Source organism: Oncorhynchus keta, chromosome 31 (genome assembly GCF_023373465.1).
Source record: "Oncorhynchus keta strain PuntledgeMale-10-30-2019 chromosome 31, Oket_V2, whole genome shotgun sequence".
Taxonomy (NCBI): Eukaryota; Metazoa; Chordata; class Actinopteri; order Salmoniformes; family Salmonidae; genus Oncorhynchus; species Oncorhynchus keta.
Genome location: NC_068451.1, coordinates 23,869,966 through 24,014,144, shown reverse-complemented (window position 1 = coordinate 24,014,144; position 144,179 = coordinate 23,869,966). Strand labels below are relative to the sequence as shown.

At 43.6% G+C, this 144,179-nt stretch overlaps 4 protein-coding genes, 2 long non-coding RNA genes and 2 pseudogenes across 17 annotated transcripts; 3 read left to right on the top strand and 5 right to left on the bottom strand.

The window, feature by feature from the left end:
* Positions 1-24,117: 24,117 nt before the first annotated feature.
* LOC118371293 (uncharacterized) lies at positions 24,118-33,841 on the top strand. Of its 3 annotated transcripts, none has more exons than XR_004822972.2 (4): positions 24,118-24,402; positions 30,062-30,188; positions 32,559-32,709; positions 33,315-33,841. It is a non-coding gene; the product is annotated as an uncharacterized LOC118371293 (long non-coding RNA). The 3 variants fall into 3 exon arrangements; XR_004822973.2 differs by having other exon boundaries at positions 30,062-30,194; XR_004822971.2 differs by having other exon boundaries at positions 30,062-30,200.
* A 4,754-nt stretch (positions 33,842-38,595) lies between these two features.
* LOC118371303 (toll-like receptor 13) lies at positions 38,596-39,984 on the bottom strand (annotated as a pseudogene).
* A 15,593-nt stretch (positions 39,985-55,577) lies between these two features.
* On the bottom strand, positions 55,578-58,769 carry LOC127914260 (toll-like receptor 13; annotated as a pseudogene).
* Positions 58,770-68,217: 9,448 nt separating this feature from the next.
* cnfn (cornifelin) lies at positions 68,218-70,363 on the bottom strand. The gene is made up of 4 exons (XM_035756690.2): positions 70,195-70,363; positions 69,937-70,068; positions 69,596-69,732; positions 68,218-68,885 (listed from the first exon to the last, which is right to left on the bottom strand). The coding sequence occupies exons 2-4, from the start codon at positions 70,064-70,066 to the stop codon at positions 68,796-68,798; spliced, it is 357 nt and encodes a 118-aa protein (XP_035612583.1). The 5' UTR covers positions 70,067-70,068; positions 70,195-70,363; the 3' UTR covers positions 68,218-68,795.
* A 10,494-nt stretch (positions 70,364-80,857) lies between these two features.
* On the top strand, positions 80,858-98,215 carry LOC118371290 (C-X-C chemokine receptor type 3-2-like). 5 transcript variants are annotated; one of them, XM_035756685.2, is made up of 4 exons: positions 80,858-81,007; positions 89,941-89,983; positions 92,739-92,867; positions 95,255-98,215. In XM_035756685.2, exons 3-4 carry the CDS (start codon positions 92,835-92,837, stop codon positions 96,368-96,370), a joined length of 1,149 nt encoding a protein of 382 aa, XP_035612578.1. In that variant the 5' UTR covers positions 80,858-81,007; positions 89,941-89,983; positions 92,739-92,834; the 3' UTR covers positions 96,371-98,215. The 5 variants fall into 5 exon arrangements, with proteins under 5 accessions (XP_035612578.1, XP_035612581.1, XP_035612580.1 ...); XM_035756688.2 differs by lacking the exon at positions 89,941-89,983 and having other exon boundaries at positions 80,859-81,007; XM_035756687.2 differs by lacking the exon at positions 80,858-81,007 and having other exon boundaries at positions 87,647-89,983.
* On the bottom strand, positions 92,501-102,470 carry LOC118371291 (uncharacterized). The gene is made up of 3 exons (XR_004822970.2): positions 102,332-102,470; positions 98,319-98,340; positions 92,501-92,677 (listed from the first exon to the last, which is right to left on the bottom strand). It is a non-coding gene; the product is annotated as an uncharacterized LOC118371291 (long non-coding RNA).
* A 4,993-nt stretch (positions 102,471-107,463) lies between these two features.
* On the top strand, positions 107,464-120,998 carry LOC118371289 (C-X-C chemokine receptor type 3-like). Of its 5 annotated transcripts, none has more exons than XM_052490028.1 (4): positions 107,464-110,272; positions 112,380-112,739; positions 113,224-113,908; positions 119,661-120,998. In XM_052490028.1, the coding sequence occupies exons 1-4, from the start codon at positions 110,186-110,188 to the stop codon at positions 119,741-119,743; spliced, it is 1,215 nt and encodes a 404-aa protein (XP_052345988.1). In that variant the 5' UTR covers positions 107,464-110,185; the 3' UTR covers positions 119,744-120,998. The 5 variants fall into 5 exon arrangements, with proteins under 5 accessions (XP_052345988.1, XP_052345987.1, XP_052345992.1 ...); XM_052490032.1 differs by lacking the exon at positions 119,661-120,998 and adding an exon at positions 111,020-111,659 and having other exon boundaries at positions 107,479-110,272; positions 112,384-112,739; positions 113,224-115,336; XM_052490030.1 differs by lacking the exon at positions 119,661-120,998 and adding an exon at positions 111,020-111,659 and having other exon boundaries at positions 107,481-110,272; positions 113,224-115,336.
* A 5-nt stretch (positions 120,999-121,003) lies between these two features.
* On the bottom strand, positions 121,004-126,457 carry LOC118371286 (C-X-C chemokine receptor type 3-like). 2 transcript variants are annotated; one of them, XM_035756682.2, is made up of 3 exons: positions 126,152-126,457; positions 122,654-122,809; positions 121,004-122,471 (listed from the first exon to the last, which is right to left on the bottom strand). In XM_035756682.2, exons 1-3 carry the CDS (start codon positions 126,152-126,154, stop codon positions 121,737-121,739), a joined length of 894 nt encoding a protein of 297 aa, XP_035612575.2. In that variant the 5' UTR covers positions 126,155-126,457; the 3' UTR covers positions 121,004-121,736. The 2 variants fall into 2 exon arrangements, with proteins under 2 accessions (XP_035612575.2, XP_035612573.2); XM_035756680.2 differs by having other exon boundaries at positions 122,654-123,052; positions 126,152-126,456.
* Between the last annotated feature and the right edge of the window lie 17,722 nt (positions 126,458-144,179).

The following is a 144,179-nucleotide window of genomic DNA, read 5'->3' as shown; positions in this document are numbered from 1 at the left end:
TACACAGTAAGAACCTCATACCAACGGTCAAGCAGCTTTTTTGTTACATTATATATACATACAGTGCATTCAGAAAGTATTCAGACCCCTGCACTTTTCCGCACATGTTTTATTAAATAAATAAATTAAATAATTAAATAAATAATAATTAAATAAATAAATATATATACATATATATACATATATATATACACACACTACCGTTCAAACATTTGGGGTCACTTAGAAATGTCCTTTTTTGTCCTTTAAAATAACATCAAATTGATCAGAGTGTAGACATTATTCATGTTGTAAATCACTACTGTAGCTGGAAACAGCGGATTTTTGTTATGGAATATCTACAAAGGCGTATATAGGTCCATTATCAGCAACCATCACTCCTGTGTTCATTAAATAGTACCCTCAAAACACCCGTCTCAACATCAACAGTGAAGTGGCGACTCTGGGATACTGGCCTTCTAGGCAGAGTTGCAAAGAAAAAGCCATATCTCAGACTGGCCAATAAAAATAAAAGATTAAGATGAGCACAGAACACTGACATTGGACACTGCCTAGAAGTCCAGCATCCCGGTGTCACCTCTTCACTGTTGACGTTGAGACTGGTGGTTTGATGGTACTATTTAATGAAGCTGCAAGTTGAGGACTTGTGGGGTGTCTGTTTCTCATACTAGACAATCTTATGTACTTGTCCTCTTGCTCAGTTGTGCACCTCCCACTCCTCTTTCTATTCTGGTTAGAGCCAATTTGTGCTGTTATGTGAAGGAAGTAGTACACAGTGTTGTACCAGATCTCCAGTTTCTTGGCAATTTCTCGCATGGAATAGCTTTCATTTTTCAGAACAAGAATAGACTGATGGGTTTTAGAAGAAAGTGCCTTATTTCTGGTCATTTTGAGCCTGTAATTGATCCCAAAAATGCTGATGCTTCTTTAGCCTACTCAACTAGTCCAAAGAAGGCCAGATGTATTACTTCTTTAATCAGCACTACAGTTTTCAGCTGTGCTAACATAATTGCAAAAGGGTTTTCTAATGATCAATTAGCCTTTTCAAATGATAAACTTGGATTAGCTAAAACAACGTGGCATTGGAACACAGGAGTGATGGTTGCTGATAATGGACCTCTATACGCCTATGTAGATATTCCATAACAAAAATCTGCCGTTTCCAGCTACAACAGTCATTTACAACATGAACAATGTCTACACTGTATTTCTGATCAATTTGATGTTATTTTAACGGACAAAAAACATACTTTTCTTTCAAAAACAAAAACATTTCTAAGTGACCCCAAACATTTGAATGGTAGTGTATATATATATAATTTTTTTTTTAAAAGAAACGTCTCTTTTTCAGGACCCTATCTTTCAAAAATAATTCGTAAAAATCCAAATAACTTCACAGATCTTCATTGTAAAGGGGTTAAACACTGTTTCCCATGCTTGTTCAATGAACCATAAACAATTAATGAACATGCACCTGTGGAAGGAAAGGTCGTTAAGACACTAACAGCTTACAGACGGTAGGTAATTAAGGTCGAAGTTATGAAAACTTAAGACACTAAAGGTGCCTTTCTACTGACTCTGAAAAACAACAAAAGAAAGATGCCCAGGGTCCCTGGTCCCTGTACTTGAGGTGAAGTCAGGTGCAGGAGAGCAGAGAGTTGTGGACAGGCGCACACTTTATTACGGCAGGAGAGATATACAGACTGACGCCGCTGCGTCAAAAACCTCCAGCCAACAAGGCAAAGTGTATAGCGCGCACAAATTTCACGCAACATAAATATATCGCAATACAAATAAGCTTTGTGAAAACACACGGAAAATAAGAAATGCTTAGCCTAGTGCGTACAATACTTAGCACATAAATAATTTCACACAAAGACCTTTTTGGGGAACAGAGGAATAAATACATGTAGTGTGATTGGGAAATGCAAACCAGGTGTGAATGGAACAAGACAAAACAAATGGATAAAGAAAAATGGAGAGGCTATGGCTAGAAAGCCGGTGTCGTCGACAGCCAAACACCGCCCAAACAAGGAGAGGGGCTGACTTTGGCGGAAGTCGTGACAGTAACCCCCCTTGACGCGAGGCTCCAGCGGTGCTCCGACACCGGCCTCGGGGACGACCCGGGGTCTAGGCGCAGGACAATCCGGCCGGTGATGGTGGAACTCCCGTAGAAGTTCAGGGTCCAACACATCCGCCACCGGAATTCAGCACCTTTCCTCCGGACCGTACCCCCCACCGCCCATTCCACGAGGTACTGAAGACCCCCTGCCCGACGCCTCGAATCCAAGATGGAACGGACGGAGTACGCCGGGCCCCCTCGATGTCCAGAGGGGGCGGGGGAACCTGCCGTACCTCAGAACCCTGGAGCGGACCAACCACCACTGGCCTGAGGAGAGACACATGGAACGAGGGGTTAATAGTCAGGGGGAAGCTGTAACTTGTAACATACCGCGTTCACTCTCCTCGGGACTTTGAATGACACCACAAAGCGCGGACCCAGCTTCCGGCAGGGCAGGCGGAGGGGCAGGTTTCGTGTCGAGAGCCAGACCCGGTCCCGCGGTGCGAACACCAGGGCCTCACTGCGGTGACGGTCCGCGCTGGTCTTTTGGCGCAGCGCGGCCCGCTGAAGGTGACCATGGGCGGCACACTATGTCTCCTCCGCGCGCCTGAACCAATTCAATCAATCAATCAAATTGTATTTATATAGCCCTTCGTACATCAGCTGATATCTCAAAGTGCTGTACAGAAACCCAGCCTAAAACCCCAAACAGCAAGCAATGCAGGTGTAGAAGTACGGTGGCTAGGAAAAACTCCCTAGAAAGGCCAAAACCTAGGAAGAAACCTAGAGAGGAACCAGGCTGTGGGGTGGCCAGTCCTCTTCTGGCTGTGCCGGGTGGAGATTATAACAGAACATGGCCAAGATGTTAAAATGTTCATAAATGACCAGCATGGTCGAATAATAACAAGGCAGAACAGTTGAAACTGGAGCAGCAGCACAGTCAGGTGGACTGGGGACAGCAAGGAGTCATCATGTCAGGTCGTCCTGGGGCACGGTCCTAGGGCTCAGGTCCTCCGAGAGAGAGAGAGAGAGAGAGAGAGAGAGAGAGAGAGAGAGAGAGAGAGAGAAGAAAGAGAGAATTAGAGAGAGCATATGTGGGGTGGCCAGTCCTCTTCTGGCTGTGCCGGGTGGAGATTATAACAGAACATTGCCAAGATGTTCAAATGTTCATAAATGACCAGCATGGTCAAATAATAGTAAGGCAGAACAGTTGAAACTGGAGCAGCAGCATGGCCAGGTGGACTGGGGACAGCAAGGAGTCATCATGTCAGGTAGTCCTGGGGCATGGTCCTAGGGCTCAGGTCAGTTGAAACTGGAGCAGCAGCATGGCCAGGTGGACTGGGGACAGCAAGCAAGGAGCCATCATGTCAGGTCTCCGAGAGAGAGAAAGAAAGAAGGAGAGAATTAGAGAACGCACACTTAGATTCACACAGGACACCGAATAGGACAGGAGAAGTACTCCAGATATAACAAACTGACCCTAGCCCCCCGACACAAACTACTGAGACATAAATACTGGAGGCTGAGACAGGAGGGTTCAGGAGACACTGTGGCCCCATCCGAGGACACCCCCGGACAGGGCCAAACAGGAAGGATATAACCCCACCCACTTTGCCAAAGCACAGCCCCACACCACTAGAGGGATATCTTCAACCACCAACTTACCATCCTGAGACAAGTCTGAGTATAGCCCACAAAGATCTCCACCACGGCACAACCAAAGGGGGGGGCAGGATGACCACAACAGTGAATCAACCCACTCAGGTGACGCACCCCCTGCAGGGACGGCATGAGAGAGCCCCAGTAAGCCAGTGACTCAGCCCCTGTAATAGGGTTTGAGGCAGAGAATCCCAGTGGAAAGAGGGGAACTGGCCAGGCAGAGACAGCAAGGGCGGTTCGTTGCTCCAGAGCCTTTCCGTTCACCTTCCCACTCCTGGGCCAGACTACACTCAATCATATGCCCCACTGAAGAGATGAGTCTTCAGTAAAGACTTAAAGGTTGAGACCGAGTTTGCGTCTCTGACATGGGTAGGCAAAATGGAGCTCTATAGGAGAAAGCCCTGCCTCCAGCTGTTTGCTTAGAAATTCTAGGGACAATTAGGAGGCCTGCGTCTTGTGACCGTAGTGTACGTGTAGGTATGTACGGCAGGACCAAATCAGAGAGATAGGTAGGAGCAAGCCCATGTAATGCTTTGTAGGTTAGCAGTAAAACCTTGTAATCAGCCCTTGTTTTGACAGGAAGCCAGTGTAGAGGCTAGCACTGGAGTAATATGATCAAATTGTTTGGTTCTAGTCAGGATTCTAGCAGCCGTATTTAGCACTAACTGAAGTTTATTTAGTGCTTTATCCGGGTAGCCGGAAAGTAGAGCATTGCAGTAGTCTAACCTAGAAGTGACAAAAGCATGGATTAATTTTTCTGCATCATTTTTGGACAGAAAGTTTCTGATTTTTGCAATATTACGTAGATGGAAAAAAGCTGTCCTCGAAATTGTCTTGATATGTTCTTCAAAAGAGAGATCAGGGTCCAGAGTAACGCCGAGGTCCTTCACAGTTTTATTTGAGACGACTGTACAACCATTAAGATTAATTGTCAGATTCAACAGAAGATCTCTTTGTTTCTTGGGACCTAGAATAAGCATCTCTGTTTCGTCCGAGTTTAATAGTAGAAAGTTTGCAGCCATCCACTTCCTTATGTCTGAAACACATGCTTCTAGCGAGGGCAATTTTGGGGCTTCACCATGTTTCATTGAAATGTACAGCTGTGTGTCATCCGCATAGCAGTGAAAGTTAACATTATGTTTTCGAATAACATCCCCAAGAGGTAAAATGTATAGTGAAAACAATAGTGGTCCTAAAACAGAACCTTGAGGAACACCGAAATTTACAGTTGATTTGTCAGAGGACAAACCATTCACAGAGACAAATTGATATCTTTCCGACAGATAAGATCTAAACCAGGCCAGAACATGTCCGTGTAGACCAATTTGGGTTTCCAATCTCTCCAAAAGAATGTGGTGATCGATGGTATCAAAAGCAGCACTAAGGTCTAGGAGCACGAGGACAGATGCAGAGCCTCGGTCCGATGCCATTAAAATGTAATTTACCACCTTCACAAGTGCCGTCTCAGTGCTATGATGGGGTCTAAAACCAGACTGAAGCATTTCGTATACATTGTTTGTCTTCAGGAAGGCAACAGCCTTTTCTAACATTTTTGAGAGGAATGGAAGATTCGATATAGGCCGATAGTTTTTTATATTTTCTGGGTCAAGGTTTGGCTTTTTCAAGAGAGGCTTTATTACTGCCACTTTTAGTGAGTTTGGTACACATCCAGTGGATAGAGAGCCGTTTATTATGTTCAACATAGGAGGGCCAAGCACAGGAAGCAGCTCTTTCAGTAGTTTAGTTGGAATAGGGTCCAGTATGCAGCTTGAAGGTTTAGAGGCCATGATTATTTTCATCATTGTGTCAAGAGATATAGTACTAAAACACTTGAGCGTCTCTCTTGATCCTAGGTCCTGGAAGAGTTGTGCAGACTCAGGACAACTGAGGTTTGGAGGAATACGCAGGTTTAAAGAGGAGTCTGTAATTTGCTTTCTAATAATCATAATATTTTCCTCAAAGAAGTTCATGAATTTATCACTGCTAAAGTGAAAGTCATCCTCTCTTGGGGAATGCTGCTTTTTAGTTAGCTTTGCGACAGTATCAAATAGGAATTTCGGATTGTTCTTATTTTCCTCAATTAAGTTAGAAAAATAGGATGATCGAGCAGCAGTAAGGGCTCTTCGGTACTGCACGGTACCGTCTTTCCAAGCTAGTCGGAAGACTTCCAGTTTGGTGTGGCACCATTTCCGTTCCAATTTTCTGGAAGCCTGCTTCAGAGCTCGGGTATTTTCTGTGTACCAGGGAGCTACTTTCTTATGAGAAATGTTTTTAGTTTTTAGGGGTACAACTGCATCTAGGGTATTGCGCAAGGTTAAATCGAGATCCTCAGTTAGGTGGTTAACTGATTTTTGTCCTCTGGCGTCCTTGGGTAGGCAGAGGGAGTCTGGAAGGGCATCAAGGAATCTTTGTGTTGTCTGTGAATTTATAGCACGACTTTTGATGGTCCTTGGTTGGGGTCTGAGCAGATTATTTGTTGCAATTGCAAACGTAATAAAATGGTGGTCCGATAGTCCAGGATTATGAGGAAAAACATTAAGATCGACAACATTTATTCCATGGGACAAAACTAGGTCCAGCGTATGACTGTGACAGTGAGTGGGTCCAGAGACATGTTGGACAAAACCCTATCGTAAATGTTAGCAACACCTCCGCCTTTGCGGGATGCACGGGGGAAATGGTCACTAGTGTAGCCAGGAGGTGAGGCCTCATTTAAAACATTAAATTCATCAGGCTTAAGCCATGTTTCAGTCAGGCCAATCACATCAAGATTATGATCAGTGATTAGTTCATTGACTATAATTGCCTTTGAAGTAAGGGATCTAACATTAAGTAGCCCTATTTTGAGATGTGAGGTATCATGATCTCTTTCAGTAATGACAGGAATGGAGGTGGTCTTTATCCTAGTGAGATTGCTAAGGCGAACACTGCCATGTTTAGTTTTGCCCAACCTAGGTCGAGGCACTGACACGGTCTCAATGGTGATAGCTGAGCTGACTACACTGACTGTGCTAGTGGCAGACTCCACTATGCTGGCAGGCTGGCTAACAGCCTGCTGCCTGGCCTGCACCCTATTTCATTGTGGAGCAAGAGGAGTTAGAGCCCTGTCTATGTTGGTAGATAAGACCCCTCCAGCTAGGATGGAGTCCGTCACTCCTCAGCAGGTCAGGCTTGGTCCTGTTTGTGGGCGAGTCCCAGAAAGAGGGCCAGTTATCTACAAATTCTATCTTTTGGGAGGGGCAGAAAACAGTTTTCAACCAGCGATTGAGTTGTGAGTCTCTGCTGTAGAGCTCATCACTCCCCCTAACTGGGAGGGGGCCAGAGACAATTACTCGATGCCGACACATCTTTCTAGCTGATATGCACGCAGAAGCTATGTTGCGCTTGGTGATCTCTGACTGTTTCATCCTAACATCGTTGGTGCCGACGTGGATAACAATATCTCTATACTCTCTACACTCATCATTTTTAGCTTTAGCCAGCACCATCTTCAGATTAGCCTTAACGTCGGTAGCCCTGCCCCCTGGTAAACAGTGTATGATCGCTGGATGATTCGTTTTAAGTCTAATACTGCGGGTAATGGAGTCGCCAATGACTAGAGTTTTCAATTTGTCAGAGCTAATGGTGGGAAGCTTCGGCGTCTCAGACCCCGTAACGGGAGGAGTAGAGACCAGAGAAGACTCGGCCTCTGACTCCGACCTGCTGCTTAATGGGGAAAACCGGTTGAAAGTTTCTGTCGGCTGAATGAGCGACACCGGTTGAGCTTTCCTACAGCATTTCCTTCCAGAAACCGTGAGAAAGGTGTCCGGCTGCGGGGACTGTGCCGGGGGATTTATACTACTATCTGTACTTACTGGTGGCACAGACGCTGTTTCATCCTTTCCTACACTGAAATTACCCTTGCCTAACGATTGCGTCTGAAGCTGGGCTTGTAGCACAGCTATCCTCGCCGTAAGGCGAGTACAGCGACTACAATTAGAAGGCATCATGTTAATGTTACTACTTAGCTTCGGCTGTTGGAGGTCCTGACGAATCGTGTCCAGATAAAGCGTCCGGAAAAAAAGTTGAGGAAAAAATAAATAAATATATGAACGGTAATTAAAAAGTGAAAACCGTAAAGTTGTCAGGTAGCAAAATAGGTTGGCAACAAAACGCACAGCAACTCGAAAACAAGCCTGCAGACCCCAATTGTCCACCGCAGGAGCCTGGGTCTGACTCTGATGCCACGGTGCCAGAACAGGCTGGTACCCCAATACACACTGAAAGGGGGAGAGGTTAGTGGAGGAGTGGCGGAGCGAGTTCTGCTCCATCTCTGCCCAGGGCACGAACGCCGCCCACTCCCCTGGCCGGTCCTGGCAATAGGACCGCAGAAACCTGCCCACATCCTGGTTCACTCTCTCCACCTGTCCATTACTCTTGGGGTGAAAACCCGAGGTGAGGCTGATCGAGACCCCCAGACGTTCCACGAACGCCCTCCAGACTCTCGAAGTGAACTTTGGACCTCGATCAGACACTATATCCTCAGGCACCATGTAGTGCCGAAAGACGTGTGTAAACAGGGTGTAAACAGTTTGTAGGCCCCTAGGGAGACCGGGCAGAGGGAGGAGACGGCAGGACTTAGAAAAATGATCCACAACAACCAGGTTCGTGGTGTTACCATGTGAAGGAGGAGGCCTTGGTCACACCACCGACAGGTGTGACCAAGGCCGTTGTGGAATGGGTAAGGCATGTAGCTTACCTCTGGGCAGGTGTCTAGGAGCCTTACACTGGACACACACCAAGCAGGAGGAAACATAAACCCTCACGTTCTTAGCCAAGGTGGGCCACCAGTACTTCCCAGTCAGACTGCTCAACGTCCGACCGATCCCCGGCAGACCAGAGGAGGGAGATGTGTGGGCCCAATAGAACAACTGGTCACAGACAGCAGACGGAACATACCGACGCCTGACGGGACACTGGCGTGGAGCAGGCTCTGTACGCAACGCCTGCTCTATGTCCACGTCCAGCTCCCACACGACCAGCGCTACCAGGCAGGAGGCCGGGAGAATGGGAGTCTGATCCATGGGCCGCTCCTCTGAGTCGGTATCGGAAGTGGTCGATGAGGGCCCTGTCGTTCCATCCCGCTCCGGCGGCCAAGGTCCGGAAATCCAGCGCAAACTCTTGTGCTCTCCTTGTCCCCTGCCTCAAATGGAAGTGCCGTTCCCCCGCCGCTCTCCCTTCGGGTGAAGTGGTCCAAGAGAGTGTCCACCCTCGTCTCATGCCTCTCAGGGAGAGCTCTGGAGTGGGAAAACGCTGTGTGGGGAGAAGGAGATGCGGCGTCTTCCCACTCCAGAGCTCTCCCCGAGAGGCATGAGACGAGGGCGGACACTCTCTCCCTTCTCGAAGGAGCTGGGTGAACGGTTTGTTTGACCTTTACGGTGGCATAGGTCCATTGGTAAAAGGAACCCCTAGCACTGTGCTGCTGTCCCATCATACTCCCTAGGAGTACTGGTTCCCACTGGGACTGGATCCGGACAGGACGGTTAGAGGTAACCCCGGTTGGGCTGGTTGAGGCCCTGGAGAGACTTCCTGTCTCTCCCAGCAGTCCATGGTTTGGACCACGCGATCCATCATGGCACCGAGAAGATGCAGCATTGCCGCGTGTTCCTGGATGCGCTCCTCGACTCCTCTGACCGGGGTACCTGCTCCTGCTGACTCCATGGTTGGTGTGAAATTCTGTCAGGTGTGTGCGTACTTGAGGGGAAGTCAGGTGCAGTAGAGCAGAGAATTGTTAACAGGCATTAGGACAGAAGCATGAGGACTTGCTACAGGGAGACAGGACGGACAGCTGATTGTCCTCGCAGTGGCAGAGCACGTGTAACAACATCTGCACAGGATCGGTACATCTGACCATCACACCTGCGGGACAGGTACCGGATGGCAACAACAACTGCCCGAGTTACACCAGGAATACAAAATCCCTCCATCAGTGCTCAGACTGTCCTCAATAGGCTAAGAGAGGCTGGACTGATGGCTTGTAGGCCTGTTGTAAGGCAGGTCCTCATCAGACATCACCGGCAACAACGTCGCCTATGGGCACAAACCCACCGTCACTGGACCAGACAGGACTGGCAAAAAGTGCTCTTCACTGACGAGTTGCAGTTTTGCCTCACCAGGACTGATGGTCGGATTCACATTTATCGTCGAAGGAACGAGTGTTATACCGAGGCCTGTACTCTGGAGCGGGATCGATTTGGAGGTGGAGGGTCCGTCATGGTCTGTGACGGTGTGTCACAGCATCATCGGACTGAGCTTGTTGTCATTGCAGGCAATCTCAATGCTGTGCGTTACAGGAAAAACATCCTTCTCCCTGATGTGGTACCCTTCTTGCAGGCTCATCCTGCCATGACCCTCCAGCATGACAATGCCGCCAGCCATACTGCTCGTTCTGTGCATGATTTCCTGCAAGAGAGGAATGTCAGTGTTCTGCCATGGCCAGCGAAGAGCCCAGATCTCAATCCCATTGAGCACGTCTGGGACCTGTTGGAGCAGAGGATGTGGACTAGGGCCATTCCCCCCAGAAATGTCCGGGAACTTGCAGGTGCATTGGTGGAAGAGTGGGGTAACATCTCACAGCAAGAACTGGCAAATTTGGTGCAGTCCATGAGGAGGAGATGCACTGCAGTACTTAATGCAGCTGGTGGCCACACCAGATACTGACTGTTACTTTTGATTTTGACCACCCCTTTGTTCAGGGACAAATTATTCAATTTCAGTTAGTCACATGTTTGTGGAACTTGTTCAGTTTCTATCTCAGTTGTTGAATTTTATGTTCATACAAATATTTATGCATGTTAAGTTTGCTGAAAATAAACGCAGTTGACAGTGAGAGGATGTTTCTTTTTTTGATGAGATGATGAGATGCGTATGAGATTTCATGAGATGTGTATTCCACCCCTAACTTTATATATATATATATATATATATATATATATATATATATATATATATATATATAGTAAGAGTCAAATGTTTGGACAGACCTACTCAGTGTTTTTCTTTATTTTTACGATTTTATACATTGTAGAATAATAGTGAGGACATCAAAACTATGAAATTACACATATGGAATCATGTAGTAACCATAAAAGAAGTTAACCAAATCAAAATATTTTTTGTATTTGAGATTCTTCAATGTAGCTACCCTTTGCCTTGATGACAGTTTTGTACGCTCTTGGCATTTTCTCAAACAGATTCATGCGGTAGTCACCAGGAATACATTTCAATTAATAGGTGTGCCTTGTTAAAAGTTGATATGTGGAATTTATTTCCTTCTTAATGCGTTTGAGCCGATCAGTTGTGTTGTGACAAGGTAGAGGTGGTATACAGAAGATAGCCCTATTTGGTTACAACCAAGTCCATATTATGGCAAGAACAGCTCAAATAAGGAAAGAGAAACAACAGTCAATCATTACTTTAAGAAATGAAGGTCAGTCAATCCAGAAAATGTAAAAAACTTAGAAGGTTTCTTCAAGTGCAGTCGCAAAAACCATGAAGTGCTATGATGAAACTGGCTCTCATGACGACCGCCTCAGGAAAGTAACTCAGAGTTACCTCTGCTGCAGAGGATAATTTCATTAGCATTAACAGCCTCAGAAATTGCACCCCATATAAATGCTTCACAGAGTTCAAGTAACGGACACATCTCAACATCAACTCAACTCAAAAGAGACGCGCATGGGCCAAGAAACACCAGCAATGGACATTAGACCGGTGGAAATCTGTCCTTTGGTCTGATGAGTCCATATTTGAGATTTTTGGTTCCAACTGCTGTGTCTTTGTGAGACGCAGAGTAGGTGAAAGGATGATCTCTGCATTTATGGTTCCCACTGTGAATTATGGAGGAGGAGGTGTGATGGTGTGGGGGTGCCTGGTGTTGACACTGTCTGTAATTTATTTAGAATTCAAGGCACACTTAACCAGCATGGTTACCACAGCATTCTGCAGCTATGCGCCATCCCATCTGGTTTGTGCTTAGTGGGACTAGCAAATTAAATGAACAATTACAAAAATGGGTTCTTGGCAGAACCGTATCCCTTAGCAAAGAAACCTTTTGGAACTCTTTTGTCTAAGCGCGTATATGCCATCTACATCAAAGCTTTTTGCAGTCTTTTTATTACTGCATGTTTGTACTCAGTAATATTGACTGTGATTTAACCTCTTGCTCCTACCTGGCACGCAGGCGTCCCATCTAGAGCTCTGGAAATGCAAATGCGCTACGCTAAATGCTAATAGTATTAGTAAAAACTCAAACGTTCATTAAAATACACATGCAGGGTATTGAATTAAAGCTACACTCGTTGTGAATCCAGGCAACAAGTCAGATTTTTAAAATGCTTTTCGGCGAAAGCATGAGAAGCTATTATCTGATAGCATGTAACACCCCAAAAGACCCGCAGGGGACGTAAACAAAATAATTAGCATATTCGGCGCTACACAAACCGCACAATAAAATATAAAACATTCATTACCTTTGACCATCTTCTTTGTTGGCACTCCTAGATGTCCCATAATCACTATTGGGTCTTTTTTTTCAATTAAATCGGTCCATATATAGCCTAGATATCGATCTATGAAGACTGTGTGATAAACAGAAAAAAATAGCGTTTCATAACGTAACGTCATTTTTTTAAATTGAAAAAGTCGACGATAAACTTTCACAAAACACTTCGAAATACTTTTGTAATGCAACTTTAGGTATTAGTACACGTTAATAAGCGATAAAATTCATCAGGAGGCGATGTAAATTCTATAGGTGTCCGTCTCAAAAAAATGTCTGGAGAGAGCTCGACCAAAACATCCGGGCGGTTTTACCAAGAATCAAAGCAGAATCAAATGACAAGACTAGACATCGTGTGGAAGCTGTAGGCACTGCAACCTCGGCCTCATTTAATTTGGTTCACTTTGAACAATTCCTGGAAGTAGCGCAAGGATATTTATTTCAATTTTCAGTGATCAGATTTTCCTGCACTTTTCGATGAAACGCACGTTCTGTTATAGTCACAGCCGTGATTTAACCAGTTTTATAAACGTCTGAGTGTTTTCTATCCACACATACTAATCATATGCACATACTATATTCCTGGCCTGAGTAGCAGGGCGCTGAAATGTTGCACGATTTTTAACAGAATGTTCGAAAAAGTAGAGGGTCGACTTAACAGTGTACTCAGTAATATTGACTGTGATTTAATAGAGACATTAATCCGTCTGTCTCTCTGTTTACCCTTTATTATACAAACCCACTAACCACAGGTGTTGCCTCCACACACATCACTCTAGCCACTGTATCTACACGGTCCAGATGTAACTCTTCTGAAGTCAGATATCATCCTGGACAGGAGAGATGGACAGGGTTGCGATGCAAGGAAGTTGGAAATTAGCCAAATGGTAAAATGTTATTCAAAAACCTGCCATCTATCCCTTGATAGAGAGTAATTTCAATACTAATCTCTGGGCTTCCATATTGGCTTGGTGTTTTGATGTACAGTGGAGCAAAAAAAGTATTTAGTCAACCACCAATTGTGGAAGTTCTCCCACTTAAAAAGATGAGACAGGCCTGTAATTTTCATCATAGGTACACTTCAACTATGACAGACGAAATGAGAAGAAAAAAATCCAGAAAATCACATTGTAGGATTTTTAATGAATTTATTTGTAAATTATGGTGGAAAATAAGTATTTGGGCAATAACAAAAGTTTATCTCAATACTTTGTTATACACCCTTTGTTGACGATGACAGAGGTCAAACGTTTTCTGTAAGTCTTCACAAGGTTTTCACACACTGTTCCTGGTATTTTGGCCCGTTCCTCCATGCAGATCTCCTCTAGAGCAGTGATGTTTTGGGGCTGTTGCTGGGCAACACAGACTTTCAACTCCCTCCAAAGATTTTCTTTGGGGTTGAGATCTGGAGGCTGGCCACTCCAGGACCTTGAAATGCTTCTTACGAAGCCACTCCTTCGTTGCCCGGGTGGTGTGTTTGGGATCATTGTCATGCTGAAAGACCCAGCCACGTTTCATCTTCAATGTCCTTGCTGATGGAAGGAGGTTTTCACTCAAAATCTCACGATACATGGCCCCATTCATTCTTTCCTTTACACGGATCAGTCGTCCTGGTCCCTTTGCAGAAAAACAGCCCCAAAGCATGATGTTTCCACCCCCATGCTTCACAGTAGGTATGGTGTTCTTTGGATGTAACTCAGCATTCTTTGTCCTCCAAAAACGACGAGTTGAGTTTTTACCAAAAAGTTATATTTTGGTTTCATCTGACCATATGACATTCTCCCAATCTTCTTCTGGATCATCCAAATGCTCTCTAGCAAACTTCAGACGGGCCTGGACATGTACTGGCTTAAGCAGGGGGACACGTCTGGCACTGCAGGATTTGAGTCCCTGGCGGCGTAGTGTGTTACTGATGGTAGGCTTTGTTACTTTGGTCCCAGCTCTCTGCAGGTCATTCACTAGGTCTCCCCGTGTGGTTCTGGGATTTTTGCTCACCGTTCTTGTGATCATTTTCAACCCATGGGGTGAGATCTTGCGTGGAGCCCCAGATCGAGGGAGATTATCAGTGGTCTTGTATGTCTTCCATTTCCTAATAATTGCTCCCACAGTTGATTTCTTCAAACCAAGCTGCTTACCTATTGCAGATTCAGTCTTCCCAGCTTGGTGCAGGTCTACAATTTTGTTTCTGGTGTCCTTTGACAGCTCTTTGGTCTTGGCCATAGTGGAGTTTGGAGAGTGACTGTTTGAGGTTGTGGACAGGTGTATTTTATACTGATAACAAGTTCAAACAGGTGCCATTAATACAGGTAACGAGTGGGGGACAGAGGAGCCTCTTAAAGAGGTCTGTGAGAGCCAGTTGCTTGTTTGTAGGTGACCAAATACTTATTTTCCACCATAATTAGTAAATTAATTCATTAAAAATCCTACAATGTGATTATCTGGATTTCTTTTCCTCATTTTGTCTGTCATAGTTGAAGTGTACCTATGATGAAAATTACAGGCCTCCCTCATCTTTTTAAGTGGGAGAACTTGCACAATTGGTGGCTGACTAAATACTTTTTTGCCCCACTGTAAATATACATTGATACAACACAGGTGTCAAACACAACAGATATGTTATAATGTATCTGGGACTAGAACCCACAACCCACCTGAGAGAGAATAACACACCTCGACACACACAAGGTCACCTTTACAAACAAAGTGTGACTTGTTTACTTTTACACCACAGCAGATGAAGGGATAGGGAAAGGGGGTACCTAATCAGTTGTATAACTGAATTCCTTCAACTGAAATGTGTCATCTGCATTTAACCCAACCCCTCTAAATTTCCAGCCGATGCTTGGCATTGCGCATGGTGATCTTAGGCTTAAGTACGTCTGCTCGACCATGGAAACCCATTTTATAAAGCTCCCAACGAACAGTTCTTGTGCCTATGTGTTTTTGAGCTAAATCAATTTGATCATGATAAATCATACATCATTGGGAATATGATTGAAGCTATGTTATTGTGTCACTCCCAAATCACTGTAAAGAGTCAGTCAATGCTTGACATACTCACAGCTGATATTGAGATGTAGAGGCTCAGTGGTTCCATTGAACTACACTAAGTCTCCTGTGTTGTTGGCCACCACTCTCACAGCAGAAACAGGTTCTCTGGGTGAGTTAGAGAGGGAGATAGAGAGAGAGGGAAACACTTAACAGAAACCAGAGGGAACACAATTCTGGGAAAGAACAAAGACAACCAGTTTTGATTACAAACGTGTCTATAACAATGGTGACTTGCAGAATTCTACCGATACAAGCTATGACCTTCAAATAACCATACTCAATTCACACAGCTTGATGTAGATGATTAAGGCCAACAGTCAATAATATAATAATATAATATATGCCATTTAGCAGACGCTTTTATCCAAAGCGACTTACAAGTCATCAGTCACCTGGCCCTGACAAAATGCCAACACAGACATTGTCATCAATTAAGTCAGCATTTCTATGCACCCACACAAAAGTACAAACAGAGACAAGGACACGCACAGGTGCACACTCAAACGAAACCAGTATCTCTACACCATATCAGACAGGGCAGAATTGTTGTATTACACTGCAAGTCATTGTACAACCAGGCTATCTTAACATTAGTTACAGTGTCTTGCAAAAGTATTCATCCCCCTTGGTGTTTTTCCTATTTTGTTGCATTACAACCTGTAATTTAAATGGATTTTTATTTGGATTTCATGTAATGGACAAACACAAAATAGTCCAAATTATAGTGAAATTAGAAAAATAACTTGTATCAAGAAATTCAAAATAATTCTACATGGAACAATGGTGCGTGCATATGTAGTCACCCCTTTGCTATGAAGCCCCTAAATAAGATCTGGTGCAAACCATTACCTTCAGAAGTCACATAATTAGTTATTAAATAAAGTCCACTTGTGTGCAATCTAAGTGTCACATGATCTGTCACATGATCTCAGTATATACATTCACTTGTTCTGAAAGGCCCCAGAGTCTGCAATACCACTAAACAAGGGCAACATGAAGACCAAGGAGCTCTCCAAACAGGCCAGGGACAAAGTTGTGGAGAAGTACAGATCAGGGTTGGGCTGTAAAAAATTATCCCAAACTTTGAACATCCCACGGACCTTATAAATTAGAAATTATATTCCATTACAAAAAAAATGAACGAATATGGCACCACAACAAACCTGCCAAGAGAGGGCCGCCCACCAAAACTCACAGACCGGGCAAGGAGGGCATTAATCAGGAGAGCAATAAAGAGACCAAAAATAACCCTGAAGGAGCTGCAAAGCTCCACAGCGGAGATTGGAGTATCTGTCCATAGCACCTCTTTAAGCTGTACACTCCACAGACCTGGCCTTTATGGAAGAGTGGCCAGAAAAAAGCCATTGCTTAAAGAAAAACACAAGTTAACAAGCTTGGTGTTTGCCTAAAAGCATTGTGGGAGACTCCCAAAACATATGGAAGAAGGTACTCTGGTCAAATAGAGCTTTTTGGCCATCAAGGAAAACGTTATGTCTGGCGCAACTCCACCATCTCGCATGGTGGTGGCAGCATCATGCTGTGGGGATGTTTTTCATCGGCAGGTACTGGGAAACTGGTCAGAATTGAAGGAATGATGGATGGGCGCTAAATACAAGGAAATTCTTGAGGGAAACCTGTTTCAGTCTTCCAGAGATTTGAGAGTGGGACGGAGGTTCACCTTCCAGCAGGACAATGACCCTAAGCATACTGCTAAAGCAACACTTGAGTGGTTTATGGGGAAACATTTCAATGTCTTGGAATGGCCTAGTCAAAGCCCAGACCTCAATCCAATTTGGGAATCTGTGGTATGAATTGCTGTACACCAGCGGAACCCATCCAACTTGAAGGACCTGGATCAGTTTTGCCTTGAAGAATGGGCAAAAATCCCAGTGGCTGGATGTGCCAAGCTTATAGAGACATACCCCAAGAGACTTGCAGCAAAAGGTGGCTCTACAAAGTATTGACTTTGGGGGAGGGTGAATAGATATGCACGCTCAAGTTTTCTGTTTTTTTGTCTTATTTGCTTCACAATAAAAATATTCTGCACCTTCAAAGTGGTAGGCATGTTGTGTAAATCAAATAATAAAAAAAAATCTATTTAATTTCAGGTTGTAAGGCAACAAAATAGGAAAAATGCCAAGGGGGTGAATACTTTCGCAACCCACTATATATCTATGGTCAAGGATTTGAAGTGTGTGATGAGTGGAACTTATTTTAGCATCAACTCTGCCATCTCAAATTAATCATAATTTATGACATGCTTTCAGTCAGCACAAAAAAAGGAGCATTAGTGATTGTTGGTATTGTTCTGTTAAAACATGTAACGTAGGAATTTAACAGTAACCTATTCCTTTATCCATACTACGCAGCTTTTATACATGAGGTGAGGTCCTCAGCACTAAGCTAAAGGTTCTTTGCATCAAGGAGTGGAGCATGGGAATCAGACAACAATATTAGGCTGCCTGGAACCTTTTACTGCCTACACGGAACCCTACCAATCCAATACAACTGGTCTGCCGACGTAACTGTCCAAGGGGGCTACAACAGTTTCGTCAAGACGTCCCACCTAAAGCCCTTCTGCTAGCCTGCTGTCCCCGGCCTGCTAGCTCTGAATCACCGTGTCTCCAGCTCGCCTAGCCTCCCACTGGTCCCTATGATCACTCGGCTATGCATGCCTCTCCCTAATGTCAACATGTCTTGTCCATTGCTGATTTGGTTAGTGATTATTGACTTATTTCACTGTAGAGACTCCAGCCTTGCTCAATAAGCCTTAGCTAGCCCGTTCGTTACACCTATATGATGTCTCTAGAGACAAAACCCCTCTCATCGTCACTCAATGACTACGTTTACCTCCAATGTATTCACATCCTTGTCTGTACATTATGCCTTGAATCTATTCTTCCGTGCCCAGAAACCTGTTCCTTTAACTCTCTGTTCCGAACGCACTAGACGACCAGTTCTTATAGCCTTTAGCCATACCCTTATCCTACTCCTCCTCTATTCTTCTGGTGATGTGAATGTCAATCCAGGCCCTGCAGCGCCTAGCTCCACTCCCATTCCCCAGGTGATCTCATTTGTTGACTTCTGTAACCATAAAAGCCTTGGTTTCATGCATGTTAACATTAGAAGCTTCCTCCCTAAGTTTGTTTACACACTGCTTTAGCACACTCTGCTAACCTGGATGTCCTAGCCTTGTCTAAATCCTGGCTTAGGAAGGCCACAAAAAATCCTGACATTTCCATTCCGACAAGAGGAGTTGCAATCTACTGCAGAGACAGCCTGTAGAGCTCTGTCATACTATCCAGGGCTGTTCCTAAACAATTTGAGCTTCTATGTGAATTGATTGCCCCCCATCTATCTTAAGAGCTCGTACTGTTAGGTGACCTAAACTGGGATATGCTTAACACCCCAGCCATCCTAATATCTAAGCTAGATGCCCTCAATCTCATACAAATTATCAATGAACATACCAGGTACAACCCCAAATCTGTAAACACAGGCACCCTCTTAGATGTCATCCTGACCAACCTGCCCTCTAAATATACTGTTGTCTTCAACCAGGATCTCAGCGATCACTGCCTCATTGCCTGCGTCCGTAATGGGTCTGCAGTCAAACGACCACCCCTCATCACTGTAAAACGCTCTCTCTTCAACCGAGCAGGCCTTTCTAATCGACCTCGCCCTGGTATCCTGGAAGGATATTGACCTCATTCCGTCAGAAGAGGATGCCTGGTCATTCTTTAAAAGTGCTTTCTTCACCATCTTAAATAAGCATGCCCCATTCAAAAAATGTAGAACCAGGAACATATATAGCCCTTGGTTCACTCCAGACCTGACTGCCCTTCACCAGCACAAAAACATCCTGTGGAGTACTGCATTAACATCAAATAGCCCCCGCGATATGCAACTTTTCAGGGAAGTTAGGAACGAATATACACAGGCAGTTGGGAAAGCAAAGGCTAGCTTTTTCAAACAGAAATTTGCATCCTGTTGCACAACTCCAAAAAGTTCTGGGATACTGTGAAGTTCATGGAGAATAAGAGCACCTCCTCCCAGCTGCCCACTGCACTGAGGCTAGGAAACACTGTCACCACCGATAAATCCACAATAATTGAGAATTTCAATAAGCATTTTTCTATGGCTGGCCGTGCTTTCCACCTGGCTACCCCTACCCCGGTCAACAGCCCTGCACCCCCCACAGCAACTTGCCCAAACCTCCCTCATTTCTCCTTCACACAAATCCAGATAGCTGATGTTCTGGAATAGTTGCAAAATCTGGACCCCTACAAATCAGCTGGGCTACACAATCTGGACCCTCTCTTTCTAGAATGATCTGCCGCAATTGTTGCAATCCCTATTACTAGCATGTTCAACCTCTCTATCGTATCGTCTGAGATCCCCAAAGATTGGATAGCTGCCGCGGTCGAGACACTCTAGACTCAAACTGTTACAGACCTATATCTATCCTACCCTGCATTTCTAATGTCTTTGAAAGCCAAGTTAACAAACAGATCACCGACCATTTTGAATCCCACCGTACCTTCTCAACTATGCAATCTGGTTTCCGAGCTGGTCATGGGTGCACCTCAGCCACGCTCAAGGTCCTAAACTATATCATAACCGCCATCGATAAAGCCTTGGTTTCTCAAATGACTGCCTCGCCTGGTTCATCAACTACTTCTCAGACAGAGTTCAGTGTGTCAAATCGGAGGGCCTGTTGTCCGGACCTCTGGCAGACTCTATGGGGGTGCCACAGGGTTCAATTCTCGGGCCGACTATTTTCTCTGTATACATCAATGATGTTGCTCTTGTTGTGTAGAACAGAGTAACTTACCCAAAAAAAACAGATCCTTGAAATAAAGAGATTCTCTCATCCACCTCTACGCAGACGACACCATTCTGTGTACTTCTGGCCCTTCTTTGGACACTGTGTTAACTAACCTACAGACAAGCTTCAATACCATACAACTCTCTACATGGCCTCCAACTGCTCTTAAATGCAAGTAAAACTAAATATATGCTCTTCGACCGATCGCTGTCCGCACCTGCCCGCCCATCCAGCATCACTACTTTGGACGGTTCTGACTTAGAATATGTGGACAATTACAAACCTAGGTGTTTGGTTAGACTGTAAACTCTCCTTCCAGACCCACATTAAGCATCTACAATCCAAAATTAAATCTAGAATTGGCTCCATATTTGACGAAAAAGCATTCTTCAATCATGCTGCCAAACATACACTCGTAAAACTGATTATCCTACCAATCCTTGACTTCGGCGATGTCATTTACAAAATAGCCTCCAATACTCTACTCAGCAAAGTGGATGCAGTCTATCACAGTCACCAAAGCCCCATATACTACCCACCACTGCAATCTATATGCTCTCGTTGGCTTGCCCTCGCTTCATATTCGTTCCCAGACCCACTGGCTCCAGGTCATCTACAAGTCTTTGCTCGGTAAAGCCCCGCCTTATCTCAGCTCACTGGTCACCATAGCGGCACCCACTGGTAGCATGCGCTCCAGCAGATGTATTTCGCTGGTCACCCTGAAAGCCTATTCCTCCTTTGGCCACCCTTCCTTCCAGTTCTCTGCTGCCAAAGCAAAGACTGGAACGAATTGGCAACATCGGTGAAGCTGGAGACTCAAATCTCCCTCAATAACTTTAAACATCAGCTGTGAGAGCTGCTCACAGATCACTGCACCTGTACATAGCCTATCTGTAAATAGCCCATCCAACAACCTCATCCCCATATTGTTATTTATTTGATTGTTTTACTCCTTTGCACCCCAGTATTTCTACTTGCACATTCATTTTCTGCACATCTATCACTCCAGTGTTTAATTGCTAAATTGTAATTACTTCGCCACTACGGCCTATTTATTGCCTTACCTTCCTAATCTTACCTCATTTGCACACACTGTATTTTTTTATTTTTATATTATGTTATTGACTGTACATTTGTTTATTCCATGTGTAACTCTGTGTTGTTGTTTGTGTCGCACTGCAGAATAGAATAGTACATACTGTAAATCAAGTATCATATATCGTGTCTGTGATATTGTAACATAAAACTTTAACATACAATACCTATATCATTGACGTTCCCATTTCACAATTTTCCCAAATATTGAGAAATCTCCCTCTGTTATTCCTGGCAGTGTTTGTATAACAAGGAAAACACATGCCTTTCACATCTCCCAGGTCAACACCTGTAGAATTGTCCAATCTGTGGGGACAGGTCCCTATCAGGGAACACCTGACTACACCTATGTGTGTCTAAGCCAGATCAGGTTTGATTGATGAACACTGGAGGAAATGTTATGCTCTCTGTCATTATCTCACGATCCAACCAAGGAGCATGAATAGAGGAGCAAACTGGTCATGTGAAAGACATTCAGCTATTCTATGAAACCAACATAAGTACCCACATGCTGTATTACAAAGCTCTCGGGTTGAGGGTAAGAGGTCATATTAACCAACATAAAGCCCTGAGAGAGAGAACAGGCACCCAATGATAACATCAAAGCATGAGAGCTGAGTTGAACAGTGGGATATTGTACTAATCTCTATTCAGAGCCTGAATGTTCTGCCTGCTCATGTAACAAGTGTTGTATTTCATGTCATTTAATTACACAACATCAGAACAGTTCCCATGTCTGATATTAGTGTACATTCCTTTTGGTGGTGTAAGTGCCTTTTTTAATGTCGCACACTTCCTTCTCCTTCTGTGTTCCCCCTCATAAACATCCCCTTCCCCCTTACTGTCACGCCCTGACCTTAGAGATCCTATTTATTCTCTATGTTTGTTAGGTCAGGGTGTGACTCGGGTGGGAAAGTCTATGTTTTCAATTTACTTGTGTTTGGCCGTGTGTGGTTCCCAATCAGAGGCAGCTGTCTATCGTTGTCTCTGATTGGGGATCACATATACATTGTCATTTTCCTTTTGGGTTTTGTGGGATCTTGTTTTTAATTTAGTGTCTGTACCTGATAGAATGGTGCGCTTTCGTTTTCATGTTTGTTATTTTGTTTGAGTGTTTTTTGAAAATAAAGATCATGAACACCTTCTACACTGCGCTTTGGTCCACTCCTTTCGACGAGAGCTGTAACACTTACCTCTTCCCTGTCTACTCTACACTGTTGTGGGAGAGGAAGGTTACAGTGAAATTATCCCATGGAAATCATAATCAATCCTTCTTAATATTGAGTTAAACCCCCTCAACCTTTGAATGCTCAGCTATGAAAAGCCAACTCACATTTACTCCTGAGGTACTGACCTGTTGGACCTTCTACAACCACTGTGATTATTATTTGAATTTGTTTGTCATTTTTATGAACGTTTGAACATCTTGAAGAACAATCTGGCCTTAATGGCAATGTACTCCTATAATAACCACCCGGCACAGCCAGAAGAGGACGGCCACCCTTCAAAGCCTCTATCATTTTCTACCTAGGTTCCTGCCTTTCTAGGGAGTTTTTCCTAGCCACTGTTCTTCTACATCTGCATTGCTTGCTGTTTTCGATTTTAGGCTGTGTTTCTGTATAAGCACTTTGTGACATCTGCTGATGTAAAAAGGGCTTCATAAATACATTTGGTTTGATTCTGCTTTCAGAACTAGGTCATCTCAACAACAACAATGTACAGAAATATGAATAATAATAATACAGTACGTACAGTGCCTTGCTGTCACGATCGTTTGTAGAATTACTGTACTTCCACTGAGGAAGTACAGTTCCCGCTCAGCCCAGTTAAAAATGTTCGCTGCTCTGGCCCCCCAATGGTGGAACAAACTCCCTCACGACGCCAGGACAGCGGAGTCAATCACCACCTTCCGGAGACACCTGAAACCCCACCTCTTTAAGGAATACCTAGGATAGGATAAAGTAATCCTTCTCACCCCCCCTTAAAAGATTTAGATGCACTATTGTAAAGTGGCTGTTCCACTGGATGTCATAAGGTGAATGCACCAATTTGTAAGTCGCTCTGGATAAGAGCGTCTGCTAAATGACTTAAATGTAAATACAATACAAGCTCAGATTTCTGACTTCCTGTTTAGATTTCAACTCAGGATTTTGCCTGCCAATATAAGTTCTGTTATACTCACAGACATCATTCAAACAGTTTTAGAAACCTCAGAGTGTGTTATATCCAATACTAATAATAATATGCAAATATTAGCAACTATGACTGAGGAGCAGGCCGTTTGATATGGGCACCTTTTCATCCAAGCTACTCAATACTGCCCCTGCAGCCATAAAAAGTGAAACATGTGGAACTCTACGCAACACTGCATTTAACATTACATTTAAGTCATTTAGCAGACGCTCTTATCCAGAGCGACTTACAAATTGGTGCATTCACCTTATGACATCCAGTGGAACAGCCACTTTACAATAGTGCATCTAAATCTTTTAAGGGGGGGTGAGAAGGATTACTTTATCCTATCCTAGGTATTCCTTAAAGAGGTGGGGTTTCAGGTGTCTCCGGAAGGTGGTGATTGACTCCGCTGTCCTGGCGTCGTGAGGGAGTTTGTTCCACCATTGGGGGGCCAGAGCAGCGAACAGTTTTGACTGGGCTGAGCGGGAACTGTACTTCCTCAGTGTATATTCACCAGAGTCCCCAATGAAATCCCCTTGAGATATGAATGATGTTGCACTGCCTAGGGGTTCCACTAGATGTCAGCCATCAATAGAATATTATAATGAGGCATCTATGTTGTTGTGGGAGTGAATGAGAGCAGAATATGTCAGCTGTCCATCAAGCAGCCATTTTGTGATCCCACTTTTTCCTCATGGTAGTCACTTGTGTTCCATTGCTCACGAAGACAAGAAAGAATACTCCGGTTGGAACTTTATTGAAGCTATATGTTAAAAACATCCTAATGATTGATTATGTACTTAGTTTGAAATGTTTCTTCGACTGGTAATATCACTTTTTGAATTTTTTGTCTGATATAACGCTGACCAGAATTAGCGTTTGCTCTTAACAAAAGAAGGTATTTGGACATAAATAACGGACATTTTCGAACAAAACAAACATTTATTGTGGACCTGGGATTCCTGGAGTGCTTTCTGATGTAGATCATCTAAGGTAAGGGGATATTTATCATGTAATTTCTTGTTTATGTTGATGCCATCTTTGCAGCTGTGGTGTTTTTAAATTGAGCGCTGTCTCAGATTATTGCATGCATTTCTTTTTCCGTAAAGTTTTTTTGAAATCTGAAACAGCGGTTGCATTAAGGAGAGGTATATCTATAATACCATGTGTATAACTATATTATCATCTACATTTATGATGAGTATTACTGTTGAATGATGTGGCTATGCAAAATCACTTGATGTTTTTGGAACTAGTGAATCTAACGTGCCAATGTAAACTACGATTTAAAAAATATATAAATATGAACTTTATCAAACAAAACATGCATGTATTGTGATTAATTTTCTTTATTTCTGGTTTTTGTGAAGGCTATATTTTGCTGGAAAATGGCTGTGCTTAACCTAACGTAATCGTTTGTAGTGCTTTCGCTGAAAAGCCTATTTGAAATCGGACACTTTGGTGGGATTAATAACAACGAAAATAGATTTAAAATGACATAAGACATGTATGTTTTAGGAATTGTAATTATGAGATTTCTGTGGTTTGAATTTTGGCACCCTCTATTTTCACTGATAGTTGTCATCGGGATTCCAGCCATAACAGGTTAATAAATGAAACTCACCAAAACAATACAGAACAAACTAACCGTGAAGCTAATGGCGTGCTCACAGGCAACTAACCAAAAAACAAGATCCCACAACAAACAGGTGGTCAATCCCCAATCAGAGACAATGATAGACAGCTGCCTCTGATTGGGAACCATACCAAGCCAACCTAGAAATAAAGAAACTAGATTGCCCACCCTAGTCACACCCCGACCTAACCAGAATAAAGGATCTCTAAGGTCAGGGCGTGACACTTGCAAAGGTATTCATCCCCCTTGGTGTTTTTCCTATATTGTTGCATTACAACCTGTCATTTAAATAGATGTTTATTTGGATTTCATGCAATGGACATACACAAAATAGTCCAAATTGGTGAAGTGAAATAAGAAAAATAACTTGATAAAAACATTTTAAAAAAAATGTAAACTGAAAAGTGGTGCGTGCATATATATTCATCCCCTTTGCTATGAAGCCCCTAAATCAGATCTGGTGAAACCAATTACCTTCAGAAGTAATAATTACAGAAATAAAGTCCCCCTTTGTGCAATCTAAGTGTCACATAATCTGTCACATGATCTCAGTATAGATTCTATATAGTACTTCCGGCGCCGACAGAGATGGCCGCCTCGCTTCGCGTTCCTAGGAAACTATGCAGTATTTACATTTTTTATGTGTTATTTCTTACATTGTTACCCCAGGAAATCTTAGGTTTTATTACATACAGTCGGGAGGAACTATTGGATGTAAGAGCAACGTCAACATTACGACCAGGAATACGACTTTCCCGAAGCGGATCCTCTGTTTGGTCCACCAGCCAGGACAATAGATAGGATCCCAGCCAGCGACACAAAACAACGGCGCCGCAGAAGGGGCAGATGGAGCGGTCTTCTGGTCAGGCTCCGTAGACGGGCATATCGCGCACCGCTCCCTAGCATACTACTCGCCAATGTCCAGTCTCTTGACAACAAGGTAGACGAAATCCGAGCAAGGGTTGCCTTCAAGAGAGACATCAGAGATTGTAATGTTCTTTGTTTCACTGAAACATGGCTTACTCGGCATACGTCATCAGTAGGTACAGCCACCTGGTTTCATCATGCATCGCACCGACAGAAACAAACATCTCTCTGGTAAGAAGAGGGGCGGGGGTGTATGCCTTATGACTAACGAGATGTGGTGTGATCATAACTACATACAGGAACTCAAGTCCTTTTGTTCACCTGACCTAGATTTCCTTACAATCAAATGCCGACCGCATTCGCTACCAAGAGAAATCATCTTCGATCATAATCACAGTTGTGTATATTCCCCCCAAGCAGACACATTGATGGCCCTGAACGAACTTCATTTGACTCTATGTAAACTGGAAACCACATATCCTGAGACTAAATTTATTGTAGCTGTGGATTTTAACTGGGCTAGTCTGAAAACAAGGCTCCATAAATTTTATCAGCATATCGAATGCGTGACCCGGGCTGGCAAAACCCTGGATCATTGTTATTCTAACTTCCGCGATGCAAATAAAGCCTTGCCTCGCCCTCCTTTCGGAAAATCTGACCACGACTCCATTTTGTTGCTCCCAGCCTATAGACAGAAACTAAAACAGGAAGCACCCGTGCTCAGGTCTGTTCAACGCTGGTCCGACCAATCGGATTCCACACTTCAAGATTGCTTCGATCACATGGACTGGGATATGTTCCGCATAGCATCGGACAATAACATTGATGAATACGCTGATTCGGTGAGCAAGTTTATTAGCAAGTGCATCGGTGATGTTGTAACTATTAAAACATTCCACAACCAGAAACCGTGGATTGATGGCAGCATTCGTGCAAAACTGAAAGTGCGAACCACTGCTTTTAATCAGGGCAAGGTGACAGGTGTCATTACCGAATACAAACAGTGTTGCTATTCCCTCCACAATGCAATCAAACAAGCTAAGTGTCAGTATAGAGACTAAGTAGAGTCGCAATTCAACGGCTCAGACACGAGAGGTATGTGGCAGGGTCTACAGTCAATCACAGACTACAAAAGGAAAACCAGCCCCATCGTGGTCCACGATGTCTTGCTCGACAGACAGACTAAACAACTTCTTTCCTCGCTTTGAGGACAATACAGTGCCACTGACACAGCCCGCTACCAAAACCTGCGTGCTCTCCTTCACTGCAGCCAACGTGAGTAAAACATTTAAACGTGTTAGGGCTTTGAGAGACTAGTCAAGGCCCAGATCACCTCCACCCAACCTGACACAATAGACCCACTCCAATTTGCTTACCGCCCCAATAGGTCCACAGACGACACAATCTCAATCACACTGCACACTGCCCTAACCCATCTAGACAAGAGGAATACCTATGTGAGAATGCTGTTCATCGACTCCAGCTCAGCATTTAACACCATAGTACCCTCCAAACTCGTCATCAAGCTCATGACCCTGGGTCTCGACCCCGCTCTGTGCAACTGGGTCCTGGACTTCCTGACGGGCCGCCCCCAGGTGGTGAGGGTAGGTAACAACATCTCCACCCTGCTGATCCTCAAAACTGGGCCCCCCCAAGGGTGCGTTCTCAGCCTGTACTCCCTCTTCACCCATGACTGAATGGCCATGCACGCCTCCAACTCAATCATCAAGTTTGCAGACGACACTACAGCGGTAGGCTTGATTACCAACAACGATGAGACGGCCTACAGTGAGGGCCCTCAGAGTGTGGTGTCATGAAAAAAACCTCACACTCAATGTCAACAAAACAAAGGAGATGATTGTGGACTTCAGGAAACAGCAGAGGGAGCATCCCCCTATCCACATCTACGAGACAGTAGTGGAGAAGGTGGAAAGTTTTAAGTTCCTCGGCGTACACATCACGGACAAACTGAAATGGTCCACCCAAACAGACAGCATGGTGAAGAAGGCGCAACAGCGTTTCTTCAACCTGAGGAGGCTGAAGAAATTTGGCTTGTCACCAAAAACACTCACAAACAGATGCACAATCGAGAGCACCGTGTCGGGCTGTATCACCGCCTGGTATGGCAACTGCTCCGCCCATAACCGTAAGACTCTCCAGAGGGTAGTGTAGTCTGCACAATGCATCACCGGGAGCAAACGACCTGCCCTTCAGGACACCTACACCACCCAATGTCACAGGAAAGCCAAAAAGATCATCATGGACAACAACCCCCCGAGCCACTGTCTGTTCACCCCGCTATCATCCAGAAGGCAAGGTCAGTACAGGTGCATCAAAGCGGGGATCGAGAGACTGAAAAACAGATTCTATCTCAAGGCCATCAGACATGCCATCACTGACATTGAGTGGCTACTGCCAACATACTGACTCATCTCAAGCCACTTTAAACAATGTCACTTTATTTTATGTTTACATAACCTACATTACTCATCTCATATGTGCAGTGGGGCAAAAAAGTATTTGTAATTTTCATCATAGGTACACTTCAACTATGACAGACAAAATTAGAAAAAAAATCCAGAAAATCACATTGTAGGATTTTTTAATGCATTTATTTGCAAATTATGGTGGAAAGTGTACCTATGATGAAAATTACAGTCCTCTCTCATCTTTTTAAGTGGGAGAACTTGCACAGTTGGTGGCTGACTAAATACTTTTTTGCCCCACTGTATATACTGTACTCTATACCATCTACTGCATCTTGGCTATGCCGTTCGTCCATCGCTCATTCATATATTTTTATGCACATATTCTTATTAATTCCTTTACACTTGTGTGTTTTAAGGTAGTTGTTGTGTAACTGTTAGATTACTTGTTAGATATTACTGCATGGTCAGAACTAGAAGCACAAGCATTTCGCTACACTCGCATTAACATCTGCTTACCACGTGTATATGACAAATAACATTTGATTTGATTCACCTGTTCTGAAATGCCTGAGAGTCTGCAACATCACTAAACAAGGGGTACCACAAAGCATGCTGCACCATGAAGACCAAGGAGATCTCCAAACAGGTCAGGGACAAAGTTAGGGAGAAGTACAGATCAGGGTTGGGTTATAAAAAAATATCCCATGGAGCAACATTAAATCTATTCTTTAAAAATTGAAAGAATATGGCACCACAACAAACCTGCCAATAGAGTTCCGCCCACCAAAACTCACAGACCAGGCAAGGAGGGCATTAATCAGAAGCCACAAAGAGACCAAAGATAACCTTGAAGGAGCTGCAAAGAGCCACAGCGGAGATTGGAGTATCTGTCCATAGGACCACTTTAAGCCGTACACTCCACAGAGCTGGGCTTTACAGAAGTGTCCAGAAAAAAGCCATTGATTAAAGAAAAAAAATAAGGAAACACATTTGGTGTTTGCCTAAAGGCATGTGGGAGACTCTCCAAACATATGGAAGAAGGTACTCTGGTCAGATGAGACTAAAATGTAGCTTTATGGGCATCAAGGAAAATGCTAACACCTCTCATCACTCCGAAATCACTTTTTTTTTCATCGGCAGGTACTGGGAAACTGGTCAGAATTGAAGGAATGATGGATGGGCGCTAAATACAAGGAAATTCTTGAGGGAAACCTGTTTCAGTCTTCCAGAGATTTGAGACTGGGACGGAGGTTCACCTTCCAGCAGGACAATGACCCTAAACATACTGCTAATGCAACGCTCGAGTGGTATAAGCGGAAACATTTAAATGTCTTGGAATGGCCTTGTGTAACTCAAATGATACAACCCCCCCCCAAAATCCATTTTAATTCCAGGTTGAAAGTCAAAAAAATAGGTCAAATGCCAAGGGCGGTGAATACTTTCACAAGCCACTTTATTGAAAACCAGAAAATATTACATAGAAAGTATAAATATGTTGGCTTGTTATTTATCCCATCATTATCCACTGCATGTGAATGATAACTGGATAACTTCCAACTGTCCTTATGCCATTACAGAGGAAACATTATTATGGAAATGAGTAATGAGCATTCTTTTTGGACAGGACTAAATTTCAAAATGTTTTATTGTTCATTCTGAATGTGAACCTGGCCTCATTCAACGTTCTCCTAAATCCTGCCAATCTGCTGCTGTCCAATAGCGTCCCCTCTAGGGATCCAGGGGGAACAGCAGTCCCATACAGATGACCAGCAGAAGAAACAACAGGTCTCATATAAAGTGCACCCCTTCAACAACCAGGTGTCGTGCATCCTGGGATGCGGTTGGAGGTACAGGTGAAGGTTGTCTTGAATTCAGCTCTCACCTTTTTATTTAATTTATTTTACCTTTATTTAACCAGTCAAGTCAGTTAAGAACATATTCTTATTTTCAATGACGGCCTAGGACCAGTGGGTTAACTGCCTGTTCAGGGGCAGAACGACAGATTTGTACCTTGTCAGCTCGGGGGTTTGAACTCGCAACCTTCCGGTTACTAGTCCAACGCTCTAACCACTAGGCTACGCTACCTGACCCACATTGGACAGGCCTGTTAAATCAGGTCAACTTTAGAGGGAGATTGATTTACTATACACTTCATTGTTACAGCATAATAACCACTGTCGCAATGTCATAACTAAATAGCAAACATATAACACAATGCCAAATACTATGTTACCAAACATATAGTAAAATGTGGCTCTATATAATTGGGAATTAACATAATTGTTTTGGTAGTAATGGTAAGAGATTAGAGGTGGTGTTTAATGGTTTTAGGTAGTTGGATACTGACTTGGATAAGGATATTGTAACGTCCGGGGTGTAGTGGGTGAGAAGTCAGGAGCAGGAAGCAGAGAGTTCAGGGTAGTGCTAATACCTTTTAATGCACAAAAACGGTGAACATACACCAACCCCACGGAACACGGGGCGCACACCAAAACAAATGCCCCAAACACGGGGGGACTTAAACAGTCCAGCAAAACCCAAGAACATGGGCAAACTGAGACACACAGACGTGTACACACGTACATCAAACAATCCCGCACAACCAGCAGGCCCGTAAATAAAGCCCAACCAATCAGCCTAAAACAAACACAGGTGAAACGAATAAACAGAAAAGGGGAAAAGGGATCAGTGGCAGCTAGTAGGCCGGTGACGACGACCGTCAAGCGCCACCCGAACAGGAAGGGGAACTACCTTCGGTAGAAGTTGTGACAGAGATGCTGTTGAGACACTGGTAGGATCAAGGCCCCGCAGAGAGAGAGAGAAAAAAGCATATATATATATATATATATATATATATATATATGCAGTGGGGCAAAAAAGTATTTTTTTGTCAGCCACCAATTGTGCAAGTTCTCCCACCTAAAAAGATGAGAGACCTGTAATTTTCATCATAGGTACACTTCAACTAAGACAGACAAAATGAGGGGGAAAAATCCAGAAAAGCACATTGTAGGATTTTTAATGAATTTATTTGCAAATTATGGTGGAAAATAAGTAATGATGCCATGCAAAACCATCCATTGCATGTCACCAGTGCTCTATTGTAACGGTGGCTTATACAGTGTTCTCCATGCTAACTTTACCTTGTCACCAATACCCAGTTTTCCCCTCCAAGGATTGTCTTTTCTATTCTTCAATTTATCTTTATTCAAAACATTGACACACCGCCTATATAAGTCTTTCCTATTCACCTCATCCAAACCCACCTCTTCCAACCCTCTCAAATTCAGTAATGTGTCACACCCTGACCGTAGAGATCTTTTTATTCTCTATGTTTGGTTGGTCAGGGTGTGACTCAGGTGGGAAACTCTATGTTCTGTGTTTCTATGTTTTGGCCGGGTATGATTCTCAATCGACGATGACGATCGTGACATAATGTCTTTCTTTCTGACTCTGGGATATTGGGTGTAATCCCTAGTCTTAGAAATGGTACTTTTCATCTTGTACCTTCTTCTTGTGATTATGAAGCATAAGCCACTCTTCTACTGACAGAGCCTCTTCCTGCAGCTTCCTGACAATTCTTTCCGACCTGACCCCCAAATGTTTAGCCACCCGTCCTCCATCCATTAAACAGATTCCTTTTTACCCCCTAAATAATTAATGCAGTGGGCTAAATCAGGTGTTTCTTGGTGGTCTTCAACAAATCTACTACGAAACAAAAGCGTACACTTTACACACATGCTTATTGACTTAAAAATAGACACCAGTAACATGTAGTTATAGTTTAAAATATATTCATTTTTGAGTTTGCAACCCAATATGCCACTTTAAATACATCACAGAAGACTAAAATGTTACAAAATGCCAATTGAACTGTACACTGAGATGGTCAATATTCCCCCTCGAGTGATTCCCCAACATCTTGTCAACGTGTCCCCCAAAAATGGAACAGATATCTCATACCAATCCATCTTTATAGACATTTGTCCTTAACAAGGTCTATTTTAAGCATCTTTATTTTCATGCATATAACTAGTCAACAATTATTTTTATGACAAAATTCACATTCTTTAGTGTAGACATCATAAAAAAATGGATTTCATGACTGTTTGGTAATAGATCCCTGAATGGTCAAAAATCTCTTAAAATAGAAGTATGTTGGTAGCACAAAATATCTTACAGGTAGGCCCTCTTTGACTTTCTCATTGTGTCACAAGCTGACAGGCTCCCAGAGGCAGGGCCATAAAATGCCCCAGCACACTCAACTGCCCCTCCCCTCTACAACAGCCAACAGCCCAGAACAGCATGAAGACAGAACATCTAAAAGATCATCTGGGAATCCTTCCTTCCTCATGGAGATTTTTGAAGGTGAGTTGAATATTCAATGTGATGTTTGTAATATAGATATATATTATTTAAGAATGATATGACTTAATTGTTTTCATTGACATGTATGTTTTTTAAATGAAGGCTATTTATCCATTGAACCATTGTTTTTATTCATACTGTTTGTAAACAATAGCTTCTAACCTCTTAGGGTCTATTTGACCCTCTTCTTATATAAAACCTCTCAGACTAGAAAGTATGATTAGAAAGTATGATTAGAAACCATGGCCAACTGTGTTCAAACTGTGATTAGAAATGATAATTAGAAACTTTGACAAACTATGATCAAACTATGAACAACTATGAAGACATGTCTGTGTGTGTGAGTGATGATCTATTATTTAATTGTATAATATTACTCTCTTTCTCTCTCAATGTATACCAATTCACTCAATAATTTTTAAGGTGTCTAGTATTGATATGCATTTGCAATTACTCAACTTTGTTCAGTGTGGTCATAGAATGAGTAAACATGTTGACGGCAACAATAGTGACCGGAGGGATAACACAGGGCATCCAGGTGTACACACTTATACACATACATAGTTCTTGTTCTACCTGACTTTCTACTCTGTTCTTTCTTTTAGTTTCACTTTGAGTCAAGTTCTGGATATGTTGGATCTAGGTGACTGCCCAGACAAGGCATGCAACATTGCAGTTATCCCTCAAAATGAGAAAAATGCTGTCCTCTGTGATTGTGATAGCGATGGGTCAGATATGGACTATGAGGGGGAGACAGGCCATTTGCCTGCCAGGATTTTGAATGCATATGCTGAACCTATGCAAACAGATCATGACAGGAACAACGTTATCAGTGATGATGACCCACCCATCACCACCACCTCCTCCCCCATCCACCACCCTCCCTCCCCCACCACCTCCACTGTTGATAATGAAGAGCCAACGGCCACTACCCGCCAGAGGGTCCAGTCCGAAGAGCCAAGGGCAAAGCTGCATGTGGTCAAAAATAAAGATTGAGTGTTCAAATGATCGAAGAGGCCTGCCACTGCTGTGATTCCAAAACACATAGTATACAGCCCAAATGCTGTGATTCCAGAACACATAGTATACAGCCCCAATGCTGTGATTCCAGAACACATAGTATACAGCCCCAATGCTGTGATTCCAGAACACATAGTATACAGCCCAAATGCTGTGATTCCAGAACACTTAGTATACAGCCCCAATGCTGTGATTCCAGAACACATAGTATACAGCCCCAATGCTGTGATTCCAGAACACATAGTATACAGCCCAAATGCTGTGATTCCAGAACACTTAGTATACAGCCCCAATGCTGTGATTCCAGAACACATAGTATACAGCCCAAATGCTGTGATTCCAGAACACATAATATACAGCCCAAATGCTGTGATTCCAGAACACATAGTATACAGCCCCAATGCTGTGATTCCAGAACACTTAGTATACAGCCCCAATGCTGTGATTCCAGAACACATAGTATACAGCCCAAATGCTGTGATTCCAGAACACATAGTATACAGCCCCAATGCTGTGATTCCAGAACACTTAGTATACAGCCCCAATGCTGTGATTCCAGAACACATAGTATACAGCCCAAATGCTGTGATTCCAGAACACTTAGTATACAGCCCAAATGCTGTGATTCCAGAACACATAGTATACAGCCCAAATGCTGTGATTCCAGAACACATAGTATACAGCCCCAATGCTGTGATTCCAGAACACATAGTATACAGCCCAAATGCTGTGATTCCAGAACACTTAGTATACAGCCCCAATGCTGTGATTCCAGAACACATAGTATACAGCCCCAATGCTGTGATTCCAGAACACATAGTATACAGCCCAAATGCTGTGATTCCAGAACACTTAGTATACAGCCCCAATGCTGTGATTCCAGAACACATAGTATACAGCCCAAATGCTGTGATTCCAGAACACATAGTATACAGCCCAAATGCTGTGATTCCAGAACACATAGTATACAGCCCCAATGCTGTGATTCCAGAACACTTAGTATACAGCCCCAATGCTGTGATTCCAGAACACATAGTATACAGCCCAAATGCTGTGATTCCAGAACACATAGTATACAGCCCCAATGCTGTGATTCCAGAACACTTAGTATACAGCCCCAATGCTGTGATTCCAGAACACATAGTATACAGCCCAAATGCTGTGATTCCAGAACACTTAGTATACAGCCCAAATGCTGTGATTCCAGAACACATAGTATACAGCCCAAATGCTGTGATTCCAGAACACATAGTATACAGCCCAAATGCTGTGATTCCAGAACACATAGTATACAGCCCAAATGCTGTGATTCCAGAACACATAGTATACAGCCCAAATGCTGTGATTCCAGAACACATAGTATACAGCCCAAATGCTGTGATTCCAGAACACATAGTATACAGCCCAAATGCTGTGATTCCAGAACACATAGTATACAGCCCAAATGCTGTGATTCCAGAACACATAGTATAGAATGCTGTATACAATACACATGTAAAACAATGCTGCCCCAACCAAATGGATGTTTTCCTATTAATGTATTAATGTATCCATCCACCCTAACTTTGCAACTCTAAAACTACTTCCAGCCTGGACAATAAAAACACAATAATGCTGTGGAAAAGTAACAGCAGCAGAATGTTTTTTTTTTTAAACATACAGGAGCACTATAAAATAAAATGCATTGCAGAACTTACGCAGTATGTTATTTACAGACAGCTACAATGGACAAGTCAACTTCGGCAGCACATGTGAATGTACTTTATTATTTTTGTGGCCAGTGGGCCTACTCAAAGTATACTTTATTATTTTTGTGGCCAGTGGGCCTACTCAAAGTATACTTTATTATTTTTGACAAGCAGGATGCTTTAGCTCAGATTATAAAATACATGAATCAGCATTAATGCATTATGCAGAGGATTGTCTGCTGTCCATGGTTAGATCCCATCCCAAGTGCATATTCCTCGCATATTCCTTCTCAAAAGCCATTAGATGAGAAAGCCAGAGGTCCATCCCCTCTGACCTTTTTCTCCAATTGGTTTTGAGAAGGAGCGAGGACACGAGTATACAATTTTCTCCCTGTAAAATGGACTGAATAAAATGAACCTGTGAATAAAATATTGTACATAGTCACTTATATTAAAATCTAATAATAGATTATTTATTTACTTGTTTTAGTTTGTGTACTACTGATTGAGACAGTGATATTTTCCAACAAGAAGTATACTTACAGAATATTTAAATTCACTTTGCAACATGATTTGTCAAGGCACACCTGATCATCTTATTTTCAACTTCCATTTTGTATCTTTTAAATGTACATACAGTATTACAATATTATTAAGTACTGATCACAACAGGATTAAGTAATTTTTTTCCATGACAGCAAATTACAAATGCAAATGACGGCTTTAGCTTATTATAGCAGTCAATCAAAGCATCAACAATACTGGATTTCAAGCAAGTAGAACATAAAATAAAATAAAATGTTATTTGTCACATGCACCAAATACAAGTGTTGACCTTACAGTGACATTTTTACTTACAAGCCTTTAACCAACAATGCAGTTTTTTAAAATAAAAGTAACAAATAATTAAAGAGCAGCAGTAAAATAACAATAGTGAGGCTATATACAGAGGGTACCGGTACAGAGTCATGGCACGGAGGGCACATTTACAAGAGATTCAGTTCCTCTCTGTTTCTATGTGTGTGGGTATGCATGATGTCAGTACTTTTACTACATTGAACTTTGTTTAATGTCCTGGAAACAGGCTGCTGCCAGGGCAACGCGTGTCCTCTAACCCTATCCTTAAGTCATTAAGTAATAGGTCTAATATGTCGGTGTATTGCTGATTTGAGACAGTGATATTTACCAACAAGAAGTATACTTAAAGAATACTTTAACTTTGCAACATGATTTATCAGCGTATGTCTGATCATCTTATTTCCATTTTCCTCTGCATCTTTTAAATATACATACAGTATTACAATATTATTTAGTACAGAATAGGATTACATTTGTTTTTTTCCATGAGCAAATTACAAAAGCCCACCAAAAATGAATTAAGCATATTATAGCAATCAATCAATGCATAGACAATGCTGGATTCAAGCAAGTAGAAAATCATGGCACAGAGAACATATTTACAAGAGATTCAGCAGATGACTTCGTCAACCATTTTGAAAAGAAGGTCGACGACATCCGATCCTCGTTTGCTAAGTCAAACGACACCGCTGGTTCTGCTCACACTGCCCTACCCGGTGCTCTGACCTCTTTCTCCCCTCTCTCTCCAGATGAAATCTCGCGTCTTGTGACGGCCGGCCGCCCAACAACCTGCCCGCTCGACCCTATCCCCTCCTCTCTTCTCCAGACCATTTCCGGAGACCTTCTCCCTTACCTCACCTCGCTCATCAACTCATCCCTGACCGCTGGCTACGTCCCTTCCGTCTTCAAGAGAGCGAGAGTTGCACCCCTTCTGAAAAAACCTACACTCGATCCCTCCGATGTCAACAACTACAGACCAGTATCCCTTCTTTCTTTTCTCTCCAAAACTCTTGAACGTGCTGTCCTTGGCCAGCTCTCCCGCTATCTCTCTCAGAATGACCTTCTTGATCCAAATCAGTCAGGTTTCAAGACTAGTCATTCAACTGAGACTGCTCTTCTCTGTATCACGGAGACGCTCCGCACTGCTAAAGCTAACTCTCTCTCCTCTGCTCTCATCCTTCTAGACCTATCGGCTGCCTTTGATACTGTGAACCATCAGATCCTCCTCTCCACCCTCTCCGAGTTGGGCATCTCCGGTGCGGCCCACGCTTGGATTGCGTCCTACCTGACAGGTCGCTCCTACCAGGTGGCGTGGCGAGAATCTGTCTCCTCACCACGCGCTCTCACCACTGGTGTCCCCCAGGGCTCTGTTCTAGGCCCTCTCCTATTCTCGCTATACACCAAGTCACTTGGCTCTGTCATAACCTCACATGGTCTCTCCTATCATTGCTATGCAGACGACACACAATTAATCTTCTCCTTTCCCCCTTCTGATGACCAGGTGGCGAATCGCATCTCTGCATGTCTGGCAGACATATCAGTGTGGATGACGGATCACCACCTCAAGCTGAACCTCGGCAAGACGGAGCTGCTCTTCCTCCCGGGAAGGACTGCCCGTTCCATGATCTCGCCATCACGGTTGACAACTCCATTGTGTCCTCCTCCCAGAGCGCTAAGAACCTTGGCGTGATCCTGGACAACACCCTGTCGTTCTCAACTAACATCAAGGCGGTGGCCCGTTCCTGTAGGTTCATGCTCTACAACATCCGCAGAGTACGACCCTGCCTCACACAGGAAGCGGCGCAGGTCCTAATCCAGGCACTTGTCATCTCCCGTCTGGATTACTGCAACTCGCTGTTGGCTGGGCTCCCTGCCTGTGCCATTAAACCCCTACAACTCATCCAGAACGCCGCAGCCCGTCTGGTGTTCAACCTTCCCAAGTTCTCTCACGTCACCCCACTCCTCCGCTCTCTCCACTGGCTTCCAGTTGAAGCTCGCATCCGCTACAAGACCATGGTGCTTGCCTACGGAGCTGTGAGGGGAACGGCACCTCAGTACCTCCAGGCTCTGATCAGGCCCTACACCCAAACAAGGGCACTGCGTTCATCCACCTCTGGCCTGCTCGCCTCCCTACCACTGAGGAAGTACAGTTCCCGCTCAGCCCAGTCAAAACTGTTCGCTGCTCTGGCTCCCCAATGGTGGAACAAACTCCCTCACGACGCCAGGACAGCGGAGTCAATCACCACCTTCCGGAGACACCTGAAACCCCACCTCTTTAAGGAATACCTAGGATAGGATAAAGTAATCCTTCTCACCCCCCTTAAAAGATTTAGATGCACTATTGTAAAGTGGCTGTTCCACTGGATGTCATAAGGTGAATGCACCAATTTGTAAGTCGCTCTGGATAAGAGCGTCTGCTAAATGACTTAAATGTAAATGTAAATGTAATTCAGTTTCTCTCTCTGTCTTTGTATGTGTCTGTGTGTGCATAATGTCTGTACGTTTACTACATTGAACTTTGTTTCATATCCAGGAATCAGGCTGCTGCTAGGGCAAAGTGTGTCCTATTGGCCAGCTTAACGAGCCCCACAAAGGCTGACTCTTAAAAATTAGTGATTTTGTTCCCTCCAAGATCCAAAATGTGCAGGCATTTGAGTGAATGGAATGTCTTGTTGAAAATAACAACTATCTGATTGTTACGTAGGTTAAGTATTTCCAGGCTATGCAGATCTTCAAAGCTATCCTTGTACAGATCGGCCAGGGGGTTATTGTCCAGACGCAGTGTGACAAGACTAGTCAGCCCACTGAAAGCCTTATGGTCCAGATAGGCAATTATGTTTATGTTGAGTTGTAGGGTCTTCACATTTGGTGTGTGGTGGAAAGCAAAATAATACACATTGAGTACGCGATTGTAACGGTAGCTCAGATCTGTCAGATTTGGGAAAGAGAGGTTCTGTCTGTTGCAGGACATTAGGGAGGTGAGGTGGTTTTTCTCTGCTGTGAAGTTCTTGATTTGATCCTGTCCTTTGAGAAAGTGGAGGCATCTTACCTTCTTCAACTGGTTGAAGGAAAGGTCCAATAAACCTCGGATTGGTGGACAGTTTGAAGTGTGTTCTTTTGCAATGACAGAATCCCATTGCTTCCCAGACAAATTTGACCGTTGTGCTCAAAAGGCTGCATAACTCCATGAGGAGATTGTGAGTCTTCAACCCCATACCAGAGAAGTCTATGTTCCCAGCTCTAACATTGCTGACATTCAAAAGTTCTGGCACTGTAACATTGGTTGAACGCAAACGCATGTCGTTTAGCTTCTGCAAGTCCACACCTTGGAAAGCCCTTGAAGGGAGCTGGTCATTGTAGGAGAGATCCAGCAGTAGTACATGGCTGAGGAATCCCCACTCACATGCTAAAGTGACCAGTTTGTTTTTACAGAGATAGAGGGTGGTGAGGGACTCTGGTAGGTCTGTATGGTTAGAATGATGGAGGGACGTTAGATTGTTATTGCACAGATCTAGTTTTGTCAGCTTTAGTAAGTGAGTCACAGATTCTGCCACGCAGAGAAGTTGTTCAGTTAGTTCTGCCGTAATATGAGGACATCCAGATTGGAGAGTGAGGAGAAAATACCTGGAGGGAGCCTAATCACTGAGTTATTATTTAGTGACAGGTTGACAAGGTTTTTGAAGTCTTGAAACACAGAGGAGCTGAGATTTTATATTTTGTTCAAGGACAGGTTTAGGCTCTTCAGTTGGTGGCAGGTCACCTACAATGGCAAATATGTTCTTTGCCTGGTGACGGATGCAAATGAATATTGTGTGGTTTGAGGTTGGATCCTCAGTGCAATTCCTGAAGCTGTAGCCAACTGTGACCTGGACAATGTGAAGGACAATTGCCACTGATGCCAATATTTTATATTTTAGCCCGGCCATGTTGTCTGACGTGTGCAGCAGGAGAGTAATAAGGTGAGTAAATGTTCTATATCTCCTCCATTGGTTCTGAACTCTTTCCAAGGGGAATCTTGTCCTTTAAAATCACAGTACGTTAATTTTAAGTTCCAGGAAATGCATGCATTGGGAAAATAAAGCTGTTGATTTTCTTTCTTCAAAAGAGTTGTATGGATGTGATAATCATCCTGAATTATACTCCTTTATTCTCCATGGTTGAGAATGCTGATAAGAAAGCCAGCTAAATGGAAGAAGGGAAAAACATTTTAGCAACTTTACAATACATTTCTCAGTGACTTCATTGGAAAACAAGTCTTAATTCTCGTGGCTTTCAGGTTCCTCTTTTCCATTAGGTACAGTGGCTTGCGAAAGTATTCACCTCCTTGGCATTTTTCCTATTTTGTTGCCTTACAACCTGAAATTAAAATGTATTTGTATAATTTGATTTACACAACATGTCTACCACTTTGATGATGCAGAATAGTTTTTATTGTGAAACAAATAAGAAATAAGACAAAAAAACAGAACTTGAGAGTACATACCTATCCTAACATGTTTCCTTGTTTTCTTTCTTTACGCAAGGTTATCTTTGGTCTCTTTGTTGCTTCTGATTAATGCCCTCCTTGCCTGGTCTGTGAGTTTTGGTGGGCGGCCCTCTCTTGGCAGGTTTGTTGTGGTGCCATATTCTTTCCATGTTTAAATAATGGATTTAATCTTGCTCTGTAGGATGTTAAAAGTTTCAGATACTTTTTAGAACCCAATCCTGGTTTGTACCTCTCCACAACATTTTCCCTGAACTGTTTGGAGAGCTCCTTGGTCTTCGTCATGCCGCTTGCTTGGTGATGCCCCTTGTTTAGTGGTGTTGCAGACTCTGGGGCCTTTCAGAACAGGTGAATATATATATATATATACTGAGATCATGTGACACTTAGATTTCACACAGGTGGACTTTATTTAACTAATTGTTTGACTTCTGATGATAATTGGTTGCACCATATTTTTTTTAGGGGCTTCATAGAAAGGGAGTGAATACATATGCATGCATCTCTTTTCCATTTCTTATTTTTTTTCTAATTTCACACAAAATAGTCCAAATTGGATGAAATCGAAATAAAAATCAATTTAAATTACAGGGTGTAATGAAACAAAATAGGAAAAACGCCAAGGGGGATGAATACTTTTGTAAGGCACTGTACTTTCCTTCACCTTATCATGATACACCTCAACCTTACCTCAGACATCTCACAATGGCGTATTTTAAATTGGACAGAGTTAATAGTTTTGTTATTAAATCTTTTATTAATTTACATTTTTTTTATGGACAGTCATAGTCAGAAATGTGGAGGGGAGGCAGATGCAGAGAGGATGGGGAAAAGAAATCTTAAAGCTAGGGGGGCAGAATTTTCACTTTTGGATATTTTCAACTTCCTGCTACTCATGCCAAGAATATAAGATATGCATATTATTATACATGTTACATAGATTTGGATAGAAAACACTCTGAAGTTTCTAAAACTGTTTGAATCATGTCTGTGAGTATAACAGAACTTATGTAGCAGGCAAAACCCAGAGGACTAACTGTTCAGAATTATTTTTTTCCCCTCTCTGTTCACTATATTGTCTTTGCCCTTGGATATTTAATAGGAACCTATTGTCAGTTCCTGCCGCTTCCACACGATGTCGCCAGTCTTTGGAATATGGTTGAGGTTATTCCTTTGTGCTATGAAGATGTAGGCCAACTCGGAACTGGGTACACGCTTGTGAGTTGCGCAAGACGTGAAAAGCAGTGCTGGTTTCTTTTTGTTCCTGTATTGAATACAGATTGCCCCGTCTACAATTTGATCGATTATTAACGTTTAAAAATACCTAACATTGTATTACAAAAGTAGTTCGAAATATTTTGGCAAAGTTTATAGGCAACTTTTGAAATATTTTGTAGTGCCGTTGGGTTTTTGTAAGTTATTTTTTTTCTGGATCAAACGTGCTTTATAAATGGACATTTTCGATATATATGGACGGAATTAATCGAACAAAAGGACCAATTGTGATGTTTATGGGACAAAAGAAGCTCATCAAAGGTAATGCATGTTTTATATTTTATTTCAGCGTTTTGTGCAGCGCCTGCTATGCTAGTTCCTTTGTTTACTCCTAGTGCAGATGTTCCAGGCCAACAGATAATAGCTTCTTATGCTCTCCCCGAAAATCATTTTTAAAATCTGACATGTTGGCTGGATTCACAACGAGTGTAGCTTTAATTGTATCTGTCCATAGAGTACCGAGACAGGATTGTGTTGAGCCACAGATCTGGGTAAGGGTACCAAAAATTGTCTGCAGCATTGAAGGTCCCCAAGAACACAGTGGCCTCCATCATTCTTAAATGGAAGAAGTTTGGAACCACCAAGACTCTTCCTAGAGCTGACTGCCTCGCACAACTGAGCAATCGAGGGGAGAAAGTCCTTGGTCATGGAGGTGTATACTTATGTAAATGTAAAATGTCCAGGTTTTATTTGTAATAAATTAGCCAACATTTCTTAACCTGTTTTTGCTTTGTCATTATGGGGTGGTGTGTGTAGATCTGATGAGGGGAAATAATTATTGCATACATTTTAGAATAAGGCTGTAACCTAACAAAATGTGGAAAAAGTTAAGGGGTCAGTATACTTTCCGAAGGCACTGTAACTTGTGAACACTGCATGCGCTATCACAACAGTTGATCGTCACTTGACTATCATTCAGAAATGTTCTTCCTGATGATGTGGGAAAATGTCAAAATGTAGGCTAATTAAACAGCTTGTACCCTAGTTTATAGAAAGACCCTCAACCACTGTGAAATCAAAGCATTGACTTTTGTACTGCTGCATGCAGCAATTTTCATAATCTGACAAATTAGTTCAATTTCATTCATCATAATCCATAGCAAATTCTACAGCTTTCATTTACCTATCATAATCCATCATAACATCATTTAATGAAGGGTTATCAAACACATTTCAAGAGTTATTTTACAAATCACATTAAAATAAAGCAAAATCATATCTCAAGTCCAATTTGATCTTTAATTAAAAACCTCGAGTCCAGCCTTACCTCGGTTCTAGGGGCTGTATCATGTCTGTATCATGTCCTTTCTGCTACATTATGAAAGCTAGGCTCTTAATCATTGTTTGACTGCCTCGCTTAGGTTGTACAGAAAGAGGAAGGAAATGGACATGGAGTCATGGGACATGATCAAATGAAAGTTGTTCTCCATTAATTGTTCTTCATGTACATGTTGAGGGAGAGGAAAACCCAGGGACTCCAGTCAACAATGTTCCAAACACAATATACACAGATTCAACAGCATATACAATCTCTTTATTCTGCTGGGGAAGGTTTTCATTTTTAAATCTCTCAGTAAACAAATATTTGTTTATTGAATCATTTCAAAATAACTGTGAAACACTATTATACACTAGAAGGATTGATTGCAAAAGAAAGTTGGCGTTCTCAATATTCTACTGATAAATTGGACCGAATAACCCTTTAAGAGGGATGGGTCTTATTTCATATAAAAAGGAAAGGTGTTCCTGATCGGCAGTTATGACAATTCAAGTTTTTGTTTGTCTGTTTTGTTTGTATTTCTAAAATATATTTTTTTATCTATATATTTTTTTAACATAATTCCTGTTTGTGTTTTTGTAGTTGGTTGGATTAATTGTGTCCACCACACCGAGGTAGTTGGCTGAAGAGGGTGTGGCGGGTAGTCTGGGGGACCATGAACCTTTAGCAAGGCTTTATTTACTCAGGTAATCAGGTACTTTTCAGACAAACAAATACACACATTTCTTAACTGAATCATGATATAAAACAACACTATACAAAGTACATCCTATGAGTAAACTGTAAACTGGCCATCTGACAGATTCTGCAGAGAGGCAGGCAGGCCATGACGAGCCAGCATTGGTGGAAAGAGTATCCAATTGTCATACAGTACTTGAGTAAAAGTATCGATACCTTTTAATAGAAAGTTACTCAAATAAAAGTGAAAGTCACCCAGCAAAATAGGACTTGCGTAAAGTCAAAGTAAACTCAGCCAAAAAAGAAATGTCCCCTTTTCAGGACCATGTCTTTCAAAGATGATTTGTAAAAATCCAAACAACTTCACATATCTTCATTGTAAAGGGTTTAAACACTGTTTCCCATGCTTGTTCAATGAACCAAAAACAAGTCATGAATATACACCTGTGGAACGGTCATTGTTGAATCTAGGGGTAATTTTTTTTATTTTTGGAAAAATAACATTCCCAAAGTAAAAGGGCTATTTTTCAGGACCAGAAAATAGAATATGCAAATAATTGACAGCTTAGGATAGAAAACACTCCAAAGTTTCCAAAACTGTAAAGATATTGTCTGTGAGTATAACAGAACTCATATTGCAGGCACAAGAATGAGACGGTAGGCAATTAAGGTCAAAGTTATGAAACCTTAGGACATTAAAGATGCCTTTCTACTGACTGAAAAACAACAAAATAAAGATGCCCAAGGGTCCCTGCTCATCTGTGTGAACGTGACTTAGGCATGCTGTAAGGAGACATGAGGACTACAGATGTGGCCAGGGCAATACATTTCCATGTCTGTGCTGTGAAACATCTCAGACAGTGCTACAGGGAGACAGGACAGACAGCTGGTTGTCCTCGCAGTGGCAGACCACATGTAACAACACCTGCACAAGATCGGTACATCCGAACATCACACCTGCGGGACAGGTACAGGGTGGCATCAACAACTGCCCGAGTTACACCAAGAACACATAACCCCTCCATCAGTGCTCAGACTGTCCACAATAGGCTGAGAGTGGCTGGACTGATGGCTTGTAGGCCTGTTGTAAGGAAGGTCCTCACCAGACATCACCGGCAACAACGTCGCCTATGGGCACAAACCCACCGTCGCTGGACCAGACAGGACTGGCAAAAAGTGCTCTTCAATGACGAGTCACGGTTTTGTCTCACCAGGGGTGATGGTCGTATTTATCGTCGAAGGAATGAGCGTTACAACGAGGCCTGTACTCTGGAGCGGTATCCATTTGGAGTTGGAGGGTCTGTCATGGTCTGTGGCCATGTGTTACAGCATCATCGGACTGAGCTTGTTGTCATTGTATGTGGTACCTTTCCTGCAGGCTCATCCTGACATGACCCTCTAGCATGACAATACAACCAGCCATACTGCTCATTCTGTGCGTGATTTCCAGGAATGTTATTGTTCTGCCATGGCCAGCAAAGAGCCCAGATCTCAAACCCATTGAGCACATCTGGGACCTGTTGGATCGGAAGGTGAGGGCTATGGCCATTCCCCCAAAAAATGTCTGGGAACTTGCAGGTGCCTTTCTGTAAGTCACATGTCTGTGGAACTTGTTCTGTTTATGTCTCAGTTGTTGAATCTTATGTTTATACAAATATTTACACATGTTAAGTTTGCTGAAAATAAAAGCAGTTGACAGTGAGAGGACGTTTATTTTTTTGCTGAGTTTATTTGGTTTAAAATATACTTAAGTATCAAAAGTACATGTACGTGGTCCTTCTGTGGCTCAGTTGGTAGAGCATGGCGCTTGTAACGCCAGGGTAGTGGGTTCGATTCCCGGGACCACCCATACGTAGAATGTATGCACACAAGTCGCTTTGGATAAAAGCGTCAGCTAAATGGCATATATTATTATTATATTATTATATTATGTCATTTCTAAAATATACGTAAGTATCAAAAGTAGAAGTAAAAGCATAAATAATTTCAAATTCCTTATATTAAGCAAAGCAACCTGCACCATTTTCTTGTTTTTAAAATGTACGGAAAGCCAGGGGCACACTCCAACATTATTTACAAAAGATGCATTTGTGTTTAGTGAGTCCGCCAAACTATAGGCTGTAGGGATGACCACGTGTTCTCTTGATAAGTATGTGAATTTCACAACTTTCCTGTCCTGCTAAGCATTCAAAATGTAATGAATACTTTGGGTTGTAAGGAAAACTGTATGGAGTAAAAAGTACAATATTTTCCTTAGGAATGTAGTGAAGTAAAAAATATAAGTAGTGAAGTACAGATACCCCAAAAAAATACTTAAGTGGTACTTTAAACTATTTTTACTTAAGTACTGTACACCACTGGTACCTAGTCATCACGCATGGATCCCTGGGTAAAAAGAAATAGGTTAACATATATCATGACATCACACACTATGAAAACACTTATAGATAGGGCCTTGACTTTTTCTTGGCTAAGTGACCTTAAAGAGAGAGCTCTCAGCCAGGCTGCAGTTTTAGGCTGTAAATACGGTCAGAATTTTCTTTGTCAACATCTCTTGGCCCTAAAATAAAGGACGTCTATAAAGGAGGGTGAAGACACAGAGACAGACACTTGCCACAGCAGCAAGATCCATATGACATTGAAAGGAGCCATTTTCCTCATCCTCATCTGCTCCCACCCACTATCCACTAGACAGTCATCAGCTCTACCCTTTCTATCGCTTCAACCACCACCCCCAATCAGCCCTGTAATCTCCAGGTCCCACCTTCCTGACATGACCTACTATCCCCCTCCCACATGCTAGAGAGTGGCCTGTTCCCTCGGGTCCCTGCCTGCTTTCCCCAACCCTGAACACTGGTCTAATTGTTTACAATTACAACTGACTTGATATTTTATTTCTCTGTTGAATAGTGTCAGGCCATTTGGTTGGCAGGAAGACAAAGTGCCAGCCAGGAAATGTTTGCATTTTTTATTTTGAAATATTTTCTTTCATATGTTTCACATACTCTAAAACTACTTACAGTCTGGACAATAAAAGCACAATTATGCTGTGGAAAAGTAACCGCAGCAGATTGTATTTTTTACTGCATGAATACTTCTAATTTAAACGTGTGCATGCAAAAACATACAGAAGCACTATAAAATAAAATGTATTGCATAACTTTTACAGTATGTTGTTTACAGACAGCTACAGTGAGAACTTTGGCAGAACACAAATGTGTCCCTCAGGTTTTTTTTGCCACTGGGCCTACTCAAAGTATATTTGTAATTATTTTTGACAAGCAGAATTCTTTAGCACAGAAGATCAAAGACATAAATCAGCATGAATGCGTTATGCAGAGGACTGCTGTCCATGGGAAGATCTCAATCGCATACTCCTCACATCTCTTCTCAGAGGTCCCTCCCCTCTGACCTTTTCCTCTGGGTTTTGAGGAGGAGAGAGGATGTGATTATGTAATTGAGATTCTCACCATTTAAGATGGACTGAATCAAATGAAACCTGTGAATATAATACTGTACATAGTAACACACTGTTTTATATTAAAATCTAATAATAGATCATGAATTAATTTGTTTTATTTTGTGCATTCTTCATTGAGAAAGTGATATTTACCATCAAGAAGTATACTTATAGAATATGTAAATTAACTTTGCAACATGATTTGTCTGATCATCCTATTTCTCATGTCCATATCCATTTTCCGGTAATACATACAGTATTACAATATTATTAAGTACTGATCACAGCAGGATTAAGTTTGTTTTTTTCCATTACAAAAGCAAATGACAAAATCAAACAAATTATGACTTTCACTTATTATTGCAATCGATCAAAGCATAAACAATGCTGGATTTCAAGCAAGTAGAATGTTATGGTAATGAAGGCACTTTCACAAGATATTCAGTTCCTCTCTGGATTTGTATGTGTGTGGGTAGGCATAATTTCACTACTTTTCTACATTGAACTTAGTTTCATATCCTGGAATCAGGCTGTTGCCAGGGCAAAGTGTGCCCTCTAACCATTCCCTTTAGTCATTAAGTAATACATCTCGTCTGTAACGGCGTTCTTCGTTTGTCGAAAGAGAGTCGGACCGAAATGCAGCGTAGTGGTTACTCATGTCTTTAAATGAAACAAATGACGATACATGAAATAACTTAATAAATACAAAAACAACAAACGGAACGTGAAAACCTAATACAGCCTGTCTGGTGAACAACAACACGGAGACAGGAACAATCACCCGCGAAATACACTGTGAAACCCAGGCTACCTAAATATGGTTCCCAATCAGAGACAACGAGAATCACCTGACTCTGATTGAGAACCGCCTCAGGCAGCCAAGCCTATGCTACATCCCTACTCAGCCGCAAACCCAATGCCTACAAAACCCCAATACGAAACACAACATATAAACCCATGTCACACCCTGGCCTGAACAAATAATATAACGAAAACACAAAAATACTATGACCAAGGCGTGACAGAACCCTCCCCCCTAAGGTGCGGACTCCAGGACGCACCTCAAAACCATAGGGAGGGTCCGGGTGGGTGTCTGTCCATGGTGGCGGCTCCGGTTCGGGACGTGGACCCCACTCCATTAATGTCATAGTTCCTCCCCTTCGCGTTTTGGGATAATCCACCCTCGCCGCCGACCATGGCCTAATAGTCCTCACCCAGAACCCCACTGGACTGAGGGGCAGCTCGGGACTGAGGGGAAGCTCGGGACTGAGGGGCAGCTCGGGACTGAGGGGCAGCTCGGGACTGAGGGGCAGCTCGGGACTGAGGGGCAGCTCGGGACTGAGGGGAAGCTCGGGACTGAGGGGAAGCTCGGGACTGAGGGGCAGCCCGGGACTGAGGGGAAGCCCAGTACTGAGAGGAAGCCCAGTACTGAGATGAAGCTCAGGCAGGTAGTAGGCTCCGATAGATCCTGGCTGGCTGGCGGATCTGGAAGATTCTGGTTGACTGGCAGATCTGGAAGAGACTGGTTGACTGGCAGATCTGGAAGAATCTGGTTGACTGGCAGATCTAGAAGATCATGGCTGACTGGCGGATCTAGCTGCTCTATGCAGACTGGCAGCTCTGGCTGCTCCATGCAGACTGGCAGCTCTGGCTGTTCCATGCAGATTGACAGCTCAGGCTGCTCCATGCAGACTGACATCTCAGGCTGCTCCATGCAGACTGACAGCTCTGGCTGCTCCATGCAGACTGGCAGCTCTGGCTGCATCATGCAGACTGACAGCTCTGGCTGCTCCATGCAGGCTGGCAGCACCTTGCAGACTTGCAGCTCCTTGCAGACTGACAGCTCTGGCTGCTCCATGCAGGCTGACAGCTCCTTGTAGACTGACAGCTCCTTGCAGACTGGCAGCTCCTTGCAGACTGGCAGCTCCGTGCAGACTGACAGCTCTGGCTGCTTCATGCAGACTGACAGCTCTGGCTGCTTCATGCAGACTGACAGCTCTGGCTGCTCCATGCAGGCTGGCAGCACCTTGCAGACTGGCAGCTCCTTGCAGACTGGCAGCTCCTTGCAGACTGACAGCTCTGGCTGCTCCATGCAGGCTGACAGCTCCTTGTAGACTAACAGCTCCTTGCAGACTGGCAGCTCCTTGCAGACTGGCAGCTCCTTGCAGACTGACAGCTCTGGCTGCTTCATGCAGACTGACAGCTCTAGCTGCTTCATGCAGACTGACAGCTCTGGCTGCTTCATGCAGACTGGCAGCTCAGGCTGCTCCGAACAGGCAGGAGGCTCCGGCAGCGCTGTAGAGGAGAAAGGCTCTAGAAGCGCTGAACAGGCGGGAGACTCCGACAGCGCAGGAGGGAAGGAAGGCTCTGGCTGTGCTGAACAGGCGAGGCGCACTGAAGGCCTGGTGCGTGGTGCTGGAACTGGTGATACTGGATCGAGGACACGCACAGGAAGCCTGGTGCGGGGAGCTGCTACCGGAGGACTGTTGTGTGGAGGTGGCTCTGGATAGACCGGACCTTGCAGGCGCACTGGAGCTCTTGAGCACCGAGCCTGCCCAACCTTACCTGGCTCGATGCCCACTCTAGCCCTGCCAATACGAAGAGCTGGTATGAAACGCACCGGGCTATGCACCCGCACTGGAAACACCGTGCGCTCCATAGCATAACACGGTGCCTGCCCGGTCTCTCTAGCCCCCCGGTAAGCACAGGGAGTTTGCTCAGGTCTCCTACCTGGCATAGCCATACTCCCTGTAAGCCCCCCCAATACATTTTTGGGGCTGACTCTCAGGCTTCCATCCGCGTCGCCGTGCTGCCTCCTCATACCAGCGCCTCTCCGCTTTTCCGCCTCCAGTTCTTCCTTGGGACGGCGATATTCTCCAGGCTGAGCCCAGGGTCCTTTCCGTCTAATATCTCCTCCCAAGTCCAGAAGTCCTTTGATCGCTGCTCCTCACGATAAACAGGGAGAGTTGGCTCAGGTCTGACTCCTGACTCTGCCACTCTCTCCCTGAGCCCTCCCCCAATACATTTTTGGGGCTGACTTTCGGGTTTCTTTCTGCGCCGCCGTGTCTTTCACTTCGACTCCATTCTAGTATAGCCCTCTTCGCACTGCTCCAGCGAATCCCAGGCGGGCTCCGGCACTCTCTGGGTCGACCGCCCACCTGTCTATTTCATCCCACGTTGTATACTCCATACTTCTGCTGTCCATAACGTCCTCCCTTCGGTGCTCCTGCTGTCGCTGCCTGTAACCACGCCACTCGGTCCGTGTGTGGTGGTTGATTCTGTAACGGCGTTCTTCGTTTGTCGAAAGAGAGTCGGACCGAAATGCAGCGTGGTGGTTACTCATGTCTTTAATGAAACAAATGACGATACATGAAATAACTTAATAAATACAAAAACAACAAACGGAACGTGAAAACCTAATACAGCCTGTCTGGTGAACAACAACACGGAGACAGGAACAATCACCCACGAAATACACTGTGAAACCCAGGCTACCTAAATATGGTTCCCAATCAGAGACAATGAGAATCACCTGACTCTGATTGAGAACCGCCTCAGGCAGCCAAGCCTATGCTGCACCCCTACTCTGCCGCAATCCCAATGCCTACAAAACCCCAATACGAAACACAACATATAAACCCATGTCACACCCTGGCCTGAACAAATAATATAACAAAACACAAAAATACTATGACCAAGGCGTGACAGAACCCTCCCCCTAAGGTGCGGACTCCAGGACGCACCTCAAAACCATAGGGAGGGTCCGGGTGGGTGTCTGTCCATGGTGGCGGCTCCGGCTCGGGACGTGGACCCCACTCCATAAATGTCATAGTTCCTCCCCCTCGCGTCCTGGGATAATCCACCCTCGCCGCCGACCATGGCCTAATAGTCCTCACCCAGAACCCCACTGGACTGAGGGGCAGCTCGGGACTGAGGGGCAGCTCGGGACTGAGGGGCAGCTCGGGACTGAGGGGCAGCTCGGGACTGAGGGGCAGCTCGGGACTGAGGGGCAGCTCGGGACTGAGGGGAAGCTCGGGACTGAGGGGAAGCTCGGGACTGAGGGGCAGCCCGGGACTGAGGGGAAGCCCGGGACTGAGGGGAAGCCCAGTACTGAGAGGAAGCCCAGTACTGAGATGAAGCTCAGGCAGGTAGTAGGCTCCGATAGATCCTGGCTGGCTGGCGGATCTGGAAGATTCTGGTTGACTGGCAGATCTGGAAGAGACTGGTTGACTGGCAGATCTGGAAGAATCTGGTTGACTGGCAGATCTAGAAGATCATGGCTGACTTGCGGATCTAGCTGCTCTATGCAGACTGGCTGCTCTGGCTGCTCCATGCAGACTGGCAGCTCTGGCTGTTCCATGCAGATTGACAGCTCAGGCTGCTCCATGCAGACTGACATCTCAGGCTGCTCCATGCAGACTGACAGCTCTGGCTGCTCCATGCAGACTGGCAGCTCTGGCTGCATCATGCAGACTGACAGCTCTGGCTGCTCCATGCAGGCTGGCAGCACCTTGCAGACTTGCAGCTCCTTGCAGACTGACAGCTCTGGCTGCTCCATGCAGGCTGACAGCTCCTTGTAGACTGACAGCTCCTTGCAGACTGGCAGCTCCTTGCAGACTGACAGCTCTGGCTGCTTCATGCAGACTGACAGCTCTGGCTGCTTCATGCAGACTGACAGCTCTGGCTGCTCCATGCAGGCTGGCAGCACCTTGCAGACTGGCAGCTCCTTGCAGACTGGCAGCTCCTTGCAGACTGACAGCTCTGGCTGCTCCATGCAGGCTGACAGCTCCTTGCAGACTGACAGCTCCTTGCAGACTGGCAGCTCCTTGCAGACTGACAGTTCTGGCTGCTTCATGCAGACTGACAGCTCTGGCTGCTTCATGCAGACTGACAGCTCTGGCTGCTCCATGCAGACTGACAGCTCTGACTGTTCCGAACAGGCAGGAGGCTCCGGCAGCGCTGTAGAGGAGGAAGGCTCTAGAAGCGCTGAACAGGCGGGAGACTCCAACAGCACAGGAGGGAAGGAAGGCTCTGGCTGTGCTGAACAGGCGAGGCGCACTGAAGGCCTGGTGCGTGGTGCTGGAACTTGTGATACTGGATCGAGGACACGCACAGGAAGCCTGGTGCGGGGAGCTGCTACCGGAGGACTGTTGTGTGGAGGTGGCTCTGGATAGACCGGACCTTGCAGGCGCACTGGAGCTCTTGAGCACCGAGCCTGCCCAACCTTACCTGGCTCGATGCCCACTCTAGCCCTGCCAATACGAAGAGCTGGTATGAAACGCACCGGGCTATGCACCCGCACTGGAAACACTGTGCGCTCCATAGCATAACACGGTGCCTGCCTGGTCTCTCTAACCCCCGGTAAGCACAGGGAGTTTGCGCAGGTCTCCTACCTGGCATAGCCATACTCCCTGTAAGCCCCCCCCAATACATTTTTGGGGCTGACTCTCAGGCTTCCATCCGCGTCGCCGTGCTGCCTCCTCATACCAGCGCCTCTCCGCTTTTTTCCGCCTCCAGTTCTTCCTTGGGACGGCGATATTCTCCAGGCTGAGCCCAGGGTCCTTTTCCGTCTAATATCTCCTCCCAAGTCCAGAAGTCCTTTGATCGCTGCTCCTCACGATAAACAGGGAGAGTTGGCTCAGGTCTGACTCCTGACTCTGCCACTCTCTCCCTGAGCCCTCCCCCAATACATTTTTGGGGCTGACTTTCGGGTTTCTTTCTGCGCCGCCGTGTCTTTCACTTCGACTCCATTCTAGTATAGCCCTCTTCGCACTGCTCCAGCGAATCCCAGGCGGGCTCCGGCACTCTCTCTGGGTCGACCGCCCACCTGTCTATTTCATCCCACGTTGTATACTCCATACTTCTGCTGTCCATAACGTCCTCCCTTCGGTGCTCCTGCTGTCGCTGCCTGTAACCACGCCACTCGGTCCGTGTGTGGTGGTTGATTCTGTAACGGCGTTCTTCGTTTGTCGAAAGAGAGTCGGACCGAAATGCAGCGTGGTGGTTACTCATGTCTTTAATGAAACAAATGACGATACATGAAATAACTTAATAAATACAAAAACAACAAACGGAACGTGAAAACCTAATACAGCCTGTCTGGTGAACAACAACACGGAGACAGGAACAATCACCCACGAAATACACTGTGAAACCCAGGCTACCTAAATATGGTTCCCAATCAGAGACAATGAGAATCACCTGACTCTGATTGAGAACCGCCTCAGGCAGCCAAGCCTATGCTGCACCCCTACTCTGCCGCAATCCCAATGCCTACAAAACCCCAATACGAAACACAACATATAAACCCATGTCACACCCTGGCCTGAACAAATAATATAACAAAACACAAAAATACTATGACCAAGGCGTGACAGAACCCTCCCCCTAAGGTGCGGACTCCAGGACGCACCTCAAAACCATAGGGAGGGTCCGGGTGGGTGTCTGTCCATGGTGGCGGCTCCGGTTCGGGACGTGGACCCCACTCCATTAATGTCATAGTTCCTCCCCTTCGCGTTTTGGGATAATCCACCCTCGCCGCCGACCATGGCCTAATAGTCCTCACCCAGAACCCCACTGGACTGAGGGGCAGCTCGGGACTGAGGGGCAGCTCGGGACTGAGGGGCAGCTCGGGACTGAGGGGCAGCTCGGGACTGAGGGGCAGCTCGGGACTGAGGGGCAGCTCGGGACTGAGGGGAAGCTCGGGACTGAGGGGAAGCTCGGGACTGAGGGGCAGCCCGGGACTGAGGGGCAGCCCGGGACTGAGGGGAAGCCCAGTACTGAGAGGAAGCCCAGTACTGAGATGAAGCTCAGGCAGGTAGTAGGCTCCGATAGATCCTGGCTGGCTGGCGGATCTGGAAGATTCTGGTTGACTGGCAGATCTGGAAGAGACTGGTTGACTGGCAGATCTGGAAGAATCTGGTTGACTGGCAGATCTAGAAGATCATGGCTGACTTGCGGATCTAGCTGCTCTATGCAGACTGGCTGCTCTGGCTGCTCCATGCAGACTGGCAGCTCTGGCTGTTCCATGCAGATTGACAGCTCAGGCTGCTCCATGCAGACTGACATCTCAGGCTGCTCCATGCAGACTGACAGCTCTGGCTGCTCCATGCAGACTAGCAGCTCTGGCTGCATCATGCAGACTGACAGCTCTGGCTGCTCCATGCAGGCTGGCAGCACCTTGCAGACTTGCAGCTCCTTGCAGACTGACAGCTCTGGCTGCTCCATGCAGGCTGACAGCTCCTTGTAGACTGACAGCTCCTTGCAGACTGGCAGCTCCTTGCAGACTGACAGCTCTGGCTGCTTCATGCAGACTGACAGCTCTGGCTGCTTCATGCAGACTGACAGCTCTGGCTGCTCCATGCAGGCTGGCAGCACCTTGCAGACTGGCAGCTCCTTGCAGACTGGCAGCTCCTTGCAGACTGACAGCTCTGGCTGCTCCATGCAGGCTGACAGCTCCTTGTAGACTAACAGCTCCTTGCAGACTGGCAGCTCCTTGCAGACTGGCAGCTCCTTGCAGACTGACAGCTCTGGCTGCTTCATGCAGACTGACAGCTCTAGCTGCTTCATGCAGACTGACAGCTCTGGCTGCTTCATGCAGACTGGCAGCTCAGGCTGCTCTGAACAGGCAGGAGGCTCCGGCAGCGCTGTAGAGGAGGAAGGCTCTAGAAGCGCTGAACAGGCGGGAGACTCCGACAGCGCAGGAGGGAAGGAAGGCTCTGGCTGTGCTGAACAGGCGAGGCGCACTGAAGGCCTGGTGCGTGGTGCTGGAACTGGTGATACTGGATCGAGGACACGCACAGGAAGCCTGGTGCGGGGAGCTGCTACCGGAGGACTGTTGTGTGGAGGTGGCTCTGGATAGACCGGACCTTGCAGGCGCACTGGAGCTCTTGAGCACCGAGCCTGCCCAACCTTACCTGGCTCGATGCCCACTCTAGCCCTGCCAATACGAAGAGCTGGTATGAAACGCACCGGGCTATGCACCCGCACTGGAAACACCGTGCGCTCCATAGCATAACACAGTGCCTGCCCGGTCTCTCTAGCCCCCGGTAAGCACAGGGAGTTTGCTCAGGTCTCCTACCTGGCATAGCCATACTCCCTGTAAGCCCCCAATACATTTTTGGGGCTGACTCTCAGGCTTCCATCCGCGTCGCCGTGCTGCCTCCTCATACCAGCGCCTCTCCGCTTTTCCGCCTCCAGTTCTTCCTTGGGACGGCGATATTCTCCAGGCTGAGCCCAGGGTCCTTTTCCGTCTAATATCTCCTCCCAAGTCCAGAAGTCCTTTGATCGCTGCTCCTCACGATAAACAGGGAGAGTTGGCTCAGGTCTGACTCCTGACTCTGCCACTCTCTCCCTGAGCCCTCCCCCAATACATTTTTGGGGCTGACTTTCGGGTTTCTTTCTGCGCCGCCGTGTCTTTCACTTCAACTCCATTCTAGTATAGCCCTCTTCGCACTGCTCCAGCGAATCCCAGGCAGGCTCCGGCACTCTCTCTGGGTCGACCGCCCACCTGTCTATTTCATCCCACGTTGTATACTCCATACTTCTGGTGTCCATAACGTCCTCCCTTCGGTGCTCCTGCTGTCGCTGCCTGTAACCACGCCACTCGGTCCGTGTGTGGTGGTTGATTCTGTAACGGCGTTCTTCGTTTGTCGAAAGAGAGTCGGACCGAAATGCAGCGTGGTGGTTACTCATGTCTTTAATGAAACAAATGACGATACATGAAATAACTTAATAAATACAAAAACAACAAACGGAACGTGAAAACCTAATACAGCCTGTCTGGTGAACAACAACACGGAGATAGGAACAATCACCCACGAAATACACTGTGAAACCCAGGCTACCTAAATATGGTTCCCAATCAGAGACAATGAGAATCACCTGACTCTGATTGAGAACCGCCTCAGGCAGCCAAGCCTATGCTGCACCCCTACTCTGCCGCAATCCCAATGCCTACAAAACCCCAATACGAAACACAACATATAAACCCATGTCACACCCTGGCCTGAACAAATAATATAACAAAACACAAAAATACTATGACCAAGGCGTGACAGAACCCTCCCCCCTAAGGTGCGGACTCCAGGACGCACCTCAAAACCATAGGGAGGGTCCGGGTGGGTGTCTGTCCATGGTGGCGGCTCCGGTTCGGGACGTGGACCCCACTCCATTAATGTCATAGTTCCTCCCCTTCGCGTTTTGGGATAATCCACCCTCGCCGCCGACCATGGCCTAATAGTCCTCACCCAGAACCCCACTGGACTGAGGGGCAGCTCGGGACTGAGGGGCAGCTCGGGACTGAGGGGCAGCTCGGGACTGAGGGGCAGCTCGGGACTGAGGGGCAGCTCGGGACTGAGGGGAAGCTCGGGACTGAGGGGAAGCTCGGGACTGAGGGGCAGCCCGGGACTGAGGGGCAGCCCGGGACTGAGGGGCAGCCCAGTACTGAGAGGAAGCCCAGTACTGAGATGAAGCTCAGGCAGGTAGTAGGCTCCGATAGATCCTGGCTGGCTGGCGGATCTGGAAGATTCTGGTTGACTGGCAGATCTGGAAGAGACTGGTTGACTGGCAGATCTGGAAGAATCTGGTTGACTGGCAGATCTAGAAGATCATGGCTGACTGGCGGATCTAGCTGCTCTATGCAGACTATATAATATAACAATAATATACAAAACACAAAAATACTATGACCAAGGCGTGACACGTCTGTCAGTGTATTACATTTTGAGCCAGTGATATAATTATTATAGAATATTTAAATTAACTTTGCAACATGATTTGTCAGGGTACGTCTCACAAATGTAATACCCATTTCCATTTCCCTCTACATCTTTTAAATGTACACACATTATTACAATATTATTAAGTACTGATCATGACAGGATTAAGTTTGTTTGCCATGAGAGAAAATTAAAAAAGGAAACAAATCATGACAAGCTTATTATAGCAATCGATCAAAGCAAGTAGAACATCATTGTACTGAGGGCACATTTACAAAATATTCAGTTCCTCCCTCTGTGTATGTGTGCATCATTTTGGTACTTTTACAACATTGAACTTTGTTTCATATCCAGGAATCAGGCTGCTGCCAGAGCAAAGCGTGTCCTCTAACCCTTTCCTAAAGTCATTAAGTAATACTTAGCATCATCGTCGGTGGCTAAATTAAATATCCTTCCCACCCCTCTTCCTCATCTTCCTCTTCAAAACTGCTACCCTGGCTCCTTAGCTCTCTCCTCAGATGGTTCCAAAACAGTTCCTGGGCCTAGACCGGCTCAGTGCAGTCTGGCCCCGGCCACTGCAGGTAGGTCTCCTTCAACATTACCTTTCTCATACGGTGGTAAACCAACAGCTGCCTTTCAGCGATGGGGTCCAGGAATATGAGCAGGGGCACATCCTGGAGCTTGAGGAAGAGCCTGTAGCTGGCCTGTTAATCACGCAGATGGTCTTGCGGCTGCTGTACACGGCGGAGACGATGTTGTCCACAATGTTGCGGCCCAGCTCAAAGTCATGGTGATGCAGGCACAGCCGGAAAGAGGCTCCGTTGCTCTCCAGGTTGGGAAGTAGCTGGTCTACTAAACTGGATTATAGTCAGCAGTAAAATAACAGTGGTTGTGGTGGCATAAATTTGTAAGTCGCTCTGGATAAGAGCGTCTGCTAAATGACTTAAATGTAAATGTAATAAAGGTACTCACCCAGGTCCAGGTAGAAGACATTGGTGTCAAAGTTGTCAAAGTTGTATAAGTTGTATATGGTTTGTTGGATTTTTTTCTGGGCAATGTAGTCAATAGAGTAAGACTAACTGGACTCTGGTTTGTCAAAGTCCAGTTCTGAAGATCCCTGTTGAGGCAGTTACATCTAAGAGGAATATTACGCAGAGCCTCCAGCACATTCTCATCTAACGATTACATTACGTTTTGGTTGAGAAGCAAGATCTCCAGCTCCGTCAGATCCCTGAAAACCTCCTTTTGAGAATAACTGGACACGCATGTTCCTTGCGCTGAGCTTGCTCAACTTCCGCAGATTTTTGAAGATGCCCGACTGCAGCTGCATCACCCCGGCACAGGAGTTGTCCAAGGAGAGGAAAGTCAACTTGGTCAGATTGTCAAAAGTGTCCGCTGCGAGTTGTAGGGTCTTCACATTTGGTGTGTGGTGGAAAGCAAAAGAGTGCGATTCTTGATTTGATCCTGTTCTTTGAGAAAGTGGAGGCATCTTACCTTCCTCAACTGATTGAAGAAAAGATCCAATAAACCTCTGATTGTTGGACAGTTGGAAAGTGTGTTATTCCGCAATGACTGTATCCCATTGGTACCCAGACACAGCTTTTTAAAAATGTAACCTTTGTACTCAAAAGGCTGCATAACTCCATGAGCAGATTGTGAGTCTTCAACCCCATACCAGAGAAGTCTATGTTCCCAGCTCTAACATTGCTGATGTTCAAAAGCTCTGGCACTGTGACATTGGTTGAATGCAAACGCATGTAGTTTAGCTTCCGCAAGTTCACACCTTGGAAAGCCCTTGAAGGGAGCTGGTCATTGTAGGAGAGATCCAGTAGTAGTATATGGCTGAGGAATCCCCACTCACATGCTAACGTGGCCAGTTACAGAGATAAAGGGTGGTGAGGGACTCTGGTAGGTCTGTATGGTTATAATGCTGGATGGACGTTAGATTGTTATTGCACAGATCTAGTTTTGTCAGCTTTAGTAAGTGAGTCACAGATTCTGCCACCGCAGAGAAGTTGTTCAGGTATTTCTGCTGTAATATGATTGTAGAGTGAGGAGAAAATAAGTGGAGGGAGCATAATCAGTGAGTTATTATTTAGTGACAGGTTGACAAGTTTCTTGAGGTCCTGAAATACAGAGGAGCTGAGATTTTATATTTTTTTCAAGGTCATTTTTAGGCTCTTCAGTTGGATCAGATTTTGGGATGTCTGGTTGTCTATGGTCTCCAGATGATTATTGTCAATCTGAAGCGTCCTGAGGTTTGGAAGATGGTCGAAGGTATTTACATTACATCTTTTAGCCCGGCCATGTTGTCTGACGTGTGCAGCAGGAAAGGGAAAAGGTGAGTAATGTTCTACATCTAGTCTGAACTTTTCCAATGAGAATCTTGTCCTTTAATTAAAAGCACATTACCATCATTTTAATTAAGTTCCAGGAAATGTTTGCATTGGGAAAATAAACGTGTTATTTTTGTTTCTTCAAATGAGTTAGACTATATTCTCCATAGGTATGCATGCCAATAAACCAGCTCAATTGGGAAGGGAAAAAACACATTTTAGTGACTTTACAATACATTTCTCAGTGACTTCATTGGAAAATAAAAAAATAACTGTGCCATTGATAATTGTTAGTTCTTTTGCGGTTTTATGTTCCTCTTTTCCATTAGGTATTTTCCTTCACCATATCATGATACACCTCAACCTTATGGTGCCATTTTTCTGCTTTACCAAATGAGGAGAGTTACAAACTACACACCAGTCAGAGTTACACTTAAACTGTATATTTTTATTAAGAGCTTTGCAATAGCCCTTTTTGACTTTCAATGATGCGCTACCTCTAATGAACCATTGAAAAGTGAATACAGAAAAGTAAAAAGATCTTTTATAGCCAAGATACACCCCGCTCAACTTACATGACGAACCACAGATCTTAGGAACAATTCACAAAGGTGTGAAAGATATTTATAAAACATAGCAGACAGTTACTGCTGTGTCAACAGTTCTCATTGTAAAGACCAGTGTCTGTCCACCTCCTACTCCAAACTGGAACCCGTCTCACCCTGGTACGGTATAGCACAAAAACATTACCTTTACTATCTGGAATGTTCTTTAGGCTTTATTACCCAAGGACATCGTAAATCTCCTCTGTCAGTGCTATCTCATAGAGGCCCATCCTCAGTGGAACACACACACACACAATAGTTAACAGAATACTCTATTCTGTCGAATAAAACAACCATTCTAATGCAATACAAAGATTGTGATCTTACAAGCACTATAATATAATGTTGCAATTTTCCACAACATCCTCACCTCAGACATCTCCCAATGATGTCTTTGTAAATTGGACAAAGATCACAGTTTAGTTTTTAAATAATAGTTTTTTTGTTGTTATTGTTTTATGGACAGTGATAGTCGAAGATGTAGAGGGGAAGCAGATACAGAGGGAGACAGAGAGGACGGGTTGAGAGGGAATTGTTTCCACATCACCAGGTGTATACAGTGAGAGACAGAATAACAACAAAGAAATCCAGAAAAACGCATGTCAAAAATGTTATAAATTGATTTGCATTTTAATGAGGAAAATAAGTATTTGACCCCCTCTCAATCAGAAAGATTTCTGGCTCCAAGGTGTTAATTGCAATGATCATGAGAATGGAATCAGCCCAGAACTACACGGGTGTAAGGGTTTTCTTCTGGTGAAAGAGAGGCGGACCAAAATGCAGTGTGGTGGTTATTCATGTGTTTAATAAAGACGACTATACACGAACAGACGATACAAAACAAGAAAAGTGAAAACCTAAACAGTCCTATCTGGTGCAAACATAGAGACAGGAACAATCACCCACAAAACCCAACACAAAACAGGCTACCTAAATATGGTTCCCAATCAGAGACAATGACTAACACCTGCCTCTGATTGAGAACCATATCAGGCCAAACATTGAAATAGACAAACCAGACACACAACATAGAATGCCCACCCAGCTCACGTCCTGACCAACACTAAAACAAGGAAAACACATACGAACGATGGACAGAACGTGACAACGGGAGGATCTTGTCAATGATCTCAAGGCGGCTGGGACCATAGTCACCAAGAAAACAATTGGTAACACACTACGCCGTGAAGGACTGAAATCCTGCAGCGCCCGCAACGTCCCCCTGCTCAAGAAAGCACATATACATGCCCGTCTGAAGTTTGCCAATGAACATCTGAATGATTCAAAGGACATCTGGGTGAAAGTGTTGTGGTCAGATGAGACCAAAACGGAGCTCTTTGGCATCAACTCAACTTGCCGTGTTTGGAGGAGGAGGAATGCTGCCTATGACCCCAAGAACACCATCCCCACCGTCAAACATGGAGGTGGAAACATTATGCTTTGGGGGTGTTTTTCTGCTAAGGGGACAGGACAACTTCACCGCATCAAAGGGACGATGGACGGGGCCATGTATGTTTAAATCTTGGGTGAGAACCTCCTTCCCTCAGCCAGGGCCTTGAAAATGGGTCGTGAATGGGTATTCCAGCATGACAATGACCCAGAACACACGGCCAAGGCAACAAAGGAGTGGCTTAAGAAGAAGCACATTAAGGTCCTGGAGTGGCCTAGCCAGTCTCCAGATCTTAATCCTATAGAAAATCTGTGGAGGGAGCTGAAGGTTTGAGTTGCCAAACGTCAGCCTCGAAACCTTAATGACTCGGAGAAGATATGCAAAGAGGAGTGGGACAAAATCCTTCCTGAGATGTGTGCAAACCTGGTGGCCAACTACAAGAAACGTCTGACCTCTGTGAATGCCAACAAGGGTTTTGCCACCAAGTACTAAGTCATGTTTTGCAGAGGGGTCAAATACTTATTTTCCTCATTAAAATGCTAATCAATTTCTAACATTTTTGACATGCATTTTTCTGGAATTGTTTGTTGTTATTCTGTCTCTCACTGTTCAAATAAACCTACCATTAAAATTATAGACTGATCATTTCTTTGTCAGTGTCTTGGGGGCTAACCATTACACCAGACTGCCACAGTTTTGTGACATGTCATTTTAGTGTGTACCGTATATTGTAATTATAGTTTTTTTTACTTTTTACTTTATATTTTTATTTCACCTTTATTTAACCAGGTAAGCTAGTTGAGAACAAGTTCTCATTTGCAACTGCGACCTGGCCAAGATAAAACGTAGACGTTCGACACATACACATACACATGGAATGAACAAAACATACAGTCAATAATACAGTAGAAAAAGAAGAAAACAAAGTCTCTATACAGTGAGTGCAAATAAGAACAAATAAGGGAGTTAAGGCAATAAATAGGCCATGGTGGCGAAGTAATTACAATATGGCAATTAAACACTGGAATGGTAGATGTGCAGAAGATGGATGTGCAAGTAGAGATACTGTGGTGCAAAAGGAGCAAAATAAATAAATACAGTATGGGAATGAGGTAGATAGATGGGCTGTATACAGATGGGCTATGAACAGGTGCAGTGATCTGTGAGCTGCTCTGACAGCTGGTTCTTAAAGCTAGTGAGGGAGATAGGAATCTCCAGCTTCAGTGATTTTTGCAGTTTGTTCCAGTCAGTGGCAGCAGAGAATTGGAAGGAAGGGCGACCAAAGAAGGAATTGGCTTTGGGGGAGACCATTGAGATATACCTGCTGGAGCGTGTGCTACGAGTGGGTGCTGCTATGGTGACCAGCGAGCTGAGATAAGGTGGGTCTTTACCTAGCAGAGACTTGTAGATAACCTGTAGCCAGTGGTTATGAAGCGAGGGCCTGCCAACGAGAGCGTACAGGTCGCAGTGGTGGGTAGTATATGGGGCTTTGGTGAAAAAACGGATGGCACTGTGATAGACTACATCCAGTTTGCTGAGTAGAGTGTTGGAGGCTATTTTATAGATGACATCGCCGAAGTCGAGGATCGGTAGGATGGTCAGTTTTATGAGGGTATGTTTGGCAGCATGAGTGAAGGAAGCTTTGTTGCGAAATAGGAAGCCGATTCTAAATTTAATTTTTGATTGGAGATGCTTAATGTGAGTCTGGAAGGAGAGTTTACAGTCTAGCCAGGCACTTGTAGTTATCCATGTATTCTAAGTCAGAGCCGTCCAGAGTAGTGATGCTGGATGGGCGGGCAGGTGCGGGCAATGATCGGTTGAATAGCATGCATTTAGTTTTATTTGCGTTTAAGAGCAGTTGGAGGCAACGGAAGGAGAGTTGTATGGCATTGAAGCTCATCTGGAGGTTAGTTAACACAGTGTCCAAAGAAGGGCCTGAAGTATACAGAATGGTGTCGTCTGCATAGAGGTGGATTAGAGAATCACTAGCAGCAAGGGAAACATCATTGATGGATACAGAGAAGAGAGTCGGCCCGAGAATTGAACCCTGTGGCACCCCCATAGAGACTGCCAGGGGTCCGGACAACAGGCCCCCAGAGTTGACACACTGAGCTCTATCAGAGAAGTAGTTGGTGAACCAGGCGAGGCAATCATTTGAGAAACAAAGGCTGTTGAGTCTGCCAATAAGAATGTGGTGATTGACAGTCGAAAGCCTTGGCCAGGTCAATGAATACAGCTGCACAGTAATGTGCCGATGGCGGTTATGATATCGTTAAGGACCTTGAGCGTGGCTGAGGTGCACCCATGACCAGCTCAGAAACCAGATTGCATAGCGGAGAAGGTACGATGTGATTCAAAATGGTCAGTAATCTGTTTGTTAACTTGGCTTTCAAAGACCTTAGAGATGCAGGGTAGGATAGAAATAGGTCTGTAGCAGTTTGGGTCTAGAGTGTCTTCCCCTTTGAAGAGGGGGATGACAGCGGCAGCTTTCCAATCTTTGGGAATCTCAGATGATACAAAAGAGAGGTTGAACAGGCTAGTAATAGGGGTTGCAACAATTTCGGCAGATAATTTAAGAAAGAGAGGGTCCAGATTGTCTAGCCCGGCTGATTTGTCAGGGTCCAGATTTTGCAGCTCTTTCAGAACATTAGCTATCTGGATATGGGTGAAGGAGAAATGGTGGGGGCTTGAGCGGGTTGCTGTGAAGGGTGCCGGGCAGTTGACCAGGGTAGGAGTAGCCAGGTGGAAAGCATGGCCAGCCGTAGAGAAATGCTTATTGAAATTCTCAATTATAGTAGATTTGTCAGTTGTAACAGTGTTTCCTAGCCTCAGAGCAGTGGGTAGCTGAGATGAGGTGCTCTTATTCTCCATGGACTTTACAGTGTCCCAGAACCTTTATGAGTTTGTACTGTAGGATGCAAATTTCTGTTTAAAAAAACTAGCCTTTGCTTTCCTAACTGTCTGTGTATATTGTTTCCTAACTTCCCTGAAAAGTTGCATATTACGGGGGCTATGCGATGCTAATGCAGAACGCCACAGTTTTTGTGCTGGTCAAGGGCAGACAGGTCTATATCTATTCCTGGTTCTACATTTTTTTAAGGCACTTTTAAAGAATAACCAGGCATCCTCAACTGTCGGGATGAGGTCAATGTCGTTCCAGGATTTATTTCAGCTTTTGTTTTTTTCATCACAGTCCCAGTTGGTCAGAAGTTTACATACACTCAATTAGTATTTGGGTAGCATTGCCTTTAAATTGTTTAACTTGGGTCAAACGTTTCGGGTAGCCTTCCGCAAGCTTCCCACAATAAGTTGGGTGAATTTTGGCCCATTCCTCCTGACAGAGCTGGTGTAACTGAGTCAGGTTTGTAAGCCTCTTTGCTCGCACTCGCTTTTTCAGTTCTGCACACAAATTGCCTATAGGATTTAGGTCAGGGCTTTGTGATGGCCCTCCAATACCTTGAATTTGTTGTCCACAACTTTGAAGTGTGCTTGGGGTCATTGTCCATTTGGAAGACCCAGCAGTTGCTTCTTCCTTGCTGAGCGGCCTTTCAGGTTATGTCGATTTAGGACTTGTTTTACTGTGGATATAGATACTTTTATACCTGTTTCCTCCAGCATCTTCACAAGGTCCTTTGCTGTTTTCGCACTAAAGTAGGTTCATCTTTTGGAGACAGAACACGTCTCCTTCCTGAGCGGTAGGACGACTGCGTGGTCCCATGGTGTTTATACTTGATTACTATTGTTTGAATAGATGAACGCAGTACCTTCAGGCATTTGGAAATTGCTCCCAAGTATAAACCAGACTTGTGGAGGTCTAAACATTTTTCTGGAGGAGGTCTTGGCTGATTTCTTTTGATGTTCCCATGATGTCAAGCAAAGAGGCACTGAGTTTGAAGGTAGGCTTGAAATACGCCATGCCATCATTTTCTGGAATTTACCAAGCTGTTTAAAGGCACAGTCAACTTAGTGTATGAAAACTTCTTACCCACTGGAATTGTGATACAGTGAATTATAAGTGAAATAATCAGTCTGTAAAACATTGTTGGAAAAATTACTTGTGTCATGCATAAAGTAGATGTCCTAACCGACTTGCTATAGTTTGTAAACAAGACTTGTGTGGAGTGGTTGAAAAATGTGTTTTAATGACTCCAACCGAAGTATATTTAAACTTCCAACTTCAACTGTACATGTAGGTAGAGTTATTAAAGTGACAATGGTTTAAAGAGGGGAGGGGGCAATGCAAATAGTCTGGGTAGCTATTTGACTAGATGTCCAGGAGTCTTATGGCTTGGGGGAAGAAGCTGTTTTAGAAGCCTCTTGGACCTAGACTTGGCTGTGCGGTAGCAGAGAGTATAGTCTATGACTAGGGTGGCTGGAGTCTTTTGCCATTTTTAGGGCATTCTTTGACCCAGCCTTGTGTAGAGGTCCTGGATGGCAGGACGCTTGGCCCCAGTGAAGTACTGGGCATTTCGTACTACCCTCTGCAGTGCCTTGCAGTCAGAGGCCAAGCAGTTGCCATACCAGGCAGTCATGCAACCAGTCAGGATGCTCTCGGGTGCAGTTGTAGAACCTTTTGAGGGTCTGAGGACCCATGCCAAATCATTTCAGTCTCCTGAGGGGGAATATGTTTTGTCGTGCCCTCTTCACAACTGTCTTGGTGTGCTTGAACCATGGAGTTTGTTGGTGATGTGGACGCCAAGGAACTTGAAGCTCTCAACCTGCTCCACTGCAGCCCCATTGATGAGAATGGGGGCGTGCTCTATCCTCTTTTTCCTGTAGTCCACAATCATCTCCTTTGTCTTGATCACATTGAGGGAGAGGTTGTTGTCCTGGCACCACATGGCCAGGTCTCTGATCTCCTCCCTATACGCTGTCTCGTCGTTGCCTATGATCAGCCCGATGTTGGAGTCGTGCCTGGTCGTACAGTCATGAGTGAACAGGGAGTACAGGAGGGGACTGAGCACGCGCCCCTTCACATGAATTATTAGAATATCACTTACTATTCTGTATTTATATCAGTTTTGTAGTGGTAAAAAAAATGAAAGGTTATGGGTAACCTATAATATCCGGTGGTCGATGGAGATAAGACAAACAAACATTGATATAAACAAAAACGTTTTACATTGTTAGAACTGTATTGTTAGCATGTTGCTTGCATTTTAAATAGGCCTATAGGGAAGATAGGCCATGTGGATATGTTCATATTTAAATATATCTCCTTTTTTAAAGTTCTTAACTTGTTCGATAAGATTAGTACATATTTTTTCAGGAGACCCCACATGGGGCCCCACCCCAAGTTTGGGAACCATTGTACTAACCTCTCTCTCTGTCTCTTCTGCTTCTTTCTGCATGCATTGCAGCCTGCCTCACTCAGCCTCACCACTGACGCTTCCATCACACCAACAGCGTCATTGCATTTTGGATCAGAATTACACCAGAATAACATTCATTTCCAATGAAACGCTGCGTTTGCCTTGCAGCATTGTGCGTTCAACTTTTGTTGCATACATATCCAGATGATGCTGCACACTATGGTGTGTTCGAAGCGTGAGAGCTACATCACGGGTCTGTGTCAGTAGCCTACTCTCTGTAAAGAAAAGTTATTGTGAGAATTTAGTAGTCTATTTGTTGCTCAGTTTAGGCACTGTTTGAAGCTGCAATATGTAACTTTTTGGGCCACCCGATCAAATTCACGTAGAAATGTGATTTGTTGTTTTATACACCAGCTTAAAACAGCTGAAAATACAATATTTTTGGTTATGGAAAATATTTTTCACAGTGGTTTACAATTATTCTCTACACTATACTTCCTTGTTTTGTCACATAAACTGGGATTAAGCTAACTATTAGAATTTTAGCAACCAGGAGATGGAGGAGCAATACATTTCTGCATATTTCACTTTAACGTTAGCTTCTTACTTCCTCTTAGCTGGCTAAGGAATACTATCCAGAGGCCATCAATGTTACTGCAATAACAGTCTGCTGCCAGCTGACTGATCTATGAAAAACTATTTACAAGTTGTGCACTCATTGTCATAGAGTCGACGCAACCTAATGTGATCATTGACAGCTGCCTTAAAGGACACAAATAAAAAGTGTGTGCACACTCACGCGAAGGGGGGATTCTGGCAGGGGGAGATTTTCGGCACAACACCTGCTCTGAGCTGGGGTAGTCCGTTTCATGTCTCAGGCCCTTGGCCTGTGCTGCGTGAGGGCGGAGTTGGCCGTTTTAGGGAGTGGTGAATGTGCTGCTAAAAAGAAAAAATCCGAGGGACACAAGCAAACATAACGAACAAACCACTGTTAATGATTCCACTTGTTCACAGAGGCAGGCTGATTAGAACTCTGTCAGATCAAGAAGATAAATAAGCCGTCTGAGCTTTGATCAACACTGGAAGCAATATTTAGAAGTTGAACAACTTGCATAATCGACAACTTTCATTAACCTTTCATAATCCATCATAACATCATTTGATTATGAGTTATCAAATACTTTTGTTATTTTTAGGTTAAGAGAGTCTATATATAAAATTAAAATAAAGCAAAATCATATCTGAAGTCCCATATAATCTTATTGAAAAGCCTCCAGTCCCGCTTTACCTGTGCTCTGAGGGCTGTGTCATGTTGGTCCTTTCTGCTACGTTATGAAAGTGTGTCTTGATTAATGACTGACACGATTTTCACTTTGGTTGTACAGAAAGAGGAAGGACAACTGACCCGAAGTCATGGGACACATTCAATTGATAGTTGCTCTCCATTTATTGTTCTTTATTTACATCGAGAGGGAGAAGAAAACCCAGGGACTCCAGTCAAGAATGTGCCAAAAAAAGCTTTGGTAGAAAAGCACATTCTTGACTTTTCTACCCCTGGATTTTCCTCTCCAACTCTATGGAAATGAAAAAAAGTGGAGAACAACTTTATTTTGAATGTGAAAATTGTGCTTTATTGAAATCTGAAACATCTCAGTCAGGTCATCTTCCGACAAGCAAATACACACCATTGGATAATGATAAAAAAAACACCACTATATAAAGTACCTCATAGTAGTAAACTATAATGTATAGTTTAAGGTACGGTTCTTTAGTAGTATAATGATATTATAAGAGTATTGCACAGCCCATAATAAATATAGGATGGACTGGCCACAGTCAAGGCAATACTTCAACAAAGTTGTGTTCAAAGCATAGGATATTCCAACCAGGCTGTGACATCGTAGAAGGTACACTGTGTTTTTTTCCCCTGGACTGGATGCATGATTGTCATTAAGCCTGTACCTATTCCCCTCATTTAACCAATCAGCCTCTCATCTTCTGCTCCCTGGCCATCTGACAGAGTCCACAGAAAGGCAGGCAGGTCATGACTACCCAGTCGTCACACACGGAACCCTGAGTAAAAACATAAAAGATTAACATGTCAAGCATAACATAAACACCATGACAACACTTATAGGTAGGGCCTTGATGTTTGCTTGACCACATGACCTGAAAAGTAAAATCTTAGTCAGGTCGCAGTTAGGCTACAAATAGGGTCAGAGTTTTTCTTGGTCGGGTCATGTTGTCAGAAAAAACTCCTGACCCTATTACAGGGGAGTTCTATAAAGGAGGGTGGAGAGAGAACAGGGGGGGGGACCCATAAGGTTGACTTGTCTAAACTCTCATTGTGGCTAACTGTAAACTTGCACATCCTTGACTGCATTGTTTTTTAATAGGAATAGCCAACTGTTGACTCCTTCAGTCTTGACTACTAGACTAAGGCCAGTATTCAATTAAATCGGAGGTTATAGGCATAGGCATAGGTTATAGGCATTGCAGCTCAGGCAATGGCAATGTCCCTGTGTTCACAGAGATCCCACTCACGGTAAATGCTACATATATTGTCTCAATTGGATTGCCTTTAAAAAACGCAATGCCTATCAACCCGAGATCGGATTGATTCCAAGCCTTACACTATATACTATACTCGCTAACATTCAGTTAGAGTGATAAAGGAAATGTTTAAATTACAACTCTTTGAGGAGGCTTAGAATTGTATTTTTCCCATTATATTTAGGTCCTGGACATAGGTTTTGTATTGAGGATGTAGTAGGGTCACTCACAGAGATGCTGTATTTGCTCCGGATGCTTGTCCTCAGGGCGATCAAGGCTCCAGGGAGGAAAGGCACACAGCAACTGTCCCCATTGTCCTGTGCAACTTTACAGCCCAGGATACAGGGCACGAAGATCGCACACAGACCTGGAAGAAAAAAACATTTAAAGTCACACACTGTCTCCACCATTAATTGTTGGTGTGGCCGTTTGAGGTCATCACGGTTACATTAGTTGTGCAGAACTCCTGATACCGAATAACCTCACCCAGTCAATGGATTTTTAAACAGTGTACTCAACACAATGCAAACATTGTGCATGCATAACTTTACACACACAGAGGGGGACTCACAGATGCCGCAGTCATCGCAGCAGTCACAAACGTTGGAGCTCCAATCTGAGGACCCAGAGGAGGTCACGGTGTAGTTGTTGATGGTGACCTGAGGCTGGGAGCTGATCACCATCTCACTCTGATAAGCCATTACTATCAGGGAGAAGAAGAAGACATTTGGACAAAGTTCTACATCCGTTTACACCTCCACACACTGATACCATTCAATATTCATATTCAAGCCGACTAGAGTCCCAATGGTTATCTCCTGCCACTTACCTGCTGGTGCTCAGTCCCTGTCAGTCTCCACTGGGGCCTTAGATATCCTGGGTGAGCTTTGGGAAAAGCTGTGAATGGGAGCGCCACGGGGCCCTTTGCTCTTATACACATGGTGACATCATCATATGGTGACAATGCCATTTCCATGAAATATGGCAAGACTAAGAGTACCTGCGTTCTGCCCACCAATTTGGAACTGTCAGAACACCTCATAGGGAGAAATGTCAAATGTTTGGTTTCTGGGCGTAGAAGTTTCAGTCCTTTCAACCTCTTTATTTGGTTGTTATCAGTATGGTAAATGGGCCAAAGCAGGAACATAGTGCGTCACCTTGTACTTCAGCCACTCAGGTGTGTGCATGTGTGTGTTTAATGATGAATGTACAAGCCTAGGTTCGTGTTGTTTACGCTCTCTTAAAAAATACATAGACTGGGTGAGGAGAATCAAGACCAGCAATTCTGTACATCTAATGCAAGAGCGATGGCCATTAACAGACCCAACGGACCCATCCAATATCAGAAATTGAACAAATTATCAGGGCAACAACACTACTGACAGGGCATTTTGGGGGGCCACCCACATTGCGGCAAAACATTTTAGTGGCTCCCCTCTTGATGACGGAGAGACAAATGTATGTTTATTTCTTGCAATTCCACACATTTTGCCATGGGGGGGGAAGATAATTGTTTTGCAATTTTGTAACAAAATTCATGCAATTGTCTCATGGGGCAGAGGTTTAAAAAATTCTGTTTTACAGGTAATTTCATGCAATTCTACCCATTTTGGCATGGGGTGGAGAGACATTTTTACAGTTTTAAAGAGAATTTGCTGCAATTCTACACATTTTGCCATACTTATGCCACATTAATATGATATCTGAGTGAGAATGATAGAACATATATGGGGTCTCCCTGGCTATTGACATTTGTGTGGTGGCTGTCAAGAAAACAATGATCTTCACAATTAAATCTCATACTACCCACTGAGGTCATTTTGACCAGGAGGCACATTTTTTTTTCATAGCCCATTCAGTTCTTCAAAATATTAATGACTTTGTCAATCAATTTATCAATCGATCAATTTATCAATCGATTAGGCCTACTTCTAGGATGCCTTTTAAATTCAGAAAGGATGTTCATGAAATGTCCATCAAATCAGCATTGGAAAAAGGCGCAAGTTTAAATTTGTTCAGCCTGAGCGAGTCTGACCACAAGTCGGAGACCACTATGATGACACACCAAATCGGTTTGATGGATTGCGGGAAAAGAGCAGGAATAGGCTTGTAGGCTACAGTCCAAAGTACTGTATGTCTTCCAATGGTGCAACTGCTGTTGGTATCCAAAGATTATCCAACTTGAATAAACGCTTGGAGGTAAAAGACGACAGCAGTGGTGTAGCCACGGGCGATACGGATATCGCTTATTGATATCTACATAGCTCATTGATGTCAATCACAATTCTGCTCTCATTTAGCTTATTGCACTTTACAGTTTGTGGTTGTTGTGGATGACTTTTCACAAATGTAGACTATATGTGTATTTTAATGGTTGAATTGAAGAAGTTTAAACTGCCTATCAAGCTTGTGTTTGCGACCAGTGGAGAGTCAGTGAAAAATAAGCTCTTACAGCAGCTGCCTAGTGCGAACCCCAGTCTTTGGAAAACAAGTTTGAGGGAGTTCCTGGTATTGTGCTCCATACTGTCAAAAATTACTTTAATTTAAGAAGACCACGAGTGGGGCTTTTATTGCTTAATCTACAGTAATTCGTGCTGATAAAAAAACATGTCATAGGCCTACACTGTAAGCCTACACAGAAAGACTTAAAACACCATGATTATGTAGTGAAAGTAGTTTACCCAGGCCCTGCAGCACCTAGCTCCTCTCCCATTCCCCAGGCGCTCTCATGTGTTGACTTCTGTAACCGTAAAAGCCTTGGTTTCATGTATGTTAACATTAGAAGCCTCCTCCCTAAGTTTATTTTATTCACTGCCTTAGCACACTCTGCCAACACGGATGTCCTAGCCGTGTCTGAATCCTGGCGTAGGAAGGCCCCGAAAAATCACGAAATTTCCATCTCTAACTATAACATTTTCCGACAAGATAGAACTGCCAAAGGGGGCGGAGTTGCAATTTACTGCAGAGATGGCCTGCAGAGTTCGGTCATACTATCCAGGTCTGTGCCCCAAAAATTCAAGCTTCTACTTCGAAAAATCCACCTTTCCAGAAACAAGTCTCTCACCGTTGCCGCTTGTTATAGACCACCTTCTGCCCCCAGCTGTGCCCTGGACACCATATGTCAATTGATTGCCCCCCCATCAATCTTCTGAGCTCGTACTGTTAGGTGACCTAATCTGGGACACCCCGGCCGTCCTACAATATAAGCTAGATGCCCTCAATCTCACACAAATTATAAATGAACCTCCCAGGTACAACCCCAAATCCGTAAACACGGGCACCCTCATAGATATCATCCTGACCAACCTGCCCTCTAAATACACCTCTGCTGTCTTCAAGCAGGATCTTGGCGATCACTGCCTCATTGTCTGCCTCTGTAATGGGTCTGTGGTCAAACGACCACCCCTCATCACTGTCAAACACTCCCTAAAACACTTCAGCGAGCAGGCCTTTCTAATCGACATGGCCCGGGTATCCTGGAAGGATATTGACCTCATTCCGTCAGAAGAAGATGCCTGGTTATTCTTTAAAAGTGCTTTCCTCACCATCTTAAATAAGCATGACCCATTTAAAAAATGTAGAAACAAATATAGCCCTTGGTTCACTCCAGACCTGACTGCCCTTGACCAGCACAAAAACATCCTGTGGCGTATTGCATTAGCATCGAATAGCCCGCGCGATATGCAACTTTTCAGGGAAGTTAGGAACCAATATACACAGGCAGCTAGGAAATCAAAGACTTGCTTTTTCAAACAGAAATTTGCATCCTGTAGCACAAACTCCAAAAAGTTCTGGGACACTGTAAAGTCCATGGAGAATAAGGGCACCTCCTCCCAGCTGCCCACTGCACTGAGGCTAGGAAACACTGTCACCACCCATAAATCCACGATAACTGAGAAATTCAATAACCATTTTTCTATGGCTGGCTGTGCTTTCCACCTGGCTACCCCTACCTTTTGTCAACAGCCCTGCACCCCCCACAGCAACTTGTCCAAACCTTGCCCATTTCTCTTTCACCCAAATCCAGATAGCTGATGTTCTGAAAGAGTTGCAAAATCTGGACCCTGACAAATGAGCTGGGCTAGACAATCTGGACCCTGTCTTTCTAAAATGATAAGCTGCAATTGTTGCAACCCTTATTACTAGCCTGTTCAACCTCTCTTTCGTATTGTCTGAGATCCCCAAAGAATGGAAAGCTGCCGCGGTCAACCCCTCTTCAAATGGGGAGACACTCTAGACCCAAACCGTTACAGACCTATATCTATCCTACCCTGCCTTTCTAAGGTCTTTGAAAGCTAAGATAACAAACAGATCACCGACCATTTCGAATCCCACCGTAACTTCTCCGCTATGCAATCTGGTTTCCCAGCTGGTCATGGGTGCACCTCAGCCAAGGTCAAGGTCCTAAACAATATCATAACCGCCATCGATAAAGACAATACTGTGTAGCTGTATTCATCGACCTAGCCAAGGCTTTAGACTCAATCACCACATTCTTATTGGCAGACTCAACAGCCTTGGTTTCTCAAATGACTGCCTTGCCTGGTTCACCAACTACTTCTCAGACAGAGTTCAGTGTGTCAAATCAGAGGGTCTGTTGTACAGACCTCTGGCAGTCTCTATGGGGGTGCCACAGGGTTCAATTCTCGGGCTGACTCTTTTCTCTGTATACATCAATGATGTCGCTCTTGCTGCTGGTGATTCTCTGATCCACTTCTACGCAGACGACGCCATTCTGTATACTTCTGGCCCTTCTTTGGACACTGTGCTAACTAACCTCCAGACGAGTTTCAATGGCATACAACTCTCCTTCTGTGGCCTCCAACTGCTCTTAAATGCATGTCTAATTAAATGCATGCTCTTCAACCGATCACTGCCCCACCTGCCCGCCCATCCAGTATCACTACTCTGGACGGTCTGACTTAAAACATGTGGACAACTACACATACCTAAGTGTCTGGTGAGACTGTAAACTCTCCTTCCAGACTCACACTAAGCCTCTCCAATCCAAAATGAAATCCAGAATCGGCTTTCTATTTCACAACAAAGCAACCTTCACTCCTGCTGCAAAACATACCCTTGTAAAACTGACTATCCTACCGATCCTCGACTTCGTCGATGTCATATACAAAATAGCCTCCAACATTCTACTCAGCAAATTGGATGTAGTCTATCACAGTACAATCCGTTTTGTCACCAAAGCCCCATATACTACCCACCACTGTGACTTGTATGCTCTCGTTGGCTGGCCCTCGCTTCATATTCGTCGCCAAACCCACTGGCTCCAGGTCATCTATAAGTCTTTGCTAGGTAAAGCCCCAGATTACCCTTCAGCTGTCAGAGCAGCTCACAGTTCGTTGCACCTGAACATAGCCCATCGGTAAATAGCTCATCCAACTACCACATCCCCATATTGTTATTTTTTTTTTTGCTCCTTTGCACCCCAGTATCTCTACTTGCACATTCATCTTCTGCACATCTCGCTCCAGTGTTTAAATGCTAACTTGTAATTACTTCGTCACTACGGCCGATTTATTGCCTTACCTCCCTTATCTTACCTAATTTGCACACAATGTATAATGATTTTTTACTATTTTGTTATTGACTGTACGTATGTTTATTCCATGTGTAACTTTGTGTTGTTGTTTGTGTCGCACTGCTTTGCATTATCTTGGCCAGGTCGCATTGGAAATGAGAACTTGTTCTCAACTGGCCTACCTGGTTAAACCAAGGTGAAATAAAAAATAAATAAAAACTTTGTAGGCCTCCTTGCTCGCACCCGCACAATATGATGCTGCCATTCCCGTGCTTCACGGTTGGGAAGGTGTTCTTCGACTTACAAGCCCCCCCTTTTCCTACAAACATAACGATGGTCATTATGGCCACACAGTTCTATTTTTGTTTCATCAGACCAGAGGACATTTCTGCAAAAATTACGATCTTTGTCCTCATGTGCAGATGAAAACCATAGTCTGGCTTTTTTAGGGCGGATTTGGAGCAGTGGCTTCTTCCTTGCTGAGCTGCCTTTCAGGTTATGTCGATATAGGACTTGTTTTACTGTGGATATAGATTATTTTGTACCTGTTTCCTCCAGCATCTTCACAAGGTCCTTTGCTGTTGTTCTGGTATTGATTTGCACTTTTCGCACCAAAGTACATTCATCTCTAGGAGACAGAATGCATCTCCTTCCTGAGCGGTATGACGGGTGCGTGGTTCCATGGTTTTTATACTTGCGTACTATTGTTTGTACAGATGAACGTGATACCTTCAGGCGTTTGGAAATTGCTGCCAAGGATGAACCGTATTCGTATTACCCTCTGTAGTGCCTTGCGGTCGGAGGCCAAGCAGTTGCCATACCAGGCAGTGATGCAACCAGTCAGGATGCTCTCGATGGTGCAGTTGTAGAACCTTTTGAGGATCTGAGGACCCATGCCAAATATTTCAAAATGTTTAAAGTCACAGTTAACTTAGTGTATGTAAACTTCTGACCCACTGGAATTGTGATACAGTGAATTATAAGTGAAATAATTTTTCTGTAAACAATTGTTTGAAAAATGACTTGTGTCATTGCACAAAGTAGATGTCCTAATCGACTTGCCAAAACTATAGTTTGTTAACAAGAATTTGTGGAGTGGTTGAAAAACGAGTTTTAATGACACCAACCCAAGTGTATGTAAACTTCCAACTTCAACTGTAAGTGTTAGGATACAGAGAAATTAAATTAAGTACTCTATATCACCCAAAGTGGTTCTTCAATCTGAATCTTCATGTTTTTAAGAGAGTAGTTGGAAAACACGTTTTTGTGTTTCTGTGCACGTAAAAATCTGTGTCAAAACACAAAAAGAATGCTTTGGCATACTGTGTCACTCATAGAATCAAATGGTGAAATACAAATAGTTTACTGCTATCTATTGATTGATACTGATTTTTTAATAAATATTTAATAAATATTTTCCCACAATTTTCAAAAATATGTTCACACTTTAAAGGACACTGGGAACTAAACCATTTTCCAAGGGTAGTCTAATTATTGTGTATGCTACAGTTCACAGGCCCATTGTGAGATTACATACTACGTTACAATCAAATTGTAGTTGATATGTGCATTTCGAAATGTGTTTTTTTGCATATCCCGCTCCTACAGATAGTCTTGTCAAAGCCATTACTAACTTAAATTGTGATTATGTGCCTTGCTCAAGGACACAACCATTTTTCTGCACCAGGATGCGAACCATCCACCTTCCGGCTAATGGACCATCTTTCTAACCTCAATTATATTTTCCACCCCAAATGTGTAGAGAAGGGTAACATTATGAAGAGGAAGTGAGACATGACACTCCCTCATTTTATTTCTGGTTCTAAGGAAGTCAATGAGCTAAGACAATGAGATGGATAGAGGCCTCTAGTGGCCAAAAGGCAGATTAGCATGAGCAGTGTCATCAATAGCAGTGCGTGGGTAAAATCACTAGGGAAGCCAAGCTAGAAAAGAAATCCATATTACAATCTGTGTGTTGCAATAATTGCGTTGTTTGCCCTATAACCCGTTAGTTCATATGCCTTTTCACCGTGTTATATAGGCCTAAGGACGAGACAATAAGACACTGTGGCAGAATCATTTCAACCGGAGAGCAACATCTGTCCGGTGAAGTCCACAAAGTATATTGCATTTAACAAACCATTACACGGCCTACAGCATGGTCAAGCAAGTTAATGTTTCCGACATTTTCAGACTGTTAAACAACTATTGATTTAAAACCACAGAGAGTTACCGTAAATCGCAAAGGATCTGCCTACATTATTCCAGCACCATTTCAACTTCAACATTTCAACATCAAATCACCTACAGTATGCAAAAGATAGTGGGGGTGCAAGTAGAAAAAAACATGTTGACTCACCCTACTGGTAGAGAAACGCCAATGTCATCCTCCTCTCTTTCATGTTAATGAAACGGTCTATGACTGTCATACAGTACACGCTTTTAGTTTTTGTTGTTCTAGGCTACCAAGTTAAAATGCTTCCTTGCTTCCACAAATTCCTTTTATGATCAAAAATGAGCCAGCTAATCAACATTAGCCTACTACATCTAGCTAGCCTACATGTTGAACTTCCATCCACTCAGGCCAGGGGTGCAATGTATGAATTTACAGTTGGATCAGAATCACCATTATAATCATTGGCCAGTATGGAGAATTAAGTAAAATCACAAGTCCAAATCCCTATCTCCATCCATGTCCCCAAAAAATTAAATGGGCCAAATTTAGCTAGCTAGCTAGCCACCAGAGAACAACGACAAAGGGAGATGCAACAATTCAAGTTCTGTCAGTAACGTTTTGCTTTTGATGTGATTGGCCTGAACACTGATCCAACCTGGCTATTCTTGTCACTTTTGTTTTGATGCTCACTCAGTTTAGCTCAACGCTAATTGGCTGGGCTTTTTTTTTTTATCAAAGGAGGCCAAATGCTCGGTGGCTTCCATTGTATTCAATAGAAGGGCAGCCACAATATCATACTCTTTTTGACCTGACAGCATTAGATACAATGCCTTCGGAAAGTATTCAGACCCCTTTACTTTTTCCACAGTTTGTTAGGTTACAGCCTTATTCTAAAATGTACTCAATAGTTTTTTTCCCCTCATCAATCTATGCACAATACCCCATAATGGCAAAGCAAGAAAATATTTTTTAGAAACGTTGGCAATTTTTTATTTTGAATATCACATTTACATAAGGATTCAGACCCTTTACTCAGTACTTTGTTGAAGCACCTTTGGCAGAAATGATAGCCTCGAGTATTCTTGGGTATGACGCTACAAGCTTGGCACACCTATATTTGAGGAGTCTCTCCCATTCTTCTCTGCAGCTCGTCTCAAGCTCTGTCAGGTTGGATGGGGAGCGTTGCTGCACAGCTATTTTCAAGTCTCTCCAGAGATGTTCGATCGGGTTCAAGTCCGTGCTCTGGCTGGGCCACTCAAGGTCATTCAGAAACTTGTCCCGAAGCCAGTCCTGCGTTGTCTTAGCTGTGTGCTTAGGGTCATTGTCCTGCTGAAAGGTGAACCTTCACCCCAGTCAGGTCCTGAGCGCTCTGGAGCAGGTTCTCATCACGGATCTCTCTGTACTTTACTCCATTCATATTTCCCTCAATCCTGACTAGTCTCCCAGTCCCTGCCGCCGAAAAACATCCCCACAGCATGATGCTGCCACCACCATGCTGGGGATGGTGCCAGGTTTCCTCCAGATGCAACGCTTGGCATTCAGGTCAAAGAGTTCAAACTTGGTTTCAACAGACCAGAGAATCTTGTTTATCATTATCTTAGAGTCCTTTAGGTGCCTTTAGGCAAACTCCAAGCGGGCTGTCTTGTACCTTTTACTGAGGAGTGGCTTCCGTCTGGCCACTCTACCATAAAGGCCTGATTGGCGGAGTGCTGCAGAGATGGTTGTCATTCTGGAAGGTTCTCCCATCTCCACAGAGAAGCTCTAGAACTCAGAATGAGTTCGGGTTCTTGGTCAGAGATGTACCCTTCCCCAGATCTGTGCCATCGACACAATCCTGTCTCGGAGCTCTACGGACAATTCCTTCAACCTCATGGCTTGGTTTTTGCTCTGACATGAACTGTCAACTGTGGGACCTTATATAGACAGGTGTGTACCTTTCCAAATTATGTCCAATCAATTGAATTTACTGCAGGTGGACTCCAATTAAGTTGAATAAACATCTCAAGGATGATCAATGGAAACAGGAGTCACTTGAGCTCAATTTCGAGTCTCATAACAAAGTCTCTGACTACCTATGTAAATAAGGTATTAGTCATTTTATTTAATACATTTCAGAATAAGGCTAATGAGGCTAATGATACTTTTTGTCATTCCATGAAATGTTGTCTCTTTCATCATGTTGAAGTTAGTACTGTACTTCTTGTTTGTTTATGCAAACGTGTGTATAGATGATGTAATGTACCAATAATGTATATATGATATAATGTATTATAGATGATGCCAAAGGAAATACTGTACCATGTTTGACTGTGATGGTTTTTAGTTTTAGGAACGGTGGCCCGTTCCTGTAGGTTCATGCTCTACAACATCCGCAGAGTACGACCCTGCCTCACACAGGAAGCGGCGCAGGTCCTAATCCAGGCACTTGTCATCTCCCGTCTGGATTACTGCAACTCGCTGTTGGCTGGGCTCCCTGCCTGTGCCATTAAACCCCTACAACTCATCCAGAACGCCGCAGCCCGTCTGGTGTTCAACCTTCCCAAGTTCTCTCACGTCACCCCGCTCCTCCGCTCTCTCCACTGGCTTCCAGTTGAAGCTCGCATCCGCTACAAGACCATGGTGCTTGCCTACGGAGCTGTGAGGGGAACGGCACCTCAGTACCTCCAGGCTCTGATCAGGCCCTACACCCAAACAAGGGCACTGCGTTCATCCACCTCTGGCCTGCTCGCCTCCCTACCACTGAGGAAGTACAGTTCCCGCTCAGCCCAGTCAAAACTGTTCGCTGCTCTGGCCCCCCAATGGTGGAACAAACTCCCCCACGATGCCAGGACAGCGGAGTCAATCACCACCTTCCGGAGACACCTGAAACCCCACCTCTTTAAGGAATACCTAGGATAGGATAAAGTAATCCTTCTCACCCCCCCTTAAAAGATTTAGATGCACTATTGTAAAGTGGCTGTTCCACTGGATGTCATAAGGTGAATGCACAAATTTGTAAGTCGCTCTGGATAAGAGCGTCTGCTAAATGACTTAAATGTAAATGTAAAATGTAGTTTCTCACAACTCTTTGAGCAGTCTGCAATCTGTGTGGGTTTTTTTTCGTTCTGTATTTTGTATAGTCAATTGATGTACCATTGTGGAGTAACACTTTAACTCTGATAGTGTTCAGGGGTTTTGAAGAGGAAACATCACCAAAATAAAAGGGTTCCTGTTCTGCAGTAAACAGAACTTGTAACACCAAAATAGTGCTCATGAGCTTTAGAGAGAGGAAACACCAAAAAAGGTTTCAATTCCTCACTAAGGGAGCGAAAATAGTTGGGGGTCATGTTTTTTCAATTTCAGCCAGGGTGAGGGTTTAGTATTTGTTTTATTTAGTCCAGGGGAGGGTCATGTAATTTGTCATTTAAATGTTATTTTGATCAGCGTTTGAGAATGAGTTGCTTATTATAGTATATTGATGTGTGTCCGATAATTCCCCCATCCCTGATTCTCTGCTGGGCAAGCAATATCAAGTGTGCCTAGTCTGGTCTCAATAAAATTATCCATAGCCTATTCTATAGACTTTATGCCTAGACTATACGAAGAGGATGCTCGGAGAAGCACTGGGAAAAGTTGTATTTATAAGAAAATGTACTTCCTTCCCGAGTGTAGGCGCGAATGGGATAGTGTATATAAAACTAGGTTCCACTGCATTCATTACACATTGCAATGGATAGGCGTTCCCAATCATGAGCCCCGGCCAGCCCTGGTCTTGCTGATGTAAACCCTTGTGTGCTGCCTAAACAACGACTGTGCTGTGCACGGTGGCACTTCCGGAGGCGAGTCAAAGGTTTCTTCTGAAAATAATTGTGTATTTGTCCAAAACATTCTGTATCGGTGTGTGGATTAGGCCTACTGAGAGAGAGAGTGCGAAGATGAGGAGGACCAGCGGTAAGCTATCTAATGCTATAATATATTTGAATTAAAAACATTGCCCATAATAAAGATTTGTATCCGAGATATACAGATATTGACCTCAAAATAAGCCATATTTGAGTAATTTACATAACTTACATTACTATGAATTGGCAGCCACAGATATGGACAGAGCATGGGTGTTGAAAGTAGGCTCATTTTAATTTGACTTTAGCTACTAACAACAAGAGGCCTTTGTGTTGGAGCCTATTTATTCCTATTCAAGAAATAAGAGGTATTAGCTACCTGTTAGACAGATGAAATTATAGTCTACTTTTCATTTTGTCAGCAAATTCCTTCAATCAACATGCACTCTTTAAATATCTAGTTTCAGGTGAAGAGCTTGGTGTGTTAAATTAAAAACCAGGGCTGTAATTGGGAGGGTATGTGAGGGTATTGTAGCTTTTGCTAAAGAAAATGGCTAAAAACATAGGCCTTGTTAGCATAAGATTTTGAATTAAATTAAATGGACCTGATTATATAAAACAATCTACAATGACGCTTTAGTCTACAATGCTTTATGCTAGAAACAAGCTGTAAAATACAAGGGAAAGACGTGACTCCAATGCAAATAGGATATATTTGGTTTGTCTCTATGATGTTCAGAGGCTGCGCTACAACCGAGGACAGAATACATGTACTTTGCTTGGGAAGTAATGTGTGATTCTGTCACTTTCAATTGACATTCAACATTTCAACAGAATATTAAACAACATAATAACTCTAAATCAGTCAGGAACAAGCCAGGTAGTTATTATTTCATTTGTGACACGCTACAGGCTCCCAGGAGCGCTCAGCATTTCAACAACAGCACGTCAACAACATGCATATAACTGTTGCATTTAGGCTCTATAAATTACATAAGTAAAAAATAATAATAATACTTAGAATTAAATAACAATGAAACGAAAAAAGCCTTATTAGGATATACTGTACAGTCAGTGCCTTTGAATTAACTTTTAGAAACACGAGTTTGGCCAGTCTTTGGTTTGAGGGTCTGCGGTGAGCTATACATGCCTAATTTGTTAATTTAGCCCAGCAGGTGCTCTTATATTCCCATGCACTAATCACAGTCAAAATAAGTATATTATGTAACAACAATATCATGGAAAAACTTTTATACAGTAGAAAATGAGAGTTTCCTAAATGAAAGAAGTTACAAGTGCATATAGACCTAGCTGATGATATGTGGCTGCTGTGTTAAACAATGAATGACTTTTTCTTTAATTCATTGATGACCAGATACTTCAGTCGTAACTGGATCTGTTGCACTACATTTTTATAGTTGATATAAAACTTTAGCACTTTTCCAAACTTAGACTATCCTCTTTTTTAACATTAGTCTGTATAGAAATCAAAACACATCCGGTGCTGCGCATGCACTCATTCATTGGCATGCTCTGTTGTGGTATTAAAAGAGATTCTGCTTGTCTCCAGTCATGTAAAATGACGTAGAATTGCATGAAATGCCTATATAAAAGCAATTTTTTTCTCTGAACGCAAATAAGATGATAGATTCATGCAGTGCTTTATTATAATGGATATCTTTTCACCCTTAACCTTGTCCACGGTGGTCTGTGAATCCACAACCTTCTGGCTACTTTGCCATGTATTGCTTACAAAATGAAGAACAGTTTCTAAAACTGCATATCTAAGTCTATGGTCTGTCCTAAAGGACACATGTCAAACTCACACACTTTTGATAGAAGTAAACAACTGCAAATTATCAAGATATCAAAGTGTCACCAACAAAATCATAAACAGTAGGCCTATAGCAAATGCAGCATATGGCATTAAGTTTTCACATGCAAAGAGTACTTTTTTGTAGTGCTCAAAGCCTCCCGCACCTCAGACTTCTGGAGTGGACCAGCCACCACTGGCCTGAGGAGAGACACATGGAACGACGGGTTAATGTGATAATCAGGGGGGAGTTGCAACCTATAACAAACCTTGTTCAGTCTCCTCATGGCCCCACAAACCGCAGACCCAGTTTCCGGCAGGGCAGGTGAAGGGGCAGGTTTCGGGTCGAGAGCCAGACGCGATCCCCCGGTGCATACACCGGGGCCTCACTGCGGTGGGGGTCAGCACTCGCCTTTTGCCTCCTGACGGCCCTTTGTAGCCGCACATGGGCAGCGTTCCATGTCTCCTCTGACTCCTCTGAGTGCCTAAACCATTCATCCACCACAGGAGCCTTGATCTGGCTCTGATGCCATGGTGCCAGGACCAGCTGATAACCCAGCACACACTGAAATGTTGATAGGTTGGTAGAGGAGTGGCGGAGGGAGTTTTGGGCCATCTCCGCCCAGGGGATGTAAACCGCCCACCTTGCCTGGCGAGGATTCAGTCTCCTCACTGCCCGGATGTACTCCAGATTGCGGTGGTCAGTCCAAATGAGAAAAGGGTGTCTAGCCCCCTCAAGCCAATGTCTCCACGCTTTCAGAGCCTTGACAACAGCCAACAACTCCTGGTCCCCCACATCATAGTTTCGCTCCGCCGGGCTGAGCTTCTTTGAAAAGAATGCACATGGGCGGAGCTTTAGTGGCCCCTATCCCTGCCTCGGACGCGTCCACCTCAACTATGAAAGCTAAGAAGGGATCAGGATGAGCCAACACGGGAGTGGCAGCGTAGCCTAGTGGTTAGAGCGTTGGACTAGTAACCGTAAGGTTGCGAGTTCAAACCCCCTAGCTGACAAGGTACAAATCTGTCGTTCTGCCCCTGAACAGGCAGTTAACCCACTGTCCCCAGGCCGTCATTGAAAATAAGAATATGTTCTTAACTGACTTGCCTGGTTAAATAAAGGTAAAAAAATAAAAAAATATATATATATTTTTTAAAACAGAGCCTTCAGGTGACCAAAAGCCCTGTCCGCCACAGCTGTCCACTGCAGTCGCACCTTCAGCAGTGAGGTAATGGGAGCAGCGACCTGACCAAAACCCCGGATAAATGTCCGGTAGTAGTTGGCAAACCCTAAAAACCGCTGCACCTCCTTTACCATGGTTGGAGTTGGCCAATTACGCACGGCTGAAATGCGGTCCTTCTCCATCCCTGACGCTGAAAAGCGGTACCCTAGGAAGGAGACGGACTGTTGGAAGAACAGACATTTCTCAGCCTTGACATACAGGTCATGTTCCAACAGTCTACCAAGCACCCTGCGTACCAGGGACACATGCTCTACACCACTACACTGAAAATCTCCTCTACAAAGGATTGGAAGACTGATGGAGCATTCATTTGTAACGCATGACGAGGTACTCATAATGCCCAGAAGTAGTGCTAAATGCTCTCTTCCACTCATCTCCCGCCCGGATACGCACCAGGTTGTAAGCGCTCCTGAGGTCCAATTTTGTGAAGAAGCACGCCCAGTGTAGTGACTCATACACGGGCGCAAACCTCCATCCTTCTTCACAAAAAAGAAACTCGAGGAGACAGGTGAGATGGAAGGTTGAATGTATCCCTGTCCCAAAGATTCGGTGACATATGTCTCCTCCTGTGACAGAGGATACAGTGACTCCTGGGAAGTGCAGCTTCTACCAAGAGATCTATCGCACAATCCCCCTGTCGATGGGGTGGTAATTGAGTCGCCTTCTTTTTACAGAAGGCAAGTGCCAAAATCGGCATAGTCGGGGGGAATGTGCATGGTGGAGACCTGGTTTGGACTTTCCACCGTAGTGGCACCTAAGGAAACACCAACACACCTCCCTGAACACTGACAGGACCAGTCCTTGAGAGCCCTCTGTTGCCACGAAATAATAGGATCATGAGAGGCCAACCAAGGAAGACCCAATACAACAGGAAATGCAGGGGAGTCGATCAGGAAGAGACTAATTCTCTCCTCGTGACCCCCTGCGTTCTCATAGCAATGGGTGCTGTGACCTCCCCAATTAGCCCCGACCCCAAAGGACGACTATCTAAGGCATGTACAGGGAAGGGACCGTCAACAGGAACAATAGGGATCCCTAATCTAAGTGCTAAGGAGCGGTCAATAAAGTTCCCAGCTGCGCCTGAATCTACTAGCGCCTTATAAATGGGAATGTGGGGAGAACTCAGGAAATTCTATAGGTAACCACATGTGTGCAACAGAGGGCTCTGGGTGAGTTGTGTGCCTATTCACCTGGGATGACCCACCAGTGCTCCGCCTGCAACCTCGACCTCCTGGAGAACCACCCCAGCACCGACCAGCAGTATGTCCTCTGCGGCCCCCCTCCGGTCCCCCTCATAGCAGCCCCTCCTAACTCCATCGGTGTGGGATCCAAGGTGCTGGGAAATGGAACGGGCGGACCCCGATCCAGACGTCCGCGGGAGGCCAACAGGTTATCCAGCCGGATAGACAAGTCTACCAGCTGGTCCAGGTTGAGAGTGGTGTCCCTGCAGGCTAGCTCCCTACGAACGTCCTCTCATAAACTACACCTGTAGTGGTCGATCAGGGCTCGCTCATTCCATCCCGCACCAGCTGCCAGAGTTCTGAAGTCCAGTGCGAACTCTTGAGCGCTCCTCATCCCCTGTCTCAGATAAAACAGTCTCTCTCCCACCGCTCTTCCTTCAGGTGGATGATCAAAAACTGCCCGGAAGCGGCGGGAGAAGTCCTATAGTCATCCAGAGTCGGGCCTTCCCTTCCCCAGATGGCGTTGGCCCATTCCAGGGCTTTTCCAGTCAGGCAGGAGATGAGGGCGCTCACTCTCTCGCGTCCGGAAGGGGCCGGCCGAACAGCTGCTAGGTAGAGCTCCAGCTGGAGTAGAAACCCCTGATCCCAAAATATACTTTTTGGGTAGAATTTTCCATTAAGGGGAAAGTAATCTAAAAGTCACTAGATTAGTAATCAGATTACGTTACTGAGTTTGGGTAGGTCAAAAGTTACGCTACTGATTACAATTTTGGACAGGTAAGTAGTAACTGTATTGGATTACATTTAGAAAGTAACCTACCTAACCCTGGCTAACAATGTTCAGTCATCTAAGGCCAAGGCGTTTATTTAAGGCCATTTTTACTGGGCCCTAGGCTACTAAAAATAGTCCCCATGTGTGCAAACTCCTGTAAGCGCCTCTACTCTACTTCTTCATGCCAACACGCAAATGCGATGACATGCATGCAATGTCTTGTAATAAAGGTACCTCAGTGCTCCCCAGGTCACCCCCCTCTCGCTTCACTTTTGCTAAGGCACCTCCTGATTAAAAACTTAAGCACTGAACAACGTAGTCTAGACTATAGCTAAAATATCAACACAAGCCACAAGCCAGCCAGCCATATACAGTGGCATGCAAAAGTATTTACCCCCCTTGGCATTTGACATATTTTGTTGCCTTACAACCTGGAATTAAAATGTATTTGGGGGGGGTTGTATAATTTGATTTACACAACATGCCTACCGCTTTGAAGATGCAAAATATATTTTATTGTGAAACAAACAAAAAATAAGACAAAAAAATATATACTTCAGCGTGCATGTAAGGGAATTCTTCGTGCTCCTCTGACTAGGAGTGTAAAATGTCGGACCAATGTGCAGCGTGGTATGTGTTCATGATGATTTATTTTACTGAACACTGAAAGTACAAAATAACAACGTGAAAATAAACGAAAACCGAAACAGTGCGTAAAACACTAAAACAGAAAATAATCACCCACAAAACACAGGTGGGAAAAGGCTACCTAAGTATGATTCTCAATCAGAGACAACGAACGACACCTGCCTCTGATTGAGAACCATACCAGGCCAAACATATAAATACAACATAAAAAAAAGATCAGACTACCCACGCCAACTCACGCCCTGACCATACTAAAACAAAGACATTAAGGTCAGAACGTGACAGTGCATAACAATTCACCCAGAAAGTCATTACTTTGTAGTATCAAATCTCTGAAAGACTGAAACAGGTTTCCTTCAATAATTTCCCTGTATTTAGCGCCATCCATCATTCCTTTAATTCTGACCAGTTTCTCAGTCCCTGCCTATGAAAAACATCTCCACAGCATGATGTTGCCACCACCATGCTTCACTGTGGGATGGTATTCTCGGGGTGATGAGAGGTGTTGGATTTGCGCCAGATATAGCATTTTCCTTGATGGCCAAAAAGCTGAGTATTAGTCTCATCACCCCAGAGTACCTTCTTCCATATGTTTGTGGATTCTCCCACATGCCTTTTGACGAACACAAAACAGTTTGCTTTTTTTTTTCTTTAAGCAATGGCTTTTTTTCTGGCCTCTTCCGTAAAGCCCAGCTCTGCGGAGGGTACAGCTTAAAGTGGTCCTATGGACAGATACTCCAATCTCCGCTGTGAAGCTTTGCAGCTCCTTCAGGATTGTCGTTTGTCTCTTTGTTGCCTCTCTGATTAATGCCCTCCTTGCCTGGTCCGTGAGTTTTGGTGGGCAGCCCTCTCTTGGCAGGTTTTTTGTGGTGCCATACTCTTTCAATTATTTATAATGGATTTAATGGTGCTCCGTGGGATGTTCAAAGTTTTAGATGTGTTTTTATAACCCAACCCTGATATGTACTTCTCCACAACTTTGTCCCTGACCTGTTTGGAGAGCTTCCTGGTCTTCATGGTGCCGCTTGCTTGGTAGTGCCCCTTGCTTAGAGGTGTTGCAGACTCTGGGGCCTTTCAGAACAGATGTATATATATTCAGATCATGTGACAGATCATGTGACACTTAGATTGCACACAGGTGGACTTTATTTAACTAATTATATGATTTCTGAAGGTAATTGGTTGCACCAGATCTTATTTAGGGGCTTCTTAGTAAAAGGGGTGAATACATATGCACGCACCACGTTTGTTATTTAAATGTTGTTTTTTAAACAAGTCATTTTTTTCATTTCACTTCACCAATTTGTACTATTTTGTGAATGTCCATTACATGAAATCCAAATAAAAATTTAAATGACATGTTGTAATGCAACAAAATAGGAAAAACGCCAAGGGGGATGAATACTTTTGCAAGGCACTGTACCATGAGTTAGAAGATTATGAATGTTAGACGTTAGTGAGCATTGAAGATAAATCACAATCAATAAAACAAAATATTTAGCTAGCTAACTACCAGATTCACATCAATCATTAACATCAATGACCAGCTTATAGCCTACCCTCTTTTCCCGATGTCAATCATGTCTTTAGGAGGCACTGTAACCATAGCAGGGGGAAGTAGAGGTGCTGAGGATGCTACAGCACCCCCTGAATAAGAATACCATATTTTTTAAATAAAATGTCAATAACAAAACAATCGCACCAAATTAGTATGCTGGGCCTTTATTACTCCTGTATGAGCAGACAAAAATATTTGTCAGCATCGTGGAGAGAAAGAATTGTACCAGCACCCAGTGTTCCTCGGCACCCCCACCCCGAAATATCTTCCCTCTGCCATGATTGTAACTAGCTTGCTTACAATTTGTGATTGTAAGTGAGGGTGTTGTTGCAGAAATAATCAGTTCTATGCTTAAATACAAATTAAAGTAGATTTTTCTTTTAAATAAGGGGGGAGTGCCCTTTTTTCATTTTGAGCACTTGCCCCCTGAAAGGTCTGTGCATGGCCCTGTGCACAGCTCATAGTACTAATGCAAACATTTGAATAGGATGATAAATGAGAACTCAGCTGTGCAACTTCTGTGAGGGCTTAACTGCAGTGAGTTTTTGTCACGTGCCACTGAAAACACATCGAGCAGGAGCATGTGGTGGCCTCTTTCATTCTCCCTCTGACTCATTCTAAATATATTTTCGCTAAAAGGCTCTCTGTGTGGCCTTATCTATCCGAATATTGTTTGTGGAGATATGCTCTGATGAAGGTCGACTGACCGAAAGCTCAGCTATTAATTAAAATACATTTGCATTTGATTGGAAGTGTGCAGTGACTTTTTCGTCTTTCTTTTCCGTAGAATTAAGGATGTGAAATCTTACACTATTGTGTGTGCAATGTGTGTGCAATGTAGTTGCAATGTAGTTGCTTTCCGGTTGGTTTCCTTAAACAAATAGTAGTCTATGTTGATACACCATTAGATCAAGCAAAAAGCTTTCTTTCAATTGGAGTGCCCAACAATCTGTTTCCTTTTTCCATTGACTAACATCTCACCTCTCTGAGTCACAGAGTGTAGAGGAAGGAAACAGCAGCTATGAAGTTGCAGTTGTATAAACCACCACTCCAAACAGTAACAACCTCAACATGCTATAATGTCCCTCTCAAATTCAGCCTTGTCTCTGCAGTGCTTTAAAAATAAGAAGGTCTAATTTTTTGTATGCTATGTAATGGGTTTCTACTAAGATTAAGAGCAAAGGTGTTGCAGGTATTATCAGATTATTGCTTCTTCCATTTGTGCTCCTGTTTAGTGTCTCTACAACCAAGAGTAAAAACGTTGTAGCGTATTTATTCTTTACCCAAGTGAATAAAGAAAACCTGACAGCTCCACCACCTAACATAATGTATCTGAACACCTAGGACATCCATCCACATCTGATTAAACTGAATTGCACAAAAAGTATCTATGTGGATTGAGAACGTTACCCTCAGTTAGAGGTTGTTGTTACACATGGTGACGTGCTGCTTTGATACCCCAGCTGTGGTAAAATATATAAATAAAGAAGGTGTGACATTTTCTTCACACTGATGCGCACTACATGGTGTGGTTGTGGACAGAAAAAATTAACATTTCCTTGCCCCTGGATAATAGTTGCTCTATGACTATTTACGATCACACCATCTGAATAAGGCCAGATTCTAGATAACAGATTTACATGCAGTATCTATGCTTAAGGGAAATAGTGAGTAAACCAGCAAATGGCTGATCTATTCCAGTTCCCTGGGGCGTTGCATGGGTGACACAGTGTGAAAGCACATCAGAGGTAACTATGTGACCTGAAAAAGAGGTACATCTTCTTCCTCACCTAACTGCAAGCGATATCAAACTTGCTCAATCTCCTCAGGGGGTCCAGGTCCCCAACACGTCAACACTCCGACAGTGAGCAGGTAAGAGGCTTTTACATCAGTAATGATATAATACAACATCTTTGCATTTAGTTATGTGTAAAGACTTTAACAGTTTGTTCTATGCTAGACACTGTCTTTTTCACTATCCTGTTTTTGCAATGGTTCCACAGTGGGGAATATCTTTAGAATGATTTTCATGCTCTTGGAGACTGTATCGAAGACTGTATCGCATTGCCGCAAGGTTTAGAAATAACTGGATATCAATGTGAGCTCAGAGAAATGCTTACAGAAATCAAAGAATGTCTGATTGTATCTATCCAACAGATTCATATCCACAAACAATGCAAATGTTTGTCTGGTTTTAGCCGCAATAGACAGGGTCGAAACTGAATAATAATACCACAGTACAGACAGTAAAAACCCAACTCCTGCAAAACACAGATTTCACTTCCCCAGATGGGGCAAGTTCAAAACATTTCCCAATGTTATGGGAATGTGTGCCAGACATTCAGTCTCTCTGTACTCAATTAGATTGACAAGCAGTCAGGGATTTGTCTATCGGTTTCTGCATCTAGTCCGCTCATAGACATTTGAATACACTTTCCTTCGGGGGGGTCTCAATGTTTGTGTGGGTTTTTTCTTAGAATGTAGGCTACTGCACTGCACATAAAAACATACAGTTTGTTACGTTACAGCTTTATTCTAAAATGGATTAAACAGTTTTTCCCCTTATCAATCTACACACAGTACCCCATAATGACAAAGCAAAAAACAGGTTTTTAGACATTTTTGCAAATGTATTAAAAACAGAAATATCACATTTACATAAGGATTCAGACCCTTTATTGAGTACTTTGTCGAAGCACCTTTGGCAGCGATTACAGCCTTGAGTCTTCTTGGGTATGACACTACAAGCTTGGCACACATGTATTTGGGGAGTTTCTCCCATTCTTCTTTGCAGATCCTTTCAAGCTCTGACAGGTTGGATGGGGAGCATCGCTGCAAAGCTATTTTCAGGTCTCTCCAGAGATGTTCGATCGGGTTCATGTCCGGGCTCTGGCTGGGCCACTCATGGACATTCAGACTTGTCCTGAAGCCACTCATGCAATGTATTGGCTATTTGCTTAGGGTCGTTGTCCTGTTGGAAGGTGAACCTTCGCCCCAGTCTGAGGTCCTAAGAGCTCTGGACCAGGTTTTCATCAAGGATATCTTTGTACTTTGCTCCATTCATCTTTCCCTCATACCTCACTATTCTCCCAGTCCATGCCACTGAAAACTATCTCCACAGCATGATGCTGCTACCACCATGCTTCACCGTAGGGATGGTGACAGGTTTCATTCAGATGTGACACATGACATTCAGGCCAAAGAGTTCAATCTTGGTTTCATCAGACCAGATAATCTTGTTTCTCTTGGTCTGATTCCTTTAGATGCCATTTGTCAAACTCCAAGCGGGCTGTCATCTACCTTTTACTGAGGAGTGGCTTCCGTCTGGCCACTCTACCATAAAGGCCTGATTGGTAGAGTACTGCAGAGATGGTTGTCCTTCTGGAAGGTTCTCCCATCTTAACAGATAAACTCTAGAGCTCTGTCAGAATGACCATTGGATTCTTGGTTACCTCTGTGACCAAGGCCCTTCTCCCCCAATTGCTCAGTTTGGCCGGGCGGCCAGCTCTACGAAGAGTCTTGGTGGGTCCTGTCACGTTCTGACCCTAGTTCTTGTGTTATTTGTTTGTTTTAGTTGGTCAGGACATGAGTTGGGTGGGCATTCTATGTTTTGTGTTTCTAGGTTGGTTTTCTGTGTTCGGCCTAGTATGGTTCTCAATCAGAGGCAGGTGTCGTTAGTTGTCTCTGATTGAGAATCATACTTAGGTAGCCTGGGTTTCACTGTTGTTTTGTGGGTGATTGTTTCCGTGTCTGTGTTTGTTCGCCACACGGTACTGTTTCGGTTTTGTTCACGATTATTGTTTTGTATATCATTGAGTGTTCAGTTTATGTTTTTTAAATAAACAACCATGGACACTTACCACTTGCCGCATCTTGGTCCGATCCTTGCTACACCTCTTCAGACAAAGAGGAGGAAAACCTTTACAGTTCCAAACTTCTTCCATTTAAGAATGACGGAGGCCATTGTGTTCTTGGGGACCTTCAATGCTGCAGACATTTTTTGGTACCCATCTCCAGATCTGTGCCTCGACACAATCCTGTCTCGGAGCTCTGCTGAGAATTTCTTCGACCTCATGGCTTGGATTTTGCTCTGACATACACTGCCAACTGTGGAACCTTATATAGACAGGTGTGTGCCTTTCCAAATTATGTCCAATCAATTGAATTTACCACAGGTGGTCCAGTTGTAGAAACATCTCAAGGATGATCAATGGAAACAGGATGCACCTGAGCTCAATTTCGAGTCACATAGAAAATAGTCTGAATACTTATGTAAATCATGTATTTCTGTTTTTTAGTTTTTATAACTTAACAAAATGTTTTAAAAAGGTAAGGGGTCTGAATACTTTCCGAAGGCACTGTGTGTACTGTACATGTGCAATGTACTACATATCGCCAATATAAGCCAGGAATAACAGCTAGAGAGAGTGCATAACTAGAAAAACATTTCTGTCTGTCTGTCTCTGAGTAAGCCACATACATTTAGGTTTTTTTTACCTTAATGTCACAATCCCCTTTGGACAGTCACCGGTTCCTAACAGCTGTCCTTGAATAGGTCTGCTTGGCCTAAAATATATGAGAGGATTCGGTTCCTGAATTACTAACTTCTCCTTTTTATTTGGTTCAGAGTGGCAAATGAAGAGAGGAACGTGGGTGAGACTACGAGAAGAGTGTCCTGAGTCTGTGAAGGTGTTTCAGGTGTTCCGCTGTTTCGTTGGTAACAATGGATCACGTCAAGGCAACCACAGATTACTATGTGAGTAACGGTCTTGTTATGCCACATACTGATGAATGTAGTTCTTTATGACTACAAGAGCAATAGATGCTGCAAGAAATAATTGGGAGTAGCAGACTAAAAAAAAATATTAGCCAGGTAAGTCAAATAAGACATTATATTTTATAACATGGTTGGTCAAGAAATGAACAGAATAAAATGAAATATGTATGAGACAATTTAAAACAATCTGTACATTAAAACTTGTATTTTAAAACAATGGTTAGAGAATCTGAAGCCATTTAAAATATTGTTCAAAATCATAGAAGCTACAAGTGTATGATCTTAATTTGATCATGCTTTTGTTGCTGAGAATTTTCCTGCACCACAGGAAATGCAGATAAGCTTTGTAATTTACATAATTTCACTGAAAACCTACACACGGTTATATTGACATTACTTTTCATGTAGACTACTTTTGTCCAGCTAATATTCTAACCACCAATCAAGCACCCTTATGGACTAAATGTTCATATCCTGTGGCTTCAGGACTATTTTGCTGTGACTATATACAGTGGTGCAAAAAAGTATTTCTTCGGCCACCAACTGTGCAAGTTCTCCCACTTAAAAAGATGAGAGGCCTGTAATTTTCATCATAGGTACACTTCAACTATGACAGACAAAATGAGAGAAAAAATCCAGAAAATCACATTGTAGGATTTTTTATGAATTTATTTGCAAATTATGGTGGAAAATAAATATTTAGTCACCTACAAACAAGCAAGATTTCTGGCTCTCACAGACCTGTAACTTCTTCTTTAAGAGGCTCCTCTGTCCTCCACTCGTTACCTGTATTAATGGCACCTGTTTGAACTTGTTATCAGTATAAAAGACACCTGTCCACAACCTCAAACAGTCACACTCCAAACTCCACTATGGCCAAGACCAAAGAGCTGTCAAAGGACACCAGAAACAAAATTGTAGACCTGCACCAGGCTGGGAAGACTAAATCTGCAATAGGTAAGCAGCTTGGTTTGAAGAAATCAACTGTGGGAGCAATTATTAGGAAATGGAAGACATACAAAACCACTGATAATCTCCTTCAATCTGGGGCTCCACGCAAGATCTCACCCCGTGAGGTCAAAATGATCACAAGAACGGTGAGCAAAAATCCCAGAACCACACGGGGGGACCTAGTGAATGACCTTCAGAAAGCTGGGACCAAAGTAACAAAGCCTACCATCAGTAACACACTACGCCGCCAGGGACTCAAAATCCTGCAGTGCCAGACATGTCCCCCTGCTTCAGCCAGTACATGTCCAGGCCCGTCTGAAGTTTGCTAGAGAGCATTTGGATGATCCAGAAGAAGATTGGGAGAATGTCATATGGTCAGATGAAACCAAAATATAACTTTTTGGTAAAAACTCAACTCGTCATGTTTGGAGGACAAAGAATGCTGAGTTGCATCCAAAAAACACCATACCTACTGTGAAGCATGGGGGTGGAAACATCATGCTTTGGGGCTGTTTTTCTGCAAAGGGACCAGGACAACTGGTCCGTGTAAAGAATGAATGGGGCCACGTATTTTGAGTGAAAACCTCCTTCCATCAGCAAGGGCATTGAAGATGAAACGTGGCTGGGTCTTTCAGCATGACAATGATCCCAAACACACCGCCCGGGCAACGAAGGAGTGGCTTCGTAAGAAGCATTTCAAGGTCCTGGAGTGGCCTAGCCAGTCTCCAGATCTCAACCCCATAGAAAATCTTCGGAGGGAGTTGAAAGTCTGTGTTGCCGAGCAACAGCCCCAAAACATCACTGCTCTAGAGGAGATCTGCATGGAGGAATGGGCCAAAATACCAGCAACCGTGTGTGAAAACCTTGTCAAACGTTTTCTGTAAGTCTTCACCTCTGGCATTGCCAACAAATGGTATATAACAAAGTATTGATAAACTTTTGTTATTGACCAAATACTTATTTTCCACCATAATTTGCAAATAAATTCATAAAAAATTAAAATTCTCATTTTGTCTGTCATAGTTGAAGTGTACCTAAGATGAAAATGACAGGCCTCTCATCTTTTTAAGTGGGAGAACTTGCATAATTGGTGGCTGACTAAATACTTTTTTGCCCCACTGTAGGTCAAATTAAGATGTGTAATAGGTACACACATCTGTATGAATTTAGCACTGCATCATCTTGAGTTTAGTCAGAGATACAAATGCGCTCTGTCCTATGAGGAGAATCCAGGGCCTGTATCCATAAAGCGTCTCAGAGTAGCAGTGCTGATCTAGGGTCAGTTTGACCTTTTTGATCATAATGAACAAGATTATATGGGCAGGGGGAATGCTTCATGCATACGGACCCAGAACATTGTTGTAGTTAGCTAATTTTCCTTCCTCAAATTCTCTTTTCCTCTCCTATGTCTCCAGATTTATGAAGACAACTACAGCTTTTCACCAGAAACAGGCAGTAGCCAATCCAGTGGCGTGCCCTGCAACCAGGATGGCATCATGGACTTCACCCGGAGCTACTCTCCTGTGGTCTACAGCCTGGTGTTTGTGCTGGCGCTGGTGGGTAACATCCTGGTGCTGTGTGTGCTGATGCGCTACCGCACCTCTCAGACAGGCGGGGCCTGCTCCTTCTCCCTCACCGACACCTTCCTGCTCCACCTGGCCGTGTCCGACCTCCTGCTGGCCCTCACGCTGCCCCTGTTCGCCGTCCAGTGGTCCCACCTGTGGCTGTTCGGTGTGGCCGCCTGCAAGATTTCCGGAGCCCTGTTCTCTCTGAACCGCTACAGCGGCATCCTGTTCCTGGCCTGCATCAGCTTCGACCGCTACCTAGCCATCGTCCACGCCGTCAGCACCGGCTGGAAACGCAACACCTGCCATGCCCAGATTGCCTGTGCCCTCATCTGGACAGTGTGCTTTGGCCTGAGTGGGGTGGACATCGCCTTTAGACAGGTGGTGGAGATGGAAGTGGGGCGCTCGGAGGATCATCAGGGCCTGCTGGTGTGCCAGACGGTGTTCCCCCACAGCTCAATGCAGTGGCAGGTGGGGATGCCGCTAGTCAACTTGGTGCTGGGTTTTGGGCTGCCCCTGCTGGTCATGCTCTACTGCTACATCCGTATCTTCCGCTCCCTTTGCAACGCCTCGCGTCGCCAGAAGAGGAAGTCCCTTCACCTCATCGTCTCCCTGGTGTCTATGTTTGTGCTCTGCTGGGCACCCTACAACTCCTTCCAATTGGCCGAAAGCCTGAAGAAGCTGGGCGTGATTAGTGGAGGCTGCCAGTTTGGCCGCACGGTGGACATCGGGATCCTGGTGTCTGAGAGCATGGGCCTGTCACACTGTGCCCTGAACCCGCTGCTGTACGGCTTTGTGGGGGTGAAGTTTAGGAGGGAGCTGACCAGAATGTGTAAGGGACTGCTGGGACAGAGGTTCTATCCAGGGATGAACAGAAGGGGAGGACAGAGGAAAACACGGAGGACCACTGGGTCCTTCAGCTCAGTAGAGAGCGAGAATACCTCCCACTTCTCTGTCATGGCGTGAGACAGCCACATGCACAGAGAGGGGTCTACCTGTACCCGAGCACCTTTTTGTTGTTGTTCTGAACCCACAAGACATCGTAAAGTCGTCAAGTTCACCACCCCCAACCCCAACCCCCCATCCCATTGGTCTGCCCTGTACAGAGCTTGCGTGTGCCTGGTATCCAAACATGCATGGCTTGGGATGCAGTCACCGGTCGAGTCTGTGTAGCAAGCTACCTAGATTAAATATCAACAGTACTGCCACAGCAGCATAACATTTGATCTACATCATCATCATCAATATTTTGTTTGGTCTACATAGCCTACGCGCAGCACATAGGCAGAAGACAGAGAGGAGCAGCTGCATTCAGGCTGTACGACCCTCTACGACCCTCTGACCCATCTCCATCCCTTCATCAGTCGGGTGTTGCACATGTGTGTCAGGGCAGCAGCAACACAGGTAGTCTGGACTTTAGCTAACCACCATATACTAAAATATCCACACAGGCCACCAGCCAACCATATACCGTAGCATGAGTTAGAAGAGTATGAATATTATAGTATATAATGAAGTTATTATTTAAGAGCATTGAAGAGAAATCACAAAAAATGCTAGTTAACTCTCAGGTTTACATCAATCATCAACACAATGATCAGATGATAGCCTATTGTCTTTACCCAATGTCAATCATGCGTTTAGGAGGCACTAACTAGCGTGCTTACAATTTTTGATGAGTGAGTGTGTTGTTGCAGAAATAAATAGGTTTATGTTTGTTTTTTTATCTCTACAAAGGCAGGTAGTATGTTATGAATTTAGAGATGTACTTTTTTTAAGGTGGTTGTCACTAGTTATCACAGCCAAAAAGGCAAAATTGGCTCTAATGTAAAAATGTATGAAAACAAAAAATAACTTTTTGGTCTTAATTTAAGGTTAGGGTTAGGCATAAGGTTAAAAGTGTGGTTAGGGGTAAGGTTAGGTTTCAAATCAGATTTGAAGAAGAGAGAGGGAGAAAGAGGGAGAGGGGAATATGGAGAATGACTGAAAAAGAGTGGGGAAGAGAGAATACAAGACAAAAGGGGGACAGGGAGTCATGAAAAGAGAGAACAGAAATTGGAATGATTGTGAAAATGACAAAATGGGGAAGAAATACAGATGTGCACATTGTGTCAAAATGAGGAAAAAACAGATGTTATTTTGTTGTGATTCGTTCCTCTGGTGCTTCCTGATAGTTGCCTAGCTCAAAATTATGGTGCTTTTAAAGACCACACCTTCTCAGGACGGGGAATTTTTCATATAGTAGTCTACTTTCGCTATCTTCTTGTAAATACAATTTTGGGGTCATTTTTGTTCATGAGATTCTACAGTCCATCCAATCGCATAGCCTACCATGTTAACTCCATCTGCCTCTATTGTTTGGCTTTATGATAAATTGATGACTAATTTCAAGGAACTGCTAAATAGATTTTTTAAAATGTTTGATACCCACTCCCTCAAAAGGGCCAAGTCATCACTACATGTGTTACTCATATATTGCCTTGTAGTTTTGAAGGCAGCAAATACTTATACATTTCAAATCCTCGCAGCAATCATTTTTTCTTTGGTTGATTGCTTCATTTTGTCACTTGCTGAAGAGGGGAAACAACGGTGTTAAGTCATGATAGACATGCAGCTTTACCTATGGCAAACTGTCCACGTGTCCTTTGGTACCAGACTGTTGTTCAACATTTGCTAATTTACCTATTTAGATGAGATTGTTATCAATCAGTTTTTATGCATGTATTTCTATGTTGTAGAAATTTGAGGAAGTAGAATAAAACATTGGGGGAAATGTAATTTTCATATCAATAAATAAATTATATGCAAATATCTTGTTACATCTCTAGATATTTTTGGCTATACAACATTTCAAGGTTAATTTACCTGCATTAATGTAGCAAGTAGTATCAGGAAACATTCCAGTAGTACTTACCAAAAAAGGCCAATCTCGCCATCTGGTGGACAACATAAAACAATTTATGTTATATTTCTTTCCTTATCCTCTTAATCTGTAAAATACGTTATCTCTACTTCGAAACAACATGGCAGGTGAAAACAAATTCCCAGGCCATTTAACCTCAGAGCATTTCGTATTATTCTGTATGTAAATCCGAGACACTCCATTTAGTATGATATGTTGTGTTTGGTATGGGTACCAGTGGAGGCCCCTCGGAGGAGGAAAGGGAGGACCATCCTCCTCAGTGAATTTCATATAAATAAAACATTTTAGAAGTGATTATTTTCAGATAAAACTATACTAAATATATTCACATGTCACAAATTTTTTTTATTCAAACACACTGTTTTGCAATGAAGGTCTACAGTAGCCTCAACAGCACTCTGTAGGGTAGCGCCATCGTGCAGCTGGAGGAAAGCTAGCTTCCATCCTCCTCTGGGTACATTGACTTCAATACAAAACCTAGGAGGCTCATTGTTCTTACCCTCTTCCATAGACTTACACAGTAATCATGACAACTTCCGGAGGACATCCTCCAATCTATCAGATCTCTTGTTGCATGAACTGACATGTTGTCCACCCAATCAAAAGATCAGATAATGAATCTAGTACAGAAGGCATAAGCTACAGCTAGCTAGCATTGCAGTGCATATGTGGTTAGTAGTTAACTCAAAGAGAGAGTAAGTAAGACAATAGTTTCACAGTTTTTAACAAATTAATTTCTTCCAAAATGAAGGAGAAAAAAGAGAAAGATAGAGATTTCCAGATTGTTTAAATCACTTTCTGTTTCACTTACTTAGCTAGCAAATGCAGCGAGCTAGTTTAGCCTACTCAAACACCCTGCTCAAATAGAGGGATGCTATGTTAGCTAGCTGGCGATGACTATCCAACACAACACTGGAACTCTTCCAAGTCAAGGTAAGCTTTTGGTTTTACTAATTTATTGCCACCAGGGCTCGCTGAGGTAACTGCTACACTGCTTACTGACTATGATTGTAGCAGGTTAACATGTTAGTTCTAGTATTAGCTATACTGACTATGAAGTTATTTTAGCCAATATGGTGACAACGATGTAGGGGTTATGATATGGTTTTGCTTTTAAAGGTTTTTTCGCCTGGTCACATACAGCCGATGTGCAGTGAAGTCCACAAGGGAAGGGAAACGGTGAGTGGAGTGGAGCGCGTAACTGCGAAGAGGAAAACAGTGGCTGCTATAAAAGTGAATCATCTCGGGGTGTATTCATTCTGCCGATTCTGTGGAAAATAAGTTTCTTAAACGGAAGCAAAAGGAACAAAATGGGGATAAACATACCTGAATTTGTCTAATATAAACTGGTATTTGCAACTGTTGGACTAATGATTAGACCCTAGATCAGCTAGATGCAGGCAAGAAGAGTGTGCAAGGCGATATTGAATGTGTCACTGTCTGTCACCTAAAAACATGATCTCGGCCTGTGTGCACCTACGTTGTAAACTTTCATTCATAGGCTAGGTTGTAGCAACCTCATGATGTGTATAGGCAAAATTTGAGAATCATGTCGTAGCCTAAACATATCACTGTCACATTGAACTGGATGAAAGGAATATGAATGACAGTCATCCAATATACTGTAATAGAAATAAGCTATTCTCATGAAAAGTCAAAATTGTCCTCCCTCATCTTCAACGGCACCGACCGCAACTGATGGGTACATAAGACAGATGGTTACTTAAGGGTGGTTGGTCAGGGTGGATGGGTGCGCGAGTTTGAAACTCATCACAGACAACTTAGTATTTTAGTTCATTAGCATTTTTTCAACTACATACTATTTAGCTACTTTGCAACTATGTATAACGCAAAAGTCTAGCAACCTAAGGTTGCGAGTTTGTATCTCACCACGGCCAACTTTAGCATTTTAGCTAATTAGTAACTTTTCAACTACTTACTACTTTGTAGCACTTTTGCAACTACTTTGCATGCTAGCTAACCATTACCCTAACCTTAACCCTTTAACCTAACCTAGAGGTGGCAGGTAGCCTAGTGGTTAAAGGAATATAGAGTCTTGGGAGTTAGAGTCTTGGGCTTGGAACCGAAAGGTTGCTAGATCAAATCCCTGAACTGACATGGTAAAAATCTGTCGTTCTGCCCCTTGACAGGGCAGTTAACCCACTGTTCCTAGGCCATCATTGTAAATAAGAATTTGTTCTTAACTGACTTGCCTGGTTAAATTATAAATTAAACTTAACACTAACCCCTAGCCTAGCTAACATTTGCAAGCTAGCTTATGATCGCCACCAAGCCAGAATTCGTAACATATCATACATTTTGCAAATTCATAATATAGTGTACATTTTTGCAAATTTGTAACATATAATATGTTTTGCGAATTCATAACTTATTTTACATTTGACATATTCGTAACATATAATAGGAATTGTAATTCTTAACATATCATACAAAATCGAAGACAGACATCCACAAATGAATAAATACCATACTCAGTGGTGACCCGTCATTCAGGGAAGGCAGAACCCCACCTGTTTTGACCCCAACGTTTATAGCAAAAATATATATATATGTACACTACCGTTCAAAAGTTTGGGGTCACTTAGAAATGTCCTTGTTTTCCATGAAAACATACATGAAATTATTTGCAAAATGAATATGAAATATAGTCAAGACATTGACAAGGTTATAAATATTGATTTCTAGTTGAGATAATAATTTTGTCCTTCAAACTTTGCTTTTGTCAAAGAATCTTCGATTTGCGGCAATTATAGCCTTGCAGACCTTTGGCATTCTAGCTGTCAATTTGTTGAGGTAATCTGAAGAGATTTCACCCCATGCTTCCTGAAGCACCTCCCACAAGATGGATTGGCTTGATGTGCACTTTTTACGTACCATACGGTCAAGCTGCTCCCACAACAGCTCAATAGGGTTGAGATCCGATGACTGTGCTGGCCACTCCATTATAGACAGAATATCAACTGACTGCTTCTTCCCTAAATAGTTATTGCATAGTTTGGAGGGTCTTTGGGTCATTGTCCTGTTGTAGGAGGAAATTGGCTCCAATTAAGCGCAGTCCACAGGGTATGGCATGGCGTTGCACAATGGAGTGATAGTCTTCCTTCTTCAAGATCCCTTTTACCCTGTAAAACTCTCCCACTGTACCACAATCAAAGCACCCCCAGACCATCACATTCCCTCCACCATGATTGACAGATGGCATCAAGCACTCCTCCAGCATATTTACATGTTTTCTGCATCTCACAAATGTTCTTATTTGTGATCCAAGCACCACCAAATTAGATTTGTCTGTCCTTAACACTTTTTTCCAATCTTCCTCTGTCCAGTGTGTGTTCTTATGCCCATCTTTATTTTTTATTGGCCAGTCTGAGATATGTGTTTTTCTTTGCAACTCTGCCTAGAAGGCCATCATCATTTCTCAGGACAAGAATAGACTGACAAGTTTCAGAATAAAGTTATTTGTTTCTGGCCATTTTGATTGAGCCTGTAATCGAACCTACAAATTCTGACACTCCAGATACTCAACTAGTCTAAAGAAGGACAGTTTGATTGCTTCTTTAATCAGAACAACAGTTTTCAGCTGTGCTAACGTAATTGCAAAAGTGTTTTCTAATGATCAATTAGCCTTTTGAACTTGGATTAACTTGAACTTGGATTAGCGAAGACAACGTGCCATTGGAACACAGGAATGATGGTTGCTGATAATGGGCCTCTGTAAGCCTATGTAGTATTCCATAAAAAATCAGCTGTTTCCAGCTACACTAGTCATTTACAACATTAACAATGTATACACTGTATTTCTGATAAAATTGATGTTATTTTAATATACAAAAATGTTGCTATTCTTTCAAAAACAAACAAATTCTAAGTGACCCCAAACTTTTGAAGTAGCAGGGCTCTACAGTGCAAGTCTTTCACTCGCATTAGCCCCTAAAAGTAAAATGATTTACGAGCACAGTGTGCGAGTAAAAATTACAACCTACCGTAATCAATTTTTCCCCCGCTGCTAATTGTTTAAAAACAACATGTCCGACATTCCACAAGCGGCATACGCCAACCACTGTAGGGTTTTCAGTGATGACGCAGTCCAGTCAGATTGAAAGAAAAGTGAACAGCACTGTAAAAAAGTATCGGTATATACTGTAGGCAATAACTGACCATACTAAATGTAACATATCAAACTAAATTGCATCTCTCAGAATTACTTATAGAATAATATGAAATGCTCTGAGAACATATTGGGCCATAGGATATGTAATGTATGTATGCATAACCCTGTTGCTTTTAGTAGGCTAATCTTACCGAGGAAAATACCGTTTCAAGTCACGCTTTCAAACCTCAAAAGCTTTCAAACCACTTGAGCCACAGACAACAAATAATGTCATGATGTTGGAAAAATTGTGCACAGGTCTTATTTTCACGATTTGGACATTAATATGCTTTCCAAAGCCAATAAACATGTGGAAATGTGAGCAGCATTTTGTATTCCAAGTTGAATTAGTTAGGGAGCGTAAACAAAGTACAAACTTTTTTTTACGTAAATAATTTCAATGGCTCCTTGGTCATCTGACCTACTGACTTCAAACAAGGTTCAGAATGTCCACTGACTACCCATCTATATTGCACACCCTTTAGTTTGTCCATTTTCATCTCACAAGATTTTACATTAATTTTTCAAAATGTAAAGTTTCAATCGCTCCTTGGTCGTGTGACCTAGTGACTTTAAACAAGGTTCAGAATGTCCACTCAGTGGCCCTACACATTGCACACCCTTTAGTTTGTCCATTTTAATCTCACGTGGTTTTACATTAATTTATAAAAATGCAGAATTTCAATAGCTCCTTGGTCATGTGACCTAATGTCCGCTGACTACCCTTCTATACTGCACACTGTAAAATCATGTGGTCTAACGTACATTTTTCGTAGTTTCAAATTTGCAATAGCTCCTTGGTCATGTCAATTACATATCTAAGAAGCATGCAGTGGATATACACCCATATTGCATAACCTCTAGTCATGTATCTTCTATATTGTTGTACATTATTATTAGTTTGACAATTAGGGGGTCCAGTCCAGTGTTGTTTTAACCCTTTTTTTAAAAATATTTCTCTACAATAATTTGTAGTACTAAGTACTTTTTTTATTTATTATTTTTCCACAGTATTTAACAGTGGTACACAATAGGAGAGAGACAGATAATATCTATTTTCATTGTTAATATCAACCATAAAGGAAAAGGGCAAAGTACGAGAGTCATGTTATTAACTGTCCAAAGCAGGGATGGAGAGGGAGCTAGTGAGGTAGGCTGCAGTGGGTTTGCTGGTCAATACATATACTGAACAGGGATGGAGAGGGAGCTAGTGAGGTAGACTGCAGTGGGTTTGCTGGTCAATACATATACTGAACAGGGATGGAGAGGGAGCTAGTGAGGTAGGCTGCAGTGGGTTTGCTGGTCAATACATATACTGAACAGGGATGGAGAGGGAGCTAGTGAGGTAGGCTGCAGTGGGTTTGCTGGTCAATACATATACTGAACAGGGATGGAGAGGGAGCTAGTGAGGTAGGCTGCAGTGGGTTTGCTGGTCAATACATATACTGAACAGGGATGGAGAGGGAGCTAGTGAGGTAGGCTGCAGTGGGTTTGCTGGTCAATACATATACTGAACAGGGATGGAGAGGGAGCTAGTGAGGTAGGCTGCAGTGGGTTTGCTGGTCAATACATATACTGAACATGTAACCACAGTAATGGTGGCCAGTAAATCAATTAATAAAAATGTAATATTGACAAATTAAACAAATTGTAGACCTTTAATCTTTTCCAAAATATCAACAGACACTTAACTTCAATTAAGTATGAAACATTTCACAGTTAACTTTCTCTTTATCCCTGGTTTTATCTCTTCAGTGTGGGTGGGGTATAGCATACATTTTCAACAACAAAGACTGCACTTCCAGTTTGTGTTCTTTACTATGTTGAACTCTGTCTTCATTCCCAGGCACAGCACATGGAACCAACGTTGGCATACAAAACATTCAATCAAAACAAAACAAAGCGTAAGACGTTATAAATAATATGAAATATCAATGCAGTATGACGAATTTCGAATTAGCCGTCCATTGTGTTATATCATAAATTGTCTTACATGCCGTCACTGTTGTCAAAAGATTATAAACATGTTAAATGAAGTTACTAACCCAGTCAGTCTTTGGCCCACATCCAGGGTTCTTTATCAGTGACACATATGAAGCAGTTGTTGGCTTTGTTGAAATCTGAAATCAGAGGCATGAACTGAACATATGGCTTTCCCACACTACTATATAAAAATAAAGAATTGACATTTACTTTGAATTAAATGTCATTACATACCAGACATTTTTAGTATATCCTCAGTCATTTATTTTCTCAGTTGCTCCATGTGTTTTTGAAGGTTCCATATTAATTTGGGAAGGGCACTGCGTTCATCCACCTCTGGCCTGCTCGCCTCCCTACCACTGAGGAAGTACAGTTCCCGCTCAGCCCAGTCTAAACTGTTCGCTGCTCTGGCCCCCCAATGGTGGAACAAACTCCCTCACGACGCCAGGACAGCGGAGTCAATCACCACCTTCCGGAGACACCTGAAACCCCACCTCTTTAAGGAAAACCTAGGATAGGATAAAGTAATCCTTCTCACCCCCCCTTAAAAGATTTAGATGCACTATTGTAAAGTGGCTGTTCCACTGGATGTCATAAGGTGAATGCACCAATTTGTAAGTCGCTCTGGTTAAGAGCGTCTGCTAAATGACTTAAATGTAAATGTAAATGGATGTTGAGGAAGTTCTGTGCAACTTCCTTGGCCATCTACACCTTAAAAGAACAGCTAACCATTCATTATTGAAAATATAACTATCAAACCTGCAATACAAAGACCCCACAGCTGAAGGTGTCCTGCTGCATGTTGTGAGTTATTTTCCCTCCTTTATGTCCGCCCAGTCGTCTTTTCCATGGCAGGATCTTCTCATTTTGAAGTATTCTCTTTTTTATGTCAAAATAATGGAATTATGATTAGCAATAGGCAAATGAATACACAAGCCAAATTTGTATGCTGTTTTCCTTATCACTATAATCTAGTAGTAATTTATTAGTAGAGGTCATTTCCATTATGCCCCATTCTACACACAGCCTAAATTATAGGCACTGAACCATTTACAGGACAATAAAAGAGGCATATAGGATCCAACCCTATCACAGAGTGAATAAATGTACAGTCGTGGCCAAAAGTTTTGAGAATGACACAAATATTAATTTTCAAAGTCTGCTGCCTCAGTTTGTATGATGGCAATTTGCATATACTCCAGAATGTTATGAAGAGTGATCAGATGAATTGCAATTAATTGCAAAGTCCCTCTTTGCCATTCAAATGAACTGAATCCCCCAAAAACATTTCCACTGCATTTCAGCCCTGCTACAAAAGGACCAGCTGACATCATGTCAGTGATTCTCTCGTTAACACAGGTGTGAGTGTTGACGAGGACAAGGCTGGAGATCACTCTGTCATGCTGAGTGTGTTCGAATAACAGACTGGAAGCTTCAAAAGGAGGGTGGTGCTTGGAATCATTGTTCTTCCTCTGTCAATCATGGTTACCTGCAAGGAAACACGTGCCGTTATCATTGCTTTGCACTAAAAGGGCTTCACAGGCAAGGATATTGCTGCCAGTAAGATTGCACCTAAATCAACCATTTATCGGATCATCAAGAACTTCAAGGAGAGCAGTTCAATTGTTGTGAAGAAGGCTTCAGGGCGCCCAAGAAAGTCCAGCAAGCACCAGGACCGTCTCCTAAAGTTGATTCAGCTGCGGGATCGGGGCACTGCCAGTACAGAGCTTGCTCAGGAACGGCAGCAGTCAGGTGTGAGTGGATCTGCACGCACAGTGAGGCAAAGAATTTTGGAGGATGGCCCGGTGTCAAGAAGGGCAGCAAAGAAGTCACTTCTCTCCAGGAAAAACATCAGGGACAGACTGATATTCTGCAAAAGGTACGGGGATTGGACTGCTGAGGACCGGGGTACTGTCATTTTCTCTGATGAATCCCCTTTCCGATTGTTTGGGTCATCCTGAAAAAAGCTTGTCCGGAGAAGACAAGGTGAGTGCAACCATCAGTCCTGTGTCATGCCAACAGTAAAGAAGCCTAAGACCATTCATGTGTGGGGTTGCTTCTCAGCCAAGGGAGTGGGTTCACTCACAATTTTGCCCAAGAACACAGCCATGAATAAAGAATGGTACCAACACATCCTCCAAGAGAAACTTCCCCTAACCATCCAGGAACAGTTTGGTGATGAACAATGCCTTTTCCAGCATGATGGAGCACCTTGCCATGAGGTAAAAGTGATAACTAAGTGGCTTGGGGTCCAAAACATAGTAATTTTGGTCCATGGCCAGGAAACTCCCCAGACCTTAATCCCATTGAGAACTTGTGGTCAATCCTCAAGAGGCGAGTGGACAAACAAAACCCCATAAATTCTGACAAACTCCAAGCATTGAAGGCCCAGAAGTTAATTGACAGCATGCCAGGGCGGATTGCAGAGGTCTTGAAAAAGAAGTGTCAACACTGCAAATTCTGACTCGTTTCATCTAATTGTCAATAAAAGCCTTTGACACTTATGAAATGCTTGTAATTATACTTCTGTATTCCATAGTAACATCTGACAAAAATATCTAAAGACACTGAAGCAGCCAACTTCATCAGTATGTGCTTAAAGAAAATCATATCACAAATGACAGTGCCCACCAAATCTATGACAGTAGAGAATGAATTGTAAGCACCAAAGTGTGTGTCAAAATAAAATCTGAAAATGTCAGTTGTTGAAAATAATACTTCTATTTTCAATAGCAATTTATGATATATGCAGTTGAGGAATAGTCCATGTACCAACACTACATGTAGGACGGACATAAGACATTCCCACATACAGTATTTGATTAATTTTTTATTTCACCTTTATTCAACCAGGTAAGCCAGTTGAGAACAAGTTCTCATTTACAACTGCGACCTGGCCAAGATAAAGCAAAGCAGTGTGACACAAACAACAACACATGGAATAAACAAATGTACAGTCAATAACACAATACAAAAGTCTATATACAGTGTGTGCAAATTAAGTAAGATTAGGGAGGTAAGGCAATAAATAGGCCGTAGTGGCAAAATAATTACAATTTCGCAAATAAACACTGGAGTGAGATGTGCAGAAGATGAATGTGCAAATAGAGATACAGTGGTGCAAAGGAGCAAAAAAATAAATATATAAAAATAAATAACAATATGGGGATGAGGTAGTTGGATGGGCTATTTACAGATGGGCTACATACAGGTGCATGATCTGTTAGCTGCTCTGATAGCTGATGCTTAAAGATAGTGATGGAGATAAGAGTCTCCAGCTTCAGTGATTTTTGCAATTCGTTCCAGTCATTGGCAGCAGAGAACTGGAAGGAAAGGCAGCCAAAGGAGAAATTGGCTTTGGGTGAAAAATACCTGCTGGAACGTGTGCTACGGGTGGGTGCTGCTATGGTGACCAGTGAGCTGACATAAGGCGGGGCTTTACCTAGAAAGGACTTATAGATGACCTGGAGCCAGTGGGTTTGGCAACGAATATGAATCGAGGGCCAGCCAACGAGAGCATACAGGTCGCAGTGGTGGTTAGTATATGGGACTTTGGTGACAAAACGGATGGCACTGTGATAGACTGCATCCAAATTGCTGAGTAGAGTGTTGGAGGCTATTTTGTAAATGACATCGCCGAAGTCAAGGATCGGTAGGATAGTCAGTTTTATGAGGGTATGTTTGGCAGTATGAGTGAAGGATGCTTTGTTGCGAAATAGGAAGCTGATTCTAGATTTAATTTAGGATTGGAGATGCTTAATATGAGTCTGGAAGGAGAGTTTACAGTCTAACCAGACACCTAGGTATTTGTAGTTGTCCACATATTCTAAGTCAGAACCGTCCAGAGTAGTGATGCTAGGGGGGTGGCAGATGCGGGCAGTGATCGGTTGAAGAGCATGCATTTAGTTTTACTTGCATTTAAGAGCAGTTGGAGGCCACAGAAGGGGAGTTATATGGCATTGAAGCTCGTCTGGAGGGTTGTTAACACAGTGTCCAAAGAAGGGCCAGAAGTATACAGAATGGTGTCGGTTGCGTAGAGGTGGATCAGAGAATCACCAGCAGCAAGAGCGACATCATTGATATATACAGAGAAAAGAGTCGGCCCGAGAATTGAACCCTGTGGAACCCCCATAGAGACTGGCAGAGGTCCGGACAACAGGCCCTCCCATTTGACACACTGAACTCTGAGAAGTAGTTGGTGAACCAGGCGAGACAGTCATTTGAGAAACTGTTAAGGGATTTTTTTATCAATAATGACTAATTATGTATACATTTCAATCAGGATTGACTAATCAGAATACTATTATGTTACTGTATAAGATGTATGAATTGTATTTGAATCCTAGTACTGAATACAATGTGTGTAATTATAATCAAGAATTAGAACAATGACTGTCTGTTCCTTGGTAGAAACGAATGAACTTATCGTCAGACTGGCTAGAATGCTTATCTACACAGGAAGACCTTGGCTCGGTCATAAATTATCTAAATTGGTGGGAGACGATGTGGGAAGGCTTGAGAACTACACTGCCATTGTACCGGAGTGGAGAAGAGACGGGGCAGTTCGAAAACTAATGACGTCATTTTCAGTTTATGACCTGTGGTAAATTGTATCGTGTTCAGTACTCTCGAGAATAAACGCTAGTGCTTGATTTTGAGACTGGTCTCCGCCCATTTTAAGCAAATACGTTTCTTACAAACTTACAAACTATTACAAACTATTTATTTACTACTTACAAACTATTAATGTAAAACCATCTGAGATCAAAAAATATATATTTATGTATATACAAAAATAATTGACAAACTAAAGGGTGTGCAATTCTGAGCCTTGTTTGAAGTCACCAGGTCACATGACCAAGGAGCTATTGAAATTCTAAAATGTGTAAAATGCATGTAAAACCATGTGAGATAAAAATGGACATACTCAAGGGTGTGCAATGTGTAGGCCCACTGAGTGGACATTCTGAAACGTGCTTGAATTCACCAGATCACATGACCAAAGAGCTATTGAAATTCAACATTTTGAAAAATTCATGTAAAACCATTTGAGATGAAAATGGACAAACTACAGGGTGTGCAATGTGTGTCTATGCCATCGGGTTAGCTACAACCAATTTTGAAATTGTTAGGAGTAATGGTTAAAGAGCTATTGAATTTTGAAAATGTTGATTTGTCACTATGTTGCCGGTCCCTAACTGCTGTTGGTGGATGTAAGGAAAACTACAGGCGAATATCCGTCGAATATACAACCTGAAACTAACTTTACCTCGGTGCTAATATTGTGTCTTCAGATCAGAGAAGGAGGAGAGGAGATGAGATGAGATTTAGGGCAGGCGTTTTTAGTCTAAACTATTGAGATGGACTTGCTCCGCGAATTTATTATAACTGAAGCACTATTCTCGGGCCCGGATGTAGCACAACTACCACGGTTGAACGGTATGCAAACTAGAACTGTCTCCAACATGTATGTACAACAATATGTATAGCAGTGCCGCCTACCAATACAGAAGTGGATACAAGTTTCCCCCGAAGTAACCACAGCTGTTGATACCAGCAGTATATCTGCCAACCTGGTCTCAGAGCATTACGTATTAATCTGTATGTTCCGAAGCAGTCCATTTCGTACGATTTTTATTTATTTTATTTTTATTTAACCTTTATTTAACTAGGCAAGTCAGTTAAGAACAAATGTTTATTTACAATGATGGCCTACCTCGGCGCCACTTGTGCGCCGGTCTATGGGACTCCAAATCACGGCCGGATGATACTGTATGTTACGTTTTGTATGGTATGTATTCATTTGTGGATGTCCATCACCCATTTCTTATGATATGTTAACAATTGCAAATCCTATTATATGTTACGCATTTGCAAAACATACAATATGTTATGGATTTGCAAAAGTAAAATGTGTTCCGATTTTTAGCTATGTGGCTAGGTGGCTTACATTAGCTAGGAGGCTAACATTAGCTTATTGGCTAACGTTAGCTATGCTATGGGTTAGGGTTAAGGTTAAGGGAATGGTTACCTAAAAGGGCTAGGGTTAGGGTTAGCTAACATGCTAAGTAGTTGCAAAGTAGCTCAAAAGTAGTTAGCTAAAAGGCTAAATTTGTCCATGATGAGATTTGAATTCACAACCTTTGGGTTGCTAGACGTTTATGTTATAAGCCGATCTCAACCAACCACCATTACTTGAGTTTTTCCTTAAGTAGCCATCTGTTTTATCTAACCATACCAAACATAACATGTCATACACATTTCTGTGTCACGGTTCCGGATTTATATGTGTAACAGTATAACTTTAGACCGTCCCCTCGCCCGAACCAGGGACCCTCTGCACACATCAAAAACTGACACCCACGAAGCATCGTTACCCATCACTCCACAAAAGCTGCGGTCTTGCTCTGAGACTTCAAGGTCTCAGAGCAAGTAACGTCACCGATTGAAACGATATTTAGCACGCACAGTTAACTAAGCTAGCTGTTTCACATCCGTTACACTCACCCCCCTTTTGACCTTCCTCTTTTTTCCGCAGCAACCAGTGATCCAGGTCAACAGCATCAATGTAACAGTATAACTTTAAACCGTCCCCTCGCCCATACCCGGGCGCAAACCAGGGATCCTCTGCACACATCAACAACTGACACCCAGGAAGCATCGTTACCCATAGCTCCACAAAAGCCACACTACTTCAAGGTCTCAGAGCAAGTAACGTCACCGATTGAAACGCTATTTAGCGCGCACCGCTAACTAAGCTAGCCGTTTCACATCCGTTACATATGTACTATGTTAAGTCTTGTCTATGAGACCAGGTTGCAACACAACACCTTCTGACAAAATCCACTCTTGCCAGATCGTGACTATGTTTGCACTGCGCCCGCCAAGTACATGTTATTGACGGACAATCTGAAGCTGTGGTAGGCCGTTACCTCTCTAAAAGTCCTGCATCATCCCCGTGACATGCTTCACTTTTGTTTTGTGTGAACTGTTAGTTCAAGTTGTTCTCTCCTTCCTGCTCAGGGAATGCAGCCATTCAAATAAACTGTCTGTTATATACTAGCTTTTTATAGTGTAAGTCTCTCCCCCGTCTCTCCAATGCTACTGGGACTACTGAATGATCGGCTATTTTTATTTTTAGTTGAACCTTTATTTAACTACAGAACACGGTTTATGTGGTAAGTACATTTCTCATTTCAAACCCCTTCTACTGTCTATGTGTTTCCTCTTTTCTCTTCGTCTGTGGTCTTTGTCCTACACAAGTTCTCTTTACTCCGCGTATGTCTTTCATGTTTCGTGTGTTTGTGTGCATATGTCCGTGCACCCAATACCTCCACATTTCCAATGTTCTCTCTTTTTTGTCTCCCCCTCTCTCTTGCTTTCTCTCTGTCTCCCCCTCTCTCTTGCCATCTCCCACCAGTCTTTCTGGTTTAACGGAAAATCTGATAAGTATAGAATACCTACAGAGAGGTTAGAGAGTGTGGTTCGAGCACAACGAGACAAACTCTCCCATTTTGTGCCAATGGCACCAGTCAGATGGTCTGTAGTGCAGTGGACATCCCCCTTAAGGGGAACTGTACTTTCCGCTGTTACTATGCTGTGTGTAGTGTTGCCTCATCTGGTTACATGGAAATCATGTGAGCAGCGTGAATATAATATGTTCTGGCCCTTGTCAGATGAGACACTTCAGTGGATACTCTCTTTTTCACACCCACACAACCTGTCAGTTTTAGAGCAGAGGACCGGAGACTAAAGACAGATCTCTCTAGGTGTAACTTGGTGAAAGAGGAAATTGTTGTCCTCGCCAACACACATTCTGCTCGCATTGTTTTTGTCTTAAACCCAATAGATTGATCTGTACTACCCAAACGATAAACTGATTCTCGACTTCTCTACAGACAGACATGGATTTGGACCTGGGAGGGATATTTCTAGAGAATAGCACCTATAACTACGATGGGGACTATGTTTATAAAGAGGAATGCTCCCCTGAAGATGGCGTTGGAGTGCGTTTTGGCACGGTGTTCCTCCCAATGCTCTACTCCCTGATGCTGGTCCTGGGGCTAGTGGGTAACGTGCTGGTCCTGGTGGTTCTGGTCCAGAGGAGGCGGAGCTGGAGCGTGATGGACACCTTCATCCTGCACCTGGGCTTGGCCGATACCCTGCTGCTGGTCACCCTGCCCCTCTGGGCTGCGCAGGCAGCTGAGGAATGGAGCTTCGGGACCCCCCTCTGCAAGATCACTGGAGCCATGTTCACAGTAAGGACTTGTGGGGGGTAGGGGGGACTGGTCTAGCAAGTGTATATACCTGTATGAACACATAAACTGGGGGTTGGGGATGGGGAGAGGGGGTAAAGGATTTGGACTAGTGTGGAGTAGTGTGGTATATATGATGGGGGGTTCTAGTGCTGTGAAATCCGAGGGCTGGCTAGTGTACGGGAGGAAGGGTTTATGCATCCTATTATTCTGCTAAGTCATCGGATACACTTTCAATGCATCATTCAATCCAGATCAGGGTTAATGTACTCTTAAGGGGCTCTTCCTCTGAGTCCAATAATAAACTGTCGATATTTCTTTGAAAAGAGAAAGTACAGAGGAGGAACACAGTTGTTTCATCTTAATGTTCATTCCAGCTAAGAACTTTCTCGAGTTTATCTCTCTCTCTCTCTCTCTCTCTCTCTCTCTCTCTCTCTCTCTCTCTCTCTCTCTCTCTCTCTCTCTCTCTCTCTCTCTCTCTCCTCAGATCAACTTTTACTGTAGCATCTTCCTGCTGGCCTGCATCATTCTGGATCGCTACCTGTTGGTGGTCCACGCAGTCCAGATGTACTCTCGCAGGAAGCCCTGGATGGTGCAGGCCAGCTGCCTGTCCGTGTGGCTCCTCTCCATCTTCCTCTCCATCCCAGACTGGCACTTCCTGGAGTCTGTGAGGGACACCAGACAAGACAAACAGAAGTGTGTCCACAATTACCCGTCTCTCTCCCAGTCTGGGTTTGACTGGCGTCTGGCCTCCCGCCTGCTCTACCATACAGTGGGCTTCCTCCTCCCCTCTGCCGTGCTGCTCTTCTGCTACTCCTGCATCCTGCTGCAGCTGCAGCGTGGCTCCCAGGGCCTCCAGAAGCAGAGGGCCGTCCGGGTCATCCTGGCCCTGGTGCTGGTCTTCTTCCTCTGCTGGACGCCCTACAACATCACCTTAATGGTGGACACCTTTCAGGGGAGGCCTGGGGAGCCTGTTTCTGGGTCCTGTGAGAACGGGAGGACAGCTCTGGAGAACAGTCTGGTGGTTACGTTCGCTCTAGCCTGCCTGCACGCTTGCCTCAACCCAGTGCTCCATCTCGGACTGTGTAGAAACTTCCGGCGACGCGTGCTGGATATGGTGAGGTGTGTTGAGGGGGTGCAGAACGATCCGAAACTCTCACTATGGGATTCAGGTGTGGTTGAAGACTCACCTGACCAAGCAGAGGAGATGGGGACGTTGAACCCAATGACAACCATGGGACAGGTACAGTCCACCCAGAGCTGATGGGTAGGAAGAGGATCCTAATGACTAATATAGTATGTCTTCCTGCCTTGAGGGGAAGTTGTATGGGTCTGGGGACTGGTGGATGACCGTAACCTGGGTCATGGGACTGGGGGCTGGTGGATGACCGTAACCTGGGTCATGGGTCTGGGGGATGGTGGATGACCGTAACCTGGGTCATGGGTCTGGGGGCTGGTGGATGACCTTAACTTGGTTCATGAGAGAAAGACATGCATAGTAGAAAGCCCCTTATGTGGACTGCTTTCTTTGAATTGCACTTTAATGGATAACGCTCAAACTAAATGTATATTTGTATAAAGTCAGTGGGTTGTCTGATCTTCACATTTTGTTTTACCTATCGATGTCGTCCGGCTCTGTAGAATCTGTTGGAAAGATTCATGCATTAATTATTCAAACCTATATCTATTGTATTATTATTTTTACAGAGCACTTCACTGAATGTAATGGATTTTAGAGTAAACGATGTTTTCAGCAGACACATACATCATACATTTAGATTTTTACACTCCCCTACATATTTATTTGGAATGTGAAGCTAAAACATTTTATTTGGCTCTATACTCCAGCATTTTGGATTTGAAATCAAATGTTTTGTATTAGGCGATGGTACAGCATGTCACCTTTTATTTGAGGGTGTTTTCATACCTACTTGTTTTACTGTTTAGAAATGAATGCACTTTATGTATCTAGTCCCCCTATTAGAAGGTGTCATAAGTATTTGGACCAATTCACTTTAGTGTGTTAAATTTACGTAGTCAAAAGTTGAGTATTTGGTCCCATAATTCTAGGACGCAATGACTACATCAAGCATGTGACTCTACAAACTTGTTGGATGCGTTTGCAGTTTGTTTTAGTTGTGTTTCAGATTATTCTGTGCCGAATATAAATTAATGGTAAATATTGTATTGTGTCATTTTGGAGTCACTTTTATTATAAATAATAATAAAATATGTTTTCTTCTATATTAAAATGGCTACCATGATTACGGATAATTCTGAATCAATCATGATTAATGATGAGTAAGACAGTTACAGATGCACAAAGATCATGCCCCCCAAGACATGCTAACCTCTCGCCATTACCAATAACAGGGGAGCATAGGATTTTCTTAGGAATATGATATTTATATATCTGTAACTTTCTCACTCAATATTATTCACGATTCATTCATAATTATCTGTATGAAGAAATCCCAACATTTTCTCACAGAATATTACATTTTTAGTAGGACTTGTATATAATAATATTATTATTATTATTACTTGTATATGTTACTGTCCTATTGTGTAACTATAATGTTATATTAAACAAGTATATCCTGTTATTGTATTATTCCATTACTGTGTATAATTAATGAATGAGAGTATTTTTACCTTTTTACAACAATTGTTTCACTTTTGATATCCTCAAGTCGGTGTCACAATATCCTGTAAATTGACCCACTCTGGGGAAGCCCGATGTTGTTTTTCCCCTTTCTTTTGACTGGTTTTAACGTGTCTGACAGCAGCATGAGACAGGGTTTCCCACTCCGTCCCAGGCATCCTTGAGTTAATTTCTTTGTTGCAACAGGCTGTTTAGGCCTTTGGCAGGCCTGATGACACACACAGCCATGGTTAGTGACATCATTGGTCAGATGTGGTGGGAGAGGGAGACAGTAATATTCCTCTTTGTGACCTGTTCTCTTTTCACGGGTCTGTGTCCTCAATATCCGCCTGAATACACCACTGTTTGTTTTACTAAGAGAGGACTGTAGTAGGCATTGTCAACCAGGTGAAACTGTGGGAGAAGGTAAGATAAGAGCAAACCGAAATGAAGGAGGTGGGGAGAGATGGAGAAGGAGATATACTGCTCGTATCAGCAGCTGCGGTTACCTCCAGGGAAATGTTTATCCACTTCTGTATTGTTAGGCACTGGTCTTTTTCATATGAGAGCCAAGGTCCAAACAAGAGGTGTTGGAGACTTCTAGTTTGCATGCATATTCTAGGCTACACCAGCAGCAGTTGTGCTACACTGCGCCTGACAGAATAGTGCTTCAGTTATATTAAATTCGTGGTGCATGTCCATCTCAATAGTTTAGAATAAGGACACCTCCTGCTCTAATCTCATCTCCTTTCCTCCTTCACTGATCTGAAGACACAAGATTAGCTTACAAAAAGCAACATGGTTATGTATACATACAGTACATATCTTATGGCCCAACCCGGTCCCAGACCATTTCGTATTACTCTGTATTTAAATCTGGGACGCTCAATTTATTATGATATGTTACATTTAGTATGGTATGTATTAACATGTGGATGTCCATCGCACATTTAGTGAGATATGTTACAAATTAAAATTGCTATATTGTTATGAATTTGAAAAATGTAAAATATGTTACGAATCTGCAAAATGTTTACATTATGAATTTGCAAAATGTAAAATATATTATGAATTTGCTAAATGTATGATGTGTTACGAATTCTAGCTAGGTGGCTAATGTTAGCTAGCTTGCCCTTTCTTAGCTAGGCTTGAGGTTAGGGTTAAGTTTAGGAGTTAGATTAAAGGGTTAAGGTTAGGGGAAGGGTTAGCTAAAAAGGCTATGGTTAGGGGAAGCGTTAGCTAACATGCTAAGTAGTTGCAATGTAGTTTAAAAGTAGTATGTATTTGAAAAGTTGCTAATTAACTCAAATGCTACATTTGTCCATGATGTGATTTGAATTCACAACCTTTGGGTTGCTAGACGTTCCCATTATACACCAACCCCGACCAACCACCATACTTTCATTGTTTCCTTAAGTAACCATCTGTCTTATGTTACCATCCCAAATATAACATATGATACTAAATTAAGTGTCCTGGATCCGGATTTACGTTTACTATGTTAAGTCTTGTCTATGAGACCAGGCTGCAACATCGACACAATACATTCTGACAAATCCACTCTCACCGGCTCGCGATCGTGTTCACACTGCGCACATCACTGCTTTTGTTAGCGTAAGCCCTGCCAAGTACGTGTTATTGACGGACAACCAGCAGCTGAGGTATGCATTACCTCTCTTCTGTAAAGTTCCAAAAATACTGGCGCTGGTTCTCTGGGTGTGTGACATGTGTACTGTACATCTCTGCTTACCGTGAGAGTAGAGGACTGAAATGACTATACTTCCTATCTTCTAAAAGTCCTGCATCCCCTTGACCTCCTTCACTTTTGTTTTGTGTGAACTGTTAGTTCAATTTGTCCTCTCTCTTTCCTGCTCAGGGAATGCAGCCATTCAAACAAACTGTCTGTTCTCTACTTATAGTGTAAGCAAACAGAGCAGTGTTTGTCTCCAGTCTCTGCAATGCTACTGGGACTACTGAATGATCGGCTATTTTTATTTTAAATTGAACCTTTATTTATATATATAGAACACGGCTTACGTGGTAAGTATTTTTCTCATTTCAACCCCCCTCTACTGTCTATGTGTTTTCTCTTTTCTCCTCGTCTGTGGTCTTTGTCCTTCACAAGTTCTCTTTACTCAGCTTATGTCTTTCATGCTATTTGAATTCCTGTGTGTGCTTGTCCATATGTCTGTGCATCCACATTTCCCAGGACAAGTCTTCTCTCTCTCTGTCTCTCTTGCTTTCTCTCTGTCTCCCCCTCTCTCTTGCCATCTCTCACCAGTCTTTCTGGTTTAACAGAAAAACTGATAAGTATAGAATACCTACAGAGAGCTTAGAGAGTGTGGTTAGAGCACAACGAGACAAGCTCCCATAGTGTGTCAATGGCACCAGTCAGATGGTCTGTAGTGCAGTGGACATCCCCCTTAAGGGGAACTGTACTTTCCTCTCTTACTATGCTGTGTGTGGTGTTGCCTAGTCTGGTTACATGGAAATCATGTGAGCAGCGTGAATATAATATGTTCTGGCCCTTGTCAGATGAGACACTTCAGTGGATACTCTCTTTTTCACACCCACACAACCTGTCAGTTTTAGAGCAGAGGACCGGATACTAAAGACTGATCTCTCTAGGTGTAACTTGGTGTAAGAGGAAATTGTTGTCCTCGCCAACACACATTCTGCTCGCATTGTTTTTGTCTTAAACCCAATAGATTGATCTGTACTACCCAAACGATAAACTGATTCTCGACTTCTCTACAGACAGACAGACATGGATTTGGACCTGGGAGGGATATTCCTAGAGAATAGCACCTATAACTACGATGGGGACTATGTTTATAAAGAGGAATGCTCCCCTGAAGATGGCGTTGGAGTGCGTTTTGGCACAGTGTTCCTCCCAATGCTCTACTCCCTGATGCTGGTCCTGGAGCTAGTGGGTAACGTGCTGGTCCTGGTGGTTCTGGTCCAGAGGAGGCGGAGCTGGAGCGTGATGGACACCTTCATCCTGCACCTGGGCTTGGCCGACACCCTGCTGCTGGTCACCCTGCCCCTCTGGGCTGTTCAGGCCACTGGGGAATGGAGCTTCGGGACACCCCTCTACAAGATCACTGGAGCCATGTTCACAGTAAGGACTTGTGGGGGGTAGAGGGGGGACTGGTCTAGCAAGTGTATATACCTGTATGAACACATAAACTGGGGGTTGGGGATGGGGAGAGGGGGTAAAAAATTTGGACTAGTGTGGAGTAGTGTGGTATATATGATGGGGGGTTCTAGTGCTGTGAAATCCGAGGGCTGGCTAGTGTACGGGAGGAAGGGTTTATGCATCCTATTATTCTGCTAAGTCATCGGATACACTTTCAATACATCATTCAATCCAGATCAGGGTTAATGTACTCTTAAGGGGCTCTTCCTCTGAGTCCAATAATAAACTGTCAACATTTCTGGGAAAATAGGAAGTACCGAAGAGGAACACAGCTGTTTCATCTTAATGTTCAATCCAGCTAAGAGCTTTCTCAAGTTTATGTCTCTCTATTCTCTCTCTCTCTCTCTCTCTCTCTCTCTCTCTCTCTCTCTCTCTCTCTCTCTCTCTCTCTCTCTCTCTCTCTCTCAGATCAACTTTTACTGTAGCATCTTCCTGCTGGCCTGAATCAGTCTGGACCGCTACCTGTCCGTGGTCCACGCAGTCCAGATGTACTCTTGCAGGAAGCCCTGGATGGTGCAGGCCAGCTGCCTGTCCGTGTGGCTCCTCTCCATCCCAGACTGGCACTTCCTGGAGTCTGTGAGGGACACCAGACAAGACAAACAGGAGTGTGTCCACAACTACCCGTCTCTCTCCCAGTCTGGGTTTGACTGGCGTCTGGCCTCCCGCCTGCTCTACCATACAGTGGGCTTCCTCCTCCCCTCTGCCGTGCTGCTCTTCTGCTACTCCTGCATCCTGCTGCAGCTGCAGCGTGGATCCCAGGGCCTCCAGAAGCAGAGGGCCGTCCGGGTCATCCTGGCCCTGGTGCTGGTCTTCTTCCTCTGCTGGACGCCCTACAACATCACCCTAATGGTGGACACCTTTCAGGGGAGGCCTGGGGAGCCTGTTTCTGTGTCCTGTGAGAACGGGAGGACAGCTGTGGAGAACAGTCTGGTGGTTACGTTCGCTCTAGCCTGCCTGCACGCTTGCCTCAACCCAGTGCTCCATCTCAGACTGTGTAGAAACTTCCGGCGACGCGTGCTGGATATGGTGAGGTGTGTTGAGGGGGTGCAGAACGATCCGAAACTCTCACTATGGGATTCAGGTGTGTTTGAAGACTCACCTGACCAAGCAGAGGAGATGGGGACGTTGAACCCAATGACAACCATGGGCAGGTATGATGACTGATGACACACACAGCCATGGTTAATCGATATCCATCTGAATACTCCACTATTTATTTTACTAAGAGACGACTGTAGTGGGCATTGTCAACCAGGTCACACTGTGGGAGAAGGCAAGATAAGAGAAAACAGAAAAGAAGGAGGTGTAGAGAGAGGGTGGGGAGAGATATAGAGAAATAGAGATGTTTTTAGGGTTGCATGGTTTGTGACGCACTAATCCTTTGTTTTCAATGCTAAACATTGACATACAAGTCAATAATAGTATTTTAAATACAATGGGCTATTTTTGACCAGATTATGTAAATGAGTTGTAAAAGAATATCCTGAAACTGTCAAGTTTGGACACACCTACTCATTCAAAGGTTTTTCTAAATGTGTTATAATTGTCTACATTGTAGAATAATAGTGAATAGACCAAAACTATGAAATAGCACATATGGAATCATGTAGTAAGCAAAAAAGTGTTAAACTAATCAAAATGTCATAGTTTTGAAGTCTTCGCTATTATTATTCTACAATGTATAAAATAGTATAAATATAGAAAAACCCTTGATTGAGTAGGTGTGTACACACGTTGTACTGGTACTGTATATATATGTGATACAGAACACATTTGACATGGAATGGTACAGAAGAACTGACATGGAATATTCATGACAGAACTTAACCCTATTTGTATTTTGGTTAAGCTGAATGTCTGGTTTCCAATTTTTTTAGCACAAAACACAATTTTAACCACTTTTCCTCCTTCCTGTTTTCAAATATGACCATACATGTTTTGGTTTTGTTTCACTGTGTGATATTTCACCACTTGTTTTCTATGATATTGGGTAATTATGTTATCTTTTTGCAGACACTCTTTTCCGGAGGAATTAGGGTTATGTGCCTTGCTCAAGGGTACATCTGACAATTTTTTTTTTAACCTAGTCTCCACAGAGATTCAAACCAGCGACCTTCCGGTTACCAGTGCAACACTCTTAACTGCTAGGCTACCAGCAGGCCTACAGTGTTGTGTTTAGTGAGGTGAAATGTTCAGAATGTTTATAGATAGAAATGTAATGTATAGAGCTGACACAATTCCCCATTCTACATGCCAGACAATCATACATGTTTCTGATTGTTCTTTGATGTTCAATCATCCTGAACAGGCCCTTGTTGGTGATGTGGCTAAATCTCTGCTGATCTGAGTCTGGCTTCCTCTAGGGGTTTTGTTTTTGGTGTACAGACATCTATTAACCAACCATTAAAAGACAGAGATTCTGAATGATAGTATAAAGAATTCAACTTTATTCAGTATTTCACTATGGTTCCTTGAAATTGTAACCTGTCATAGGATACTGTGCATTTTTGTTACGAAAAAATATACATCAAATCATTGCATGTGTCAGTAATAACAAATGCATTAACTATAACAGAGCACATATGCCAATTATCATTTAATAACAAAACATAAAGCAGGTAAGTAAAATGATAAATGACAAGCTTAAAACTCATAAGATATTGTTCATACATAATTTTGTAATCATTTTATTATTTTTTAGTATGTACAAGTTATTTACTTATGTGTAACTTCATTATAGGCCCCATTATTAACAAAGAGTTTATTTAATAGGCAATCATTTGTTTTCTGAGTGTGCTCTATTGGGAAAAGATGATGGTGAAACACGGCGGATCTAACAACCTTTCCTCCAGTCCAAATCTGCTGGAGGGGAAGTTGGAGTAGGCTAAAGGTCACATTGATAATCCACTTATTGAGTCAACGACAACTCAAGAGCAACAGGATAGAGCAGTGTTTCCTAAACTCGGTCCTCGGGATACCAAGGGGTGCACGTTTTGGTTTTTGCCCTAACGCTACACAGCTGATTCACATTATCATAGCTTGACGATTAGCTGATTATTTGTATCAGATGTGTAGTGCTAGGGTAAAAAACAAAACATGCACCATTTGGGGTCCGTAGGACATAGTTTGGGAGACCTTGGGATAGAGAGATAAGTCCTTAATAGATGGCAGAGGTGTGGGAGGTGTCTCCAGACTCAGACCACATGGAGCTCCTCCGGCTGGCAGTCTGCAGCCTGACTCCACTCTTGAGCTTGCAGCCCAGGGACCTCAGCATGTCCAGCAGGTGGTGCCGGAACTTCACCCCCACAAAGGAGTAGAGCACAGGGTTGAGGCTGCAGTGCAGGTAGCCCAGAGAGGAGGTGGCCGTCAGGGAGATGTCCAGGGCTTTATGGCTCTCGCAGTTGACCTCCAGGGTGTTGTTGGAGTAGAGGGTGTCCACCATTAGGGTGATGTTGTAGGGCGTCCAGCAGAGGAAGAAGACCAGCACCAGGGCCAGGATGACCCGGACAGCCCTCTGCTTCTGGAGGCCCTGGGAGCCGCGCTGCAGCCGCAGCAGGATGCAGGAGTAGCAGAAGAGCAGCACGGCAGAGGGGAGGAGGAAGCCCACTGTATGGTAGAGCAGGCGGGAGGCCAGGCGCCAGTCAAACCCAGACTGGGAGAGAGACGGGTAGTTGTGGACACACTCTTGTTTGTCTCGTCTGGTGTCCATCACAGACTCCAGGAAGTGCCAGTCGGGGATGGAGAGGAGTATGGAGAGGAGCCACACGGACAGGCAGCTGGCCTGCACCATCCAGGGCTTCCTGCGAGAGTACATCTGAACTGCGTGGACCACAGACAGGTAGCGGTCCAGACTGATGCAGGCCAGCAGGAAGATGCCACAGTAAAAGTTGATCTGAGACAGAGACACCGAGACAGAGGGAAACATGACTGTTATACAACTTTTACAAGGTTCAGACAAAGACTACTGCTGTAATTGGGTATCTTGATAACAATTTTGTTGCAGTTTTTTATGTGTTATTACAGAGACGTATACTCTTGCTTCCCAGACCAGCCCCTCCCCTCCACCCCCCTTACTGTGAATATGGCTCCAGTGATCTTGCAGAGGGGGGTCCCGAAGCTCCATTCCTCAGCTGCCTGCGCAGCCCAGAGGGGCAGGGTGAGGAGTAGCAGGATGTCAGCCACACAGAGGTGCAGGATGAAGGTGTCTGTCACGCTCCAGCCACGCCTCCTCTGGACCAGAACCAACAGGACCAACCCGTTACCCAGCAGCCCCAGAACCAGTGTCAGGGAGTAGAACACGGGCAGGCACACAGCATCAAAACTCATACCCTCCTCCAAGCTGCACACCTCCCCAGTTGAACAGCATGTGTCACTGGAATCGGTGTAGTTACTAAACTCATTGTCATCATAATATTCGAGGTCACTGACAGATATTTTAATTGTAAATTTCTCACCATTGGCCATGAGAGAATCCTGTAAAGTAAAGGAATAAATTCAGTTTTACATTAGGTTTGACTTATACTTCACGGTAAGTGAGTAAAATACAATGTCAGAAAAAGTGCCAAAAGTATTGTTTTTCCTGGAGTGTTTCACCAGTAGGATTTATGTGGCTTTAGTATGATATATGTGTGAGTTAGTGCTTACAAAAAGACGCCATTACTATGGAAGAGACAAAGTAAGAACAGCAGAGGGAGCACCCCGCCATCCACATCGACGGGACAGTAGGGGAGAAGGTGGTAAGTTTAAAGTTCCTCGGCATACACGTCACGGACAAACTGAAATGGTCCACCCACACAGACAGCGTGGTGAAGAAGGCGCAGCAGCGGGAAATTAATGGGGAAAGAATGGGGTTTTGGGATAAACGCCAAAAATAAGGTACATCTACTGAAGAAGGAGGCTGAAGAAACTTTTACAGATGCACAATCGAGGGCATCCTGTCGGGCTTTATCACCGCCTGGTACGGAAATTGCACCGCCCTCAACCACAAGGCTCTCCAGAGGTTAGTGCGGTCTTCACAAAGCATCACCGGGAGCAAACTACCTGCCCTCCAGGACACCGACAGCATCCGATGTCACAGGAAGGCCAAAATGATCATCAAGGACAACAACCACCCGAGCCACTGCCTGTTCACCCCGCTATCATCCAGAAGGCGAGGTCAGTACAGGTGCATCAAAGCTGGGACCGAGAGGCTGAAAAACAGCTTCTATCTCAGCCATCACTGAGATAGCCATCACTAACACAGAGAGGCTGCTGCCAACATACAGACTCAAATCTCTGTCCACTTAAATAAACAGACTTAACAAATGGATCACTAGTCACTATAAATAACGGCACTTTCATCATGTTTACATATCCTACATTACTCATCTCATATGTATATACTGCAACGACCCTGGGGTTATAAGACTGCTTTTGCACAGGCGATAGCGCGCCGGACCTCGGGCAAGAAGGTCGAGGGTTCGAGAGCTGCTCCCTGCTGTTTCATTGCATTGGTGTCAGAAGTGATCGGACCTTGCATCCACGACAGTGCGTGTGCTTGGCCGGTGAGCGCGTTCCTGTAAGACGTAGAGTCACAAGCTAGCGCGAGGACGCGCTCTTTGAAAGGAGGGAGTAGTGTAACGAACTTGGGTTTATAAGCGCATGCATTTCTGGCACAGTCAATAGCTCACCGGACCACGAGCTCGAAGGTCGAGGATTCGAGACCTGCTCCCTACTGTTTCATTACAATGCTGTATTCTACACCGTGTGTGTATTTGTGTGTATAAGGTCGTTGTTGTGAATTTGTTAGATTACTTGCTAGATATTACTGCATAGTCGGAACTACAAGAGCAAGCATTAACATTGCATGTGACCAATACAATTTGACTTGATTTGAACACCACCAAAACAACAGCTAGGTGTCACTATCACTCGTTAACACTTGATCTGATTGCCTTGCAGTGAATTTACACATAACACGATCATTTGCATAGCCACGATGTTGGAGATGAAACTACAGAAAGCCATTCATATCCAATGGAAGAGAAGCAAAGTGGGCAGCTTTCCCAAACTTTGGTTCCGCCCTGTTCAGACTCCACCATCCATGCTTCGCCCTCATTTTGGTGCTAGCAAGCAGGCCAGGTAGTGCTAGGTATCAACAGCCATTATAGTGCATTTCCACATAACACAAACGGAGCCCCATACATTTTCAATAAAGGGAAGTGGGCGAGGGGACCGTTGGGCGATGCAAGCATGGATGGTGGAGTCTGAACAGGGCAGAACCAAAGTTTGGGAAAGCTGCCCACTTTGTTTCTCTTCCATTGGATATGAATGGCTTTCTGTAGTTTCATCTCCAACATCGTCTTCAGTTAACCCTATCAGTCCAGAGATCCCAACAAAAATGGACTTTTATCTGCATGTCCAGCCCTTATATTTTGCCTCACAATGAAATGTTTTAAGATTTCATTTTCAGGACAACCAGGGCTGTAAGTACAACACAAAACTATTTGACATAAACAATTACACAAACACATGTTTAAACTCTGCTAAAGCAAAAAATAAAAAAACATGAAAAATGAATGTATATGAATGCTGTAAGTACAGAATGTTTGCTGGGAATTTAATATCCAACTCGTCAGTGACAACTGTGTGGAGTTCAAAGTTGTCACAGCAACTATGTTAGCTTATTAGCGTATTATAGACACTATGTCCTGGGATTCACTATGATCTTCTATGTAGAAGAACCCCTTCTGTTTTAACGACTCTTGTGTAGCTTGTGAGCGTCATAGAGCAAAACATGTTACATGTGTGTGTTTGTGAGAGTTTCAGTTTTTCATAGATAGCTTTTACATAAATTTTTGTAAAAAGACCAGGGATCCACCCATGTCTCACAAATGCCACTCAACCCTTGTTAATGGTTGGTATCTATCCACAAACAAATCTAATGGTACAACCCAGAAGTCTGTAACTCACACAATGTTTAAAAGGGGTTAGATGTCCAAAACATACTATGAGAAGGAAGGAGAATATAGTCACAATATTTTCAGATGCACCCCAATAATGCAACTGTGAGTCAAAATATTGGTGCTGTATTGTGGAACATCTGAACATCTTAACAAAATGTGTGGATACTGTCTTTCTTTTCACACATATTCTATACCCTGCACTGCACCTGTGAAACATGCTAAATGCGATGTGGGGACACTAAAGCCCTATCGGAGTTGTCAAATGTCAATAATTTATGGGTTTTGGTATCATAACATCATCTGTCGAGATTCTGTCATTTCAGACAATTCAATTTGACTTATTCAAAGACCCTTCACACTTACAATTAATGTTAAGGTGCTTTTCTTAGGTCTGACTCAAATTTAGAACATTTTTTCAGTGCATTTAAATAATTGAAAGCCTATTGTTATTAACAATGTGCATTGTGACAAGTAATATAAAATAGTTTATATTACCATTATTTTTTTTTAAATAAATAGACAAATAAAATAAACCTGTACCCATTGGTACAAAATCAATGTTGTTATTCAATATGATAGTGATTATTCTGTATATGCAGTTGAAATATGTGTGTATAGGGACACTTACCATGCCTTTGAATGGTATTGATGCAGTCTGTCAATCAGTTTCCACAGAGATGATGGGCTGGCGCTGTTGTGAGCATGATGTCAAACAGAACTGCTATGTTCAGTAAATGGGGAGGATCCAAGAGAGAGGAAATATGTAATACTTCTACAGGCCCAATGTTGATCACTGATTTGTATCAGATTTATCTGCGAATGAGCATTAATTTGTATTCATTATATTCCATATGCCTTGTTTTCCTGTTGTTTGTAACAACAGGAAAACAGGAAGAAAATAAACGCTGTTGGCTTGCACATTCTAACACAAAGGTGAAGAATGATAAGATATGATAAGATCCTGTGCTGAGGTTGGCACAATTAACCACAGTCACACTGAACAGACTCCACCTAACCCAGAGTGTGAATTACGGGGGACTACACCCCCTGAATGAGAGATAAGCAGCCTTAAATTCAACAAAAGTCAAACTTTGGGAGGTCTCTAAGTAATTACAGCTAATTTAACCATTGTCCAATTTGTTTAAGATGCCATTTTGGACTGCTACAGTGGTAAATATGAACATCTAATCTTATTCCAAATGAAACGAACATTCCCAACTCGCTGTCATCGTTTTAACATTGTTTTTCCCGTGTAGTTGCATTTTTCATCCTGGGACAGTGTCGTGGTAATTTCCTGTATTACTAAGTGAAAGGAGAGTTTACAAACCACACACAAGTCAGAGTTCTACTGTACACTTCATCTTTTAATAATATAAAGCTTCACCATAGCCCTTTGACTCTCAGATCAATTCAGTGTCTAGAAATTAATTCTGAGAGTGTCAACAAAATGGCAACTGAGATCTTTTATAGCAAAGATCCACCTCTAAGCAATTTGTAACAATTGTGTCTTTCCATTCATCAAATGGCAGGTGCACACAGTGCACTGTTTGGCTCCTGGAATGATTTTGGAGTAGAAAAACTTGAGCAGGTGGCTTTTCTACAATCAGATAAAAACATTATTGTATTTCCTCCTCTTCTTCCGAAGAGGAGAGGTGAAACGGATCTAAGTGAATTTTCCATGGTACTTCTTTAATGCTTTAAGGTACACATGAACAAACTAACAAAACAAGAAAACGTGAAAACACAAATTACAGTCCTATCTGGTGCATACACAGAGACAGGAAACAATCACCCACAAACACACAGTGAAACCCAGGCCACCTAGTATGATTCTCAATCAGAGACAACTAACGACACCTGCCTCTGATTGAGAACCATACTTCATCGAAATTCCCAAAACCTAGACAAACAAACATAGACTGCCCATAACTCACGCCCTGACCATACTAACTAAACACAAAACACAGAAAATAAAGGTCAGAACGTGACAGTACCCCCCAAAGGTGACTCCGGCCGCAAAACCTCCTAGGGGAGGGTCTGGGTGGGCGTCTGTCCGCGGTGGCGGTTCTGGCGCGGGAACCCCACTTCACCCTTGTCTTTGTCCGCCTTATTTTCCGCCTCCGTGGCTTTCTCACCATGGCAACCCCTTCAATGACCCCACTGGACAGAGGGGCAGCTCGACAGAGGGGCAGGGGCTCTGGACAGAGGGACAGGGGCTCTGGACAGAAGGACAGGGCTCTGGACAGAGGGACAGGGGCTCTGGCGCCTCTGGGCTGAGGGGCTCTGGCGCCTCTGGGCTGAGGGGCTCTGGCGCCTCTGGGCTGAGGGGCTCTGGCGCCTCTGGGCTGAGGGGCTCTGGCGCCTTGGGCTGAGGGGCTCTGGCGCCTCTGGGCTGAGGGGCTCCGGCAGCGGCGCCGGACAGGCGGGACGCTCCGGCAGCGGCGCCGGACAGGCGGGACGCTCCGGCAGCGGCGCCGGACAGGCGGGAGGCTCCGGCAGCGGCGCCGGACAGGCGGGAGGCTCCGCAGCGGCGCCGGACAGGCGGGAGGCTCCGGACAGGCGGGAGGCTCCGGCAGCGGCGCCGGACAGGCGGGAGGCTCCGGCAGCGGCGCCGGACAGGCGGGAGGCTCCGCAGCGGCGCCGGACAGGCGGGAGGCTCCGGCAGTGGCGCCGGACAGGCGGGAGGCTCCGGCAGCGGCGCCGGACAGGCGGGAGGCTCCGGACAGGCGGGAGGCTCCGGCAGCGGCGCCGGACAGGCGGGAGGCTCCGGCAGCGGCGCCCGGGACAGGCGGGAGGCTCCGGCAGCGGCGCCGGACAGGCGGGAGGCTCCGGCAGTGGCGCCGGACAGGCGGGAGGCTTGCGGCGCCGGACAGGCGGGAGGCCCGGACAGGCGGGAGGCTCCGGCAGCGGCGCCGGACAGGCGGGAGGCTCCGGCAACAGCGCCGGACAGGCGGGAGGCTCCGGCAGCGGCGCCGGACAGGCGAGTGACAGGCGGGAGCACCTGCAGGAGGAGACTGAGAGACAGCCTGGTGCGTGGGGCTGCTGGAACTACCAGGCTGGGGAGACTTTCAGGAGGCTTGGTGTTAGGAGGAGCCTGAAAGACCGGGCTGTGGGGGAGCACTGGAGCTCTGGTGCGCAACCTGGCACCACTTCCCCAGGCTGGACAACTACTTTCAAAAGTGCAGGCACAGGTTGAACCGGGCTGTGGGTAAACGGGAGATCTAGTGCTTACTGCACCTGGCTCCACTCCCACAGTTGCCCGGTCGGAGCGCAGGCAGAGGACGCACTGCACCCTCCCAGCGCCCGGAGACACAGCACGCAGAGCCGGCGCAGGATAACCTGGACCCAGACTGCGTACCGGCGACCAGACCCGCTGAGCAGGCACCATACGCCCTGGCTCAATGCCCACACTCGCATGGCACTCTTGCCCTATAGCGCACCTATGGACACGCACTGGCGACACCGTGCGCTCAACCGCATAACACGGTGCCTGACCAGTAATGCGCTGCTCATAATAAGCACGAGGAGTGAGCTCAGGTCTGCTACCTGGCTTAGTACCACCCCTCGTGTGCCCCCAAAAAAAAAAAATTTGGGGCTGCCTCTCGTACACTGCCGTGCTGGCTCCTCATATTGCCGCCGATCAGCTTTCGCTGCCTCCAGCTCTGCTTTGGGGCTGCGATTTTCCCCAAAATATCTGCTCCCATGTCCAGGAGTCCTGTGATGGTGGCCTCTGTTGTTGATGCTGCTGCTGCTGTCGTCGCTAGTATTTACCACATTGTGGTGGGTGATTCTGTAACGAGTTTCCTCCTCTTCTTCTGAAGAGGAGAGGCGAAACGGATCAGAGGACCAATACGCGGCGTGGTAATTTTCCATGGTACTTCTTTAATGCTTTAAGGTACACATGAACAAACTAACAAAACAAGAAAACGTGAAAACACAAATTACAGTCCTATCTGGTGCATACACAGAGACAGGAAACAATCACCCACAAACACACAGTGAAACCCAGGCCACTTCAATCAGAGACAACTAACGACACCTGCCTCTGATTGAGAACCATTTTGATGAAAACAAAATTCCCAAAACCTTAAACAAACATAGACTGCCCACCCAACTCACGCCCTGACCATACTAACTAAACACAAAACACAGAAAATAAAGGTCAGAACGTCCTTTATGACTGGTTGTGTTCACATTTTTACAGTTAAGTTATGTCTTTCCCATTAGGCCCATGAAAAAAGAGATATATAATTTGCAATAACTCTGCCACAGACATATGGCATCTTAAATGAAGGAACTAGTAGTATGACATTGTGATCTCTAAGGTTTTCATTATGAATGAACCAAATGTTCTTTATCTAGATTTCAAACTTTTGATGAAACAAAATCTCATCTTACTTTCTAACCCTCTTTACATCCTTTTTCTGCTACTTTCTTTCATGTTGTAATCCCCACCGAAGCCAACAAACCACATCACCTTTCTCTCGCGCACACACACACACACACACACACACACACACACACACACACACACACACACACACACACACACACACACACACACCTGGTTTGTTTCAGTGTCGGCCTCTGTACTTCTTGTCTGGTCTGAGCACATGGTGTAGTTGCAGTGTTTTTTTCACACCTTTGCAGCGTCCGGTGCAGCTGTGGTATGTGAGGTGAGCTATCGATAGAACAAGCTGCATGTGGAACACAAAGAGATAGATCTCATCTTTATATCTGTGCCATTATAGCATCTGTGACAGCATGGCCAGCGCATAGTGGAAGCCCTCAATGGCCATGTTTATGCTAAAACAGGTTATATATACACAATGAGTCCTCTATATATTTCTATAATGGACCCTAAACTCTGCTCTTCTCAGCACTGTTCACATGCAAAGACACCCAACACCAACCACCAACCACACACACACAGAGATGCACAGATGCACTCACAAAATTGGATATCAATGAATTCTAAACATTTTTGTGGTCAAACAGCCTGATTGATATATTATGAGTTATTAGCGTAAACAAGAAGTAATGTGCCGTTGGTCTGCCATTTGAAAGGTGAAGTACAGTTGCCAGGCAGCCCACTTCCACTCTCACTACCCCTCACCCATTCAAGATGTTTTTTTTTAACAAAGACACATAAATGTAGACAGTTGAAAATATGAACGAAGCACGTGATGAGTAATTGTGAAGGGAAACAGCGTTTTCCCAAAAATAATGTTTCCTCTTTGTTACTGTGTAGCAACGTACGGTGTTTCACATTGTTATTGTTCTGGGCTGATTGACAGTTAAATATATCCTCGTAAAAAAGTACTACTGAATTACTACACAAAACCTATTTGTACATTTGCGACTATTTAGAGACTTGCAGGGATTGTGTATTGAATGTGTAATTTATGCACTACTCAAGATACATAAGTAGAGTTGTTTAGGGAGATTGGCCAAGATGGCTGCTTGAACAGACGCTTTTTTACCGAGCTCCGTACCAAACTTCAGAAAGATTGTGAAAATTGTTTTAAAAAAAAGTTTAGTCATTATTTTTATTTGTTCAAGATATAAGACCTTTCCTGTGACTGGAATGATAATTGGATCATTTATTTCAGCATGTCCATGCAAAGTCATGACAAAAAAAGAAAGGAAAAAGTTAGCCGTTCTATTGCTAATCAACAAGAGAGAAACGTGCTTATAGACAACTGTCATAACTACACTTGGCCTATGGATAATATAATGCTTTCGAATGCTGAAGATGACGAATTCCCCTCTTTACCGGTTACTCCGTGCAAACCTCCACCCTCCAAAAAACCCAACATGAACTCTGACATTGTGACTACCCTCTCCTTACTCATCAACTCCAGGTGTGACGCCATTGAGAAAATGGTAGGCGCGAACACCATGGTTATCGAAGGCTTGAAAAAGACTGGAGTTTGCATGTGGTGAAATTAATGATGTGAAAACGAGAGTGGCAAAAGTTGAAAAAAATGTGGAAAGGGTGGAAAAGAATAACAATGTCTACCATAGACGTCTCACTGATCTGGAACAATACACAAGAAAATGGAACCTGAGACTCTACGGCTTGCCAGAGGTGGAGAATGAACACACACACATCTGCTTCATTGGTTATCTAAGAATGAAGATGTGCGAGGAGTGGCTATCCGTATCTGCCAAGAAGTTTTGCCTGCAGAGAAGAACAAAGTTGGTGATACCATCGACGTTGTACATCGCCTCGGCAAGAAGCAACAGCAAAGCGATTCCAGACCCAGGGGTATCCTCATCCTATTCACTACCAGATTCTACATTTACATTTACATTTAAGTCATTTAGCAGACGCTCTTATCCAGAGCGACTTACAAATTGGTGCATTCACCTTATGACATCCAGTGGAACAGCCACTTTACAATAGTGCATCTAAATCTTTTAGGGGGGGGGGGGGTGAGAAGGATTACTTATCCTATCCTAGGTATTCCTGAAAGAGGTGGGGTTTCAGGTGTCTCCGGAAGGTGGTGATTGACTCCGCTGTCCTGGCGTCGTGAGGGAGTTTGTTCCACCATTGGGGGGCCAGAGCAGCGAACAGTTTTGACTGGGCTGAGCGGGAACTGTACTTCCTCAGTGGTAGGGAGGCGAGCAGGCCAGAGGTGGATGAACGCAGTGCCCTTGTTTGGGTGTAGGGCCTGATCAGAGCCTGGAGGTACTGAGGTGCCGTTCCCCTCACAGCTCCGTAGGCAAGCACCATGGTCTTGTAGCGGATGCGAGCTTCAACTGGAAGCCAGTGGAGAGAGCGGAGGAGCGGGGTGACGTGAGAGAACTTGGGAAGGTTAAACACCAGACGGGCTGCGGCGTTCTGGATGAGTTGTAGGGGTTTAATGGCACAGGCAGGGAGCCCAGCCAACATCGAGTTGCAGTAATCCAGACGGGAGATGACAAGTGCCTGGATTAGGACCTGCGCCGCTTCCTGTGTGAGGCAGGGTCGTACTCTGCGGATGTTGTAGAGCATGAACCTACAGGAACGGGCCACCGCCTTGATGTTAGTTGAGAACGACAGGGTGTTGTCCAGGATCACGCCAAGGTTCTTAGCGCTCTGGGAGGAGGACACAGTGGAGTTGTCAACCGTGATGGCGAGATCATGGAACGGGCAGTCCTTCCCGGGAGGAAGAGCAGCTCCGTCTTGCCGAGGTTCAGCTTGAGGTGGTGATCCGTCATCCACACTGATATGTCTGCCAGACATGCAGAGATGCGATTCGCCACCTGGTCATCAGAAGGGGGAAAGGAGAAGATGAATTGTGTGTCGTCTGCATAGCAATGATAGGAGAGACCATGTGAGGTTATGACAGAGCCAAGTGACTTGGTGTATAGCGAGAATAGGAGAGGGCCTAGAACAGAGCCCTGGGGGACACCAGTGGTGAGAGCGCGTGGTGAGGAGACAGATTCTCGCCACGCCACCTGGTAGGAGCGACCTGTCAGGTAGGACGCAATCCAAGCGTGGGCCGCGCCGGAGATGCCCAACTCGGAGAGGGTGGAGAGGAGGATCTGATGGTTCACAGTATCGAAGGCAGCCGATAGGTCTAGAAGGATGAGAGCAGAGGAGAGAGAGTTAGCTTTAGCAGTGCGGAGCGCCTCCGTGATGCAGAGAAGAGCAGTCTCAGTTGAATGACTAGTCTTGAAACCTGACTGATTTGGATCAAGAAGGTCATTCTGAGAGAGATAGCGGTAGAGCTGGCCAAGGACGGCACGTTCAAGAGTTTTGGAGAGAAAAGAAAGAAGGGATACTGGTCTGTAGTTGTTGACATCGGAGGGATCGAGTGTAGGTTTTTTCAGAAGGGGTGCAACTCTCGCTCTCTTGAGGACGGAAGGGACGTAGCCAGCGGTCAGGGATGAGTTGATGAGCGAGGTGAGGTAAGGGAGAAGGTCTCCGGAAATGGTCTGGAGAAGAGAGGAGGTGATAGGGTCAAGCGGGCAGGTTGTTGGGCGGCCGGCCGTCACAAGACGCGAGATTTCATCTGGAGCGAGAGGGGAGAAAGAGGTCAGAGCACAGGGTAGGGCAGTGTGAGCAGAACCAGCGGTGTCGTTTGACTTAGCAAACGAGGATCGGATGTCGTCGACCTTCTTTTCAAAATGGTTGACGAAGTCATCTGCAGAGAGGGAGGAGGGGGGAGGAGGATTCAGGAGGGAGGAGAAGGTGGCAAAGAGCTTCCTAGGGTTAGAGGCAGATGCTTGGAATTTAGAATGGTAGAAAGTGGCTTTAGCAGCAGAGACAGAGGAGGAAAATGTAGAGAGGAGGGAGTGAAAGGATGCCAGGTCCGCAGGGAGGCGAGTTTTCCTCCATTTCCGCTCGGCTGCCCGGAGCCCTGTTCTGTGAGCTCGCAATGAGTCGTCGAGCCACGGAGCGGGAGGGGAGGACCGAGCCGGCCTGGAGGATAGGGGACATAGAGAGTCAAAGGATGCAGAAAGGGAGGAGAGGAGGGTTGAGGAGGCAGAATCAGGAGATAGGTTGGAGAAGGTTTGAGCAGAGGGAAGAGATGATAGGATGATAGGATGGAAGAGGAGAGAGTAGCGGGGATGCTGTCTGGAAAGCTGCTAGGAAGAATGCCTTCCTTCAGAGCCATGGTATGCGTTTCGCCGAGCATCTCAGCCCGGAAGACATAGAAAGAAGGAACAAGTTGTGGCCAACGATCAAGATAGCACGAAGTGAGGGGAAGGCTGCTTACTTCGTCGGAGGACGAGGTTTCATCAATGGTTCAGAAATCCATATTCCTCCCTAAAATCTCACCAGAAGGAACAGGTTGATGGTTTCAGCCATGGTATTCTCATTTTCCTTATGTTGTTTACCTAACAAGTATCAGGTGACTATTTTAAAGGAATACTCAGGTATTTCAATTCATTAGTTTGTTCTTGTATGACCAGAAGTCCTATTTTGTTTATAAACTTACGAAGAAGATTGAAAGCTGAATTTATGTTTTATGTATACAGTAACTAAGATACTGTTTTAAATGGCATACAGGTCTGCTCTGACTTTACACGGTTATTGTTCTATTTAGTTATTAATACTTATTTCCAAAAAAGGTCTTAGGAACGTTTATATGTAAAACATTTTGTTATTCAATTATTTTATGATCAGTTTTCATATGTACTTAAAATAGTAGGTACCCTTTTATTTAAATTATTATTTGTTTGATTTCTCAGAATAGTTCCTGATTACACTAAAGAGGGTTTTTAGTCTCTCTTACTACAAGAACCCTTGGTTTGGTCTTGAACATAATTTCCAGTTGAGTTGAATTTCAAAGGTTATGGAATAAGCTATTTTCAATTTAAATTGACTTAAATGGTGCAGATCTCGGTTCCTTATCGTTTACGTTCACTGCTCCTACGTCTTTGACTCATCCTACTACAGTTTATACTTTTATATAATCTTTGTTGTTTTGTCTTTGTCTATATTATCTCTTAATGCTAGGGGGTTACGAAACAGTGTGAAGCGCAAGACCTTATTTTTATTTGCTAAACAATTTCGAACAGATTTTTGCTTTTTTCGAGAGTCTCACTCAATTTCTGCTGATGCCATCTTCTGGAGGTCACAGTGGGGCAACGATATTTGGCTTTCCCATGGATCTGAACGCTCTGCTGGTGTCACTACAATGACAAATACCTTTGGTGGTAATATTCTACACTCGGAATGTGACCCCTTTGGTCACTTTATTTGTCTTGTGATCAGTTACAATGACATTACGCTCATTACTGTAAACTTCTACGGGTACAACACCAAACATGAGAATGATGAGTTGCTTGAATCTATAGAGAAACATATACTTCATTGGTTATCTAAATTTCCCAATTCGTTTTTATTGATAGGAGGGGACTTTAACATTACAATAGATAATTCAACTGATAGATGGCCCCCAGGTAGGCCAACCAATCAGAATTAGGGTTTAATACTTTTTATGGAAAAGTTTGATCTTACTGATATATGGAGAGAGAGGTTTCCTGCTGACAGACCATTCACTTGGAGTAACAAAACAGGTTCCAGACAATCCAGAATAGATTTTTGGCTTATATCCAAATGTATTGATAGTGAGTGTGTTACTACAAATATTTGTACTACTCCCCTCACAGACCATAACGCTATTTACATTGACATCAAAATATTTACCCCTGATACGAACCTTGGTAGAGCATCCTACTGGAAGCTAAATAGCTCATTATTAAATAATGATATAGTTACATTTGAGGTTAAAGATCTGCTCTCACACTTTTGGGAAAGGGCTTGTGAAGAAAAATCTTATTGCAAGAACGTGGAGCTCTTTAAATTTGAGGTGTCCAAATATCTTAGAAAATATGGTAGTAATCTTGCTAAGACCAGAAGAGCTGAGGAGGAAAAGGTGATCATTAAGATAACTTCCCTTTCTCAGAGGTCCCCAGCTGACCTCTTGGGGGAGGAGAAGATGGAACTAATTGAGTTACAAAATAAACTGGATAATATATATAAATTAAAAGCAGAAGGAGCCTTTATTAGATCTAGGAAAAAATGGATTGAGGAGGGAGAACAGAATTCATCCTATTTCTTTAGACTTGAGAAATTTCACTCTAAAAATAACACTATCGATAAGGTAAACATTGATGGTGTTATTACAGATGACCAAAAATTAATCTCTAAATACTGCAGCAATTTTTACAGAAAATTGTATAGCTCTACGTACTGTCATGAATCCACAGATATGTTTTTTAACTCACTGAATAATGTTCACTCTATCAGTGATATAGAATCTAAACAGTGTGATGAACCCATCAACGTTGAAGAGATTATAGAGTCTATCAAACATCTAAAGAACAATAAATCACCAGGTGTTGATGGAATTACATCAGAATTTTACAAATTATTTTCTGAACAAGGAGCTCCCTTCCTATTTGAAGTCTTTTTAGAGAGTATTAAAAACAATGTTCTCCCTCCTACAATGAGTCAGGGGTTAATAACACTGATACCTAAGCCTAAAAAATAAGTGCTGCTCATCTGCTCGTCTTCTTAATAATGACTATAAGATATTAGCCTCACTACTTGCAAAAATAATTAAAGAAGTTCTGGATGCAATCATTGATGAAACACAGTCTGGCTTCATGAGGAACAGACATATTTCTAACAATGGCAGACTAGTATTAGACGTACTTGACTACTCAGACCTAATAACTGAGGATAGCTTCATATTATTTTTAGATTTTTATAAAGCATTTGACAGTAGAGCATCAGTTTCTCTTCCACTCCCTTGAGAGACTTGGCTTTGGGGATTTTTTTTCTGTAAGGCTATTAAGACTCTCTATGCAAATGGTAACAGCTCTATCAAATTGAAATATGGCACCTCACCTAGATTTGAGTTAAAGAGAGGAATTAGGCAAGGTTGTCCTATCTCTCCGTACCTGTTTTTATTAATCACCCAACTTCTTGCAAATTCTTTAAATAATAGTCCTGTACAAGGTATTTCCATAGCTGGTAAAGAAATTATTATAAGCCAGCTGGCTGACGATACTGCACTTTTTCTGAAAGACGCTAACCAAATTCCCATATCGATCAATGTGATACAATCCTTTTCCAAAGCGTCTGGTCTATTTCTTAACATTAAGAAATGCAAACTCATGGCTGTCAAAGATTGTGTGACACCTTCATATTATGGTATTCCAGTAAAAGAAGAACTTACATATTTAGGCATAACCATTACAAAGGATCAGAAGTCTAGAGGCTTACTAAATTTTAACCCTCTTATTAAAAAAAACAGAAGAAACTAAATCAATGGCTACAGAGGAACTTATCTTTAAAAGGTAGAGTCCTAATAACCAAGGCTGAAGGTATCTCTAGACTAACATACGGTGCTCTATCTTTATATCTTGACCGTAAAATAAGCAAGGAGATAGACCAGATGCTTTTCAACTTTCTTTGGAGAAACCGTACCCATTACATTAGGAAAACTGTTGTAATGAACACTTATGAGAATGGTGGACTGAATTTTCTGGATTTTGCTACTTTAAATAATACTTTCAAGATCAATTGGATAAAACAATTCCTAAGAAGACCCACTTCTATCTGGAATTTTATTCCTCATCATGTCTTCTCTACTTTTGGTGGCCTTAACTTCATGTTGTTTTGCAATTATAATATTGACAAAGTTCCAGTGAAACTTTCTGCTTTTCATCGGCAGGTTTTCTTATCATGGTCCTTAATTTATAAACACAATTTTTCTCCACACAGATATTATATATGGAATAATCGGGATATCGGGATATATTGTATAAAAATACCTCTCTGTTTGTAGAATATTGGTTCAGAAATAATATCCTATTGGTGAGCCAACTGGTAAATGCAGAGGGTCTTTTACTCAGTTATAAAGAATTCTTATCACTTTACAAGGTCCCTGTAACACCTAAAGATTTTGTAATTGTTTCAGATGCCATTCCCTCAGGTGTTGCTATGTTATTCAGGAACATGTCAAGACCTGACCCTCAGAGCCTACCTTCTATTGACCCTGTTGACTCATCAGTAGGAAAGATTTGTTTCTCTTTTGGTCCATTCAACAACAGAGCGATATGATACTTGTTTCAGCAGGATGTTGTATCTATATACCTTATGTCATGCCTTATTGATAATATCTGTTGGAAAAAAGTTTGGATGTTGCCACAAACATACCTACTTGTTAACAAAATTAAGGAAGTCTCCTTTAAAATTATTAATAAATATTATCCTGCCAACCACTATATGAAGAAGTTTAAGGAAAACATCAACTCAAATTGCTCCTTTTGTAATGACCACCCAGAAACAGTTGTGCATCTTTTTTGGCATTGTATTCATGTAAGAAAACTGTGGCAAGACATCAGTAGGTTTATAATTGAACACATTTATGAAGATTTTACACTATTGTGGAGAGATGTACTGTTTGGATTCTTTACATACAATAGAAATAAGCGGAATCATTTTTATGTAATTAATTTCATTATTCTTTTGGCCAAATTTCATATACACAAATGTCAATTTACAAACAGAAAACCACATTTTCGTATCCTACAAAAAGAAATTGAACTGTATTTTAAGACGGTTAAATGCTCTACTAACAAAAAAGCTGTTAGAATTGTAAGTATATGCATGTCCCTTAAGGCCCTTGTGTAATTGTAATGTGATATTGTACCCCCTAGCTCGATTGTCCATTGTTTGTAATATATGTATGCTAGTGTTCCCTCATGTGCTTTATGTATTGATTTGTTGTTAATAAAAAATAAAAAATAAATAAAAAAGTAGAGTTGTTTAGTGTTCTTTAGGAAAACAGTAGCGTCTCCAGTTGGAATCAGGTAGAGATTTTTACTTTATGTTGGTAGTTCATAACTAGCCAAAACACTACAGCTTTACTAAACAGTATTTTAAACAGTAATCAGGCAGAGTTGTGACTACTTGATGATGGTAGTAAATAAGTATCACAACTCTACAGCCAGACTACACTGGCTTTTTGAAACCACAGAAGGCAAAACAGGAACTAGTTGGTTGTTGTTAGCTAGCTACTGTTTTTGACAATCCCGAATGTAATCACCTTCCGTCCTTTATCATTCTGTCTTTGATAGCACTTATGCAGGCACCATCTGTAAGTTTAACTGTGCTTTATGTTTTATGAATACTTTCATATCGTTGTTTAGCCGTTTATATATGTTTTTAGATTGCTAGCCAAAATGGTATTAGCTGTTAGCCGTTGTCATAGAGATGTATTGAGTTTAACCTATATGTTTGCTAGCACGATTGAAATGTAGCCATGTAGCCTCTGTTTTTGTCATGCTAGCTAATAAGTGTGTGTGTTTGTATGCAAATGTACAGTATGTTTCTGTTGGTTTACTTACCCATTCTACCTACCTCTTTTAACCTGTTGCCAAGGAAGCCCTCGACAGACAGATGTAGGATCTTAATTTGATCACTTTTGTTGCTGAGAATTGTCCTGGTTAACAGGAAATACAAATGTGTAGTGCATGAGGCTTAAAGAGACTTATACAGCTTGGATTTCCACTTATAAGTTTCAGACTTGATTTGCCCTTATGAAAATGTACCAACCCCTAAACAAATGTCCATTAACTATAATCCTAATGATTCACATTTCCTGTTGTTGCAGATGTATTTTCCTGCTGTAGCAAACTAGGTGAAATTAAGATCCTACATCTGTAAGAAGACTGGAGGCCATTGTAGATCAAATTTACATTGTTTATCAAATGTTTTTCTGTTGTATTATGTGACCTCTGTTAGCAGATTATTGATAATGACATAACTGGTTGTTTTTTTGTGCTTTCCTTTATTTTCTAAATATAAAAAAGAGGATCTGAAGATAGCTCTACCAACGCTGCATGAAAACAAGGCCTCAAAGGGACTTCATTTTATTAATACAAAGTGCTATAAAGTTTGTATAAGCGCATTATTTCTTGTTTGATGATATAACTACAGTTAGAAACAACATGTGCACCAGTCTAGTAGTTAAACAAGGTGTCAAAAGTGATTTTGAATAAGCAAACAGTATTAAATGTTTTTAATAGTACTTCAAACGGGTTTATGTAGAAAAGGAAAAAGGATCAGGAGCAATTCAGTTGTGACAACACTAAACACACAGATGGCACTGGCAGTAGTATCAATAGGGATTGAGTAGGCATACAGCAGTAATGTGTAGGCATTGTGTAGTAATTCAGTAGTGAACATGTAGGAATTGTTTAAGTATGTGTAGGTTTTAAGTATTAGATACCCAAAAGCTCATTAGTTACACAGTAGCCATTAAGGGATAAATATGTAGTGATTTAAATAGGAAATATGTAGGGTTCACCAGTAGTAAAATGTCCCAATTTATCATTACATAAATCACTACACATCTCAGTATCAACCAAGTAGTATAACCAGTAGTTTTTGTGTATATCTTGTGTAGTACTTTTTGAGGGAGATGCTGCAGCTTTTTCATGGAACATGTGGCTGCTGGACACTGTGTTTCCAATGGGAATGGAGAAGCTTACTGAAGAAGTAGAGGGGTAGTCTGTAATAAGTGTCATGTGAGGACACATACTGCTATAAACCACCTGAATGACTGGTGGTGCTAGTTGTGTAACCTACTTAGAAATGCTGACTGCCAACGATTGTATGAATGTGTTGAGGGTAAAAGTCATGAAAACATAATTGAGCCACAAAAACTGCAGCAATGTTATTTCTTACCAGAGATGAGTTTGGAAGTGTCTTGCCTCTGCAGTCAGCAACTGATGGATAGGTGGTTGACATACTCTGTTTATGGCAGAGGTCCTGTAGGCCAGAGAGGTGTGAATGGGCCTAGTCACCATCAAACAAAAGATTTCACTCAAATCCATTTAGGCAAGAGTAATGTATTACAGGATTTCTGATTAGTTGAAACAATAGAACTTGGCTTCATCATTGCTGATTAATGCATTTGGATACCCATGATGTTACACCTGTGTGTACCGTAACAAGTTTGACTGAGTACACTACTTCCATGTGGTATGGGAACTGAAATGTGCTAATAGTAAAACGGAACCTCTTTTACAGATGTGTTTTGTCTTACCAGTTCCTGGAACAACATGGTCTGTGGTTTTATTTCGCTATGGTGACGCTAAGCTTGATCAGCAAACAAACCGTATCTACGACCACACAAATAATAGGACTGATTTTGACAGAGTTGAAAACTTTATTTAGTTTATTCTAAGTGTTTTCTAATTGGTCTTCACATTACCTACTGGGCGGAAACTGGTTCAATCAGCGTTGTTTCCACATAATTTCAAGCAAAAAATGTAATGTCATGATGTTGAACTTTTAACTTAAATCCAATGGCAGGTTGACATTTTTGGTTGATTTCACGTTAGTTGAAAGCTCAACCAAATGTAAATCAAAACTAGACGTTGAACTGACGTCTGTGCCCAGTGGGTAACTTTTTTTGAGAGCGAATAATACTGAATCACAAAACATTTTATGTCCTCTAATCATCTCAACCCAGTTAAATCTGGCACAGGTGTTGATATCCTTGCTATCAATTACATTCGGACTATTCAGCACCCTTGTTAGGGCTGTTCTGACCAATGCAGCGTCCCACCATACGCTGGCCTGCATAGGACAATACAGTACATTTTACACACACACACACACACACACACACACACACACACACACACACACACACACACACACACACACACACACACACACACACACACACACACACACACACACACACACACACACACACACACACACGTCTTATTCAAAATGGCTTACCTGGTGGACATTTGTTGCAGCACCATTGGCTTACCAAGCATACTGTGTCTCATTGTCGCATGTGAGGGATTGGACAAGAGAGGAGAGGAGGGAGGGATTGGACTAGAGAGAGGAGAGAAGGGAGGGATTGGACTAGAGAGGAGAGAAGGGAGGGATAGAAAGATGTGTGTGATCCACCAGAAGAGATGCATCTGAGAGGAATGAAGAGAAAAAGAGGAAGACAGTCAATATTTTACGGGATAATTTACAAGAACTTCAGAACATCGACATATACTGCAAAAAAAAAAAAAAAAAAAAAAAAAATCATAAAAATACTGTATCAAACAATATATTATCAACAAAAAAGCATTGAAATCGTAACGAGTGTGCTGAGAGTTGGGAATCAAGTTCAGGGAGTGAGTGTTTTAATAAATAAAATAAACACGAAACAAACGCACCGACATGAACACATAGTCAATAACAGAACCAAGGGGAGTGACAGATAGAGAAGATACAGTGCCTTGCGAAAGTATTCGGCCCCCTTGAACTTTGCGACCTTTTGCCACATTTCAGGCTTCAAACATAAAGATATAAAACTGTATTTTTTTGTGAAGAATCAACAACAAGTGGGACACAATCATGAAGTGGAACGACATTTATTGGATATTTCAAACTTTTTTTAACAAATCAAAAACTGAAAAATTGGGCGTGCAAAATTATTCAGCCCCTTTACTTTCAGTGCAGCAAACTCTCCAGAAGTTCAGTGAGGATCTCTGAATGATCCAATGTTGACCTAAATGACTAATGACGATAAATACAATCCACCTGTATGTAATCAAGTCTCCGTATAAATGCACCTGCACTGTGATAGTCTCAGAGGTCCGTTAAAAGCGCAGAGAGCATCATGAAGAACAAGGAACACACCAGGCAGGTCCGAGATAGTGTTGTGAAGACGTTTAAAGCCGGACTTGGATGCAAAAAGATTTCCCAAGCTTTAAACATCCCAAGGAGCACTGTGCAAGCGATAATATTGAAATGGAAGGAGTATCAGACCACTGCAAATCTACCAAGACCTGGCCGTCCCTCTAAACTTTCAGCTCATACAAGGAGAAGACTGATCAGAGATGCAGCCAAGATGCCCATGATCACTCTGGATGAACTGCAGAGATCTACAGCTGAGGTGGGAGACTCTGTCCATAGGACAACAATCAGTCGTATATTGCACAAATCTGGCCTTTATGGAAGAGTGGCAAGAAGAAAGCCATTTCTTAAAGATATCCATAAAAAGTGTTGTTTAAAGTTTGCCACAAGCCACCTGGGAGACACACCAAACATGTGGAAGAAGGTGCTCTGGTCAGATGAAACCAAAATTGAACTTTTTGGCAACAATGCACAACGTTATGTTTGGCGTAAAAGCAACATAGCTCATCACCCTGAACACACCATCCCCACTGTCAAACAAGGTGGTGGCAGCATCATGGTTTGGGCCTGCTTTTCTTCGTCAGGGACAGGGAAGATGGTTAAAATTGATGGGAAGATGGATGGAGCCAAATACAGGACCCTTCTGGAAGAAAACCTGATGGGGTCTGCAAAAGACCTGAGACTGGGACGGAGATTTGTCTTCCAACAAGACAATGATCCAAAAATAAAGCAAAATCTACAATGGAATGGTTCAAAAATAAACATATCCAGGTGTTAGAATGGCCAAGTCAAAGTCCAGACCTGAATCCAATCGAGAATCTGTGGAAAGAACTGAAAACTGCTGTTCACAAATGCTCTCCATCCAACCTCACTGAGCTCGAGCTGTTTTGCAAGGAGGAATGGGAAAACATTTCAGTCTCTCGATGTGCAAAACTGATAGAGACATACCCCAAGCTACTTACAGCTGTTATCGCAGCAAAAGGTGGCGCTACAAAGTATTAACTTAAGGGGGCTGAATAATTTTGCACGCCCAATTTTTCAGTATTTGATTTGTTAAAAAAGTTTGAAATATCCAATAAATGCCGTTCCACTTCATGATTGTGTCCCACTTGTTGTTGATTCTTCACAAAAAAATAAAATTTTATATCTTTATGTTTAAAGCCTGAAATGTGGCAAAAGGTCGCAAAGTTCAAGGGGGCCGAATACTTTCGCAAGGCACTGTAATCAAGGAGGTGATGGAGTCCAGGTGATGACCTAGAGGTCGGAGAGGGAGTATACATGACAGTACCCCCTCCCAGACGGGCGGCTTCAGCGGCAGGATGCCGTCAAAGGGGACGAACCCAGGGATCAGGAGCAGACCAGTCACCCCTGCTGATGCTCAAGAACCTGTCAGATCGGTTGAGCTGTGGTCATGCCAGCTGAGGCGTGGGAACCTGTACATTCAGCTGTGGCGCGGGAACCTGAAAGATTGGTTGAGGCAGGGGAG

What these genes read in the sequence shown, in the direction of transcription:
- LOC118371290 (XM_035756684.2), top strand. Translation starts at nt 92,934, where the DNA reads ATGCTGCAAGAAATAATTGGGAGTAGCAGACTAAAAAAAAATATTAGC. An exon ending in TAAAAAAAAATATTAGCCAG is followed by an intron (nt 92,985 to 95,254) that starts GTAAGTCAAATA and finishes CTATGTCTCCAG; the next exon opens with ATTTATGAAGACAACTACAG.
- LOC118371286 (XM_035756680.2), bottom strand. An exon ending in TCACTGGAGCCATATTCACA is followed by an intron (nt 122,472 to 122,653) that starts GTAAGGGGGGTG and finishes TCTCTGTCTCAG; the next exon opens with ATCAACTTTTACTGTGGCAT.
- LOC118371289 (XM_052490027.1), top strand. Translation starts at nt 110,186, where the DNA reads ATGATGGCCTACCTCGGCGCCACTTGTGCGCCGGTCTATGGGACTCCA. An exon ending in TGTATGTTACGTTTTGTATG is followed by an intron (nt 110,273 to 112,379) that starts GTATGTATTCAT and finishes ACTTCTCTACAG; the next exon opens with ACAGACATGGATTTGGACCT. An exon ending in TCACTGGAGCCATGTTCACA is followed by an intron (nt 112,740 to 113,223) that starts GTAAGGACTTGT and finishes CTCTCTCCTCAG; the next exon opens with ATCAACTTTTACTGTAGCAT.
- cnfn (XM_035756690.2), bottom strand. Translation starts at nt 70,066, where the DNA reads ATGGCTTATCAGAGTGAGATGGTGATCAGCTCCCAGCCTCAGGTCACC. An exon ending in CTGCGATGACTGCGGCATCT is followed by an intron (nt 69,733 to 69,936) that starts GTGAGTCCCCCT and finishes TTTTTCTTCCAG; the next exon opens with GTCTGTGTGCGATCTTCGTG. An exon ending in GGAGCAAATACAGCATCTCT is followed by an intron (nt 68,886 to 69,595) that starts GTGAGTGACCCT and finishes GTTTTTACTCAG; the next exon opens with GGTTCCGTGTGTGACGACTG.